Source organism: Fusarium falciforme, chromosome 7 (genome assembly GCF_026873545.1).
Source record: "Fusarium falciforme chromosome 7, complete sequence".
Classification (NCBI taxonomy): Eukaryota; Fungi; Ascomycota; class Sordariomycetes; order Hypocreales; family Nectriaceae; genus Fusarium; species Fusarium falciforme.
In genome coordinates, this window is record NC_070550.1 from 271,318 (window position 1) to 406,921 (window position 135,604).

General features: G+C 47.4%; 35 protein-coding genes and 1 pseudogene across 36 annotated transcripts, besides 1 other annotated feature; 20 read left to right on the forward strand and 16 right to left on the reverse strand.

The window, feature by feature from the left end:
• Nucleotides 1–698: 698 nt before the first annotated feature.
• NCS54_00878100 (MHYT domain-containing protein) lies at nt 699–3,639 on the reverse strand (the record flags this gene model as incomplete). The annotated part of the gene is made up of 6 exons (XM_053154150.1): nt 699–2,408; nt 2,468–2,653; nt 2,700–3,206; nt 3,256–3,310; nt 3,361–3,548; nt 3,619–3,639. The coding sequence occupies 6 exons, from the start codon at nt 3,637–3,639 to the stop codon at nt 699–701; spliced, it is 2,667 nt and encodes an 888-aa protein (XP_053010125.1).
• A 2,515-nt stretch (nt 3,640–6,154) lies between these two features.
• On the reverse strand, nt 6,155–7,480 carry NCS54_00878200 (Hypothetical protein; the record flags this gene model as incomplete). Its single annotated transcript, XM_053154151.1, has 1 exon — nt 6,155–7,480. The coding sequence occupies one exon, from the start codon at nt 7,478–7,480 to the stop codon at nt 6,155–6,157; it is 1,326 nt and encodes a 441-aa protein (XP_053010126.1).
• A 1,287-nt stretch (nt 7,481–8,767) lies between these two features.
• On the reverse strand, nt 8,768–9,902 carry NCS54_00878300 (SurE domain-containing protein; the record flags this gene model as incomplete). Its single annotated transcript, XM_053154152.1, has 4 exons — nt 8,768–9,272; nt 9,325–9,518; nt 9,573–9,691; nt 9,755–9,902. 4 exons carry the CDS (start codon nt 9,900–9,902, stop codon nt 8,768–8,770), a joined length of 966 nt encoding a protein of 321 aa, XP_053010127.1.
• A 1,899-nt stretch (nt 9,903–11,801) lies between these two features.
• On the forward strand, nt 11,802–13,353 carry NCS54_00878400 (Hypothetical protein; the record flags this gene model as incomplete). Its single annotated transcript, XM_053154153.1, has 2 exons — nt 11,802–13,211; nt 13,264–13,353. The coding sequence occupies 2 exons, from the start codon at nt 11,802–11,804 to the stop codon at nt 13,351–13,353; spliced, it is 1,500 nt and encodes a 499-aa protein (XP_053010128.1).
• A 679-nt stretch (nt 13,354–14,032) lies between these two features.
• Nucleotides 14,033–14,830, forward strand: NCS54_00878500 (Hypothetical protein; the record flags this gene model as incomplete). The annotated part of the gene is made up of 1 exon (XM_053154154.1): nt 14,033–14,830. One exon carries the CDS (start codon nt 14,033–14,035, stop codon nt 14,828–14,830), a length of 798 nt encoding a protein of 265 aa, XP_053010129.1.
• Nucleotides 14,831–17,707: 2,877 nt separating this feature from the next.
• Nucleotides 17,708–19,936, reverse strand: NCS54_00878600 (F-box domain-containing protein; the record flags this gene model as incomplete). Its single annotated transcript, XM_053154155.1, has 1 exon — nt 17,708–19,936. One exon carries the CDS (start codon nt 19,934–19,936, stop codon nt 17,708–17,710), a length of 2,229 nt encoding a protein of 742 aa, XP_053010130.1.
• Nucleotides 19,937–23,452: 3,516 nt separating this feature from the next.
• NCS54_00878700 (Carboxypeptidase) lies at nt 23,453–25,139 on the forward strand (the record flags this gene model as incomplete). Its single annotated transcript, XM_053154156.1, has 4 exons — nt 23,453–23,567; nt 23,617–23,832; nt 23,870–23,966; nt 24,014–25,139. The coding sequence occupies 4 exons, from the start codon at nt 23,453–23,455 to the stop codon at nt 25,137–25,139; spliced, it is 1,554 nt and encodes a 517-aa protein (XP_053010131.1).
• A 3,927-nt stretch (nt 25,140–29,066) lies between these two features.
• Nucleotides 29,067–30,041, forward strand: NCS54_00878800 (Hypothetical protein; the record flags this gene model as incomplete). Its single annotated transcript, XM_053154157.1, has 1 exon — nt 29,067–30,041. The coding sequence occupies one exon, from the start codon at nt 29,067–29,069 to the stop codon at nt 30,039–30,041; it is 975 nt and encodes a 324-aa protein (XP_053010132.1).
• A 3,267-nt stretch (nt 30,042–33,308) lies between these two features.
• On the forward strand, nt 33,309–34,826 carry NCS54_00878900 (Hypothetical protein; the record flags this gene model as incomplete). The annotated part of the gene is made up of 1 exon (XM_053154158.1): nt 33,309–34,826. The coding sequence occupies one exon, from the start codon at nt 33,309–33,311 to the stop codon at nt 34,824–34,826; it is 1,518 nt and encodes a 505-aa protein (XP_053010133.1).
• A 796-nt stretch (nt 34,827–35,622) lies between these two features.
• Nucleotides 35,623–35,973, reverse strand: NCS54_00879000 (Hypothetical protein; the record flags this gene model as incomplete). The annotated part of the gene is made up of 1 exon (XM_053154159.1): nt 35,623–35,973. The coding sequence occupies one exon, from the start codon at nt 35,971–35,973 to the stop codon at nt 35,623–35,625; it is 351 nt and encodes a 116-aa protein (XP_053010134.1).
• Nucleotides 35,974–36,609: 636 nt separating this feature from the next.
• Nucleotides 36,610–37,560, reverse strand: NCS54_00879100 (Hypothetical protein; the record flags this gene model as incomplete). The annotated part of the gene is made up of 1 exon (XM_053154160.1): nt 36,610–37,560. The coding sequence occupies one exon, from the start codon at nt 37,558–37,560 to the stop codon at nt 36,610–36,612; it is 951 nt and encodes a 316-aa protein (XP_053010135.1).
• Nucleotides 37,561–38,458: 898 nt separating this feature from the next.
• NCS54_00879200 (Glutaminase) lies at nt 38,459–39,850 on the reverse strand (the record flags this gene model as incomplete). The annotated part of the gene is made up of 1 exon (XM_053154161.1): nt 38,459–39,850. The coding sequence occupies one exon, from the start codon at nt 39,848–39,850 to the stop codon at nt 38,459–38,461; it is 1,392 nt and encodes a 463-aa protein (XP_053010136.1).
• Nucleotides 39,851–41,351: 1,501 nt separating this feature from the next.
• On the forward strand, nt 41,352–43,396 carry NCS54_00879300 (annotated as a pseudogene). The gene is made up of 5 exons: nt 41,352–41,695; nt 41,745–42,611; nt 42,668–42,806; nt 42,853–43,028; nt 43,075–43,396.
• Nucleotides 41,352–43,396: a sequence feature.
• Nucleotides 43,397–44,194: 798 nt separating this feature from the next.
• Nucleotides 44,195–45,502, forward strand: NCS54_00879400 (APH domain-containing protein; the record flags this gene model as incomplete). The annotated part of the gene is made up of 1 exon (XM_053154162.1): nt 44,195–45,502. One exon carries the CDS (start codon nt 44,195–44,197, stop codon nt 45,500–45,502), a length of 1,308 nt encoding a protein of 435 aa, XP_053010137.1.
• Nucleotides 45,503–46,666: 1,164 nt separating this feature from the next.
• On the forward strand, nt 46,667–48,644 carry NCS54_00879500 (Hypothetical protein; the record flags this gene model as incomplete). The annotated part of the gene is made up of 3 exons (XM_053154163.1): nt 46,667–47,277; nt 47,326–47,784; nt 47,834–48,644. The coding sequence occupies 3 exons, from the start codon at nt 46,667–46,669 to the stop codon at nt 48,642–48,644; spliced, it is 1,881 nt and encodes a 626-aa protein (XP_053010138.1).
• Nucleotides 48,645–48,693: 49 nt separating this feature from the next.
• On the reverse strand, nt 48,694–50,163 carry NCS54_00879600 (FAD-binding-2 domain-containing protein; the record flags this gene model as incomplete). Its single annotated transcript, XM_053154164.1, has 2 exons — nt 48,694–49,963; nt 50,012–50,163. 2 exons carry the CDS (start codon nt 50,161–50,163, stop codon nt 48,694–48,696), a joined length of 1,422 nt encoding a protein of 473 aa, XP_053010139.1.
• Nucleotides 50,164–50,500: 337 nt separating this feature from the next.
• Nucleotides 50,501–51,411, forward strand: NCS54_00879700 (AP-endonuc-2 domain-containing protein; the record flags this gene model as incomplete). Its single annotated transcript, XM_053154165.1, has 2 exons — nt 50,501–51,215; nt 51,275–51,411. 2 exons carry the CDS (start codon nt 50,501–50,503, stop codon nt 51,409–51,411), a joined length of 852 nt encoding a protein of 283 aa, XP_053010140.1.
• Nucleotides 51,412–52,718: 1,307 nt separating this feature from the next.
• Nucleotides 52,719–53,224, forward strand: NCS54_00879800 (Hypothetical protein; the record flags this gene model as incomplete). Its single annotated transcript, XM_053154166.1, has 2 exons — nt 52,719–52,990; nt 53,053–53,224. The coding sequence occupies 2 exons, from the start codon at nt 52,719–52,721 to the stop codon at nt 53,222–53,224; spliced, it is 444 nt and encodes a 147-aa protein (XP_053010141.1).
• Nucleotides 53,225–57,406: 4,182 nt separating this feature from the next.
• On the reverse strand, nt 57,407–58,522 carry NCS54_00879900 (FAA-hydrolase domain-containing protein; the record flags this gene model as incomplete). Its single annotated transcript, XM_053154167.1, has 5 exons — nt 57,407–57,558; nt 57,616–57,934; nt 58,001–58,111; nt 58,194–58,271; nt 58,352–58,522. 5 exons carry the CDS (start codon nt 58,520–58,522, stop codon nt 57,407–57,409), a joined length of 831 nt encoding a protein of 276 aa, XP_053010142.1.
• Nucleotides 58,523–59,139: 617 nt separating this feature from the next.
• On the reverse strand, nt 59,140–60,220 carry NCS54_00880000 (VOC domain-containing protein; the record flags this gene model as incomplete). The annotated part of the gene is made up of 2 exons (XM_053154168.1): nt 59,140–59,687; nt 59,746–60,220. 2 exons carry the CDS (start codon nt 60,218–60,220, stop codon nt 59,140–59,142), a joined length of 1,023 nt encoding a protein of 340 aa, XP_053010143.1.
• A 471-nt stretch (nt 60,221–60,691) lies between these two features.
• NCS54_00880100 (Hypothetical protein) lies at nt 60,692–62,538 on the forward strand (the record flags this gene model as incomplete). Its single annotated transcript, XM_053154169.1, has 6 exons — nt 60,692–60,991; nt 61,055–61,528; nt 61,575–61,720; nt 61,770–61,937; nt 61,995–62,244; nt 62,311–62,538. 6 exons carry the CDS (start codon nt 60,692–60,694, stop codon nt 62,536–62,538), a joined length of 1,566 nt encoding a protein of 521 aa, XP_053010144.1.
• Nucleotides 62,539–63,232: 694 nt separating this feature from the next.
• NCS54_00880200 (Zn(2)-C6 fungal-type domain-containing protein) lies at nt 63,233–65,880 on the forward strand (the record flags this gene model as incomplete). Its single annotated transcript, XM_053154170.1, has 9 exons — nt 63,233–63,345; nt 63,421–63,434; nt 63,491–63,571; nt 63,637–63,952; nt 64,017–64,523; nt 64,591–65,022; nt 65,076–65,392; nt 65,455–65,469; nt 65,531–65,880. The coding sequence occupies 9 exons, from the start codon at nt 63,233–63,235 to the stop codon at nt 65,878–65,880; spliced, it is 2,145 nt and encodes a 714-aa protein (XP_053010145.1).
• A 3,094-nt stretch (nt 65,881–68,974) lies between these two features.
• Nucleotides 68,975–71,458, forward strand: NCS54_00880300 (Acetoacetate-CoA ligase; the record flags this gene model as incomplete). Its single annotated transcript, XM_053154171.1, has 9 exons — nt 68,975–69,410; nt 69,479–69,761; nt 69,814–69,903; nt 69,961–69,986; nt 70,075–70,175; nt 70,228–70,352; nt 70,423–70,628; nt 70,690–71,004; nt 71,061–71,458. 9 exons carry the CDS (start codon nt 68,975–68,977, stop codon nt 71,456–71,458), a joined length of 1,980 nt encoding a protein of 659 aa, XP_053010146.1.
• Nucleotides 71,459–72,803: 1,345 nt separating this feature from the next.
• Nucleotides 72,804–73,162, forward strand: NCS54_00880400 (Hypothetical protein; the record flags this gene model as incomplete). The annotated part of the gene is made up of 2 exons (XM_053154172.1): nt 72,804–72,933; nt 72,993–73,162. 2 exons carry the CDS (start codon nt 72,804–72,806, stop codon nt 73,160–73,162), a joined length of 300 nt encoding a protein of 99 aa, XP_053010147.1.
• A 1,438-nt stretch (nt 73,163–74,600) lies between these two features.
• Nucleotides 74,601–76,641, forward strand: NCS54_00880500 (Hypothetical protein; the record flags this gene model as incomplete). Its single annotated transcript, XM_053154173.1, has 2 exons — nt 74,601–75,491; nt 75,538–76,641. The coding sequence occupies 2 exons, from the start codon at nt 74,601–74,603 to the stop codon at nt 76,639–76,641; spliced, it is 1,995 nt and encodes a 664-aa protein (XP_053010148.1).
• Nucleotides 76,642–79,108: 2,467 nt separating this feature from the next.
• On the forward strand, nt 79,109–79,894 carry NCS54_00880600 (Hypothetical protein; the record flags this gene model as incomplete). The annotated part of the gene is made up of 1 exon (XM_053154174.1): nt 79,109–79,894. One exon carries the CDS (start codon nt 79,109–79,111, stop codon nt 79,892–79,894), a length of 786 nt encoding a protein of 261 aa, XP_053010149.1.
• Nucleotides 79,895–81,451: 1,557 nt separating this feature from the next.
• NCS54_00880700 (Hypothetical protein) lies at nt 81,452–83,091 on the forward strand (the record flags this gene model as incomplete). The annotated part of the gene is made up of 2 exons (XM_053154175.1): nt 81,452–82,473; nt 82,848–83,091. 2 exons carry the CDS (start codon nt 81,452–81,454, stop codon nt 83,089–83,091), a joined length of 1,266 nt encoding a protein of 421 aa, XP_053010150.1.
• A 1,373-nt stretch (nt 83,092–84,464) lies between these two features.
• Nucleotides 84,465–86,561, forward strand: NCS54_00880800 (AA-permease domain-containing protein; the record flags this gene model as incomplete). Its single annotated transcript, XM_053154176.1, has 4 exons — nt 84,465–84,843; nt 84,930–85,137; nt 85,216–85,425; nt 85,496–86,561. 4 exons carry the CDS (start codon nt 84,465–84,467, stop codon nt 86,559–86,561), a joined length of 1,863 nt encoding a protein of 620 aa, XP_053010151.1.
• Nucleotides 86,562–86,818: 257 nt separating this feature from the next.
• On the reverse strand, nt 86,819–88,467 carry NCS54_00880900 (beta-tubulin family protein; the record flags this gene model as incomplete). Its single annotated transcript, XM_053154177.1, has 7 exons — nt 86,819–87,203; nt 87,255–88,045; nt 88,094–88,148; nt 88,197–88,238; nt 88,291–88,316; nt 88,367–88,390; nt 88,456–88,467. The coding sequence occupies 7 exons, from the start codon at nt 88,465–88,467 to the stop codon at nt 86,819–86,821; spliced, it is 1,335 nt and encodes a 444-aa protein (XP_053010152.1).
• A 288-nt stretch (nt 88,468–88,755) lies between these two features.
• Nucleotides 88,756–90,988, forward strand: NCS54_00881000 (Zn(2)-C6 fungal-type domain-containing protein; the record flags this gene model as incomplete). Its single annotated transcript, XM_053154178.1, has 2 exons — nt 88,756–89,187; nt 89,249–90,988. 2 exons carry the CDS (start codon nt 88,756–88,758, stop codon nt 90,986–90,988), a joined length of 2,172 nt encoding a protein of 723 aa, XP_053010153.1.
• A 511-nt stretch (nt 90,989–91,499) lies between these two features.
• On the forward strand, nt 91,500–97,206 carry NCS54_00881100 (1,3-beta-glucan synthase; the record flags this gene model as incomplete). Its single annotated transcript, XM_053154179.1, has 4 exons — nt 91,500–91,654; nt 91,714–96,704; nt 96,762–96,822; nt 96,879–97,206. The coding sequence occupies 4 exons, from the start codon at nt 91,500–91,502 to the stop codon at nt 97,204–97,206; spliced, it is 5,535 nt and encodes a 1,844-aa protein (XP_053010154.1).
• Nucleotides 97,207–97,435: 229 nt separating this feature from the next.
• Nucleotides 97,436–99,022, reverse strand: NCS54_00881200 (MFS domain-containing protein; the record flags this gene model as incomplete). The annotated part of the gene is made up of 3 exons (XM_053154180.1): nt 97,436–98,269; nt 98,331–98,787; nt 98,838–99,022. The coding sequence occupies 3 exons, from the start codon at nt 99,020–99,022 to the stop codon at nt 97,436–97,438; spliced, it is 1,476 nt and encodes a 491-aa protein (XP_053010155.1).
• A 1,869-nt stretch (nt 99,023–100,891) lies between these two features.
• Nucleotides 100,892–106,544, reverse strand: NCS54_00881300 (PKS-ER domain-containing protein; the record flags this gene model as incomplete). The annotated part of the gene is made up of 5 exons (XM_053154181.1): nt 100,892–101,684; nt 101,747–102,119; nt 102,558–102,959; nt 104,586–106,155; nt 106,212–106,544. 5 exons carry the CDS (start codon nt 106,542–106,544, stop codon nt 100,892–100,894), a joined length of 3,471 nt encoding a protein of 1,156 aa, XP_053010156.1.
• Nucleotides 106,545–107,386: 842 nt separating this feature from the next.
• NCS54_00881400 (Hypothetical protein) lies at nt 107,387–108,758 on the reverse strand (the record flags this gene model as incomplete). The annotated part of the gene is made up of 2 exons (XM_053154182.1): nt 107,387–107,821; nt 107,958–108,758. The coding sequence occupies 2 exons, from the start codon at nt 108,756–108,758 to the stop codon at nt 107,387–107,389; spliced, it is 1,236 nt and encodes a 411-aa protein (XP_053010157.1).
• Nucleotides 108,759–109,040: 282 nt separating this feature from the next.
• NCS54_00881500 (Hypothetical protein) lies at nt 109,041–110,902 on the reverse strand (the record flags this gene model as incomplete). The annotated part of the gene is made up of 5 exons (XM_053154183.1): nt 109,041–109,555; nt 109,605–110,004; nt 110,077–110,684; nt 110,736–110,770; nt 110,886–110,902. 5 exons carry the CDS (start codon nt 110,900–110,902, stop codon nt 109,041–109,043), a joined length of 1,575 nt encoding a protein of 524 aa, XP_053010158.1.
• A 4,080-nt stretch (nt 110,903–114,982) lies between these two features.
• Nucleotides 114,983–116,581, reverse strand: NCS54_00881600 (Hypothetical protein; the record flags this gene model as incomplete). The annotated part of the gene is made up of 3 exons (XM_053154184.1): nt 114,983–116,347; nt 116,398–116,482; nt 116,541–116,581. 3 exons carry the CDS (start codon nt 116,579–116,581, stop codon nt 114,983–114,985), a joined length of 1,491 nt encoding a protein of 496 aa, XP_053010159.1.
• Between the last annotated feature and the right edge of the window lie 19,023 nt (nt 116,582–135,604).

The window sequence follows — 135,604 nt, forward strand, 5'->3', positions numbered from 1 at the left end:
GATAGATATCATGAAGGGGTTGTGTTCTGCGGTAATAATTAAGATTACTGAGTTATACTCGCAGTTCAAAACAGAGTTTGATACTGCCTTTTATTATGCCACTTAGCTATAGATGATAGAACTACCCAGGTTAATGCGTTAGTATCATCGTATTTTCCAGGAGAACTACGACCCATTTCACTTCATCAAGAGAGATCTTCAGAGAACTTTGACTACGAAAAGTTTGACAGCACATCTTTGGGGCTGGCTTTCTCGAGACCAAGTCAAAAGGGGGTGCTAATGGTCCTGGAAGGAACTTAGGCTTAAGGCGATGGTCGAAAGCGAAGTCCAATCTTGCCTCAAAAGTGGGTTCGATATTTAGAAACCACTTCACCCATTGTGCCATTCTTCCGAGGGTAAGGGCTTGTTACAGCACGAATGATCTGCTTGTTAGCCTTTACGTTTCCTTAGTGCAGTGGCTCTAGTATGCTACATAAGCTCAGCAGTCTCCTCCGCGTCTCGAAGAGAAAGTTGGAACATAGCCGCATATTAGGCGTAAGGCTAATAAATTATAGCCGTTTTGATCTTAGGTCGTGTTGATCTTGGGACTTGACGTGGAGGAAGTAATAGGAATTTTGTGTCTTCCAGGGCATATAACAATCCTGTCGAGGGCGTCGTTTGCATGGAAACCCTCCCTTACTGATTATTCTATTATAAAACTATAAACTACTCCCAACTGCTTCCGCAAACAAGATATCAACAAATGTCACAGTGTTAGACATGTTCCCATTCACATTTCCAGTATCCTGCGACCCGATATGAGCATCAGTACCTATATTGGTCATCGGTTGCAGCTCGATGCTTGACATTGATGCAGTGTGAAGCCCATCTGACGTCTCAATAACCATCGTATCCTGACTTTTTCCATCTCCACGGCCTCCTTCACTCTTGTCAACGTTGACTGTCACCTCCTTGAATACCAGGATACCTCCATAAGATGGCGGTGCCGCTCGCCAGTCATCCTGGGACTTGGGCTTGTTGAGCTCATCCACTGTGTCAACTGATCTTGGCCGGCTGGTGCTGCTGGGTGGGCATAGATTGACGGTTGAGCTGGATCGTGCCGACCCTGGTGAGCTTGGATTCTTTGTGAGTGCCATCATCGGATTTCTCTTCAAATTTCCTGTTGAAGAAGTCTTCAAAGATGCGAACGGCCAGAAGTTGAATGCTCGTGATCGACGACCCTGTTCACTAGTATTCGCACGACGAGATTGGATCAGAGACCCGAACTCGCGGTGCACGCCTCGGGTAAACTCTTGATGCCAGCCGTCGGAAGCCTGGTGCATCTTCAAGATGCTCAGAGGCACAAATTCGGAGTCGGGGCTCGATAGGACCGAATGGATAGGAACCACCAGTCGCAAAGTTATCATGACCGCCTCGGCCTGGCTCTCGTGGCCTGGTAGGTGCACGACTGTCGGGGAGAGCACTGCCTGCTCAAATAAAGGATCTTTGATGGACGTGCGCAGAGATTTAATGGTTTCACCCACTTGTCTGGCAAATGCCTTTTCATTCGAGGATGCAGGAGCCACGTCGTCGTCAAAGAGCCTGGGGACAAGACTTGAAACTGGTATTCCTTGGAATTGTCTCAAGAAATCCACTTGCCACTTGTCCATACTTCCCGTGTGCAGACGCTCGGAGGGGAGGACATGCCTAGCCCCCTTGTGAACCAGCACCTGAAAGCCACGAGAATCAACCCGGGCGCGAATGGCAAACAGCCCGATGTACGATCCAGAGGACTGTTGTTTGTCCTGGCCGGCGTACGTTGCCAGACCCCGTAGTGTTTTCTCAAAATCACTAGACTGGATCTGCATGCTGGCTTGGATCAAGTTGCTCACTTGATGCAGTTCGGCGAACCGGAAACCGGCCGATGTTAACCTCTCGGCGTCACGGCCTGTATGAACCTGATGCACCAAGAGCATCAGTGATCCGCGTCCGCATTCTGTTTGGTAACCCGGAAACCCCTTTTCGGCCGCATCGACACCGACCTGGTCTTCTTCCTTGGCCGTACTTTCGCTGTCTGAGATGGGACTCCGTGGTCGTCTGAGTCTCGGCATAACTCTCGCCCGGTATGCTCCAGTAGACAGGACGTCATCCCAGAGAACTCCCATTGAGGTGATGTGCTCACCTAACTGCTCAGAGAGGGTCAGAGCAGCTACACAGAAAAGTTCGCGGAAGATGGCATCATAATCTTTGATCATCTCGCCGTGCTCGTTGATCAATTGAATGCCGCTCTTTTCGCCACCAGAGTGCGGTAGCTGGAGAAGATGGTGCTTCATGCCGTCCAAGAGAGTTGAAATTCCGCTCCAGTTTCGTGAGGCCTGAAAAAGCCAGTGGAAAATGGGATGTGTGTTGCTGAAACCCTCCCTACTATTCTGTAACTCACGTGTTAGACAAACTCCCCGTGATGGAAATGATCCAAAAAATCCCATACCTTCTCCAAGAACGAGTCTGTGATGGCCACACTGGGCATAAGACCGTCAGGATCAACCAGAATCCTCCCATGCTTATCAAAGATTGCAGTGCCCAATGTTATTTGCTGAGCTCGGAGAGCCGACTTCTTCATCTTCCGAGCACGAAGAACGGCGGAGCCGGCAAGGATGAGACACGCACCAAGTGACTAAAAAGATTAGCCAGATTCTGCCCTTGAGCTTGGACACACTTACCAGACAGATGACGACAATGACAGTTGCAATCCTCGAGGGTTCGTTATTCTTGGTCTGTATGTTGACAAGCCGGTACCGGGTCCCGACGACCGCGCACCAATGCATTCCTGACACTGCTCCGGCGAGAATAAAGGCCGACAAGGATCGCTTCCACCACGAATGAGCCCATACTCCTCGAAATACGAAGAACAGAGACAGGGCAATAATGCTGGCGAACACGGCGATGATAGCTGCGCCAACGATGAATGCTGGCCGATATATACATGTGTAATTCTTGATGGACGAGTTTCCGAGGTAGTGCATGCCACAGATAGCAGCACCACAGAGAATACTTCCTATCATGATTCTCCACCAGGAGATATGATTATTCGTACCAATGGCGACAAAGGCGGCCAAGAGGACAACGATCGGGACGAAAAAGGAGACGGCAGTAAAGCCACTAGAGTATGCTACTTGCAAGTCGCGTTCGTGGTTGGCCAGGTCGATGGCTCGGTTCCCGATAAAATGCTACGGGTTATCAGTACATAGGTAGCCACAATAGTGTTGAGTCACTCACCATGCACCAGATCGATATACCGCCCATGGTGATGGCTGAACTGACCAAGAGCAAGCTAATCGCATCAGCATCCTAGCACCAAAGTACTACCGCATGTTGACATACTGGTTGAAGAACCCTCTCGATCCGGTCCGGCGGTTGATCAGCTCGAGTGTCGATGCCGCCCCGACGAGGCTGACCAGGTAACTGAGAGCTATGAATCCAGCATTGTAGCTCTGAGGGACGACATGCCCTAGGTATTGGTCAACGGATGACATGATGAAGAATGTCTCTCGGCTCAGCAAACAAAAGAGCTGTCCTCGATGTCATTGAGCCCAGAGAGCACGATCGAGGTATCAGTGTCTCTTATTACTACCCTTTTACCCCCTGGTGAGGAGGGTCCATGTGCCTTTTGGGGTGGTCCAACACACTGTCCTTCCTCGGTTTTTTGGTAATCAACAAGTGACTGATCTCGCACCTTTACCCACCCTCCGCGTAGACGCACGTGTAGATGGTTCACAGCAAGCCTTAGTTTGACGCAGGGAGCAGCGCCCTGGCATAACCGTGTTACTAGTCATATGTCAATCGTGGTTGACAGGCTTTTGGCAAGCCACTAACCGAGAGAAGCCAAGCGAGCCGATGAGGCTTGCGAACACAATGAAGGTTTGGTGCTAAAGTGCGGAACTGCCGCCACAAAGGTGGACCCAGATCCATGGCCGGCTGAAACATTCACGCAGTTGATCTGGTTCCAAGTCAAGGTGCTAGAATATCGGAGAGGGATGGATCTCAGGTTAATCCTTTCCATGTTATCCAAACCATAAGCGATCATAGAGGGATATACTCCAGTATCTGCATAATCCAAACGAGTCACAGAGTGTCTGGGAAATCGTCTCCGGCGATCCCGGGAGTTGAACCTCGGAGCCGAGGCCGCAGGGCATGGTTGCCAAGTCGTTCAGCTCGCGTACCCCAGCTAAATCTGATAAGCGAGTCTCATGAAAGGGAATCTTGACGCCACGAGGCCCACATTCGCGCTCTGACCTCACGGCATTTGCCTTGGAGTTGCCTCGCTTGTGGTGGCCCCTGGCCGAGGCGATTCATCTCATCGACACCACCTTCTCGCTCGGCCACAGCGTGTTAGTTCTACGATATTTCTCTTTCCCATGATTTGATCTTGCACACATTCATCTGTGTGAGAGGGGAAATTGAAATCCTGGGTGGCCAACTCGATTTATCCATCTCCCTTCCTCGCCAACGACCAAGATTACCGCAACACAAGTCATTATGCTCTTCCAGTTGTACGGACCCCGCCCTGGGATTGCCGCTGACGCCTTGGTCGGGACGGTTCGGTGGTAGTGCCGACACCTGAACAACTTGGTGCACTGGTTCCAACGTCTTGGAAACTTGGTGTTGGCCTGGGTAAGTCAAGAGTTATTGGAGCTATGCCTAGGTCAGAAAAGTCATTGCGAAGTCTGTGTGTGTACTCTCGCAACGTCTGAGCACCATGATCTCGGTGCTAGGGCCATTTAATAGTGTAGCTACTGCGCCGCCTGAGGGTCGTGGGCTTTCAAACGTGATAAATGACCGAAAAAGAGGGGTTCGGGGCAAATACCTACTTTCTCTCGCTAATCACAGCTATATTGTGCCGGTATGTGGTGACAATCCGGATCACACATCCGGAGAAGAACAAGAGTGGTTGGGCGGGGTGGTGAAACAAATTGTTGCCCTACGTTGACGAGCGCTCTGCCCTTGTTTAACGTAACCTTTGGAGTTTGAGTCGTCATTTCGGATGGCCGAGGTAAGAGATGTCCTAGTACCAGCGACCCATTCTAAAGAGAGGTTCGCTCCACCAGTTCACCGGTCAGACACACCAACCGTGCTTATCTTGGCCGTCGAAGGATGTAGATGAAGGATATGGACGGAGATAGGATGATCAGGTATTCAAGACAGCCAAATGCTCCCCACTCCAGAACCGCCGTATGGCCATCAAACGCCATGCTCTGTTTCCATCTGAAGCCCGGTTCCACGAGTCTACAGCCCCTCGCTGATCATATTCAACATACGGCATTATGGGGGAAACAAGGCTCTCGATGTTACGTTAAAGAGGTCTGTAACGCAGCTGCGTACCGCAATGAACCACCGTTTCTACATTCCCCATTTAGCTCCAGTTGTCTCATGCTTTGGAGGGGCCGGCGTTACCGTTGAAACGTGGCCTTTGCTCTAGATGCTTGGCAAACGGAATTGCCTCCTTGCGGTCATAACCGATTAACTGGGCCGCCTCTGGCCCATTAGTGGGCAACCCGGCCACGTGGGAAAGGAGATGCTCCAACTTGAAGAAAGGGGAACATGGGTGTGCACGAATCATAATGCTGGCTTTTCTTGAGTTAGCTTTTACCTTTAAAGAAGACATATCTCTTATAAAGAATACCGCTGAGATGCATTGAGTTCTTGTTCATAAGCAACCTCGACTCGTGAGAATACTGTTATCAAGCGGAATTACGCCCCTGGCTCGCCGACAGCATCATGGTTGGCTAGGCTATCCCGAGTAACCGGTACCGAACTTTGACAGATTCATCTAGGCCATCCTTGGCTTAGACACTACGCCGCGTTCCACATCGCGGCGTGCGCGAAGCGCACCGAACCCAGACGAGGCGGCCCTGATTCCCGAAGGAAGGATAACCGCGGCCAAGCCCCACGACGGGCCAAGGACCGTTTGCGTTGCATGACATCTTCTGACTGTCCGGTAACCAATCGACGAATGCAAGTTACTGTGTTTGACAACCGCAAGTTTCCAAAACAAAGCCGAACCTGTTGCCTCATCTCAAAACAATCAAGTTGTCTCACATATGTTCAGATTGATGCCCAGATAAATACATAAGTGCAGTGGTAGTGTCATAAGAATCATTATACGTAATTTGCATTGTTATACTTGCGTCGAAGCCAGGAGATTTTCCATTGCCCATGGTCGAAACGTGGTCTGCACCCAGAGCCCCAATTGCCTCAACACCGACACCAACTTGTAGGATCCAACGAGAGACTTGGTGTTCCCTACAGAAAGTGTCTCGATGACCTCAACACCGCTAATGCCGTCTTTCACAAACAGCAAGGTCCAATCCCCGCCACTAGTAGATAGCACAGGAAGCGTTATGCCGACAGCGTGCGACGTTTTCGTCGATGACTTCCCCGCCAGAGACCGCAACCTCTTGAGATGAGCGCTTGCCCAGATGGAGAGCTGTGCTTTGGCCTCTTGACTCGATCCTTCAAGCGTTTTGGTCTCGATGCTGATGGCAATGGGGCGATCGCGGATTGGTTGGTAAGACGTGTGGTTGATCGAGTTGGAATCACTGGCGGTTTTGAGACGGCGTTGAGATGCAGCGACAATGTCGTCTCCAGCAAGACAGATACAAAAGTCCACCATCTTGGACTGCATGTCTACTCCGGAGATGTGACGTGATAGGTAGGGCTTGTTGATTGGGGCGCGTGTGACATCGAAATGCCGTATCGATCCAGCAAAGCACTCAAGGACAAAGTCCAGAATTGGCTCGTGTATGCGAGCGTTCCACGCTGCTTCAGACCAATTCTCCAACTCGCATTCCTGTGTGCGCGCGACTGTCCTGCTCAACAACTCCAGCTCCTTGGATGCATCCCATGGCTCCAATCCGTGCGAGCGCGCCCACTCTTCCGCTTCGTAGAAACTTGAACCCGAGACTAGATCATCGACTATGGTCATACGTGACTGTGATTGCTGCTCAACCTGCTTGGGGATGATGTTGGAACCCTGACGGATGGCGCGCGCGACCGTGACCAAGCCCACGACATCAGATGGTAGCTGATCGGGTCTTTGCAAGGTGGTAAGCACAACTGGTCTGTCAGCGAGACGCAAGTCAGACATGTTCTTGACAGGGCTTCGTTTGCGCCTCAGTCTGCCGCTTCCACCCGTCGTATCCGTCCGTGTCGAATCGGTAACAGAGCTCGCGCTGAGAGAAGGTGTGTCGTGGTCGGCAATCGACTCATGGTGAAAACTCGCTGGCGGTGAGTCGATCCTTGGGCGCTTCGACGGTGATTTTGCCCTTGGAGTTGCTTCTACATCGCTACGCGGGTCTTCGGTTGGAGGAGGCGAGGACATGCCGATGGCTGTGGTGGCAATAGTGTCGTCGGCGAATTTGCGTTTGGGTGGTTGTAAGGCGATCTGGGGGCTTATGAGAGAGTTGGTATGTGCTATCCAATCCTCAATACGCTCGAAACTCATTGCGCACACATGGGAAGAAAGAGAGGCTGTTGGGATAGAGTTGTCGGCAGGTCAGTTAACGATCAAGAGGTATCTAGACAGGCAAAGAATGGGTTGCGGTCGCGCGTTGTGACGTTATTGTGGTATTACATAAGCCGAGCCAGATTGTTGGCCCAACAACGTTATCGCATTGCGATAAGCTCTAGGGTAATGACAATGTCTGATCCTTCCAAGTTGTTCTGGCGAAATGCAAAAGACATGGTGTTTTTCTAATCGATTCATTTTACAGTGCGCAATAGATTGGGTGCTTTTATTTTTAATATTCAAGATGTAATTGGGTTTGCTCAAATCTGCGACGCCAAGAGAACCCCGACGTTGATAAAGTTGAGTCTCCCTAATGCCAAACATGAATCCCAACAAGTCTGGCCATAGAGCAACCAGGTTAATAAGGCAAACAGATGTTGTTGACAGCATGCAATTTACAATATGGTCTTTGCCATGGGGTCTTCACAAATGGGCTATCACTCACAATAATGCTAACAAACATATCCAACATTGCCAATTTCATCGACTCTTCAGCTTGGGCAGAAGGGCCTGTGGAGTCGTACATGGATCTAGTGGTGGCTCTGTACAAACTCTAGTACCTTAAAACTAGCGCGAGTAGGGATCCGGCCCAGATGCTCCTCGACTTCCAAGGGATCTCTGATCCACTTTCTGGGCTAATGAAAGACAGGGCAGGTACGAGACGCGTTTCAGACGCCTTCCTGCGAGTGTGGGCAATCTATTCTACGGCCGGTGTGGTGGGATTTGGCCCTGCAACCTGCCCATGTAAACTCAGCAGACCATCTGAGTATACCAGTTCTACTGTATAAAGCATCACACCTTTCAGAACGCGCCTGGTTGCGAGGGTTACCTACCATAGCCAACGCCCTTGCAGCTGAGGTGTTCATCTTGAACACCGCGTTCAAGATCGTCTTCTCTCGGTAAGTCAATTTACCCTCATTTAGAGTACTTTCGTCTTGACCTTCTGCAGCCTGGCCAATGTAGTTATCGATTGGTATTTCGCTTAGGATGCAGCTGCTGTCTTAGATACAATCGTTGGCATTGCGACCTTCCTGGTTTTGCTCACCTTGCCCATGTATGCATTTAGGGAGCGATCGTCAAACTGGTTGCTATCGTCTCAGAGCACCAACATCCAGTGCTCCAGAATTCGAGCGCTCGATAGAAATTAATTTGACTATCTGCCTAATTCTAATACCAAGGAACGGTGCAGAGAGCATCATACTAGTATGAACCCTTGGCCGTCACTCAAGCAGCCGATATCACGGACGCCACCCTCTTCATAAGAGACTGTGTGTATGAAGTACTAGGGGCAGTGTGGTCAACGGTGTAAAGTGACACTGAAGCCTGACCATTCTCGACAATATAGGTCTCACCGGGCAGCGAGCAGTTGCCGTTGATGCAAGCGTTCACGCCGGCAGCATATGGTTTGATATTCGCCCAGGTGAAGGTTCCCTTTTTGGGATCAAGCACGGCCTCATTGACGTGCGCGTTTCCAGTAAACCTAGTTTGTACAAACTCTGGGTCATGGTCGTTGTCGGTTAAGAGGGGAAGATTGAGGTTGACACCATAGCCAATGGGCAGCAGGGGGCCGCGTTTAGGCGCCGTGCCAATGAACTTTTCAACGAAATTTGCAGAGATTTCGGCAGCCCAGGTAGCGGGGTTCGTGCGGTTAGTTAGCTCGAAATATGGAATCTCCTGGTTGCTCGCGGATATGGCAATGGCAGGGATTCCGCGGTGGGTGGCAGCGTATCTACGAATATCTTGTCAGAACCCTCGAATGAAATTGGACCAAGAATACTCACGCAGCACCAGCAGTGCCCGACAGAGTCCACACAAAACCACCCAGGTTGGTTCCAAAGTTAGGGCCCGTGACGACTAGGTCAGGAACCTTGAAATCGGCATACCGCGGGAGTACATAGTCAAGCGCAACGAAGGTGCAGGCCGCAGGTGTACCGTTGTAGTACCAGATCTGACTGTCTTTGGGATCACTTCCGACCTAACAAAAGCATGTTAGAAACTAATTTTCAAAACGGTTTCTGAGATAACGGACAGAGGGGGCTCCCGCAGGGATCAAGTCGTAATGCGATGGCCCAGTCAGGTTTCCTTCGGTCGTAAACTCAGAGGTTCCGCCCTTGCCACTCTGCTTTGTCGCGGGGGCAACAATCCAGACTGGAAGATAGTCATGTTATTAGTCTTTATCTCAAGCAGGCCTAGGACTGGGTTATCAGTTACCGTTGTGATCCTGTTCCTTGAGGATCCGATAGAGCTCGCGCAAGTTTCCCGAGCCAAATCCATCATCGTTGTTCAGCAGGATATTGATCGCCTGCGACGAGGAGGCGAAGAGCAAAGCCGTTGCGGCGAGAACTGATGGAAGACGCATTGTGGACGAGTCACTGCCTGGTTGAAAGTTGAAACCAAAGGAGCAAAGGGAGGGAAAAACAACATCAATTATTTGTGCGATCATGGCCATCTTTTATCTACACCGAGGATTGGGATTCCCGTTATCTCCTTGCCAAGAAAACAAAAGTTCGAGCAATCGGCGGCTTATCGCCTTCTGCTCGCATGCTCTCCTTCCGGAAGTAGACAAAGCCAGGTCGAACCAATAAATCTGCGCCTCTGATTTGTGGATTTCGCACTTGTACCCATGTTGACTCCTTTCATTCGCATTGCTGCTCAGCAAGGGACGGAGTTACTAGCTGTATTTAGCTAACTAACTAGTTTCTTATCTAAAACCATGGGGACTGTTTTTGATTGATAGGTTAGTCTGCGGAATATAACTGCGACTGAACTTCATAGGGAAAAGAATTCAGGTCAGAGCCCAGATTTTGACAATACTGGCCATAACTTTATGGATACCTTCGTTGGGTTCAGGCTCTATCTCGTCAAACCGGTCCATCTTGTCGTATATTCTGATGACACTCAGGATGTGCTCAAGAACTCCAAGGAGCTCGTTAAGCTGCTAGCGATAGTTGATCGACTTCTCTTGTGTCCTGTTGACGTCACTGGTGGCGTCCTTCGTTTAGCCACATCCTTACACAGCCACAGTAACCACAAGAGGTGCGGGCGGTGACAGTTGGACTTGGAAAAGACAAATCCTCATTATGCCCAAGCAAAACCACGTACTTTTCAGTGCCGAACGGGATAGACAAGGCATTGAGGTATAGACTTCCCGGCCACCCAAGGATCTGTCGTTCTTTGAATGTACTTCAGTACTGTAATACCATTTTTCTTTTCTTATTCGGCGGCCGATTGCTCCCTTTCCCCAGCTAGCGCTCGGTTTCTCTCCATCTTCCTGATGCAGTCGTCTGTGGTCTTGGAGGGCGAAGCTCGACGCCCTTTTCGGTTCGTTCATCGAACCTTGCAGCAGCGGGATATGCATCTTCCGATCCGTCTCAATGGGACGCAGCCAGGTAGCCTCACCATTGCCTTGAGATGTCAGCTAGACTCTCAGGGCACAGCATGTGTGGCCCCCACAATAGCACGGGTCACCCCAATCTCGCGATCAACCTCACCGTGGCCCTCTGGGGGCGGGGCTTGAGTTACGACTTAAATTATGTACGACGTCCGGTAAGAATGAAGTATATTCCAAGACCTGCTTCAAATCGGGTTGGCAGAGCCATCCGCTTACAACTGGTTGTGATGGAAGCCCGGCGGCGCCATAGGTGGAGATGTTGAGCAGTCCCTGGGGAGATAGGGAACTAGGTAGATGAAGATCAAGAGTACTACGACAACGCCAGGGCATCTTAATCCAGCTAGGTCACGACGTGTACCATCACCAGCATCGAGCATGACGGTCAGCTGATCTCATATTCAAAACTCTGCAATTAGTAGCAATGAGGTATGACACAACGCCGCCAACGGAGGTTGACTCGGCGAATTTTAGTAGTAATAAAATCCCTTCCGTCTCTAATAGGCAGTTTTAAACACCGGCCCAATCCCCCACACTCGAGGTTACCCCGCCTTCTCTCCGCATCGAGTAGTGATATTCATGGCTCCTCTTTATGGTTGTAGTTTTGCGGGGGGAAACATGTCATGGTAATGAGAGCTTTTGGCGAACATGGCTTGTCTGGGCAGATCCATCCACCTGGCCCAGGCAATCCTGGTTTTCTGGAAATGCGGTCATGACAGTCAATTACTCTATGAGGAAGTCTCATCCACTGACCATGTCAAAGAGATGCTGAAATTGTTGTGAGTTGATCAAGTATAAAGGCAGACAGGCCACTCAGTGGAAGCAAACGCAGTGCGCACTACCAAGTACCTCATTCAAAACACAAGCAAAATGTCAGTCAACTTCTTTTCGCGGGTCATCTGGTGCTTTGTGTTCTCCTTTGTCTTGCCCGCCTTGTCACGGTCTCCTAACGAGGATAAATGTCAAACCTCTCGGTACGAGCACAAGCATCGCCTGTTTGTGCTTACAGACATCAGCAATGAACCCGATGACCAAATGAGTCTCGTTCGCCTGTTGACCTATGCCAATGAGTTGGATATTCAAGGCATTGCTGCAACTACATCTACATGGCTGCCAAACAAGATTGACCACGAGACCATCATCGAAGTGCTTGATGCATACCGCAAGGTCGTCGATAACCTCAACGCCAATGTACCGTCCTGTGCCGCTTATCCCTCAGCCGATGACCTGGTCGGCCGAGTCTTCAAGGGTCATGCTGTATACGGAAGGGCTTCCCTCAACCGGACCCTGAGCCAAGCAGCGAGCGAGCTGGTCAAGGCGGCCGATGGCTCCAGTGTGAACAACCCTCTCTGGGTTGCTGTCTGGGGTGGAGCGGCCGTCCTCGCTGAGGCTCTCCAACATGTCTCGCAGACTCGAGCTGATAACGCCGTAGCCTCATTCGTCGAGAAACTACGCGTGTACTCTATTTCGGATCAGGATGACACAGGGGTCTGGATTCGCCAACGGTATCCACAGCTCTTCTTTGTCGTTTCACTCCATGGCTGGAATGAGTACACAGATGCAGCATGGAATGGCATCTCGGGAGAAGAGTACCGCCACTTCGACCAGGGTGGCCCTGACAGCAGCATAGTTTCCAATGAGTGGTTGCAGCAGCACATTCGAATAGGCCCCCTTGGCTCACACTACCTGAACTGGTCCTTCATCATGGAGGGAGATACCCCGTCATTTCTTCCATTGATACAGAACGGACTGGGCCACATCGAACACCCAGACTGGGGCTCCTGGGGTGGAAGATTCACCTTGCTTGATCAATCAAACCAGTCACGCGTCTATGCAGATGCCACGGATTATGTTCAAGGCTTGAACGGACAGGGTTTTATCAGCAAGTGGGCGACGATCTGGCGATGGCGCCAGGACTACCAGTACGACTTTGCTGCTCGGATGCAGTGGACCGTCGAGTCAGGCTTTTCCAAGAACAACCATGCGCCTGTGGCCATTGTCAACGGGTCTTGTGGTCCTGCGCCCCTGGAACTGCGATACAAGCCCGGAGACAAGGTCATATTGGATGCATCCCAGAGCTGGGACCCAGATGATGATCAGCTGAGTTTTGGTTGGTTTCACTATCGTGAGGCTGGGGGAAGAGGTCTGGAGGGATTCACCAATGGGAAAGAAGCTTTCCCGAGGTCCAAGCTGAGGCTGGTGAGCCAATCTGTCAACATCACCAACGCCCAACCCGATGGGAGTGTTGTCCTACTGCAGACAAGCGATTCTGTCAACAATGTGAGTGTGTCAAACCCTTTCTGAAGGCGTCAAGAACTGATAACCGCAATAGACGATGCATATCATCCTGACAGTGCGTGATAGCCATGCCTTGCCGGTAGCTTCGTATAGGAGAGTCATCCTGCGCCCCCATGAAGCCTAGGGTAGTTTAGAGAATGTTCATCTGAAGCAATAGACGACTGAATTTTCTCCTGGTTCCTCTGGCAGTTATACCATGGCGCCTCAACGATGCTGTTGTCCAATCGTGGCGCATTACTTCTTGTTTCGACAAGACAGGGATTACTGTATCCCAAAAGAATTGTTATGGACGACCCGCAACTCGCCAATAAGACGCCTGGCGCCAGAGGTATGTGGAGCTGGTGCATGAAATAGCTACTGCGGATACTACTTCTCAAGGATACACCTGGGAAGAAAGGATTGCTGCTCGTCAAGCCTACCACAAATAATTCCCTTGTCCGTTCTCCCAGGCGTAACTGATAAATACCCTATACGAAAAAAAGAAGCACGGGGAACCGGGCCGGTCTGTAAGCCCATCAAATCATGCGACTTATGATATGCCAAGATCTTACCGAAGGCAACCGAGCGAATTGTGGATGAGGTTCCCTACAGAGTAAACGCCGAAATTAGCAGGGGAGAACCCCTGTCGACTCAAATTATCTTCGTCAGGCAGCCGTTCAGTTTTAAATTCTCATGTTATCCTTTCATTCCTCACATCATCTCGCAGCCACCACACGTTTCCTTTCGCAACAATCGTTATCACACATTGTCATTCATTAAGACTCTAATCAGTAATACCACAACCCTCTTTCATCACCCACGCAATGCGTCCCTCATCATACCTCGCGGCCCTCGTTGCCCTGACCGACTTCTCTTCGGCAAACCCCAATGGCTGGTCCAAGACTAAAGAGGCGGCGGACAGTCCCACGAAGCTCGACGACTGCGGGTGCTGGCCCATCTATCAGGCTATGCTGCGGTGCCAAAAGCTGAAAGGCCCCAATGCCGACACCAGGGAGTGCGTGTGCATCCCCAACCCAGACGGCTGGTATCCGTCGATGGATGGCTGCCGCATGTGCCTGTCGTCTGGGTCGGAGCATGAATTCTTCGACAACATGGCTCGCCTCGTCACGCAGTTGTTTGTCTCGTGCACTAACGCGGGCGGCGGCGTCACTAGTGATGGTGTGAGCATCTGCGCCAGCAACTACTACCGCGAGGCGTGCGTTTCTCTTGGCACGGGTGGCCGGGCCAGCTGGGCCAGCTTTGAGGAGTTTGAGTCGGACACCAAGGGAAATTCGTCGTATGTGCTGGATATTGACGAGTATGGCGCCGATGAGGACACGTCTACTTCAACAAAGAGTACGACTGCAAAGACAACGGCCGCGGAGACGGCTACTGATTCCGCCAGCGCTACGGAGACTTCGAGCACTGTGACGAGCACCACTACGAGCACTGGGGAGCCTTCTTCTACTGGCAGCTCCACGACGGAGGACGCCTCGGGAACAGAGTCAGGTGTTGCATCGGCTACGACGACCCCGTCCTCAGCTATCAAGGTTGCGGATGCTAGGATAGTAGCAGTTATTGGGGGGATAATGGCTGTTGCATTCGGAACTGTGTTATTTTAATTAATGCAGTATAATATCTAGTTTATGGTACTTCCACTTAGGCTGGGTTACGGTTCTCGGCTTTCACGGCTTATGGCCTCTAGTAAGGGACATCAGAGAGAGCAATGATGATAAATCGTATAAGCCATACTCTAATTACCTAGTTGAGAAGGGAGGACTAGGTATGGCGTTCCGCCTCTTCCTGAGGATCGACATCCGTGATTAACCCAGTTAACAAATCATCCACCGCCTCAGACATTCCCAAGCTCGAGATGTTAGCCATCCATTCCGCAGACCTTTCCGTTTCAACAGAGCTCCGCTCCATCGATGGCGGCAATGATGGCTGTTGGCTGCCCCGATTTGCCATCATCGACGTCGTGCGGCTGCAGAAGGCCTCAAAAACGTCTCTGTAAGGGGCAGGGTTCTTCCACCGCTCGGCTATTACTACCAGAAGCATGGTGCAGCTCGTGAGAATAACGCTCATTTCAGTGCTGCTGGTCTCCTGACGCAATTGAGCCGAGGCCCAAAGACAGTGTAGGTACGTCAGGCTAGCCGAGAAAATAGCGTGTAGGGTACTCCAGGTATAGTTAACTGCACGTCCAATATATAGTCGTCGATACCCAAGACATATGCTCGTGGCAGCTTTAGCACACTCTAGAAGCACTTAGCCATTTATGTCGCCCTCCTTTCCGGTAATCTGGTACCTGTAAAGCATGACAATTGTCTCGTTGTAGCTGAGGTCATACCAGTCTTGTGTTGCGAAGATGGACAAGGCGGGACCAGTACGCGTCGGGATTGGAGGAACGGAGCCAAGCCAATCATCGATTTGAGCACGAAACATGATGATTTTATGGTCTCTGGTAACCTGGTCAATCCCACTGTTGACGTCGAAAGAGAGGGATCCATGTATTTGGGCCCAAATTCGACGAAGACGGAACACATGTAGTGCGGTTGACGTTGTTGTGCATGCCTCGCTTGTGGGATCCCATGGACTCACCAAAAGCCCAGTTTCGGTTACGTTCGCGTCATCGATGTCCATCGGCAACTGGAAAGTTGACAAACTATAGAGCGGGACTGTGTGGATGGGGTCCTTGGTATACTTTGTCCTGGCTATGGAGATTCGGCTATAACAGTGCCAGGAATCCACAAGCTTCTCCCTGTAATGAACCTACAGGTTTGGATCCATTGGATGATCTTGACAGTTGGCGAACTGTGAAAAGAGGGGTTAGCACAACGGATGTAGTTGTTGCATCACACATTGATGAACCTAGACATACCTTGAGTCCCTGAAAGCTGAACTTCAGGCGACCACCCTTGAAAATGGGATATCCGCCCCCAGAATACGATCTGTTCAAGTTATCAGTACATAAAAGCTAGCTTTGCTTACGCATTCAACTTCCTCTCCACCTTCCTCAGCACGATAAGACCAGAGTAGGACACTAGTGAATGCACGGCGCAATTTTAGCCTGATTCAGAATGGCCCTTGTCTTCGCACCTCTGGGCTTTCCTCCATATATCAACAAGAGCGTCGATAGGGGTGTCGCTCTCCAGAATGGTCCACCCGGCTAGACCGGAGGACTTTACGAAATAGGGACTCGCGATCTCCGCCTGCCATCGCTCGCTTCTCAAACTCAATCTGACTCCAGTGTCAGTATTGAAAACAGCGGACGATAGTCACTTGTTTGCTTACCTTATCTTCAGCGCTAATCAGATTGGAACCATACTGTCATCCCTGATCACCTCAACCATTTGATCAAGAGCATCTGGAAGTGGCTCGGCCCCGTCGAACGATGGATGAGCGACAAGCCTATCCATGCGCATTACAGATATGGATTTTTTTGTAGGGTTGCTGTTCCCGCTTCTGGTGGTTCGACTCCGTTTAGGCATAGATTCAGAGGTGGCAGAATTAGCATCGCTGAGGCCAGACGACGACAACGATAACGAGTCACCTGTGTTGAAATGAGCATGTTGTGTTGATTAAAGAAGAAGAAAGGTTGGTGTTAACCACCGGAAACTATTGACAAGAAGACATCCACATCCTCGCCACCAATGGATCGGAATAGCCATTGATCCGTTAAACAATGGATCTCAACAACCTGGTCATATCGGATACGTCTTACGCGGAGTTGCATCCGGATCCGGCCGTGGCCTTTGAGAAGGAGAGCCATTACCGTCTATCATTAGAAGCGACAAGGCGCGTTTCGCAGGATGATTTATTGAAATGTGGTTGAGGGGGTCCTTTGAGGTGTACCAGGGAGAAGGGGAAAGATCAGGAGGTGAGGGTTCTTGAATTGCGGAAAGCCAATAGATGATGAACTGATCAAAGGCCTCAGAGGCTGTCATTCTCGGTTGCCGTGATGCCTTTCACTAACTGGGTCTGGTGTTGACAAGCGTCTCCTGTCTATCTGCCGCGTTGTTATTTTTGTTGTTTTCCTTACCCAGTCGGCCAAATAGATCACTTGTCATCCAGACTCTGGGCAAATGCGTCACCTGATCTAGCTCTCCATCTCGAGTGACAACTAACAACGCGGTTAAAAGTTTTAGAAAGACTTTTACGGCGTGGAAGATAGGGTTACGCTTAATTCGCACCATCAAGGGCAAATTCTTGACGCTAACGCGGCCGAGGAGACAAGGAGACGGTATGATAAAATTTACTTGCTCACTTACCCTATAGTCTCAGCGCCGTAACCCTGTGCTACCTATTTAACATCCTCCATCCCTTGCGAAGTTATGAGCCTAATGCCTTAAGACTTTAATTAGTTCTAATTAATGTTCATGCACCTTGGTGTAGTATAAGTGCTGCTATCTGGGGGGCGCCACAACCACCATCCGCATGCCTGGAAGGGTGCCAAAGCCATTATGCCAACACCAGGCGAGTAGTCAGGGGAGAGTCCACTACTAAATTTGAAGAGCATTCCCTTGGTCTTCCACTCCCATCTCACAACTTATGGGGGGACTCGGGGTCGCGACTGGTACATGGTTCGAGGGGGAGATGACCCTCTTAGACTTGATTTCTGCCTCCTTCTCCAAGTCTCTCAGCTCCTTCGGAATCCATTCCAATATCCGGTCATCTGTGATACCCTCGAAAGCCGTTTTGCCACCCCTATCCTCAGAATACAGATCGACGCCCTGTTTCATAAATATCTCAACGATGAAGGCGATAATGCGAAGCCGACAGTTCATGTACCGGCCTAGGTGCTTCGGCTTAGGCACACGCGTCCAGCTGCGCGTTGTCGAGGTGAACCTGTCACTCATCTTTGCGTGCAGCTGGTCGGTCCACTCTCTGGCTCTGTCCGTCAGGTCTCCGCCAAAGTCGAGACGGTGCCCGAGGCTGAGTGCCTTTTCCAGAACCGCGCGGTCGGGCATGCCCTGGTAGAGGCGGCACACCCGGTGGAGAATCGTCTCGCCTGCCTCGGTGTCTTTCGGAGATATACCCTGGTTGACCAGCTTCTCTGCGATGCGGAGCGTCTGATACAAAGTACCAAAGGCAAGGTACTTCTCGACTCTTGTGACGCTAAAGAGACTCCAAAAAGGGCATTCGTCGTCTGAAGGCCGTAGATTCGCAAGATAGGTTGGGAGAAGCATGTCTACCGCCCATTCCAGGTTCGTGTAGTAGAGGTTATCGATGGCCCAGTGGAGATAGTGCCGTCCGTCAGGTGTGTAAAACCCTGGAGACTCTGTATTGGCAAAAAGAGAGGTAAATTTGGCGCAGCGTCGATCCCACCAGAATGAGTCGGTGGTGGCCTCAGCCTCGTGGTCATTGTGTAGTGGCTGAAGAATCGCCTGAAGGGAGCTGTTGTGCTCGATGCCATCCCAGTCGAAGTTTGTTGGGGGGGATCCCAGCAGCAGGCACTGGACAACCGACGTTGGAGGATACTCTAGAGAAAGCCGACGAACGGCTCCGCGGTCAGCACCAAGGGCAAGGAGGTCCAGGAATATCCTGTCCGAAACCATGTCGGAAGCTGCAAACATCAAGGGGGTGAACCCCCCAGGGCGTAGAGAGGGCTGGTCGATATCAGCGCCGGCTCGCACAAGGGGAATGATGAACTCGTTTTCAAAGTCAGTTGGGCCCGCACATTGACATAGGACCTTCGTTATAGGGCTGACGGTTGAGGCATTGGTGAAGTTTGGATCGGCCCCTCTGTCCAGAAGCATTTGAGCTGCCCGATATCTACCGAGTTGGAGAGTGGTGTGCAAGAGAGGCCCGGCATCATCAAGAAATGTGTTTGGGGAAACGCCAGCATCAAGTAATGCACCAAAAAGTCTGTCACGGTCGATGGGACAGCGATCTCCATAGTCGAAAAGATCACTAGTGCTCACCACTAGGTTAAGGACCTGTCTGTGTTGCGCGTCCATCACACCCGGGGATTGTTCGAGGATGAGTTTGACAATGCTCAGGTAACCGGTGGCAAGGGCGCCGGTCATACAGCCGGTGTTTCGGTTCACCCGGGCCGTCTGCGCTCCATTCTTGAGAAACAGCTCTACGAGCGCATGAAGCTGGGTTTCCGTTAAACCGGGCTGGAGGCTGTTACTGTATATACTACAGGAGGAGAGAAGTGTCTCCAGCGGCGTATATCCGTCTACGCCTGTATGGTTGATATGCTTTGCCGCGCCGGCTCCCAGCAGGGCCTCTGCCGCCTCGATAGATCGGACATGGCTTATGACGGCCTCGTGGGAGTAGTTTTCGCCTGCCCCCTGGAATCCATGCCACTCAGATAGATGGCGGGTAGGGAAGTCATCTGGCTCGGTATCTGGGCGACGTCTCTCGATAACTTTGGCGCCGTAGCTGAGCAGGAGCTTGACCATTCCAACATGATCTCTCCTGGTCGCCAGGCTGAGGGCACTGCAGGATGAGCACTCGGACTGATAGAATATCGGGATGCCGCCGAGTTTCCTGGTTGGATGGACTGTGACTTCGTAGGAGTAGCCGGTCAAACCACGCTCGTATGTGTCGGGCCAATTTGGTTTTTTCTGGAAGGGAAGAAGACACTGGTCCGGATCGAGGAGAAAGGCGGCATCTGGGGAAGCACCCATCTCCAAACACCGTCTCCCGATGGCCACGTTTCCAAAGTAGCAGGCCCAGGATAGAGAGTTGTATACCCCGTCATCAATGTCTCGCCGCATCATTGTTGACGTCACAGTCGCGGCGAGGTTTCGGCATGTCTGGAGGAGGCATTTGATATCGGCTTGGTCGAGGTGATCAGTGATGGAATTGACGATTTCACAAGGTAAGGAGGTGATTGAACAGGTTGTTTGTTGGGACAGACCACGGGGTTGACGTGCCATTGCTACTGATCTCTGGTAGATGTAGTTGAAGAGTGAGAAGATTGACCTGAGGTCTACGTCGCCAACAACTGCTTCTTAGCGAGATACAGTCCTTTTGTCAATGTCTATTAGCTAAATCTCACGACATTCTTGGTGGATCTGCTACTTGGTCCCCGATGACTGAATCTCACTGCATGCTTCGGGGATCCACCTGGTGGTGCCCGATGATTTTCGCCGAACCTCGGTCGAATCATGTTTCAGCGCGTAAAACTGGGTATCTGGGACTACAAAAACCACCAAAAGAAGACTGAAATAACTATTATGACAGGATTAATCCCTCTGGGGACTTGAATATCTCATAAGATAATTTGAACGTTGAAATCCTGGCTTGCAAGTCATGCATACACTTGTGACTGTAATGTTTACGCATGACTCAGGACCTCACCCTCTAGAAACCCATGAAACCGCGCAGAACAGCTCTTGCCCGGCGTAAGAATAAGTATGGAACTCTTAGCAATAATTGATTTAGAATTTTCCTAAGCGCCCGAACCGATTTAATTGGGACTCTGTCACCATCACTGTCTGGCCACGGAGGTTCTCATGAAATCATGACAATCCGCACCTTGAGACGGAAAAAAAATTGATAAAATCACTGGATCACTCCCTACTTGTTCCATTTCCTCGGGCTTTCCTATTCTTTGAACTCGATTTAGTGGCCTTCTCGGGGTCTGTTGCTGATGACTTGTCCAGACGCACGCACCATACTCATGTCCGATATCCGTGTCATCAAATCTTCCCAGAGCGGGTATTAGTCATAATTGCGTTCATATTTCTATAAATATGACCTTGATAACTACTAAGTCATGCACCTTACGGTCTCAAAGAGGGTCCTGGAAATTTTCCTGGGCTCGTAGTCAGGCTCATCTGGATGATGGCCGTTGGCTGACCCCACTGAATCACCATCTCATGAACTCCGGCCGAGCAACTCATTTGTCTTTCTCACATCATTAAACCTGCTTAAAAGAAACTGGTATTCTCTAGTCCACACTTTCGACATATTGAAGCGCATCTACATGGTATTCTTGAGCTCCGACTCGACACCTGGCCAACCAAAATCTTCGCCGTGGGGATCCACGACGAACCCATGATATCTTGCCAACTGGATTCAATCGGGTCTAGAATCAGTTTCAGACATTTTATAGCGATCAAAGTCAATTCCATGGACCAGAACATGGATATCTCCATGCGTTTTAGGTTTTCCTGAGACGCGACTCACCATCGTTAAGCGGCGATCCTGGTCCAATTGAACCGGACCACCATCCCATGAACTCAGCTATTTGAAGACCTTTACCCTCAAACTAGCTACTTAGCTCTTTTCCAGAGGCTCCAAATAAGTGAATATATTTGATAATACCAGTTGAGCCCGAATACAACGCATTTCTGAGACCGTCGAGGGAATTCCAACTAAGAAAAGTGATATCACACTATCGGCAGAATGATGCCCATTTGGCTCGTTTAATTGCGTGAATGCCTTTAAGAACACTAGAACCTGGATCTGTCCGAAGGATGTCTTTTTGGCCCGGCTAGGGTTGCGATTGCATTGTGGACTGTACTGGGTCAGAGAAAAGCAACCCTGACGGTCTCGTTAAGTGGCACGGACTTTGGAATCAAGGGATGGTCAGCTTTGCGTCAATACATGACGGCATTGAAACGTTCGAGTTTCATCCCGGCCAGGCGATGGGATTGATCCTGACCATAACATATCACCTTTGCGAAAGCCATGCAGATGTGTCAATATCAGCCCACAGCAAGAGGGGAATCAAGAGGAAGCTAAAAGCTGGCCTCCCATCTCATTCAGGGTTTAAAAGAGGTCTTAAGTCAGCATAGTTCAACGCCTGTAGATCGCCAAGAACCAACTAGGCAAGCGAAGATCATGATATGAGCCTTTCGAGACTGACCTTGCATCAAAAACCCGTGAGATGAGGAGTTATAGTCATAGTTAATTGACCCTTGTGTCTAACATGCTGCATCGAATTCCTGTATAGTTATTCATGATGTGAAAAGTAAGGGAAAAAAGCTTGTTCGTAAGCACAGCAACCCCAAACATACGGAACTTTTGACAAAATACTCGAAGTATCTAATTGAACTGCCCCTTCAGCGCAGTACTTCAGGTCAATCAATTTTATAGGAGGATATGTCCTATTTGGGTCGACTCTTCTGCCTTCGGGCAGCGCTTGTCGCTGATGATCGCCGCCGTGATGGTTAGATCTATTGCCGGTATTTTCCGTATAATCATCCCTGACTCAGATAGTGTGTTCTTTGTTATAGCTGAAGCCCGGCCCTTGATGAGATAACTGAGCCAGAAGACCAGACCATGACTATTATTATGCCATATTAGGTATTAGGGTATGCATGGGTGAAACAGCTCATCTCCACGTTGGATAGATCCATCTTGCTGTCAATGTGTCGTCTTTTCCATGTTCGAGGTGAGGTGAGGAGAAGCCCAACCACTTTTTGCTAGTGTGTCACTACCAGCCTCTCAATTGATAAGTACACTTCCTTTCTCACAAAACAAGTGATTATATCGTACTTTTCCTGCCTTGATTTGTATCCCTTACCTCTTCTGGACTGGGCCGCATGTACACGCCGCATCTGCCTCGGAAGAATCACAGTTCATGATTGATCGCTCAAGAGGATACACTACCGCCACAAGTCTTCTTTGACTCTCTTTCGCGACTCCTCTCAAGGTTTATAGGCATTTGAAGCGTCCACATAGCCAAGAGCAGGTATGAGAGGGCCATGTCAGGGCATGATTCCGATTGTCCCAACAAGTGACAAGGGTGCCAGCCCCCGATGTCCCGTTCTATGATTAATGAGTATTCAAGGGCTCTCTTCAAAAGGCTCAGGATGATATAGTCAGCTAGCCAATCATCGAATAGACCATCTAACCCGAAATGATGTCATCTCCGCGGTGTCAAGTCAATCGTCCCGCTCTTTCTTGACCCCGCAACTACTCAATGAGGAAGGCCGTGAGCCCTTGCAGATAAGCCCTGTGCCGAACATCCGGTATCAGCATGAGGGTTGTGATTTGCTATCTTTTGTACGTAGTAGGTGATTGCTGTGTACTTTTGTAGCCTCCTCCGGAACTTGTGCATATCAAAAGTTCCCAGGAGCAAATTACAGGGGCATGTACGAGAAAGTAACGAGATCGTCCGGCTAAGTCGGACGGCATCATCGTTCGACTTGCAAGAATCAGGAAGTTATGTACGGGTTTTGAAAGAATGAGGAACATTGTTACGAGCATTGAAACCATATAATAGACTCATGTGCATCCGAATTTGCAGAGCCAATGGGTCACCGTCGCTTTCCGTTTCTAAGATGCACTGGAAGACAACCCTTTTCACCGTCTTCGGCCTGGCAAGCCTCTGCCAAGGTGCCTCTATTGATCAATACAAACCGGCGCATTCCCAGTACTACAACTCAAAGTCGGCTCGTAAGTTTCATCGTCGCCGATATCGCGGTGCCTTGAGCTAATGGTTCAGCCTACTATGTATCTCCCAGCGGCATCCCTGAAGTCTCCTTCGATGTCGGCGAAAGCTATGCTGGCTTGATGCCCGCAAACCCAAAACTAACAGGCATCAACGACCCGAAATTCTTCTTCTGGTTCTTCCCAACCGTCAATCCCAGTGGCAAGGATGATGTAGTCATCTGGTTCAACGGAGGACCCGGGTGCTCGTCTCTGGAAGGCAGGTCTGCAAGTCTTGTCTGCAACTTGGTTTGACTGACAGCTACCAGGCCTCACGCAAGAGAACGGACCCTTCTCCTGGAAGTATGGAACCTACAAGCCCATGCCCAATGCTTGGTCATGGCACAAACTAGCCAATGTCATCTGGTACGCCTTCGCATTCACGTCAGATTGGTCCCTTTCTAACTCTTCAGGGTGGAATATCCTATCGGCACAGGCTTTTCAAGTGGTCACGTCACCGCCAAGAACAACGCAGAAACCGCAGCTCAATTCCTCACCTTCTGGAAGACCCTGGTTGACACGTTTGGTCTTCATAACAAGAAGATTTACGTAACAGGCGAAAGCTACGCTGGCGTTTACGTACCATATGTGGGCGCGGCCATGCTGGACAAGAAGGACAAGACGTACTTTGACGTGCACGGCGCTTTGTACTACGACCCTGTGATGCCGTACTCTGACAAGCTGGCCTTCGACCATGCGTCGTTCCCAGGTTTCTTCCGCCATTGGGAAAGTGTCTTTGCCATTCCGGATAAGAATAAGAAGATTCTCGACAAAAACAACAAGGACTGTGGGCTTGATGCGTACTTGGACTCTCATCTAACCTACCCTCCGCCCAAGATGCCCTGGAAGCCCGTACAAGTCCAGGGATGCGACATCATCGCCAACTTTGACCACATCAAAACCGTTATAAACCCTTGTTTCAACGTCTACCATGTCCTGGACACATGCCCCGTACTGTGGGATATTCTTGGATTTCCCTCTGTTGAATACACTCCTCCTGGCGCAACATTATTCTTCAACATTCCTGGTGTTCGCAAGGCCATCCATGCCCCTTCAGCGCCCAAGGAGTGGGCGTCTTGTTCAGGCCCGGTATTTATCGACAACAACGATAACTACGATCCGGTCGAGCATGAGAAGAAGCTTCAGACACTTATCGAGAAGACAGGCAATGTCCTCATTGGATCTGGCGTTGCGGACTATATTATCCAGCCAAACGCGACGGCACTGGCAGTCCAGGCACTCAAGTGGAACGGCAAACAAGGCTTCCAGAAGCCTCCCAAGGATGAGTTTGTGCTTCCTTCAATCACAAATAATGACAAGAACGTGCCCAATTGGTCGGGCGGTAGTGTTCAGGGTTCAGTTCATTCTGAGAGAGGATTCACGCTTGCAACGGTCAAGACGAGTGGACACATGGTACCACAATATGCTCCTGCAGCTGCTTTCAGGCAGTTGGAGTTTATCCTCGGGCGAGCAAAGTCGTTGTCGGAGCCAGAGCCGTTTTCTGTCAATATTTCCACGTCCTTCAACTGGCCGTATTAAGCCGTCAATGGCGTTCATTTCCAGCTTCTGAAGAATAGAGAGCTCTAAATCTACCATCATTGAACGCTAATCTTCGTTTTTCCATGCCTTGCTGCTATGTTCACTCCGTGATGTCCGCTGCCTTGCCAAGCTGCAAGGGTCGATGTACCGATTGGTTGTAGTATTGTTCTGCGCAGTTCTGGTCCACCATTGGGGTCTAGATGCGTCTGCGCTGCTCTTCAGACCATGGCTCAAATATGACCGTCAGAGTCGCTGCTCAGCTTTATGGGTTTCGACGTCCTCTCGACCTACTAGTTAGCTCATCGGCCAACCAGCAGAACACGTTTGATTTGGGACTTTGAAGGTTGGTTCTCTGAGGCCGTCACCCAGTTCACAAAAAAGGGAAATAGTCTCGTACTTGAAGAGTTGATGCAACCATATCCTGAGAACCATGTGATGCATAGTAACCAGCCAATCTGTAGACCTGTTTGTTAGGATGCTTCAAACTCCATCATTGACTCTCACCCATCGCTTTATAAGCATTTGCATGGTCCTGAACGTGTACTTTTTGTCCCTTGGATGGGATGTCAAATAATCACAGCATTGTGGGTCTCTGGGGTAGGTTCATGATTACTCCTCACCAGAGTGCCAAAACCGCAAGGATGCAACAAAGGAGTCTCTCGAATAGTGTTGAGTAGTTATTCTAGACTCTTGGACTAATATCGATATTCTGGCTTAGTGAACCCATCAAGAGCTGGGCTTTAATTATAATAAAGAACACATTATTAACAGATTATAGCATGATATTCTAATGTTAGTATAATAGCCTTTTTTTTTTAGCCTTTCTGCTGCCTATAGTAGAAGACTCATACCTCGCTGCATCATGAAAGGTTCAACCTCTCAGGGGTAAGAGAGCCCTCACTCTACCGCGAACAACCGCTCTATTGAGTCTTTTCCTTGATGGATGGTCTCTCTCACGAGAAGGCTGAATACACTCATCATGCCGCTCTGTATGGGCATCATTCACTTGACGAGAATTCTCTCGTTGGGCATTTCCAGTCTGACCGAATCTTTCGCTATTGACGAGCAACCCGTCTTATGAGGTTGTCCGCTCTCAGCGAGTGTCCTTTCTCCTTACGAGGCCGCTCTTGTTGAGACTTGTCTGGATGGCTCCTTTCGCTCTAGAGCTTATGAGGCCGCTCAAATGAGCACCATACTCCTAGTAAGGCTGCTCTAAATGAGTTCCCCCTCGTACGAGGTCGCTCACATGAGCCTCAAATCACTAGAGAGATTGCTCTTGACGGGCTTCCCGCTCTTGAAGAGCGACCCCTCGTGCGAGACGGCTCCAAAGAGCCTCCTGTCTCTTCGCTACTCCACTATCGATGCGCAGTATTTACCACGGGGTGCGACAATATGCTCTTTCGGGATATTCACGCTTGAACCGACGCAGCATTGTAACCAGTACATTTCCTCATCTTGGTCAAATAGACAGACACACCGACACATCCAAGTGATGTATTCTACTTGACGATGGGATCCCAACCAATGAGATCACAGTATTATCTCTATCCCCTGTGGCTTAGTTGGCTAAAGCGTCCGACTGTTATTAGCAGACAATCGGGAGATCGGAAGTTCGAGCCTTCCCGGGGGAGCACAAGTGCTCAATTCACATTTTTGCAAGGCATCGTCAATCTGTTTTGTTTTCGCTTCATTACTCTTGATTGTTAGTCGAATTCCACGAGATATGGCTGCGTTGATCTTCATGGCCACATACATGTTCTTTCTTTTTCATCTTTGAAGTGTGCCAGTAGCATTACTCTACGGTTATCCGCAGATCACCAGGTAATTTTACCAATATCTGTCTTGGTTACATGATAATGTGACTTAGTGGATGGGATTTTGGGTATCTCAAACGAAGTAACCCTGACAGGCGATCCTTTGGCCTTTTTTTTTAACCTTTTACTGCCGGCAGTCAAAGAGTCATACCTAGCTGCATCGTCATGAAAGGTTAAGCCTCTCATGGGGTATTTAACTGCTCTAACCTCTGTACGAGAAACAAGAGAATTATCCCTTTCTACCTTCTCTCAAGATTGCATATTCTCAATATAATATCTGCCAACATAATGCCTATAAGAACCACAATCGATCGGTCATACGACCCTGCCGCCATTGCCGCCATTGCAGCCGACTATAGGGACCGGCACCCTCTCACTTCTCCCTTCCTGGAGAGCTATAACCTCCTTCGCAACACAGAATTAGTCTTGTTTCGCGGTATCAATACAGGAAGACCTCTCAATCAGCGAATCATCATAACATCTCTACACAGCTCCAAATGTCTTCTCGCGCCAATTAGCAAACATTATATTCAGGGGCGAGCAACAGGGTTGTCAGTGTGATATCTCGGTGAGTTTTGATGGCATTATAGCACATGATGTTTGTGGTGGAGCCAAAGAAGAGAGAAATTGGCACATTATGCACAATTTCCTAATCAGCCATCAAGGCTTTTGCATGTGGCTATACCCGAGGTACTTCCCCGACGGAAATCATGCTCGGCTTTTTCGTTAGTGATATGGGCAGTCAAGGGGGCATTATGTTCAGGAGCTGTCTTCTGGCTCAGTTATCCCATCAAGGGTTGGGCTTCAACTATATTACAAAAAAAAAAACAGAATACAAGTCCATGAGCAAATAATAGCAAGTGGAATAAAAGCTAAACGCATCCCCCGCAAGCTTACATCGTCTCCCTCGGCGACCTTGATGAAACAAGGCAGGGATTCTTGCGTGATTTTCCAGCATTGGGCTTTAATTCTGCCATGTGTTAAGTATTGTGTTCTTATATATTGTACCCGATAAGTCCTCTTTCCTCTTGGAGACGTCATTGATATCACAACAAGAAGAGGTAATTGGATCTATGAAATACCAGACCGCCAGCTCACTTCGCCGATGTGGGAAGAGATTTTGCAAGCTCTTTAGAACAAGCTTTAGGATGTTGATGCAACTGCCCTCGGTTTGTACCACACCGATATTAGTTATTTCAGGCCGGTCGCACTTAATGAGCACCTCAAGTCGTGTGCCGGCCGTTTTGACTCACGGGAGGATTCTTGAATTGGTCTGTAGACATAATACTTCTCTTCTTGCAGAATTCTCAAGACGGTCTGCCCAGTGCAGTCACAAAGAACCTATTCATCCCGTTAGGCTGAGTACGCGGACATGGTAATGTCAACCATGACATTGGAGGCCTGGCCTCCATCCCATGATTGCCAGTCAAGAGGAACCTGATATTTCTGTTAGCAGCTATCTGGCTAGTAAGCTGAATAATGTACTTGCGAATAATCTTCTTTCCCATCCTCGAAGGCGTCGCCACAAGAGGCCATCAGCCAAGATATCAAACAATAGGTACAGTTATTAACCCTAGCTTACGGTATTTTGAAGCAATAGGATTTGATGCCGTCATATGTTAACGATGACCATGTCCTTTAATATTGTGGCTAATGGCTTCTTTTGGGGACGGGATGCATTACAAGAACAAGAAGTACAGTTGTCCACATACGCTGGCAAAGCACAACCCCGGCGCAGAGAAGATGTGGCACTTCTGCCTGGTGGGAGCCAAATTCACGTGGATACCTCGGCGAGGGTTGCAATTGCAGTGGCTGGGTTATGTGTAATAACCAACGGCGTTCAAAGTGGGGATTGTTCCAGGATATAAGTAAAAGATAAAAAGTGCATAGGCATCCGTAGATAAAGTTCTAGGCTACATGTTAACCACCCCCCCCCCGTCATTCGGCAACGAGACTGCTGACTCACCATCACTGGCGGAGCTGCCAACTTGGAATTATTTATTCCCGGCACAATCCGCATGTTGTTTATCACTCATGTCAGCACTCCATTGTCTCACAAGGGAAGTACCGTCGTTATTAACAACCAAGCAAACCCTACTATCAAGTTCAAGCCATGAGCCTGTCCCAACTCCCTCGCGAGACTCGCCAGAAGATCTTTGATCTGGTCATTTGCTCTCCAGATACGCCACCAGCCTCTCCCTCAGCCACTCAGCATTCACGAAGTCGTGGGATTCGCGGCAGAGGAATCTGGTGCATCCAGCCAGAAAATCCCGCCCTCAGTCTCCTCCTGGTAAACAGACAGTTTAACGATGAGGTCCGGAAGGTCCTTGACTTCATACCCGCCGACTACTATGTTGACATCATGTTTGTCAAGGATTATGGTCTTTGGCCTACTTGGCATATTCCAGTTCTCCCACAAACGAAGTACATCAAGTCTATCAACGCCACATTCCGACTCTTTGATCCCACTGATGACCTAGATCCCCGCTTCAGGGGTAGCATGGACTTCTCTGGCGGCGACGGTGGGCCAGAGGGAGCTGCATGGTCATTCTATTACTTGTTGACAGGAGTTCTTCAAAAGGGACCGGGAGACTTGGGACACTTTGATGAGTACTTCATCGAGGATATTACCGTCAATATTCTTGAACCAACAGATGGAGCTTCCCACAAGAGCATCGCATGTGGGGATCGAGAGCTCGAGCTAGGCAATAAACCATGTCGGCGTTTTACCAGGAAGCTCTTCTCTGACGAGACTATCAAGCCGGAGGAGCGACTCGCTATGTATATGGCGAGCAATTTAGGCAGGATTCTAAGCCTTGACTACCACACTACGAATTACGGGATGATAGTATGGGAGCATGTTATGGTCGGCATCGTGCTCAATCTGAGCGGTTCGGAGTATAAGCGGTTCGGAATGGAAGAGTTGATTGAGGGCCATAGAATCCGAGATTGGGGGATGACGCCCGAATACATTGCGGAGCGCAAGGAGAAGTACGAACGTTGGAGGTATTGGCTTGATGAAAGGAGACGACTAGTGAAGGGAGGTCTCGAGTTGAATGGCGAGCGTCCTGTGTCATACATTATGTAGACTTGTGCCGATTAGAGATCTTTCTTGCCTCACTGCTTGATAGCAACTTTGGCCAAACTGGGCACGGGGTATGACTAGGTCTTGTTTGCTCTGCTGCTCCCGTCATCGAAAGATCGGCGGGCTCTAGGCGATTGGCCATGACCCAGCATGGCATTATTCTTGGGTCTTATTGAGGAATACGCGACGGCTTGGCTAGGAGTCGGGATAGGTGATGGTCCGAGTGGCTGGGTTAGGCTCGTGAGTCCGACAAAGGATTGTTGTCCGAGCGGACTGTGTCATCTCTGGCTGTTGTCTCGGGAAATTTTCTGTGATTGTGGTGATCTCTCCGAGTATAGAGAGACTTCTTTCATGCGTTGGGATCCTCTAGTTAGTTATAGGCTTTCTGAACGCATTAAGTGCGATTCGTAAGGGTACCTCATTCGGATTCTCGAAGATCTCTGGAATTCCTAGCTTGAGGATATCCCGCTGTCGAACTAGGAGTGTCCTAGAGGTGATGAGTTAAGAATCTAACCTGCCGTAAGAGGACAAACCGTTAAGCTTTCCATTCCGCACTCGCAAGCATATCCTCAACAAAGAAAACAAGGCGGGATGAAATTCTAATAGTATGGTGACGATCAAAAGGCGTCTTTAGCCTACCCTGGAGACATAGAGAACTCCCCTGTGGGGCTTACTTGTGCACTGCCACAATGCTGTGCAATCAGAGTCAAGCTCTTCCGCACTCCGAGGCGCAGACAAGCCCTTTGTGGAGAGGTCTGCGTCATCACTCACAGGGCCCGCACAAGCCACGCTTTCTGTTTTGGACGTAGTGTAAGACCATAACTATCCCACGAGTGCCCAGAAAGCTGCAACGCGTACCTCGCCCCACCTTGACCACGTGATAGCCTTAGTATAAGCGGGGTACGAAAAGTTTGATCAATGAAGCTATTACAGCCAAAATCACATATAAATTATTTTGAACTAAATAATAGCCACGCTCTTAATTCCACGAGAGGCATAAGCCCTCAATGCCTATAATAATAAGAGCTTTATCAAGGAAAATCATAGCCATTAAATGTACCCTAATGACCCGACCCGGGTGGCTGTTTTTCCGGCCAATAAGGCCCGCGGCACTAACTTTAAACCCTTCCCCATAGAGATACGCAACTTCTACATTAATATACCGCCGCTATCGCCGCTGTAGCTATTCTAGCTTTTCCTTCTTATTTCCCTCGTTAAGAGATAGGTCTAATATACTTAAAGTTGGCTTCTTTGGCTTAAGGAAAATGAAGTTATTAATAGCTGGAATCACCTGATGATGAAGAATATAAGGCTATGAGCTTAGTAAGGGACCTCTATTGCAGAAGTATATATATGGCTTAGAGTGCTAATTTATATAGGTTTATATAAGGAAAGGACTATTAAGAGCCATTAGAGTACTTTAAAGCTAGGGGAATAGCGCCCTTTATACTTAATTATTAAGTTTATGCCCTATTAGAAGTTTTAGATCCTTTACTGCTACCTTTGCCCTTTTAATTATACTAAGATCGATGAGACCGGGCCTCTTCCGAAGGTATTTTAAGCCTATGATGAGTGGTCTAATTATATATAAGCTATGTTGGTAGAGATCTTTATCCTAGGCTCTTATCTCGCTGTAGATAAGTGCATAGTCTGCTTTATAGGTAGGTCTAATGAGATAATAGTCGTTAAAGGTAAGCCTATTCCCCGAGGCTTTAAGATCTGGGTTATCGCATAGCATGGGTTTTTTATCCACTGGTTCTGGCATATCACGGGCGTATAATATGGCGCTGTTGGTATTGAGCTTCCTCCCGCAAAGCGCTGCCGCACGTAAGGATCATAAGAGATATAAGGAGGCTCCTTAGACGAGCCTATCGCCTTGAACTCGACTTAAAGCATTGTCGTGGCCTTAGTAAATATACTGCCAAAAGCGATATACTATGTCTTTGTTAATAACCTCTTCTCGTCGTTAGATCTCTTCCGTAGCCTCCGCATGCATGGCCACGGAGCCATAGGCACGGCTCGAGCTAATAGCGGTATTAATGAGGAGCTTGTTTATGATCTTAGAGGCGATAAAAGGCTAAGTATTAGCTATGACTTTAACTAGGTTAAGGTAATCCCTATGGCTAATAATTAGGTATTACGCTAAGACGCTTTTATATATAAATCTCTTACTAATTTATTTTCCCTTTATCTTATAAGGTTAACTAAGTCGCTTAGAAGGATAACCGCCTTGTCTTGTTCTTTATGACTGTCTTTTCCGGCGAGGAGCGTGTTGAACGCTGTAGGAAAAAGCCCTCCTCTAAGAAGCCCGAGGCCCGTTAGATTTGCTGCTTTTTTAGTGATAAAGCTATTAAGGATATCTCTATCCCTATTATTGCCGCTGAATATAATGATGAGATGAATTATGTTGATTAGGGTGACTAGTTGAGGTTATATTATGCGTATAATTATCCCTTGCGCCGCGGCCCTTAGTAGGCTCTTTGCTAGACCTTCTTACTTAACGTTGTACTTATTAATAGCTATGTTATTTAGTTACGGGGTCCTAAGCTAAGTTGGAAGCGATTTATGACTTAGAGAGAGTGGCGAGAGTGTATTTATAATGAGTTATTTAATGCCTATGGCTAGGAAAGCTAGTCGCGCTAATATTACAGAGCGGGCGACGAGCGTGACCTTTAAAGCCCTAATTTATAGCGTAATCATATTAATCGAGAGGTTAATCATATTAATCGCAAGGTAAATTCGAACTGCCTAGCTTGTTAGGGCTTTCGGTAGGGGCAGATAAGGTTAAAAGGCAAGAAAATTAGTCTTCTTAAGGAGCTTAACGGTAACTGCTAATGGCGGAAGTAGACTCGCTATGGCTGCTGCTTGTGCAATGTCGCGATTTGTAATAGCTAAAATTGTTGGGACTTCTATCACTATGTAATTTAGGTGCGGCATTAAGTACCTTTTATTTGATGCATTTTAATTGGCCCCGACCCCTCGTCGTGACCTGGTTGTAGCTTTCTGGGCACTCATGGGATAGTCGGGCAAATTTACTAGGGTATTAGATAATGCTTTATCAGACGCAGGGGTGCCTAATCATCCCCCTCTCAGCCCAGGAGGTTGTTTTTGTATCCCTGCAAGGCTGTCCAGCCTACAAGTTGGATTGCGCCCCTTCAAGGCAGAAATGACCAGAGGAGATGGCGTTGAGCATATTAATGCTCGGTCATCATCTTTTCAAAATGCGCTTAGTTGTCTTCCCCGGCTTACGAACCCCCATGCACCTACGACATGCCTCTATTCAATCGTCTCCGTGGAGTAATCTCTGGAAACCAAGCTGACGTGGACCCTCATTCCTGGAAGCTACCATCTTCATACTCAAGCTGCAAGCCTGGCGGCAAGCAGACAGTCATCCCGGACCCCAGCATCTTCGTTAATGCCTTCCCCCCTACCGATGCAGAGGTGGGAAATACAGCCACCATCTTGGCCTGTCCTGATATTAGCCATGCCGCCGTGCATTTGGCGCTGCTTGAATGTTTTCGGACCTTGCGGCTTGAAGCGAGCGCACTCCAGGTTGACGTTCATGGCCTGCCAGCATATACCGAGAAGCCCAGAGATGGCATCCCCTCGACTAGAACGACCGGACTTCCCGAGTCCCAAAGATGGGATCTCCTGATCAGATTAGCCGTCTCCCGGTTCGCGGTTTGGTGGACCAACATTGACCACGTCCTAGTCCATATTGCGGCGTATAGACACCATGCAGGCGACAAGGTCATGGTCCAGCTGACCAAAGAGTACCTCCCTCCCTTAGACGTGTTACTCGTCTGGTACGCCTTCATGCTCGATTCGGATGCATACAACGCCGCTTGCCGTGACCATGAGCGCCGGGTTGCTCGGCTCGAGCATCTCTGCTTTCCCTGGCTGGCGATCCGCGACGTTATTCACATGGACCGATTTCGCTTTGAACTGCCTCGCACTGCACAAAACCTCTTCTCTACTTTGTCAACCCAGTCCTCTGACATTCTGACCTACCTGGAGAGCCCTCCGGCCTATACTGAGGGTGAAATTCTGCCTTTCGAGGCTGACCTCTTCGCCGAGGTTAAAAAGCAGGAGAAGTTTATCGACGACGCGCATAGCTTGCTTTGGGTACGCGCTCCTGCTCTCGATGGGTCGTTGAAGAGGGCAAGTGTGGAATACTCGGACTATCAACTAAGGGGAGCTTCGCTTGATAGTAATGGGATAGATGTGCCGTTTGGTATTGACCTGTTCTGGCGTACACATCAACTGCATCCGAACCACTACCGTCTATTTCGCCAAGAGATTGGGAACTCCAGGGAGAGTAGTGGGTCTAAAGCTCCCATGCTCCAGAGCGTATCCTCCGGCTCAGTGATGAAGGATCTTCAGGTTGTCCCTAAGCTGTGCCAGTGTTGGACCTGCGAGCGCATCCGAGATGATGTCCCAACTTTCACACATACACCAACTCCTCCGACTGCACCGTCCTCTTCAGCTCCTCTCCCTTCTTCTACCAATCAACAACTTTCTTCTCTTTCATCGGAACAATTACGCCAGATACAGGACGATCTGGGCTTCTATCTCGCCGTTGAGAAAGCACGCGAGTGTGGCGGTCCTCTGCCGACAAGGCCGCCAACGGCAAGGGAGAAGGCAGCAGAGGCAACTGCTAGGGCGAAGCAAAAGGAGGTTGGTCATAGGCCGGGCTTGAATGAGTACTTGGAGATCCTACCTGATGGCACACGTAAGATCCGGAGGCAGAAGCACGTAAATGCTTGGGGAAATTGGACATCTATCTGAGATATGTCGCTCGCAGAACTGGCTCCTTTTTCAGCCCTTAGAATAAGATAGCAAATCAATAGCGTTTCAGATATCACTATACCGGTCTTCGAAACCGCTAAGACCAAGATGCCAGGTTATGTAGTGTAGAGTCTTTCTGTCACTATGCAATACACGTTTTGGCTTCGGCTGTGATGGCGGTAGTATTCGTCTAAATTTCGTCTTTAGAGAGCTTCTAGGCACTCTTACGCCGATCAGTTTCTAGCAGTTGGAAAAATAGAACTATTTATGGCCTAAAAGATTCCAAATCTCCCACTTTTCCTACTTTTCTCCAAGAATGGCTAGTTTAGGTGGCATGAGGAGCTTCTGAAGTAGGTCCATTATGTTAAGCTGCCATCATGCAACCGCAACTCTTCTTTACGATGCAGCCTCGGGATCAGCTGCCCTCGTATCACAGCAGCTGACTGGCAGGCGACAACGCCTCATATCAATAACAGTGACGCCTCCCTCTTCTTCTGAGCTCTTGTATGCTGTGAAACATGGCTTTCCAGGCATTGAGTGGCACCGTAGCGAGGCTGCCATAAATGCCCAGTGGTATGTGATGCGGAGCGTGATTGGCCAGCTCGGCGCTTCCCATCTGCTGTGCGACGGCTTAAAATATTGAGACTGTTTAGTTTTCAAGTAGGGGGATTTTGCACTTTCACCATACAAAATTGCTTCACCCCGCTTCTCAGCTTTTCTCTTGGTTTTCGTCCTGGACTGTTGCTTTAAAAGCTGATATCTGCTCCTGAAGGTGCACAAGCAACCATGGCGCAGTCTAGACAAAAGAGCCATCGATGGGAAGCCAAACACACATCTCTCCCATAGCGTTGAAGGTGGACCAGACTAGCAGCGAGTAGATCATGTATCTCAGGAAAAGACCCAGGGGTCCAGCTCTAGCGAGGGCAGATCCGGATCCGACAAAGAGGCCTGTGCCGATGGCACCTGAAAGAGCCATCAGTTGGATGTGACGAGGGCGGAGATGGCGCTGTGTCTGCTTGGCCCCCGCCAGACGGGCCATGCCAGCCTCGTTGTCGATGACTTCGCCATGGATCTGAGACTCTGTTGGATGAAGGTCATCTCCAACTTTTTCACTACAGCCGGGAGATGTCTTTGAGAAATATGTCATGTTGACTGCAAGTGATTTCTGTTATGAGAGTTGTTGGCGGGAAGGGGTTGTGAGCAGGTGTTGTTAGAGGGACCGATTCCTGTCAGTCGCTGCTCGGAGAGAGTGTCATGGATCGAGCATTGCTTCTTATATTGCCTTGTAGTCTGATCACATGATATGAAGTACAAGGCATCGCTAACAGTTCAATGTGATGATAGTAGACTTCTAACTCGGTCCAAAGACTCAGCCCAGCTTTGCTTGGCTCAACCCAGTAGATTAGACCCTGGCTGAGGTAGTCTAACACCACCCCAGATAAGCCCTGCGGGGCTCTAGACGCGCGTTATCTATTGAACAATTCAACTGTGCCAAAAACAGGGTGTGCCACTTAGTTGAGTAGCACGATTGTCATTGCTCCTCTTATTTAATACGCCCCTTTCCCGAGGCTCCCTAGGAGGCACACTAATAGCTTAATATAAGTATTTACTATTTGTTTTCCTAAGTTTTAAATACTAGGTTTTTAAAGTAGCGAGTCTAGCTCTTTGTATAGCTTATCCTATATTATTATAAGCCAGATATAAATCTCAAGTATTAAAATTAGCTTTCCTAGCCCTTAATACTAGGCTACTATTAGTACCTTTCTTCGTAAAATAGCCTCTATTACTCCCCTGAGAATGTGTCTATAGACCTCCACTTCCAGCTTCTAAACCTCTCAGCGACCATCACGTCTGACCCGGGATAGTTAATAACATCTTCGACGCTCAATGTTCTCCACTCCTTCTCGAACTCTGGTGGCCTTGCAGCAGATGTGTCAACGCCGTCAGCCCATTTACGCTTGTCCTTTGCCCACCACTCGCCCGTCGTTTTACATCCCTTGCTTCGCTTGCATCGCTTTCCGCATGATGGGCATTTATAGTTCTTCCATTCTTGCTCGTGCTCTTGCTTCCACCCCTCGCTTTTGCCATGGGGATAACCGCAGTACCGCTGTGTGTGGCCCATCCTGCTCTTCAGTCTATTTGCGTAGTAGGCGTTGCTCTTCTCCTCAGTGTTGTACTGCTGAGGGAGCCCGTGGCGCATTGAGTTGCGGAAAAGAGTGTTGAATGTCGTTGAGCAGCCTGCGCCTCGCACAAGGGATGTCTCGAGGACGTAGTCGCTCTTAGAAAGCATGACAGCGTCACATATGTCATCCGAGGTGTATTCGGTGGATTGAGACAACGAGACAACCTCTGTTGCAACTTTCAGGTTTTCAAGACGATGAAGCAATAGCTTGTTTGCCGGGTCATTTATTTGTGGCTGCGACAGGTAGACGGTAAAATCGTCCCGGGAAAGCCTCCACCCTCCTGGCTCAGAGTTTCTCAATAGCCATTCCAGCACGAATGTATCTGCGGCATTGCGGTGCCGCAAAATGTAATGGTGATGAATGTCCGGAGGAGGTTGACTTTGTTCGCGATGCTGGTTGCCAAAAGGATCCTTCGGGACCTGCTGACCAACCCAGACCCAAAGCCAGGTCTTCAAGTTGCTCCAGTCGCACTCAGAGTACTTAACCTCGCTGTCCAGGATCGTGCGGAGGTAGGCGACTCTTATCCTTGTCGTGGAGGGTTCGGGTTGCATCTTTTGCAATGGCAATGACACCTGCATTTCTCAAAGCCCTTCCGAGTAATTGCGTGGAGATTCTTGAGAATTGTATCAACGTGAAAGGTGTACGACGTAGTAAATTCTCTCGATTGCTATGTCCTTATTAACGCATCCTGGCTCAACAAAAATAGACCCGGCCAGTGACTCATCGGCAAGACCAGGTTATATGATCAGGCCATCAGCCCTCGTATAAGTCATTCATTAGCGTGATATATGTAATCATTAGTCATTGCAGTGCACATGCGCTCAGCCTAAATGGAAACCATTTGCCTGGTCCATTAAAGGTACGACAACTCTCAGGAAGCCTGACACTGCTCATGCCACCAGGTAGGAAGGACGACTTCTATGAGAACCACAAGTTTAAAATGCACATTCAACCCAATTAATCCGGAGTTGGCAAGGCTGGGCTGAAGAGAAGATCCCACAACTTGCTACAGCTCTTGCTTCATCACATCGTGCTTTTCATCTTCAGCCGTGATCTCAAGCTCCGGGTTTTCCTCTACACTCGCCGAGAGTCACTTCGCCAACCGATACCGGATAAACCTCTATATTCTTAGACTCTTTTTTTCCAGGCCAACTACCTGTGCTTGTTTATCTACATGTAGTGGGATGAGCCACGGGAGCTGTCATTACGCATCATCAGAAGTGTTTTCCATGCGTGACTATTGGAGGTCCACCCTCGGATAAACCACCACTCCAAGCTTCAGATCACTGGACTGGAAGCAGTGATTCTTGAAAAATAATGGCTCGTGTCGTAGCCACGGTGTTCTCTTGACATCTTTCCAGTGTGTTGACAAGACCCGCTGCAACCACCCAAACATGGGTGTTGACCCTGGCTCTCAAGGCACCACTAACCTGGATCACACCCCTTGAATTACCATTCATCGGTCTTGGTTACTGTATGACAACCGGTTCCCCCGATGAAATTCCTTGCTTCTGTCTCTGTCTCTACAATTCTCAACTTCTTCCCCGCGCGCTCAGTGTCTATGGTCAAGACCCCCGAGGGATCAATGATCACCACACTCTTGCCATCAACCAGTAGTCTGTAGACATCTGCTTGAATGATCCGCTGGGCCACCGCATTGAATGAAAAGACATCCCGGAATGAAAAGACAATGGCACAGGCATGGCGGGAACGCCCAGAACCGGGATCATCTGGATTGGGTTGACCAAGTTCGCGCGTGATGGCGCGGGTCAAGCGCTCCGAGCCTGCAAAACGAACGACGCCTCGTAGGCTGAAGATGATTACTTCCCTGTTGCAGTTTGCGTGATGGGGCTCCCTTTCACCGGCAACAATGGTTGCCACAGATGTCCGCAAGGTCGCCTGTGCAATCTGGCTCACGTCCATCATGTGCAGACCCATGTCACGGGACAATTGCTCGCAAATGGCAACACCGCGAACACTATTGCCGCGCCCATCAAGCTTGGGCGAGAAGACAGCAATGCCCATCTGACCTGGCAGGGCCCCAATGATGCCCCCAGCCACACCGCTTTTCGCTGGTATTCCAATTCTCGAGACCCAGTCTCCCGCGGCATCGTACATACCACACGTGGTCATGACGGAGAGAATCTGGCGGACGCTTGTTTGGGGAATGATGGTTTCGCCAGTCTCTGGGTGTATGCCGGCGTTGCAGAGAGTTGCCGCCATCATGGCTAGGTCACGCACGTTGACATTGATGGCACATTGGCGAATGTATCCTTTGACGGCCTCTTGGGGGTCACAGGTGATGATACCTGCCGCCTTGAGCATGTAGCCGATTCCCATGTTGCGATCAGCATTTCTCATCTCGGCCTCGTAAACCTCCTCGCACACATGCAGTTGTCGACCTGCTAATCTCGAGAGGGCTTTCAAGATGCGGTCTGTTCTCTGTTCAGCTGTGGCATGGGGTCCCACGATAAGAGAATGTGCAGTAATCGCCCCAGCGTTGATCATGGGATTCATGGGTCGATTGCTGCCACGCTCAAGGGACAGACTGTTGAAGGCATCACCCGAAGGCTCGACGCCAATCTTTTCCAGAACTCGATCCAGGCCCGCATCCTCAATTGCAAGTGCGTAGACAAAGGATTTGGAGATTGACTGAATGGAAAACTCGACTTGGTCATCTCCAGCTGAGTACAGTTGGCCATCTACCATAGCAAGAGCCACGGCGATTTTGGACGTGTCGGCCTTGGCCAGTGTCTCAATGTAGCTGGCTGGTTTGCCATCTTCGATCGGGCGTGCGTTTTCAAGCACTTGGTTGAGGTAGTCGGGAATAGGGGACTTCATTGCGCGGAGAGATCATGAGCTTGGTGTAGGTAGATTGATGCAAGGTCCAAAGGTTCTGAAGTCGAGAGAAATTCTGCCAGCGGGAGTGTCGTAAGCTAATAAGAGTGTTGGCAAAGTTTGTGAAATCGCTCATCCAATGCCAAGGGAGCCAAACAGCGGCCTAAGAAAAAAAAGTTAAACACCGTAGAGGGCAAAGTACCTACAGCTCCTTGAAAAGACGTTGAGTTTCCAGCACCATAACTATGAAAAATATGAAAAATAAAAATAAGAAAATGCATTATAATATCAAAGTTGACTCCATAGATATCCTGTATCGTTTCATTATTGTTATTACTATCATACTGCTCGCTAAGGAGATACTCATAGGCCAATGTCCTTGTACTGGTGTCTTGTGTTTTTCTTTGACCGTGTTGACCGCGTGCTCGTGCTGTTTTTTTTTTACGTTATATTTCACGTTGCGGGCGAGGTCACGTGTCTCGTTGCAAGGTAGGTCACTACGTTCCAGTACGTAATTAGGCCGGGTTTCGGCTCATACCGCCTCCAATTCTTGGTTGTTTTGCGGCTGTATTATTTCTATTGAGTTGCTCCGAGGCCCCCGCCCTGTGAAGCCCTTTGGCTAAGCACTGCCTCCAATCGTAGGTCAGTATTCAGGCCTGTGGACCTACACTCCCCAGAGAAGACAGAAAGGTCCAGGGTGGCTCGGCTGATGGGTTCTCTTGAAGATCTTAGTGAGTTAGCAGCGTAGCTCCATTCAACAGCTATTGTAGGGTTTTCTTTCTTTCTGTCAAAAACCAAAAAGCCAAACAAGTATTGCTACCTCTTGAATTTTACTTGACACCTGGAATTGTGAAATATGCGGTTTATCCCTTGTGTTGTTCAATGAGTTCGTCGTCACCTATTACTGACATCTCCCCGTGTGCGTCTGATCTCTTCGCAACTATGCCTCCGTCTATCAAATCATTCTCCCCTGCTGCTCAATAGTGGCTGACAACTATTCACTCCCAGCCCTATCGTTCTGAGGATGGATAAGTGTTTTGCCCCTGTCAACATCAGATCGCGGGGAAATTGTGGGGATGCAGGTAATCGCAAGCAATGCTGTCTATTTTTCAGCTGGTTATACAACGCACCTTGTCACTCCAAGATCGACGTAGATCCAATTCCAGCTACCCTTAACCGTACTTAATTCTGATTCGAATGATGAGTCATGTCGGGGTCGTATCAAGGTGACCCTCTGCGGCTACCTCCACCACCCGCATCCATTGCACGACAAAGGCCGACTATCATATCGCCAATGAGCTGCCGTTCTTGCCGAAGGAGAAAAGTGAATCCTCCCACAACTTTCTATGGCCCGAAAGAAATCTGTTGACAAGATTGTAGTCCAAATGCTCCCGAGGTATCCCCTCTTGTGAAACATGCCAGAGGCATGGCTTTCAGTGCATCTACGGTAATCGACCTGAATTGAGAGACTTTGTTTCAAGTTGCACTGATCAAATACTTAGACGCTACTCCAAAGAAGCGCGTCTCTCACTCCCATTTGGTAAAGGACCTTCTTCGCCGCATGGATACGCTAGAGCGGCAATCCACGGATCCAGGTATGGAGAGCAACCAAGATGGAGCTACTCAGGCCACATCACCAGACAAAATGCTGGATTCATCATGTTCTGCTCCGATAAGAAATAATCTCCAAGTCAGCATAGCCACTCGTAGGGCAGTCTTGACGGCATTCTTCTCTCGCGTTCATGGCAATCCCTATGTGTTCCTTGACGAGGAGACCACAAGAAGCCATGTGATGAACGGCCAAGTCTCAGATGGGCTCCTTCACGCTCTGGTAGCCGTAGCCTCGCGGTAGGAAAACTCCAAGTAATCCTTCATGATCATGTCTAACGGTGAACAGGTATGTTCCTGATGCTGAGGGTGGGAGCAAGACAGACCAGGCCGCGCATCATTTGGGAGTTTCTGAGCAATGCGCCGATCTGAACGATATGTCCATGGAAACTGTGCAGACCCTAACTCTACAAGCCATGTGTCTAATATCTCTTGGCCGCGGGTCTGCAGCTTGGATGAAGATTGGCACGGCTATCCGCATGGCTCAAGGCATGGAGCCGCAAACACAAGCCATTTCTGACCATGCATCATCTCCTTTGAAAGTTAACCTAGCCCGACAGTGTACCCTTGCACTGTATGCGATGGACCGTTTCAGCGTTTGCGGGTCAAATCGGCCGATGATGATCAGCGACGACTGGGTTCAAGGGTCAGGACAATCAAGTGACCGGTCTGGCCTCAGCGCATTTACAAGGTTAGATCAGCCATCCTTTCGAAATATTGATCAAGGGCAAGTAATTCACGACCTATTTGCGGATATCCTGAGACTCCTCGGTCAATCGACCCGATACCTTCAGAAGGGCGGCGTTCAGGGCGACAGTCATTTTCCGTGGCATCAACAATCAATCCTCTCAAAGCTAGTTGGAGAGTTGACCGAATGGAAGACCCGAGTCGATGCAGCTATTCCATTTCACACTCTTGACTACTCCAATAGCATCAACGTCAACTGGCTCTGCCTGAGCTGGTTTTCGTATCATGCCATCCTGGTCCGCCTGTACCGACAGTTTCTGCCGTTGATCATGGTGGAAAACGCATCGGATTATACATCAGACCCATGGCAGAAGGAGACTTCAAGAAAATGCGTCGAACATGCGATTAAAATGGCCGAGTTATGCGATGAAGCCACAGGGCATGGCTACTCGTGGCCTTTCTTCACGTCGTATGCATATTTACCGTGTTTAATATACCGTGACCTCACTATTAACAGCGCAAAAGGTTTTGCCTCGCATCCGCAGCTACGGTACTCATACACGCCAAATACTACGATTTCGTAGCTGGAAGCGTTGAGTATCTGGTCACTATTGTCGAGCGGCTCATAATGATGCTTGCCGAGAACCCACTGGTAGAGCTCCAGGTGAGCATCTATCAGACCCTTGCTGAGTTGATGACTGATTGAAAAGCTGGAAATGTTGCGGAGAATGTACAAGTGCCACTCGGAGATGATTATAGAATACTGCTCTGGCACTTTGATGACAACAAACCTGGATCTGACACAGTTTTATAAAAGGTATCCCAAGGGCGAGTTTGATCCCAGCCACATTCCTTTTGCGCAGCCAAAGAACTGGATGGAGGCAAGGTGAGATATACCATGATCCCTAATCTTATACATACTCACAAAACAGTCTCGATGGGCCAGACGACCTCTTCTCATTGGGCTCTCTGCCCAAGAAGTTGAGCAATTTACGAGGAAGTCCCTATACATTCCAAAGAGCTGGTGCATCCATGTCTCAGACACCAAGACCCTCGGAGGCTAGCGAAAGTTGGTCAAACCAGTGTCACGTTTCTGGAATGATGAGTTGTCTTGATGACTATCTTCGACTCGACGATGAGCATTACACTCCAATGCCGGTAGACGAAAATCAGATCACACAGGCTTACGAGCCAATGGATGAGGAGCTTCTAAAATCAGTAAGATACACCAAACTCTCTCGTGCCGTTTACTAACAACCACAGCTTTTAGAGTATATAGAGGGTGATCGTGTAGTTTGAGAGTTTCGAGGTTAATATGCGCATTTTCATTTCTTCTTCACAGGTCTCACGAGACGAGAATACGTATACACTCATGGTGCTTATGCTTTGCTTCGCCCTAAATAAATCATCTTCTGCCCACCTGGCGGCTACGCTAAGAAGCAAGATTAACCTCTCCAATACGGCAAAACTAATAGAAGTCGCCGTAGAAAAAGATAATAGGGATACCTCTAAAGGCCCTTGTAGATCCTCGGAGCCTATATAGCTACTAGTTCACCATATCCAACGTCCGCGCGGCGAGCATGCTAACCTCGTTGACAATCAGCAGATACTTTTCCTACTAATCCATCTATGACGGTCTGTTAATATAGCGATCGGACGAGTTGGAGGGCCTAATCCCATCGGCACCCTTGTCTCTATTGGCACTCATGCGTGATGCGTCCTTAGAGAAGTTGCGAGCCGGCGATACCGTGCCTGGCATGCCGTTCCCTCCCTGCCTCTCTAAACCCAGCCAGCCCCTCGATGAGCACAGAGTAAGCAACGCTGATTGCCGCGCGGCAACCATCAGTTCATTGATACTCCCCACGCCGTATGAGTCACTCCGGCCGGCTCCGTCCCACTTTTCCTAAATATCGATCAACACATGCTTTTCGAGCAACGTATCGGAACATTACCAAAGTACCAGAGGCAGATATAAGTTGAGGAGAGGGATACTGGATGATAACAGCGGAAGCTTTAAATTACCAACCTTCAATATTGACACGAGCTTGCAAAATGGACATTGAAGAGCTTGACCACGGCCGACCACCGACGCCTTCCCATCACCCTACCGCAGGTGTTCGCATGCTCCGTCAGGAAATTAAAGCCATTGTTTCCTTTGGGCTTCCAGACTATGACCTGGTATCGATCACGCAGATTCCACCTGGAAAGTCCTTCAATAATCGTATCTACTTCCTCAAGCTAAAACATTCTGCGAGCAAGGCCATGTTACTACCAGGAACCCTGTCGCAGCCAGAGCAAGTCGTCTTAAAGGTCAACGGCCGCTTCTTTGGGGCAAATAAGATTCAAAACGAAGTGTCCTGCTTTCAGCTTCTCCAGAGATACTGCCCTGATATCCCGTCGCCGCGTGCCCTGGCCTGGTCTGAGGATGGACGTGTCGCGACTTATGCAACTTCATGTCAGACAAGGACATGTTCCCTTGATATGCCGCCCGGCGTGGAAAAGCCTGAGCATGGCGGGTGGATATTAATGTCATACGTTCCTGGAAGCCCAATGCCAACCGCCGACCTGAGCGACGCGATTCTCACAGATCTGGCCAAGCAGCTCGGTGATATTATCGTGCGCTTGAGGCGAAACATTCCTCCTCAAAAGCGCTGCGGAAACATTCGTCTCCCACCTAGAAAGCTCGGAGAGCAATGTGTGCCCGGAGTAGATGGCACAGCTCTAACCATCCGTGACATCATCCAAGAGGGCATTGAGGTCAACGATCCTATCACCACTGCAAACGAGTACTACCGGCTCAGGTTGACGGATAAGCTACGAGAGCTCGAAACTTCCAATATCTACGCCCCAAATAGATCCCTCGTAGAGCCTCTCCGTGCTTTCATATCCGAGCAGCTCCCGCACCTCGAGCTTACCGACGGCGACGGCATCCCCTCCGGCGAGTTCGTTCTGACACATTACGACCTCTCTCCGCGCAACGTCCTCATCTCGGGCCGGCCGCCCCGCATCACCGGCCTCGTCGACTTTGAGTTTGCGGGCTTCTTCCCGCCCGTCGACGAGTTCCTGAACGACGTCGTCAACAATGGTGGGGAGTGGCCGCGCGAATTTTACAAGGCGTACCTGGCACGCCTCCACGAGAAGGGGGTTGCGACGCCGGTACGGGGGTTCGATCCAGATGTATGGAACCGTAATTGCTGGCTTGAGACGCTTGTAGGGAGCATTGCGCCGTGGTACTTGCCCGGCGGCTGGAAGGGGGAGGAGTTGCAGGCCAAGCTGAGAGAGGTAGAGGCTAATGCGAAGGAGATGTTGAAGAGGCTTATTAGGGATCATGGCAAATATAGGGAGCGGGCAATTCAGTGACGCGACGATGAGACGCCGTAGAGGCCTTGAAATACATTTCAGACTCAGTGTGGTCCCAGCCGCCCACAGCCGGCGCTACCTATTGGATGAAACGGAGGGAAAATGCGATCAAATGATATAGATCACGAAGATGATGGTTAAGGGGTGCACGATGTCGGGTTGTTTTTGCTGTCTGCCTTATTTCTGCCTTTTATCGGTGACCTCACGCAGTCAAGGGGGACAGAGTATGTATGGTTTGGCTGCAACGAGTCACCTGTCGCTGCGGTCTTGTGCGTAAACGCGTTAGACCGTAGCGTCAGAGAGGGCCACGTCCGCGGCCCCCTGTAGGGAGGCAAGTATACAGAGGGAAGTTGGGGCGAAAATCGAGTCTTGACTGTGGAAGAGTTGACGAGCCACTTGCAGAGGCGAGCAATTGACTCCCGTGAGGCAATTTCAGGAGGGAAGAACCCCTCAGTAAGCCCTCCACGGCGGGGAAGCCTATTCTGCAGTGTGGTCGTCACATGAGGCGATCCCAATAACAATACCCCTTTAGGCCTTTTCTCTAATATACGCATCCTCTTGTGTATGTGTAGCACCAACTTTCCATAACTATTGCAGAAGGATTTTGCCTCAGCAGTGTTCCAACGCAGGTGCAATACAGTTGCATTTGCATTTATCTAATATTAAGGTAATCATGCCGTCTTTACTTTTATCATGACGATGCAGGGCATTATGCCACCAGGACACCCTAGATACATTCACCATGTAAGCCACCAAAGACCGCCCCACGCAAGCTTGCAAATAACACTCATGAAAATCTTCTTAGCAGGCTCTTGGCAATAAATGATGTAAATAAAGGCACCTTGAAACCCGCCATAGCCATCTTCGTTCCTCAAGATTCTTTTGCGCAAACCGCGACCGGTTTGCCTCTCCAGTTGCGATTGTGGCTCATGGCCTCTCCTTAATCACAATCAACCTCTTCCCATTGGCGGAAAGATTCGTTACGCTGATTCGCGGACTCTCGAAATGCCGGGTACTCGACAGCGCTCCACTGCGATTAACGTTAACAAGGCCTGGATATTCAAATAGGCAAAGAACGCTAAAATGTTTATCCACATACTTAAAACCCCATCCTTTTTGGCGCTGGACGACATCTCCGGTCATTGGTAGGGGGCTTCAACAAGCATGGAATGTTTGGTACTCGTTCACGACGCGTCCTTCAGCTTCGTCGTCGATCTAGCTGCCAGCATTACAGGGTACCACATCCAGGCCAGTGACATCACAAAACATGAGGAGAAAGGCCCATTCATCTTTGCTGTCCAGCGAGAAAGGGTTGTACAATCAGGTGAAAGGTCTCCTCGACTGCAGGGGCTTCGGCCAACCTCTCTCGTCATCAATGTGGCGTCCCTCGACTCGGTCATAAGGACAGAACCCAATCTCCATCTGAAATATGATCATGAATATCTCTTCTGGCCCACAAAGTTCTCGTGCAAGGGCTTTTCCAGATTTCTTGCCCTGGTCACTGGCCAAAGCGATCCTCTGGCACAAATCAAAAGCAAGCAGCGCTCAGCATATATCGGTCTCACTTACCCCGACATCCGTGTTTCTTTGTCCAACATGCCCATTGTTTCGGTTGGTGCAGACGCACTGGAACTTCGAGTAGATCTGTTGAGGGAAGAAGATCAGCTGGGTGATATCCCAACCCTTGGATACGTCGCTGAGCAGCTCGTGGCTCTTCGATTGCAGTCGGAGTTGCCCATCATCTTTACAATTAGACTTGAACCATCAGGAGGCCGGTAAGTCACCTTATCTCGAAGATATCTACATTAGACTAATGAGAATAGTTGGCCCCTAGAGCAAAAGGATCTGGCAATCGAGTATCTACGATATGGGTTGCTATGGGGTGTTGACTTTATCGATGTTGAGGACTTGCTTGATAACGACCTCAGAAACTTGTTGGTTTCCCAGAAAGGCCATACTAAGGTTATTGCATCGCATCACGACTTCTCCGGCAGCCTTGACTGGTCGTCCTCAGACACCGACCAAGTGTACAACACTTGCGCATGTTATGGCGATGTGGTCCTCATGGCCGGAATTTCTACTAACCTTAGTGATGCTTCCAAGATTCGTCAGTTCCGAGACAGGATGAATAGCCTTGATGGCAACAAACCTCTAGCTGCTTTCAATACGGGAACATCTGGAAAACTTTCTAGAATTTTGAATCCTTTCTTGCAAGCCACTACCCATCATCTACTTCCGAGCTCGAGTGCGCGAGATCAGCTTTCACTGGTAGAGTCAAATGGGTATGACCTGAATCGCTTTCGGTGGGCAAATTCTAAGACTTGTGTACAGTGTTCTTTCAGTGCTTGGCGAGCTCTCTCCAACGACCGCATACTTCTTCCAGGGGCAACACTCGGATGCTTCCTTGATGGACAAATGCTTCAAAGAGTTAAACCTCCCTCATCGAGTGGCTGTCACGGGCCAGAAACCGGACACATTGATACAGAGCCTCTTGAAGGAACCAGATACTGCTAGTGTAGTATTCGGCCAGTTTTCTGACCTCTCGCATCTGGCTACTCAGGGTTTTGACCTCACACATAGTGGCCTGGTGGATACGGTGGTTGTCGGAGATGGCCAAATGATTGGCCATAACTCCCAGGCAAATGGTCTGAACGCTGTTCTACTTCAAGAGAACACTCCTTCGGCATTTGCAGACCGAGAATTTCTCGTTATGAGCAATTCATGGGACGAGGCGAGAACCATCATCTCAGTCCTGTTGTCTTTGAATTGCAGCAAAGTTTGGACGCTCGGATTCGCTGCCCCAAACATCAACGACAAGTTATCGTCACTAAACATCAAGGTTCTAAGTGATTCCTTCAACCCTGCAGGAATCTTTTGCATGTCACCAAGCCATGACAGGACCATTCTTGCTGCACTGGTTACAATGATAGCCGGGAGGCAGAATAAAAGAAGGGCCATCTACTTGGATACGTGGGGCTCTCCCAAAGATCCAGGCATGACTGCAGCAAGGGCCTCGGGGTGGCGTATCATTATGCAGGAGCATATATCTGCAGCTGTCTTGGTGGAAAGGATGAGAGTGTCGGTGGATCAATCCGTGCCATACAGCTTCGTTCAAATGGTTAAGAGACAGCAACTATCATGAGTGCAGCCTCTTACAGATATTGATTTACTCAGTGTGCTAACATCAATGCTCATAGCTTCGCCTGACTCACGTCCGTTACATTCAGTGCTGCCTTTGCAGCCCATCGTCCTGTCACAAAAGCCTGAGCCAGCCCACCGCCATACCTCCAGTTTGAAAAGCCACCAGCGTCCATGCCACACGCGAAAAGCCCCGGAATGACTCTCCCATCATCATCCGTGACTCGAGATAAACTGTCAATCTTGAGCCCACCGTAAGTAAACGTAATGGATGGCTGGACCTCCAGCGCCCAGTATGGACCTTTCTCACTCCCTTCAAACGTCACATGAGGCTCGTGGTTACTGCCGATCGGGGCATCAAGAATCTCATCGCTGTTACCTCTTACCGCGCGGTTGTACTGACGGATTGTGTGTTGCAAAGCCTGTAGCGGAACGCCCCAGTTGGACACATGCTTTAGAAGCTCTTCAACTGTCTCGGCGCTGGCAACCCGTCCTCCAAAAGCCTTTGCCTTCTCGAGACGATCGATCTTTCCAGCATTAGGAAATACTTCTCCGAGTGCCCAACGCTTCCGGACTTCGTTGTTAAGTATCATGTATCCAACGCGACCTGGCTGATGAGCCAGCTCCTGATTGTTGACCTCGTCGCCATATGTTTCGTCGCAGAACCTCCGGCCGTCACGATTCACGAGGATGGAGTATCCGGACTGAAACTGGGCGAGGTGGATAAAGTGGGAAGGATCGACATCTCGTCTCTTCAGCGGTGACGGAAGTAAATGGCCGTAGAATGTCGAGAGACCGCGGCTGGTTCCAGCTCCAGCTTGTGTGCCCAGCTTGAAGCCATCACCAGTAGAGTACGGGTTTGACCGGGTGAATATCGTATCCGCTCCTTGACCAATGTGCTGCTCAACCAGTTGTGGGCTACCTTGGAAGCCACCAGTAGCAATGATGACGGCTTTGGCTGAACACAGCACAAGTGTGCCATCATTCTTGCGTAGAACAGCTCCCGTGATTCGATTTCCAGTGGCTCCCGGAGGCTCTTGAGTAAGGCCAACAGCTGACGTTTCGCGTAGGATCCTTGAATTTGGGTTGGCTGTGATGATTGACTCGGCCTTGGCAAGCCATTGCGGAACGTTGATGGGAAAGCCAATGCCAATCGTCATGATGCCGTCGAATTGGTCGTGTGTCTGAACTCCATTATCCCGCATCCACTGAACAGCGTCTGGATACTCGGCGATGAACTTGTTCAAGAGCTCGGGGTCCGCAAACGGGATCGTTTCCTGGGCAATTTGGGTGTCTCTGGGCGCCCAGAACATGCCCGCCGACCTAGCCAACACGTCAGTGAACAAGCATAGAATAGGTTGGCCAACTTACAACTTCGAAGAACCACCAAGAACATGGCTCTTTTCGGCCAGGACACACCTAACCTGGGAAGATTCACTCAGGGAGATGGCTGCAGAGAGGCCAGACATGCCTCCACCAATGATGACCACATCAGTCTCGATTCGCTCCAGCGTGGGTGCCATGGTCCCTAGTAAGTGTATTGTGTTTGTCAACGGTCTACTCTCATTTCATCGCGAATTTATAGCAGACATTTCAGGCATCTGAGAACTACATCCGATAGTGACCTCGGTAATAACATCGGGAAGATCACCATCGGGGCCGACAGAGTCCGCCAATGACGGCGTCCCGTTTCAACATTGTACCGCGTCATGTTATGTTCCCCCATTTCAATGTTCTTGTAAGGAAACAGAAACAATTGTTTAAAAGGAAGGTTATCTCTAGAAGATAAGGTCGTACAAGGATTACCATAACATTCTTTTCCAACGTAATTGATCCCTTCATCCCATATCTAATCTCACGATGCCTCACCACCCACTTCCAAATCAGCTCGGCATTGCAACACTGTCGCTGGGCCACTGTACAAAGCACAAGCTCCGAGATCGCATCCGAGCAGCTGCAGAAGTTGGCTTCGACGTCATTGACCTCTTTGACGAGGACTGGGCGGCATACCTTTCAGAAAATGGCCTTGATTCGACTGATCCTTGGGAGGCTACTGAATCAAAGCTCCGTGTAGCGCAACAGCTGCGCGAGCTGATCGAATCACATGGCATGAAAATCGCCTGCACACAGCCACTGAGGGATATTGAAGGAAATCTGGACCCCAGAGACAGACAGGCAGCGATGCATCGGGCTACCGCCAGATTCCCATTCATGCGCGCTTTTGATACCGATCTTGTCTTCATATGCAGCAGTATGAGGCCAGATGACGGAAAAATAGCGACCGCCGACTTTCAGACTGTTGTGAGGGACTTGGCAGAGCTAGGGGACCTTGCCGCTGAGTTCTCCAGGAAGGATGGTGGAAAGCAGATACGTATCGGCTATGAACCACTTTCCTGGGCACGCAGGAATTCCTGGGCTTCCGCCTGGGAGGTTGTCCGTGCAGTGGACCGTGTAAACGTGGGAATCATCCTAGACACGTTCAACATTCTCGCCGTCGAGTTCGCAGATCCATACTCCACCGTTGGGGAGGGCAGCATGCTGTACGCTTCACGAGATCAAGCCCTTCGGGTCCTCGGTGAGTCGATGGCATCCATGGCAGCGACTGTCAGACCAGAGAAACTTTTCTTTGTACAGGTCGCCGACGCCGAGAGGATGGCAGGTCGAGGCTTCAAACTGGCGGAAGATCAAAGCGTGCCCCGGTTATTACCGTGGTCACGCTCGCATCGACTGTTCCCCGAGGAACAGAGGCGGGGGGGATATTTGCCAGTTGAGATGGTGGTGTCTGCAATTTTAAAGATGGGATACACTGGGCCTTTATCCCTGGAGGTTTTCTCTCATTCACTGCACATTCCGGGGCGAGAGGTTCCCCTTCAACTGGCAACGCGAGGAATCACTGGGTTGAAGTCTCTTCTCGACAGGGCGACCCAGAAGTCAGGCGAGCACCATGATGATTCCAGGGCGAAGCTTTGAGCAACAAAGACTACCAACGACGTATTAAGCAGCGGTTTTAGTCAATATTGTTAATCGTCTCTGGAATCTCTATGCCCATGCCCCAGATGGAAGAATTTGATATTGACCCTTTGGGAATATATTTGTTGTTTCCTGAACGAAGGTTGAAACGACTTTTAAGCTCTAGCCTAGGTGTTTCAAGAGGCAGCCCGGAGCACAATACTCGGCCCAAGTTCAACTGTAGACACCACATGAACCAAACTGTCTGAGTGCACATGGCTAGAGGCATCCATTGATCTAAGCCACCCATATAGATATGAACGGTGTTGGTTACTTCGAGGCATCTGGGTACATGGGTTCCACGAGGAATCAAGAGACCACATACACTACCGAATTCCCCTCGAGAACAAAGTATATTTACTTTCATCACCACAATAACGTACACATCTAGCGAAGTCAAACACAGCTCAGCAGAGAGCCAATCGCTAATTAGTACTGTGGGGTTCTGGCGCGTCCTTATTGCGCTCGGCACAAGAATCGCGTGGTCTACAGCACGAGGTGTCACACGGGGGCACTAATTACCCAAATCATGAATGCCACGTTATCACCACGACGTCACTTATGCATCCAAGTACCAAGTATAACTACACTGCGAGCAATAATTCCGTATTATGAATTTGCATACTGCTCAACCACAAGTTAAGAAAAAAAACTGTCTCTTAACCCCCTAGACATGAGACTGTGTAGAGAATCAAGGAGGAACATCCCTTTACATGTGCTCGGCATTTACCATCGTGATTTTCCACAACAAACTTGACTGCCCTGTCACCTGGGAAAGAGATGGGTCTCGCGGGACGTATTATGGTCTGACATCCTCGCCATGTGACGGACCAATGGATTCGTGTGGTAGACGAGGCGGCTTGAACTCTAAGTGTAAACCTCGTGCTAGAGAGCAATCGCATGTCGGATGGAGGAACGGCGCTGAGGGCCTTCCAGGTTTCGGTTTTCTCGTTAAAACGCTCGGCGCACCCTTACCATGTGATTGCGTTTCCTGATGCTGTGACCATCCGATCTGGCCTTCTTTCCATCCCAAGCACACTTTCGAACCTGCAAAACCGCAGTCGTCACAATGTTCGGGCGTCGACGGAGACCCATTCTCGGCGCCGCCGTCGTCGTCGGCGCATCCAGGTCTGCCGCCAGGCACGAAGTAGAAAGGCAGGCAGCTATGAACACCCAGCGCGAGTTGGAGATACAGCGCGAGGTCGAGCTGCAGAGACGCAATGAGGAAGAACAGGAACGACGAATGCAGCGCGCCGTCGATGAAGCGATACAGAAGGCGGCCGTTGAAAACCCAGCTCCTCAGCCCAGCGCCGCTGCACTTGCACCACCACCGCCACAGCAGTATTATAGCGCCCAATCGCCGATACCCGTTCAAACACAGGACATGGGGTTGACAATGCCAGGGCAACCCTACACACCTGGTATAAACGTATCGCCCGGCATCCAGCCGGAGCAACTCATGCCGTCTCCTCCACAGCCGCCGGCATACTCGCCACGATCTATATCACAAGATGGAAGGCCAAGGAGTGCCCAAGGCATCAGTCCTACAGTGCCCGCTGCAGGGTTAACAACTAAATATTGCACTCAATGTGGCTTTGCTTGCCAAGTTGGGGATAGGTTCTGCCGTCAATGTGGTGCGAAGCAAGTTGGCCCAGAGGGCAAAGTTGAGTGACTGGCTGGTATTGACTAGCACTCCCTTTAGGACTACAGGTGAGTATCATATCATATGACTAAATCTGCTCCTACCACGGGCTATGTGACTCAGAAATGTCAGCAGGTCTTTAAGAGCACCTCGCAAGGAGAACCCCGTCACAGCACTCATACGACCCTACCCACAGAAGGATATAGCAGACCAACTCCAGTCACTCATGTAGTGAGAAATCAAGAACTTCGTTGCAGTAAACAATCCCCCGTTAAATGTGATAGTGGATTTGTCACTTTTTAATACTGTGGTATAGGAAGTGGAGAGGATAGGTTATTCATAGTAATTTCAGATCTTATTTAGCTGGGGATCACAAGTGCGATTTGTATTACGGACTAAATCCACATATTATGCTAAGCCCACCCCTCACCACGTTCTCCTCAAAGTTTTTCATGTTTTTATTAGACAACCTGTTTTTTTCTGTGGATTGGATCTCTGCTAGAAAACCGTTGCTTGGTGTTAATAATGCCAAAACTTGATGAAAAGTTACCCCAAGAATGACCCGAAAGAGTTCCAACCAGCCACTGTTTTATGGAAAGGAACATCACAGACCATGAGCTTTCAACTTCTTGCGAGCTCAGAATGGTTTCGGAGACATAGCTAGTGACCGAGAAACGAGGTTCATGGGAGATGATGCATGAATTCCATCGCATCACATCCCATTCATGGCATGACAATGTTAAAGCTGGGGTCGCCTGGGTCGAGGAGGGCAGCGAGACGTTCCAGCGCTGTGCTGTCGCCAGTAATCTCTACGCCTGCCTTTACAAGTGCCTCAGGGTTGAGCCCAGACACCGCAATCACAGGTAGGGTGCGAGTCGTCGTAGTGAGGGTCACATTGGCGCTGGTCGACGGGACAGCCCTGGTATAGACGAGGACGCCGTTGGAGAGCCACAGGCGATAGCGGTAGGGCTGATCGCTGAGCACCACGTCAATCGAACATTGCTCGTGCCAGGCCTTGGGGCCGTTGATCTGGATGGCGAGGGAATCGAAGAGCATCTCGGGTGTGAGCTGGGCAATCACGTCGGCCGAGGCAGCTTTCGTTGGCGTGCCAAAGGTGTGATTTTGGCGCAGCTCGGTGGCTCCCGACATGTAGAAATTTCTCCAGGTGCCGTTCTCGGCCCCATATCCAAGCTGCTCGTAGGTATCGGCCAGCAAACCTCGCGCGCCCGAGTGGTCCGGTTCGGCGAAGACGGCGTGGTTGAGGATCTCCGCTGCCCAGCGGAGGTCGCCCTCATCAAACGCCTTTCGGGCCTTGATAACGATCTGGTCTACGCCACCAATAAGTTCGACGTAGCGTTTGGCCCTCTCCACGGGCACGTGCTGCCATAGATGGGCCGGGTTGCCGTCGAACCAGCCCATATAACGCTGATAGATAGCCTTTACGTTGTGATTGACCGAGCCATAGTAGCCGCGGGCATTCCAGGACTTCTCGATGGCTGGCGGCAGAGTCATCTGCTCCGCAATCTCTGGACCGTTGAGGCCCATGTTCAGCATGCGCAGTGTCTGGTCGTGCACGTACGCGTAGAGGTCGCGCTGGCAGGTGAGGAACTCGACAACCTGGTCGGCGCCCCAGGTAGGCCAGTGGTGAGAGGCGAAGACGACCTCGGCCTTGCCACCAAACATGTCAATCGTCTCGGTCAAGTAACCAGCCCATGCACGCGGGTCACGGACCAGGGCTCCGCGCAAGGTCAACAGGTTATGAAATGTGTGGGTGGCGTCCTCGGCCGCACAAAGTGCTTTGGCCTCTGGGAAGTAGATGAGCATCTCAGAAGGTGCTTCGGTGTCTGGTGCCATCTGGAACTCCATACGGACGCCGTCAACAATTCTCTCCTCGCCCGTCTTAGTAATCTCGTCGGTGGGCGCAATGAGTGTGATGGTCCCGGTCGAGACCGTCTGCCCGAGTCCGGCTCCAATTTGGCCCTGCGGTCCACGGTCGAGGGCAGCGCCGTACATGTAGGCGGCACGGCGGCTCATGGCGGTGCCTGCATACACGTTCTCGGCTACTGCGTGTTTGAGGAAGCCCTCAGGTGCCAAAACCGGCACCGCTCCCGAGTCAACTTCTTCCTTGGAGATAAAACCTTTGACTCCGCCAAAATGATCGACGTGGGAGTGCGTATAGATAATGGCCTTCACAGGCCTCGAGCCACGATGCTCTCGGTAGAGCGAAAGCGCGGCTGCCCCGGTCTCAGCCGACGTGAGAGGATCGATGATGATGACGCCTTTGTCACCTTCGACAAAGGTAGTGTTGGAGAGGTCGAGGCCTCGTACCTGGTATATGCCCTTGACAACTTTGAAAAGGCCGTGCAAAGCGCTCAGCCTTGACTGGCGCCACAGGCTCGGGTTGGCCGTGGTAGGCGACTCTTCCTTGAGGAACTTGTAGACATCGTTATTCCACACAATCCCACCATCTGCGTCAGTGACGATGTTGGGCTCGCGGCGACCAACGAAGCCTCGTCTTGCCTCCTCAAAGTCTCGGGTGTCCTCAAAGGGGAGGCTATTCCGTATCTCTTCCTGGTGCTTAATAATCGGCTCGGCCGCAAGCTTAGAAGAGGCCATATTTGGAGTTCCAGTTGCTCACATCAAAGCTGAAAGGATAAAATAGTCACGTAGTCGGCAGATGATTTTTCAATGAAATGATGTCTGTGTTGTCAGAGGCTTGTTCAAGTGGAACAGATTCTCAACCCAGTATGATGATATCTGAACATCGCTCTATCCGCTCTATCCGCTCCATCCACCCTCATGGCAACCTCCATCCCCACACACTAGCTGACTACAAGTAGCCAATCCCAACTGCGGGGGTGAACCTTCATACACGATGACGAGATCATCTGCACCCTCCTTTGCTGCCCAGCTATTGTGCAAGTGGCTCGCTTGGATGCCAGTGACGTGAGATTTGCGGTGACCCTCCTGGAGGGAGAGCTAATACTGTATCAGCGTACCTCGTACTCTGCCTCCTCCTTCCCCAGAACACCTGTAGATCCGACAGAGGGTAGAGATCGGGCGGGAGATATCAAGTGCCTGAGGTGATTAGTTAGTCATTTCGTCTATTCGCTTGCTTTACCTCTCCATATGCACGCTCTGTTTGTCCTTGGAGGGAGTGGGCGCTGCAATGAGCGCTTGGTTATGCCCAACAACCCTAGGCTCTCCTGAGTCAAAAGCATGCCCATGAAATCCATGAGAAATGGAATGGGATTGGAACAAGTAGCAACATTCTGTCATGTAGGTCTCTTGAATAATGCTCGCGTCGGTCAAACACGGTCGCAATCGGTAACAATCTTGGATGGCTACCACGTTCCAGGGCCTCTGTCTAGACAAGCCCGGGGTGCAAGCAGGCAATAGCCTTACATGACTTCAACAAGGACCACTAGTTCTAAAGAGGTTTGTCTGTCGCGTCTGCAGGTTTGTTGAGCGGCTCAGAATCAAGAGAATAAGTATTCTCCGTCTTCCGCTGGAAGATAGGCTGCACGACTGTTGTGGCAGGCTGAACGATAAGGTCTAGAGAGTGGAAAGTAATGATGCGTAATCGCGAAATCGTCTTTATCCTCATACCCGTCCTGGTGACGCTGGGCTGTATTACTGGATGTGCTTGATCCATAGATGGCCTAGCAGTTCTTCGAGAACTCAGGGTAGGACGAAAGACATCTACTCCTTTCAATGCGAAGCGGCCCACCTTTCTTCTGCGCACTTCTGATCCTCACATCGTAAAGGTCGCAAAGGTGTTCATCTCAAACGCCGTAAGTACCGAATCCCCCCTGAAGGATATCAAGGAAGAGTAGCTTAAGGCTGATACAAACAAATCCTTCAACACACGATGCAAAATGCGGCGACCTCTCTCTCTATCTTGGAGAGTACCCAGCATCGGTATAGCACTAGTCAATTTATAAGAATTAGGGAACTAACAAAGGAAATTGAATAGCTATGTACTTATGTATATATATTTAAGCTCATATCGTAAGGATTAAGGCCCTTGGTGCGACAAGCTAGACGTGAAACCGGATATATGACCCCCTCCTTTACAGGTAGTGAGGTATTTTTTATAAACATCGTCACTCTTATTAAAAGACGACTTTGTTTACAAGAGTCCCAATATTTGTTATCTCAACTTCGACTATGTCCCCATCCTTCAAGTTACGCTTGGGGTTCTGGAAATACCCAATCCCTGGTGGCGAGCCCGTCATAATCACCGTACCTGCTGGCAGAGTTGTTCCTGGGGCACGGTTCAGTTCATGAGACGAGAAGAGCGATATCTTGCACTTCAACTCACCTTGGGAAAGGAAGCTGACCAGGGTCTCCGGGCTGTGTATCAAGTCACAGAGACTATTCTGAAACACAGTGCCGTTCACCTTTGTGATGATCCTCTTGTCCCCCACGCTGCCGAACGTCTTCGCGTTTGTGAGGATCGGTCCCAGAGGCGCAAACCCGTCATAGGCTTTGCATCGGGTGAATTGGCCGCCGCCACGCTTTGGGTCTTGGTAAGATCGTGCAGTCAAGTCATTGCCGATGGTGTACCCGAGGATGTAGTCGGAGGCTTCTTCGACCTTGACATCTCGCGCATGACGCGACAACACGATACAGAGCTCTCCCTGTGGCAACAAACATTGGATTAATTAGAGGTCTTCCTTGCGGCGGTGGAAAGAGACGATCCGTACCTCGTAGTCGAGAAAGCCGTTGGCCGCGATAGGAGGGATTGACACTTCCCCTGGTCCTGCTAAAGCCCCTCTCGGTTTGTACCACATAACGGGATCTAAAGGAACAGGGAGCTGTATATGAGGGGGGTCGGTAGATTAGTCAACCGCAAAGACTTGGGCGACAATGACATCGGCTCAGGTAGGTCGGCCTCACATTCGCTTCCTTTGCATGTTCCCTGTAGTTTGTCCCAATACAGATGATGTCTCCTTCAAACGGTAGTGGGGAGAGGATCTGTGTCACCAAGTCAGTGTTCTGCATGAACTCGATAATATGCTTCCCGTTGATTGCTGTCGGGTTTGCTTGAACTGTACCTTGACGACCTTGACAACCCTACCGTTTTGCTCAAGCAGATCTGCAAAAGAAGCATACCCCGTCACGGTTGAGTTTACTATCTCGGAGACGGTTTGGGGGGCTTGCAGAGAAGCGAGGTAGGTCTGACCCTCGTCATCTAGAAACCGTATCAAATGCTTCCAAGTAGACATTATCGGAATGTGGAATATTTACGCCGCAAGGAAATCCTAAACGATTGTTGGACTTGAATCAGATATCCTGCCGCCTTGGGATCTATGGTAGCTCTTCAAAGAGCATCAAATAGTGTTTGAATCATTGCCAGAGATATAGTTCTACACGATCTCCTTAGTCTTTCTTTCTATCAACCCACCCGGAGCAACTTCAGATCGTTTGTAAGCAAACATTAATCCTGAGCTCGTCTCCTCCGTAGAGTTTCATCTAATGTGGAGGAGGGGGACGGACCGGAGGGACTTGGTTGACCCACCAGGAATTTCATTTATTAAGTTCCTCCGGATCTTCACGACTAGCCCAGAAAACATGTTAGCGCCGGAGGAACCTGGATTCCACTGAGAGAGAGCCTAAGATATGCCTGATGACATGACTTTCTGGACAATCGCGCGTTGGGGATTGCAAAGGCAGGCAAGAACGCCGAATGAGATCATCTTGGAGTGTTCATATGGATATGACCAATACAGTTCACCACTATCCCAAAGCACCTCAGTCTACGAGTTCTTGAATAGATTCCTAATGTTCAACACAATTCTCTTGAGGTCGGTACACTACATCCAGTCAAGCGAGACCGGGTATCTCAAGCTGCCGTGGCCCTTGTCCCATCAGCGGTCATATCTGCAGGAAATTCAGGTCCCCATACAGATAGCGGCCCGACCTTGCTCCGCTTGGTGCCCGTCTTGATATTCACGAGATCGCCGTCGGCGTAGTGCTCTATGGTGAACCCACTGGGGTCTCTCCAGTAGTCGAATATCTGAGACCCCAAAATGTGTCTGCCCACACCCCAGACAGAGCAATAACCCTTGCTGGCCAGCCAGTCGTGACCCAGGAGCTGGGTGTCAAAGTCCTCCACCTCGTAGGATGTGTGATGCATGCGGTCATGCTCCCCCGGGGGCGCACGTGAGAGGAACAGCGAGTGATGGTCGGAGAAGCGCTCCCCCAAATCCAGATGCAAGAAGGTGATGACATCCAGCTCTCCGTTTTCTCCGTCATACTGCACATCCGAAGGAACAAAATTGAAATTGTCTGTATACCATGTGACTTCCTTGGCCCAGTCTCCGACGATAAAGCCGTAGTGGCCCAGTTTATGGACCGTGGCAGGGCCATGGTGAAATCTCTGGAACTGGCCTGTAGGTGACATTAGCTACTAACCTCTGGCTAGCTAGCCACCGGGAACAAGACTCACCAAATCTTTTCTTGACAAGACTGCCGTTGAAAGGACCTTGGCTTTCGACAAGCGCAGACGACGCGGACTCGTTGGTACTTCTCTCCTCTTGCCCATGCACAACATGGAAAAAGAACCCAGAGGGGCTCTTCAACGTTACTTGGCGGCCACCGCCTGGAAACGGAGACAGCTCTGAGACCACGGCACCGTCGAGAGCCGCGGCCTTATCGAAGTCGGCTTCCGTCTGAGCAACGAAGGCCGCACCACCGAAGGCCTGAGCTCTTGTGGATGATTTGCGAGCGACATAGCAGTAAGGATCCTTTCCGTAGCCACGGTAGAGGTTCACGCCCGTATCCTGGTAGGCTGGGATAAGCCCAAAGTCCTTGGCAAACTCATCGAACTTTTCCAGATCCGGATGTTCAAAGTAGACGTGCGCAATTCGTTCGAGTTGGATCTTGGAAGGATCGTTATTAATTTCGGGAAGCACTGAAGCCATGGTGTTTAGTTTGTTCATGGATGGAGGCTGGATCTTGATACTCGTTATTGTGAGAGGACAACTTTGGCTCCAGGTGAGGGGCGCCAACTACGACTTAAACGGTTCAGTTGAGACTGGGCTACAATGGCCCAAGGGATATTGACTCAGAATGATACAGTTGCACAATTACGTGTCCGCCTTGGGTTAATTGGCAACGCCGGAGGGACTTCTCGGACTATTGTGAAGATCTTCCGGCAGCATGTAGCAGCGGAGGAACATTGCTCCCGTGTGATCGCTTGGCACCTATCGGCGATGAAACATCTAGTTTGGTTTCAGTATGCCAGGACAGAGGCAGAAGTGTGATATTGGTTTGGTTCCAACAAGTCCAGACTCTCAAGACTTAAAGGTGTCGTTCCCTTGAGTACGGCTCTTGGGGCTCACGACATAACAAGAAAAGAGGCGTCAAGATCATTACAGTACCTATCAAACTCAATGTCACTAATCACCGGGGGCAAGATCATCATCATCTTTACCGTCATTCTGGTCGGCTGGCTTGTCAGTCTCGTTCGCACGGCCTTGCGCCCTGGGCTTCGTAACATTCCCGGCCCTTGGGTGGCAAAGTTCACCCAAGCCTGGCGCATCGGACTCGTCTGGAAAGGCAATGCCCATGAGCAGTATAAATCCCTTCATGAGAAGTATGGCCCGATAGTTCGGACCGCGCCCAACGTGGTTGACATATCCGACCCGACCTCAATAGCAACCATCTATGGCATCAGCTCCAAGTTTCTCAAGGTATGCAAGACCCGACGGGCGGATGGCATGTGGAAGAAAAACTGACATCAGGCTCCGAGATAGTCGCCGTTTTATCAGACTTTGTCGGTCTTTTACCAGAACGAAGTGATGAATAGCATGTTCACAACGACCGATCCCCAGGAGCACAAGGCTCTCAAGCGACCAGTGGCGCAAAAGTTCTCAATGTCTTCGCTGCGGACGCTGGAATATCTCGTCGACCCCTGCAGCGACATATTCACAAAGGCCATGCTCGATTTGCAAGGACAAGTGGTTGATCTAGGTGAGTGGGCTCAGTGGTATGCCTTTGACGTCATTGGGGCCATCACATTCTCCCGACGTTTTGGGTTTATGGAAAATCGCAAGGACGTCCAGAATATCATCTCGGGCATCGAGTTGGGGCTCGCATATGCGGGAATCATTGGACAGGTGCCATGGCTGCACCGATATCTTCTGGGCAATCTCACCTTGAGAAGGATCCTCCACAGACTCGGGGCTCCAGATCCGATAGCCATAGCAACAGAGGCAAGTACAGAGATAGTTACCATGCGTAATGGGTCAACGACTGACAGATAGGGCGTGGTAGATGGTTTCAGATTGCATCAAAGAGTACGACTCGCAGCCATATTCGAGCGAACGAGCAGACTTCCTGGCCTACTTTCGGCAGGAACAAAAGTCGACGGGCCAGCAGATGAGCCAGCGAGACTTGATGAATCATTTAATGAACAATCTGTATGTCTGGGACCGAAACTGTTAGAAACGTTCTGACACTGGCCCACAGATTGGCAGGCAGCGATACTACTGGGATTTCCCTCAGATCCATCTTTTATTATCTGCTCCACGACAAGTCCACATACAAGACCTTGCAAAACGAGATTGACGAGGCAAATAGAGCGGGCAAGCTCTCTCCCATCATCACCTTTTCTGAGAGTCTTGAACTTGAATATCTGTAAGCCTCTTTCTCCTGTCTTCTCCAGCAGAGTGCTTTTTTTGACGACACCCATAGCCAAGCATGCATCAAGGAAGCTCTACGCATGCACCCTGCTGTCTCGTACCCGCTCGAGAGAGTGGTCCCTCCAGACGGGGTCCGCTTGTGTGGGGAGTATCTGCCAGGTGGCACCATAGTCGGTGTCAACGCGGCCGTCATCCACCGCAACCGTGACATATTTGGGCAAGATGCAGATACTTTTCGGCCTGAGCGGTGGCTACACAGCAGCGAGGAACGCATCAAGTTGATGGACCGGCACAACCTGGCGGTAAGTAGCCGGATGGATGATGGGTTCTTCTGACGGACAAGAAGGAGCTGACCGCACGACATGTAGTTTGGTGCGGGCGCGCGGACGTGCATCGGCAAGAACATCTCCATCATGGAGATGTCCAAGTTCGTACCGCAGGTGTTGAGGGAGTTTGACCTGGAGTGGGCGTCGAGTGAGCCATGGTGGAGGGTGAAGACGTATTGGTTTGCTAAGCAGACGGGGTTATTGGTGCGATTCAACCGGCGGGACAAGGTCTGTACGCAGGAACTGCCGTCCAAGATGCCGATACCGTAAGGAGCAAGGCGTCTTCTGAAGTGCAATATCCAGCCTCGATGCCATTGGCAGGTCGGAACAGTCGGGCGACAAGCCTCGTTTGAAATTGCGGGGAGGCCCTCGCCAGACAGGGATTCGCAAAGGTTACAGTAAGCTGTATCTCCTGGGGGTGTCACAAGACTACAGCAGGGTCACTGACTCCAGTATTAGAATCTTAACTGATCTGGCAGTATATTATAGAAGATGCGGATAAAATCTTAACCATATGATACTTGCCACTATACTGAAATATGCTGCCCCTTATTTGGTTAGATCCTTGTAAGTGGCCTTAGTGTAGTCTTGTGATACCCCAGGATGATCTCTGGTTGTGTTACGGCTGTAATTATTTCTGTTGAGTTGCTCCGAGGCCCCCGCCCCCTGGCCTGGCCTTGTGCAGCCTTTTGAATAAGTACTCCTACGAATGGAGTCAAAGTACGTGGCGTTATACCTAATGGAGCTTAACACAATCGACGAGATACATTTAGCCGGACTCGGATTGCGGGGAAGCCCACCACCCCTACTGCCGACCTCCTCCCGATGCATCCATCCACTTCATCCTCTACCTCTCACTGTGCTGTGCTGCCCATCCCTCTTCTCTGTATCCTCGTGTCTCTGTGCAACATACGTTGAAAGCCTCGCTACGGACTCGATAGCACACTTGTTACAAAATACCATCATGCTCCCTCAAACTTCGGGCACTCTCTCTGCTCATCCTGCCTCACCAAGACTGGACCCGACCGGTGGCAAGCAGGAAGCCGTCAAATTCCGGGTCTGTGATCATTGCAGAGTGTACGTCACTTGTCCAATCGGCCGCTTGCTGTTGCTTTGGACCCTTTCTCGCTGACACGGCACGCCGAGCCGCAGAAAAAAGACAAAATGTAAGCTTCCAACCCACCAGATATATCGTCGTGTTCGCTTGCTGATTTCCGCCCAGGTGACATGGCCCGCCCGTCCTGTGGAAGCTGCCGGTCCCGCCATGCTGTTTGCACCTACAGCAGGCGAAGAAGAAAACCTGGTATTCCTGCACACTCTGAGTGGGATTGTTGGGTATGACGGTAGCTGATCTTTGTCGCTTCGCAGGACCTCCCAAGGGCTGCCGGAAGGGGAGCAGATCCTTTTCCGATGCCAGTTCAACCGTTTCATCCGGGATTCTGGCACGTGGAAGCGCTCCATCCTTGTCCTCATCACTTGCAGAGGAGCGTGGCAGGCATGACGAGGCTATCGCTAACTCAATCTCCACCGCCAACTCGGCGGGATGGATGCTGATGGATCATGATGCCGTCGCAGAGTGGCCATGGCGCTACAATCTAGTCTGCGGCATCTCGCCACACTATCCGCTAGGCCAATCCTTTCCCAAGGACTGCCCAGGACTCAGTCCCGAGCTTGAAGCATATTTGTATGTGGCCCGGATTCTGTCGCAGTTGAAGCGCTCAAAAGCTGTCTGACACTCCTGGGCTTAGGTTAGATCTGTATTTTACACACCTCCAGCCGACCTATCCCTTATTCCGCCATTCCTATCCTTGCTTGTCAAGCCGCAAAATCCCAGATCTTTCACCCCGCCTCAGAATGGCCATCTATGCCGTCTCGGCTCGGTTTGCAAGCCCGGAGGTCCTCGGAGGCCCCGCGTCGTCCAAACGATTTGCTCAGCTCGCCATGAACCTCAATAAAGGCACTGATCTCACCATGGATGAGCTCAAGGCATCTGTCCTGCTCTATGTTTACGAAATGACCGAGTCTTTGAGGTGGGACACAGTGGCGGAAATCGCGAGGATCACCCGCATGGCAGAACTCTACTATGCTTTACACTTCGATAGCAGACCCGGCGAGTCGAGCAAGACCAGTATCTTCGACGACTGGATGCACTTGCAGAGCCAAGAAAGGGACATCGGCTCAGGTCCTGATGCCGAAGAATGGAACAGCGTATGGTGGTGCATCTACTCGCTTGACACGAGCTGCAGTGCTGTTACGTAGGCACAACCCAGGGATCCGATCCCGCCGTATTCAAGACTTCTATGCTAAGTCCGAAGGCAACAGGTCATTCTCCAATACCATCACCGACAACCTACAAGCAAAGATGGCACTGCCGGCAATGTCGGTTTCCGAGTTCACGAATCCATCGCTCTTTGACCAAGAATCATCTGAAGATGGGTTGCAGTTTATCAAGTCTTCGGCCGGCGCGAAGCACTGGGAGACCATGAGCATGATATTCTCCAAGTCCTCGTGCCGCAATCGGAACCTCTATTTCGGTGCATGTTCACTGATGCGAGCAGTTACCGAGCTCCGATCTCTCACGATACGGAGCCGTGGCCGTGACATACAGAAGCGGTTAAACGAGCTCGAGAGCGACTGCACGGCAACGTCTTTTGCACTCCCTCCGTGGTTTTTCAATCCAATACGTAACTTGGGCATTGCCGAGACAGACGAGGAACATCAGCGTCGGCTGGATGCGCTTCTTGTTTGGTCAGGGTGAGTCAATCAGTTGTCCGCCTGCACACATAACACAGCACTCATTTTAACAGGGCAAACGTATTGCTGTCCATTTGTGCAGCAAAGATCAGCAGCCACAGTGCTTGCTCGGAGCTGCAGGAGCTCCAAGTCATATGGCTCACAATCTTATCCAAGGCGAACGAGATGGTCCTGATAATCCAGAACTGGAAGCCTGGCTATTTTAAAGCCATAGATCCTATGTGCTCGTACCTGATACTGCTCGCCGCATCCGTGCTCGCATTCGATGGCGAGCTCGGCGCTACAAACGCGTCGATGCCATCTCAGTCGAGTGAGCATCTCGACCTTCTCCAGTTATTCCTAGATCAGATGGGAAATAACTGGCCAATAGGTGAGTGACAGTGCTCGCAAACATGCCAACTTTTGACGACTAACCTACACATTCTGCTGCAGCACGCCGTCTTTCAAGTACGTGATATTCAAAGGCATCCATAAAAAAAAATTTGAAAATTAATTTAGCTATGAACAGATACCTTGAAGTCGTTGCGGGCCAAGTTGTCGGGGCGGAAGCCGGTACACGAAGACGCCCTCAATTACCTCATCCACCTCACCAGCCCCCTCAACGGAACCCTCATGTGTTCTACCGAGAATGGCGTCGATACACAATCGCAGCTCACAGAGGATGCCTCATCATTCCGCTTCCCAGCCGCCAGTGCCTTGGCTGTCCCAGGGGACTCGAGCACGCATTCCAATGGAGAGTTGCCAGATAATGTTGACCCCCAACTTCAAAACTATCAGTGGCTCGACGAGTTTGATCTTGCAAGCTTGGACGATGTTACTGTGGGAATGGATCCGCAGTTATGTTTACAGCAACTTTGAGCAAGGTACTGGTTTGGCTCTCAACACGTCGTAGTCCACCCATACCGTACGAACTAATCATTTTCGAACGATCTTTGCCCCTAAATGGGGAGATTTGAGACTAGACTCATGTGGATGTCGATTTTCCAACCCTTTATTGAGGTAAAACTTATGTCCTGAGAGAATACCATGAATTGTTTCTCTTTCTAGCAACCTATCTACTCCTTCACCGCTTGTGCCATCATCTTCAGAGCAGCATGCAGTTGCAACTCCAGCTGCTTTGGGTTTCTAGCTTGTGAAAAGACAATGAAATCTGGACGGATCAGCGCATAGCGGGTCGCAGGTTGGAACCGATCCCGGAAAGCAGAAGGGTTGTAGTGCGGCATCAGTGGCTGGGCCATGGTCCTCACGGTGTCTTCCTCCGTGCCCAGAAAGAATCTGTTGGCCTTCAAGTACGACGGCAACTCGATACCATCGTTCGGAGTACCCTCGCACAGTTCAAGAACTTCCCCCGAGAGAAGGTACGGCGGCAGGTTTGCTTCATCGAGCACTTCCTTGATGCCCACCGCCTCCTCTTCGTCGGGGTGACGCAGGAGAAGAAGGGTAAGCACGCCACTTCGCCCCCAGAAGACCTCATCAGATAGCTGGGTAAAGCCGCTGGTGGTCTTGAGGCACACCTGGGCCGTCCTGAAACCTCCCCCTTCCTCCTCCAAAAAGAAGCCACCGTCCACTCCACGGTGACCGTCACTTTCGTCAAAGTTCAACCGCAGCAGTCTGTCCCGGACAGGGGGCAAGAGGTCCAACACTCCGCTGAGGACTTTGAGGAGGCCCACGAGGGAAGCAGACTTGCCAAGGAGTATGTTGCCGCTTCTTGCCGTGATGATGCTGGAGACGTCCACTCCCTTGCGCCGCTCTCGTGACCATCCCTCGAGCAGCATGTCGCGATGCTCTGGCGTAGAGAAACATGAATGGGGGTCACAGAGGAGCGCGAGCCTCCATGACAAGCCCAGCGCGTCCCGTATGCCGCTCGCTATCCCCTGGGCGCCGAAGGGGGGGAACACATGGGCTGCGTCACCTATGAGGGAGACGTTGCCGTGAAACCACCGATTCACGACCTTTTGCGAGAAGCTGAACCCGAATAGTAGCAATTAGCAAGGACCAAATGAATGGAAGCGACAAGACGCAAAATACAGGGTATGAAATAGCATTGGGGCTTACTTGGCTGGCGCACAACGCAAGACTTCCACGCAGTCCCATGGGAAGGAGACCGGTTCGTCTAGTTTCATACCCTTGCGACTTTTTTTTGACTTATTAGCTAACTATCATCTCTGTGTGCGAGATAAATACCTGAACATGTGCCCTGGAATGGTTATATGTGCCACCATCTGCTCTTTCAGATGCCCTTCAAGATCGTCGGGAATGTAATTTGGAGGCAGCTCGTATTCGAATCTAAAAACGTACGGTGAGAACTGCTAGATTCTCATCAACAGCGCGTGGCTTTGAACTAATACCTCCAGTATTTCTGCTGTCTCGGTCCGAATCGACCCGTTGCAATAGGCATCGTAGGGTGAGTGCAGAAACTAATCAGACCATAGTCAGTTATCAAGCGTAGCCAAGGGAGGAGAAACGGCGAGGAATCCTCTAACTTACTGGAATCCCCCAGGCCAGAAGGCATCCCACAGCTCTTCGGGTTGGTATCCGAGCTTCCACGGCGGAAAAGAAGGGTGCGAAGTTGGTGTTGGGAGAGTGATGCGCAGGTTGGCTGCAATCCAAGTCGCGTCGTACTTGTATCTGGGACACTGTTAGGTCTCGGAACTGTCACTGTCGCGGATATAAGGTTTGGCAGCCATCGTACAGTCCCTGAAGCTGCTGTATTCCTTTGGCCTCGAGATATCCCTTGCGGACGTATCCACGTTTGCCATCCGCGCCAACAAGATGCTTGCCGTGAATGTCTACCGTCTTGCCGTCTTCTCGTTGGTAGATCGCCTGGACGCCACCATCCACTTCGCGAATCCCTGTCACGGTGCAGTTCAGCCTCAGCTCTGCGTACTCGGACGCCTGTATCAAGCGGCGAAATTCCTTCTCTGGAGCCGAGGTCAACGATTACATAGCCCATCATCCAGGGGGCGGATGTCGCGTTCTCACCTAGCTCGGGCTGCAATAAGACAAATGCCGGCGGCAGTGCCTGCTCAAGCCAGTCGCGTTCATGCTCGATGCTGGCAAAGGGCTTGGAGGTGAAAGTATTCTGGTGGAAGTGGATACCCGTCATGACTGCAGTCCCACAACCGACTTAGCAGGATGTCTGATGCGGCAAATGTACCAGATTTTGACTAACCCTGCCCCAGCTCTTCTAATAGGGATCGGTTGACGCCGAGCAGGTTGACGATGCGTAGGGAATCACCAGCCATGGCGATCGCTCGTGGGTCGGTACATATCTCATAATTCTTCTCTAGCACGATAGACTTGTGTCCTTTAGTGTGACGCGACGTCAAAAGATAAAGAGTGAAACTTACTTTGATCTTGCGAGCGGCCAAAGCGATGGCCAGGGCGAGACCTGCTGGGCCTGCGCCAACAATGATGACATCGGTATTCGCCATTTTAGATGCTCTGATGATCAAAGCAAGCTGCCAAAGTTAGTCAAACTATCTGTGACGGGCCCAGCGCCTGTCTACAGTTCCGTCTTGTATTGATCTTCAATGAGAAGCCGTCAGACACCGCACCACAACCCCTACTCTTGAATCACCGAGATTCATGGGTGATAGTAGGCGGGATTCCTCCGAACGGAGAGACTAGTAGACTATGCGCCGGTCGTATAGGTACCCCCGGAGGAACCTGGGATGCAATTTCCGCCAGGTTCACTTGAGCAGCCCCGCACCGCCCGGAGGAACTCCCCTGTCTAGTGCCACCGTCAAGCCCAGGTGCCTCCGTTGATTGCCGAGGCATGGGATGGGATAGCGAAGCAGAGACTCTGTTAGCTGTGTGAATGATCCAATCAACCAAAGTACTATGCTATAAGAGAGTGTGTATGAAAGGTTGGAGATGGAGCAGTGGCCGGTTCACTTTGAAATTGCAAACACCTTGACTCTTTTCTTACAGATCTGGACTATCAACCAAGATGACAACCTGGGCTCATCCAAGCCCCCAACTGACAAAGCTGGATGCCTTCAGAAGACATGTCAACCTGAAGTACGATCTGGCCCTCGCCGACTACGAGCAACTGCACACGTGGTCGGTGGGCAAGACCGAGTTATTCTACCGGGAGATTTGGGACTTCTGTGGCGTCGTGTACTCAGCGCCTCCCAGTCGAGTTGTCAGTGACGGCTCCAGCATGTGGCCGCGACCAGAATGGTACCCCGGAGCCCGGCTGAACTTCACCGAGAACGTGCTCGCCGTGGGCCTGGCAACACATCCCGACAAGATCGCTGTGTCGGCGTGTCGCGAGGCGGGCACGCAGTGGAAGCATCTGACGTGGAAGCAGCTGGAGCGTGAGGTAGCTCGGTACGCGAGCGCACTGAAAATTGCCCACGTCAAGGCGATGGACCGTGTAGCAGGTATGAGAGCATCCTTGACTGATTTCTTCTGTGATATCTTGGCGTCAGCCTCACTGACCTTTACTTAGCCGTCATGACAAACTCTCTAGAGGCGGTGCTGATTCTGCTCGCCTGTGCCAGCATCGGCGCCATCTTCTCTTCCACTTCGCCCGAGATGGGGGCGACTGGGATTACCGAGAGGTATCTCCAGTCTCAGCCAAAGGTCCTGTTCCTCGAGTCTCGTGTCCTCTACGGAGGCAAGTGGCGAGACCTCAGCCGGAAGCTGGCAACTGTCGTTAAAAAACTAAAGGGTCAAGTCACTGGACTCCAGCAGGTCGTCGTCAGCGGCCCAACTTGGGAAGATGACACTGTGTGAGTGCTGGCCTACTCCAGGAGCCTACAGCAGGTTGCTAATTAGAGTCAGAATCTCCCTCAACAAGTTCCTCGACGTCCGACTAGAGCCCCTGCAGTTCCTGCAGGTCCCGTTTGACCATCCCGTCTACATCTTGTATTCGTCAGTATCAACCAGGAAGCTCCTTGGCGACCCAAACAAGAGCTAACTGGTCAGCAGATCCGGGACCACTGGCCCACCAAAGTGTACGAAGCAACGATTACTTTATCCGCTAAGTCATAGCACATATTTCCGGGCTCTGGAGAGGGAGGCTTCTGACTAGCTGTGGCTTAGGTATCTGTCACTCCGGAGGTGGTGCGCTTCTCAAGCATAAGATGGATATGGCGTTGGCGATGGACCTTGGCATCGACTCGATCTACTATCAGTATACAAGTGTGAGTCGCCTGGTTTGTCTCTGACCGTGAGATCGCTGACAAGATCTCATAGACTGGCTGGATGATGTGGAATATGCTTGTGGGAGCCCTCAGCGTTGGTTGTAAGATCATTCTTTACGACGGGAGCCCGCTCCATCCGAGACCGTCTTATCAACTGAGATTTCTCGAAGAACAAGGGTAAGCTGTCTAATATGATGGATCTTGGTTCACTCCTGTTACCAGAGGCTAACTGTGGTGTCGACATCAGCGTCACGCATTGGGGCACGAGTCCAAAATTCCTCGGGATGCTCATGCGAGGCCTCAGCGGTCCGTTACCGTCGCTGGCAGCCTTGCAGACAGTGCTCATATCTGGCTCGGCGCTCTCCCAGGAACTCTGTGACTGGTTCTACACAGTCTTTCCGAAAGAAGTCGGCCTCCATAATGGCTCGGGAGGGACGGACATGCTTGGAGGCAGTAAGTGGTCCTGCATGAGTCGAAGCTGGGGGATTGAATCAAGCTGATCAATGTTTGATAGTTATTGGCGGCAATAATCTAATACAGATACATGCTAACGAACTTGCGGCTGCCGCTCTGGGCATGAAGGTAGAGATCTGGGATGAGAACGGCAACAATATCGATGGCTCCGGGCAGAAAGGGGAGTTGGTCATCACGAAACCGTTCCCAAGCATGCCGGTGACGTTCTGGGGTGAAGGAGGAGACGAAAAGTACCGAAATGCCTACTTTGATACCTTTCCTGACGTCTGGTGCCATGGAGACTTTGTCAGCAGGGATATCAAGACCAAGGGCTACCTGATCCATGGTCGCAGCGACGGTGTCCTCAACCCTGGTGGTGAGAAGGCCTCCCCATTTTTATGTTTTGACGCGAGAAAACTGACCGTTTTCAAGGAGTTCGATTTGGCACTGCCGAGATATACGACGTGGTCAGCAGATTCACCGAGGTGGACGACAGTATCGCGGTAGGCCAGCGGCGACCCCAGGACCAAGAGGAGCAGGTTCTGCTATTCGTCAAGACGAGGAACGGCGTAAATTTCGACGAGGCGCTGGAGTCAAAGATCCGCGATGCCATAAAGACGTTGCTGAGCCCGAGGCATGTCCCAGCGCATATCCTTCACGTCAGGGACATTCCGTACACCATGAGCGGTAAGAAGGTCGAGAAGGCCGTGAATAGCGTCGTGACAGGGGAGAGAGTGCAGAACGTTGGCGCGATAAGCAACGCCGAGTGTTTAAAGGAATACGAGAAGTATGCCGGCCTGCCAGCTACAACGTGGGTCGCAAAGCTATAGAATTAGAGTTATTACTTATCAGTGACCGTGACTCGCAAACCATTGCCTTTTTCCTTGAAGACTTCGATATATTTCTGCCAACCACTTCACAGGTACACTCGGCATATTGTATTTTGGCGTTGTCATGGCCATTTTCGCTATTGGTGGCGCCCCAAATGATACTGCAGTAAGCTCAAGTCGCGTCCCGGGATGGCAATTCTCCAATGTGTCAAGCATTGGTGGGCGTCCTAGTTCCATCAAGACGAATCAGATAGTGAAAGAGTGTGTGTGCAGTGCTACATTGACGTGTCGTGAACTCGTTTGTGACATCCATTGGCAAGGTTGGGCGCCTCGGACAGTAGCTCTGAGGCATCACACGCTCCGATCTAACCAATCGGTAACTACCAAACAATCCGAGTCCGTCTGTCCTTTTGTGTGTATGCACGTCATCCAACCTGCGCTGGTTATTGTGTGGCATACTATTGGCACGGGTAGTTATGGTAGATTGGCAATCATACCACCTCGATTGGCCGTGATGACGAACCCCTGGCCTGGAGGGCGAGTCTCTAATTAAGGATCGCGGGGTCTCTGCCCGTTGGAGTTAGGTAGAGTGCCATTGTTGCTGACTAAAGATGATTTCCTCGCGAAAGATCGGAACGGAGTTGGCCGATGGCCTTGTTTAGAATGGCTGATCCGGCTTATTCTCGCGGCACCCAGTTCCAAGGACGAGACTCCCTGTCAATGCCAATGTCACCTAAAGCACAACTTCTCACTCTTTTCTCATGCTTCAAGCATTATCCACCACGACTCCTGTGATGTGTCACTATAATATGGAGGAAATCTCATTGAGCCGATATGGCATCGCCTAGACGAGATCTGAGGTGCTTGGACAATTTGAAAAGTCCCGAGATTCGGTAGATGCAAGCAAGGAACATGAATGAATCAGCAGATGTCCTACACGGAGGGTACTCAAGGCAATTGAGAAACCTGCCCATAACCCCACAAAGCCACGCCATTTACCTCCCTGCCTGTCAGGTCCTGTCACCAGACTCTGACGCTCATCGTACGAATCTCGCGACGACCAGATCCGGCCCCCTTCCACGACTGAGGACCATGGCTTGTGGTCTGACTTGGAGCTACCTCACCACTACGGGACGGACCGGCCAAGACAAGCAAGAGATTGAAACGGCACAGAATAGGGATGCGTGCCAAATGATATAAGAGAATGCCCTATTCATCCTTTCCGGACTCCCATTCAGATCATCATCTCATTCACTCACCCACACGACGAAACAATTGAGCCTCCTCCACTCATAACAATATAAACACAACTACACCACAGCCTCCACAGCCTCTAACCTTCATCATGACCACCAACTCGTTCGGCGGAGCTCTTCCTCCCTTCGATTTTCCGCCCCAGCCATCCCCCGCTATCTCTCGCATGGCTCGCGTCTCAAAGGCTCTTCCTGTCGTGTTGTTCACTACCGCAATAGCTGGTAAGTCTTCTCATCTCAACCTCCGCACACCTAGACCCCATGATAACATTGTTCTCCAGCCATCGCCTTCAAGGCCACCCAGGAAGCACAAACGCCTCGCTCGCCCATCGCTGTCTCCATGGCATCAGGACGCGCTTCAGCAGCTCCGAGCTTGGTACCTCGAGGGCAAGGGGGCGTTGACAAACAAAGCATCGGCGTGACGACGAAGCCAAACAACTCGGGCACTTAAAAATGCAGCGCAAAATCGATCATCAAACTGGGCACATGAACATGGAAGCGAGTTCGGGATCTTATTTGAATTTCCGAGTTGTAGGGCCGGCTCCTGTACATCTCATTTTAATCGTATAATAACTTTTGCGACCTCCTCTTGTGACTATGCTTAATAGTTCTGAATAATTGGCATCTGATTCGATTCATATCAAGAAGGGGCTCCATGGTACTAAAATTTCTCTCGGACATTGTTTGCATCGTGTATCCACGCTTTCTTAGCTTCTTGATCAGCATAACCATGGTTGAGGTTTACCATTATAGCCTTACCAAGAACACTCAGAGACGATCCGAAGTGTAATCTCAACAATAGTTCAGGGAATCCATTTGTATGTTACCTGATAAGGTCATCAAAAGAGGTTGTTTGAAAGAGTTCAGCATCGATCACAAAACCCTCAATGTCATGTTAGGTAAATCACTAAGGTGCGATAATCAAATAGACCCTCTTCAGTGCACACATAAATAATGTATAGTATTGTTCTTGAAGGGTTTTCTAGCCTCGGTCAACTTCTTCATGTAACATCAGTGCATGAAACCTGTTTACCCCTCAAGTTTAGGGAATTGAGTCAATAGGAACACTTTCATCACAACTAGTTTCTCCTTTCTGATCTCATGATTAGAAACCATTCCTAAAAAGAATTACGGGCTGGTGATTGACATGTGACGTAAGGAAAGGAACGATAAGCAGTTGACCCCTATCCGTTTTTCCTGGGACTCTTAGAAATGCCCCTATCCCTGCTTTAAGTCCTTTAACTACTTGGATTGAAAAATACCTGATTTTGCATAGGCTTAATGGTGAGGCTTGATGCTTCTAAGTCTGACTCTCTCTACCCGCACCTCTTGTGGTTAGAGTGGCTGTGTAAGAATGTGGCTAAACTAAGGGCGCCACAAATGACGTCAACAGAATGCGAAACTACCCTATAGAGTTGAATCGCACAGTTGTGACACAGCAAAACAACTATAATTGGCTGTCAAATTAATCCAAAAACTAGATCCATTGATGCTATTCATTGGCTTCAACTCCCAAGATTCGTTAAAGTTTTTGCTAATACCTTGGCTAGGTAGGGAACAGGATTGGTTTCTTGGAGTTGCTCAATTAATTCAATGGTGCATTTCGCGCGTGACATGTCGTCAAAAATATGCGCTCTTTCATGTAGACCTACGGGAGTTTCGACCCTTGTATTGCCTTCAGAGGGAATATACTAAGAACCCGCACGAAAGGAAGACTTTCATTTGAAAGATGCTGATGCCGTCGGAATGCCACGAATTAGCGGAGACCGCCCGGACCACACCTCAGACTACCGGAGTACGGCCTCACAATTATCCGACACTAAAATCCGGACTGGTGATGTAATTGATTTCTTTTGGCGCATCCACGAGGCCATGTTTCATTCCTCAAAATGACATCAGCATCAACAAGACTGTTTCTGTTTGTGCTGGTGTGCCTCCTCTTCGCTGGGCGCGCGTCCGCCTTTGGAGCTGGAGAGGTCGCTGGCGCTAGCGAATTCAATGGCTACGTGTGGCGGCACGGCGACATTGTAGAGGCCCTTCGCTACATCCCGGCCAGTTTCGTCACGCATTATCGTTTCTCGACCCTCGAACGACGACAAATCTACTTTGGCAACTGGCTTCGCGACTTTTCTCAAATTATCGACACGACGGGCCTTGAAAATGTCCCCGAGCCGGTGCTTCGGGCCATTGTGAGCATCCTGGGCTTTCTCGAATTCGGCTTCGCCACCGACGAGTTTGAGGTGACGCGCGAACGGCTGGGATGTTACAAGCATGTGGAACACATTGACAATCCCAAGGGTTATCCAGACAACGCGAAGGAGGTCGATGAGAGGTTGAGAGGGCCGTTAGATCAGCGGGAGCTAGAGTTTGACCCAAAGACCGGCATGAAGAATTATATTGCCAACTCAGGCAAGGGCTGGGACACCTCTGCCGACTACGTGACGATACAACTTCGCGAGTGCATCAGGCTGGGGCGAGAAAAAGATGCAAAGTCCAAGAAGGAGGCCTTTATCCACCTCGGTGCTGCGCTACACACACTCGAGGACTTCTCGGCGCACAGCAACTTCACCGAACTCTGTCTGCACGAGCTTGGGGAGGGTGACGTCTTTGCATTTGTTGGCGATGCATGCCGTGTCAAGGCACCAGGATGGAGAGGTCGAATGGTACCACCCATTGTGACTGGAACCTTTGGGATGCTTGACATCTTCCACAGTCTCCTAGGCGAGGCCGATGATATGGCCGTGCTACAATGCAAGGGATCACTACAGAACCTTGAAAATGTAAGAAAGCATGCCGCGGCGTTGTACATATGCTGACCGACCACAGGAGATGAATATCGGAGAAATCGCATTCCAGCATCTGTACGACTTGCTCAAAGCTGCCATTCAGGCATTGAGCAAATTGGCGGCCAATGCCACCATCAGTGACCCAATTCTAAAACAGCTGGAAACTGTCGGTGTGCTTTTCCAAAAGGCTGAGGAATCTGCCAAGGCAGACAAGGAAAGCCGGACTGCCGAGAGTAATCTCGACGCCGACCAACTCTGGCAGTCGATTGAGCCAATCTTCTACCTTCACGATCGCATCAAGAAATGGATACAAGAGTGCACTGAGCAACACGACGCCGAACCCCTTTCAGAAGAGTCAAGCACGCAACTAGGCAAGTACACGGATCAGCTCGTATTCAAGTACCTCTCCCTCATGATTGAGAGCTCCATCATGCAGTTGCGCAATGCTCTGAAGGCTGCTAAGGAACGGGTCGATGCGGAAGCTGCAAAGTCCACTTCGGCTGAGATATATGAAGACGGGGATGCGTCTGACCCTAGTCACTCGGACATCTCCAAAGATCACTTCAGCAACGTTCTCAACCAGCCAGCCGGCCTCGTGTCGACAGTCACCACCAATTGGACGACACAGCAAGTTGTCAAGTGTTGGGACGACCCTTTTAGAGACGAAGAAGAAGCCATTCGCCAGATTTTGACCATTTTGCATCACCCCGCCTTTCCCGGTCGAAAGAAGACGCCAATCCAAAAATACATGTTCAACGCCGTGGAGGAGTGGTGGCATCGCAATACAGCCGAAGAAAAGAACAAGCTCCGGGGGATGTTGACAAAGGAGAGCGTCAGAGGCCGCCAGCATGAGAATCATTCACTGACGTTGAAGGACCTGGAGGGGAAGAAGAAAGGCGTCGCTGTATTTCCTGGCTCGAGGCCTAAGCTCAGACAGAGGCCGGCGAAGCCGTCCCCGCTGACATGGGCTATCGTTGAAGCCAAAAGCGACGCGAAGTGGATGTTTGGCGCCGTCAAAAGAGGTGCGAGGGACCCTGTTGCAGCCGTTTCTTTCATCGTAGGTGGATTATACATATTCTTTGCCCAGATCATTTTGGCCGTGCTTGGCGTCTTTGGCAAGTCAACTAAACCGTCGCGAGCATGAGGTAAGATCACCACACTCTTAGATAAACGCGATTTAGCATATAATCAATATGTCAAGGCTCTTCCTGGTTTATTCCAAGGTGTCCTGTCTCCGCTGATAAATAGGGACTTGATTTCACCACTGCGTTCTTCTTGTCACTAACCGGTGTTGCGAGGGGCGGGAACTCTGGTGGCGGTTCCTCGATCGGATGGGCTTTTTGTTACCTTGATCTCGGCCAATTATCACTCATCATTGTTAGCTTTGTGCACAATGAGCTCGTCTCGGGATCCTTTCGGCAGACACGCCCTTAGCTATAGGTAGAAGTACCCTCATCACATAACCAGCTAAGCAACCTGAATTACTAGTACACCGACTCAAGGGCCCGGTGCCATGTAAAACGAAGGGCAACATGATGCAATCTGCAGTTCACCGACCGAGACTGATCAAATTCTAGACCCTCGCAACTGGAGCGGCCAGTCGCTGGTTTCCGGCTATTCGGGGTTCTTTGATTGATGCCAAATGGCGCCATAGGCAAAAGAACCCGGCCCAATGGGCACGTTGACCATGTTGCCTGCCAAGCCTGGCTAGTGATTGCAGATCTCGATAACGGACCCCGGCGCCATATGGGATGGGGAGTTTCCCCTGGGCTGAGAACGTCCCATGGGTGGAGCCGGCGCCGGCTTAACCGGCACGCTAATCTTCAACTACCCGTTGGCTCAGACATTTGCCGTCCATCATATCGGAGATCAGGGTCCAATGAATCAAAGGATCTTTTGCAACGTCGTCGAGGGCTACATGAGGCTCACTGCTTTCTGTTTTGACGGTGTCAGTACAACTTATTGGCCTAGAGTCATTTAACCCTAAGGAACTTCTTCAGGGGTGGGATGGCTTGCGTGCCGATCTTCCGACTCTCTGGTTTATACGGAATTTTTGTATATGACCTAAATAGGAAGCTGTATTGTTGCTGCACTGTAATGGATATCACGACCGAACGACGACGAGGGTGCTGTGCTCACATGTTAATGACATGGGCGACTAGGCAGTGGTCCCATGAAGTGAATGTGTAGTAGCCAAGCCGTGATTCAAGCCAGCAAATCGACAGCAAGGTTGAAGGGCTCTTTCATCACAACTTGACTTCTACCGCGATAGGTTTCGGCTTTCAGACAAAAGAATCTCAAGCAAATCGCTGCCGTATTCCGTAAGTCCAGAACTATGGGCTTGTCCGATCTTGCTGTTGGCACACTTGTATGGTTTGAAGTGTAGACTTATGTGATAGAGCTATGCTTTTAGAACCCCTCCCTGAGAAATTAGGGTTATGATGATATCGCCTGTTCCAGGCACTCATGACCAGTTTTAGAGCTGGCCGCAAGATATTTTGGAGCCTAGACCTATTATAAACCTTCTAATCCATTCAAGTTGGTTCGCTGAGAGACTGCGTTTGACTTCATCATACGAAAAGCCAACTGTCCACTTACAACCATGAACGATGTGCCCGGGGGGAAGCTACGGTATTCCTACTCAAGCCTCACAGTATCGCTCGTAAGTGATCTTCGTATCGACCGGCCAGCATAGTCCATGCTACGAAATAGTTTTTTTCTGATCCCAATATAAGACGCCAAGGGTAAAATGGAAGTGAACACGCCTGGATTGTTACCTGGGTGTCAGGTAGATAATGGGAAGTCCAGCCTGATGTCAAAAGTCACTCCAAGGCAAGAGAACAAACAAGACTTGATGGCAAAACTGCTGCTTGTTCGTGGGATATCCATAGGTCTCGGGTAAGTAACAGCACAGAAAAGGCCTGGCTGGAATGCACACACGAGGAGCACGCATAGCTTGGTTTGTTTCAACTGGCGGACAAGAGACATACTTTGAGAATAGTGCGTCGTATCTACAACTTCGCGCCATTCTCTTCCCCTGGCACTTTTATGCGATGAAACCCAGCTGAACATGATGATGCTCCAATCAACGGGTAGAATTCATCTAGTCTGTTATCACCATCTCCACTCCCACATCCGCTCCTCGGCATGGGTGTTAGTTTAAGCCATAGCGCTATTTTAAAAACGACTCTTTAAAGAGGGAAATGGTAATACAACCGACGCGAGTAGAGAACTTCTGATAGTTCCCAAATAGGGAGGAGCTTTCACCCTGGATAGACACTGCTAAGCGTGGTGCGTTTGAACAACCTCGCCTGCCTTTCTGCGCGAGTAAAGAGACCAGTCACCGGAAGAACGGCACTCGAGCATCACACAACGAGGTGATGGTAGTTGATAGAATACCTGAGCAATTTCAAAGACATGATGCCGTGTTGCCGAAAGGGAGGGCATATGGGATGAGTATATATATGGGATGTTTGCCAAGAAAGATAGATCCAGCTCAGCATCGACAGCATCGACAGCATCGACAGCAGCACAGACATCCACTTGCCTGCTCAACTCAACAGCCACCTCTCTACTACCCTACTTATCCCTTAAACTCAACTTCCCTCAAGATGAAGTTCAGCCTCTTCCTCGCTGCTGCCAGCATTGTTGCCGCTGCTCCTGGCACCAAGCTCGTTCAACGCGACACTTCTCCCCTTGTTCCTCGCTCTTCTGCCCGCCGGGCCAGATACAGCTCGTCTCCTAACCAGAGACTCTGGTCTCTCGACTCTTCCAAGGCCACGAATGACGACTACTCGGGCAACTGGGCTGGTGCTGTCAAGATCGGCAAAGGTTACAACCACGTCCAGGGCACCATCACTGTCCCAGAGGTCAGCGGTGCCGACGGCGCAGCTGCTTCTGCTTGGGTTGGCATCGACGGTGATACTTGCCAGACGGCGATCCTGCAGACTGGAATCTCCTTCTACGCCGATGGCACCTTTGACGCGTGGTATGAGTGGATTCCTGACTACGCCTACTCCTTCAGCAACTTCCAAGTCAGCGTAGGCGACAAGATCAGGATGACGGTTGATGCGTCTTCCAAGACCAAGGGCATCGCCACGCTAGAGAACTTGACGACAAACCAAAAGGTCACGCACTCCTTCAGCAGCACCCCTTCCACGCTCTGCGAGACCAATGCCGAGTGGATTGTCGAGGCCTTCCAGGAGAATGGCAGCCAGGTCACTCTTGCCGACTTTGGCACCGTTACTTTTACCGGTGCTACCGTGTCTGGTTCTAGCGGTTCGACTGGCCCGCAGGGTGCCGACATTATCGATATTTCCCCCGACGAGGGCCAAACGGTTCTTGCCAAGGGATCTGTTAGCGGTAGCTCTGTCACCGTCAAGTATGTTGGCAACTAAGGTGCCCTCAAGGGCCTAAAGTAAAGGAGAGAAGGCATGTTTGAAAGGAGGGAGAAGTAGTAAGGAGGGGTATGGGTGAGCTTTGGGATGGTCAGGAGGAGGAGGAGGGGGAGGGGGAGGCGACTAGGTAGCTCTGTTGATAGTTATTCTACAGGTTGAGTCTCACTACGTTATAGACAAACCCCATGTAGTGAGCCGTACCCTGGACATTTATAATCGACAGCCATTTATTCAATCTTCATTTGCGACATGTGTGATTAATAATTCGGATGCCTGTCCACACCCATAGCCTCTATTACACACTCAGATCAGTCTTACGCTACTTTATTGAAATTATAAGAGTTAACCTATATATTTGCTAGTTATCGTACTCACTTAACTTATATAACTCTCAACCTATCCCAAAGAAGATTACACAACTCAGTAAGACTAGAACTAACTCCTTATCACTAGTTTTAGCCCTTCGTAATCAGTTATAACAAATTACGATAACAAAGTACAGCCAGTTACAACTAGCTATTACTAGCTATTACTAGCTATAGCCAGTTATGATCAGTTCTAACCAGATCTCACTAGTTATACTTGCATATTCACCAGGCCGTCAATTTTAGGCCACACACCAAACCCACCGAAAAGAGTCCCTCCCATCTAAGTTTAACGGTCACATGTCCTTAATAGTTGAAGTGATGACAGGTCTTATCGACAACGATTTAAGAATAACCGTAGGAGATTCCGGGTATCCATATGTGTACGACAATCGCTCTCCTTTGTGGGAGGTTGAATAGCTATATCTATAGTGCCGTTTCAATAGAAACCGCAAGCATGTTAGGGTCATTGTCGTGTGGCTGGATTGAGTTCCCTTGAATGAATGATTGAACAGCGTAGGTTGGGCTCGCCAGGTGAAACGGAACACACTTGCGGCAGCCAGAAGAGGTGAGGTTATTCTGAGCAGGCAAGATATCCCCAATCTGATGCAAGAAACTGTACTTCCGGATTCGTCCCTCATAGCATGTTGGTAGAGAGGTTCAATTTTGGTGAAGAAAATTTCACACTTTTAAAGAATTGAAAACTCGCAGGCAGTGTTTCGGCAAACGAGTGGCAGTATTCTCATGGGAAGATGATTCATCAGCCTTGCTATCTCCCAGCAAGGTCAACGATATGTCTTACTGGGAGGGCAATACGACCAACCAAGACACTTGCTTCTTTTGTCATACTGATCCAGTGATACAACCAGCTTTAATGAATACGGTCTCATTTGAAAAGGCCAATTTGTCTCGGCCGAGCGGGGTGGAATCAGGTCGGTCAGATCAAGACAGGGTCGTGATGGGTTGCCTGACGACATGACGGCATCCCTGTCCAGAACCGCTCTAACCATTGGCGAAGAGGCTGCTGAGTAACATGCTGGTCTTACGGAGACTTGCCAGCTGCATAGCCACGCAACTAACATGAGCCTTGGAGATGAGTCATAATTCTTAATACAGTCAGACGACCCGCCCGTACTCTGCAAAATTGTGTTTATCTATGTGGAGGCACCTGTCTTTACCCCAAACAACAATAATGGCAGCAATCAGTTTCCTCCAACTTCCAACCGAAGTTACCCAGCAGATCTGTAGCTGGGTCGATCCAGGCGATCTCTTGCGTGTGCGTCAAACATGCCGTGAGCTCAACGAAAGAACCTTTCTTCTCTTCACGCAGCGTTTCTTTGAGTCTCGCTGCGTCATGATCCTCCCAGAAAGCCTGGAAACCCTACACCAGATATCACAACACCCGGTGCTCAGCAAAGCCGTCCGCACACTGGAAATCTCAACCTTGTACTTCGTGCCCCCTGATGAGCTCAAACCACTTCTGGAACACGAGCAAGACGGCGGCGGCAGCTGGTACCGTACACCAGCCGTCGTGGCCTATAAAGCCTACCACTCGGCTCAGCAAGAGCTCCTAAAAGGCGACATAAATATCCCATTCCTGACAGATGCCTTGAAAGGCTTCACAAACTGCACCAGCATCGGCACAGTTGACCTGCACACTCGTCTCCCTTGGGGCTTCAAGGCCCTCACACGAGGCCTCGAAATCTGCTTTCCCACAAAAGCGGGTGGCTCCGACCATGGACTAGAGCTGGAGAGCTTCATCAACTCTCAAAATGTCGCGCAGGCGAGCCAGGAGAGCGGCCCCGGAGTGCTCGACCTCATCCTCGGCGTCGTTATGGGGCTAGCCATGGAATGTCACGTTCCGGTCCAACGTCTGAACATCTTCTCCCAAGGCGACCCAGATAGTGCCTGCCACGGTCTCTCTGAATATCACTCATCGGAGCTGTCCAACGTCAACCGGCTCGATTTCGTGCTTGTGTCGCCCAGTTGCACGTGCTGGGCACACGATGGGGGCAAGGGATGGAAGGATAGCGTGAAGCTCATAGCTGCGTGTCCCGAGCTTACGCACCTGCAGGTCTTCATGACATACAGGCTCCGGTTCGCAAGTCTTTCCTATATTCACGCCCCGAAACTCACGACATTCGAGCTATATTGTATGGAGTGTAGGGACGCAGACATAATCGACTTCTTCCGCCGTCACCGAGAAACGCTTCGGTCCGTCAAAATGACCTTTTGTATGCTTCAAGCGGCCAATCTCAGAGTGAGATGGACTTCGGACGGCACTGATCCAAACTTTGAAGCGTGGAGTCAAGTCCTGAGTGTTTTACGAGACGAAACGAACGTTGAAGAATTGCATCTGAAATCGATTCATTCTTCATATGGGGGCCATGGTCCATGGAGGGCGAATAGTAAAGATGACATTACTCGCGTTATTGGAGAAATGGCTGAAAGTTTGGCTTTAAAGTTACAGGCATGGCAATAGCGTCTAGGGGATTGAAATAACTAGCACAGTATAGAGAGCTTTTGTGCGTGCTAGCTGTGTTCACTTCCCGCGGTGATCCGTACTGACCTTGCTTCTATATCACGAGCAACTTGGGGCCCGGTTACCTCAAGAGGACTCTCAGTAAGCTTATTGGTTTCTTTGATAAGGATATGGATGGCTCAGTTGCGATGGTGGCCATGTCCAACGGCAAGATGTGGAATCACCATCCAGTCCTACTCTGCCCTCGAAATGAGGCGGGCGCCTATGCCGAGACTACCATCGGCGGCATCTGGACGATCCATGCGCTTGACCTGCGGCCGAGTATTGTCAAGGAATTTATCCTAGGCTAGTGCCACAGCCCGATCAAAATCAGTGGTGCCTTTCGGGTCCTAGGTTAGTACGCAAAGAGTGAACATGCTAGAAATATGCCTCGGACTTACACCTTTTGTTGCTTTGGCAGATGTCTTATTCTGGAAGCTAACAAGCTCACGTAAAATGCCTTGGATTATGACTTTGATTTTCTTTCGCTACGCTAAGCCAGCTTCTTGTGTCGATAGTGGAGCAGTTGACAAGCAGGGGGGCAGTATGTCAGGTTCCAAGATGCCAGTCGAAAGAGTCTGGGTATACCATGCGCATGTGGGATCCTTCTGGAAGCATTCTGAATGCAATTCCCCATTTCAAGGAATTCACTAGTCCAGATGTTTAGGTAGCTATTTCGTTTTGTACTCCTTCAACTTCCCAATTGTGTCAAAAGCTGCTGCATCTTTCTGTTGATGCAAATAAAATTTTGAACCGTCGGGTATTGGCACATTGGGTAGTTGTTTGTTTTCATTTGAAAAGTCCCGTTCTGGGCTCATGCTGCCACATCCTCTTTCACACGACCGGGCTCATTCAAAACCTAGAAGCTGCCATTCGCAAAGGAGTTGAGGGCGTGTCTCAATCGCCATCACAATCCACACGACTACCCTACACGCCTCATGTTCCCAAACGGAGCCGGTTTCTAGCCAGTCACACATCAGCGACAATAACAGCCAGAAGCTTATTCTCGTTATCAACGAATGTGTAACATGCATCCGTAATAACCCCAGGTCTCGGTTCCAACGGCCCCTGATCCCCCCTCTCTTTGCCACGCGACAGCGTCAGGATGGCTGTCGTCAGCACCCATCGACCTTCCTAAAGTGGCCATTCGGGAGCCAATAAGGGAAACTCACCATTCAATCCTTGCACTCTGGAACCTTGGCGGGCGAATAGCGTAGCGCCCAGGGTGGCCAAAATCTTGGCTTGCCGATTGACTTGGGTTGAGTGGATCAGATAATCACGCAGCTGAGCGCCGAGAGGTCCGTCCTACGACCAGAAAAGGACTAGTAGAGACGTGATCGAGGGGTGCTTTGACGCAGGGGGGCTCGCGTACTGACCACTAGTTCACGGGTGAATGGCCCGAACTGGCTGATGCCCCTATCAGAGCCTGTGACACGCTAGAAAAGAGCCGCGGCTGTCCCGCCCCCTTCATTTTATCTTGACGGACTTCCCGCTGTCAGACAAAAGGACCGACGATCGTTTCTCCCTTGACGATGCGGCTCATGGTACCAAAATCCATCAACTAACCGTTTTTCAAGCTCTTCGAGTCTAAGGCTCTGGCGTCTTGGCAGCCACTCTTTCAAACACTGTTTATAATTCCTTCTTTTGTTTTTTCAAGCCACGGGCGAAGAACCTTTGGTCCCAGATGTCACATGACAAGTCGCCAAAGACCACCGACATCACGGTCGAGGTGGCCCTCACGCGCGATGTCGAGATTATCGAGATGACAAACATGGCGTCATCGCCGGCACGGGCCAAGGAGAACAATATGACGTGGGCCATTTCTGCGCCAAAGCCGGACGAGCCCAAGGAGCAGGGCGAATGGTACGATGGATTTCGACGCGCCGACCGCCGAAAGATGAAGAGGCAGTGGGACCAAGGATATCGACCTGAGCAGAAACCAACGATTCCGGGAGACCGACACTATGATATCCGTGCTGCGAATGCAAGGACGGCGACATCAGCTTTGGCGAGGGAGCTGAAGGGGCGACATTTGCAGATGATTGCGTTTGGAGGCACCATTGGTGAGACACTTGTCCTTGGGGAACGACTTGTGGTTCTCGATCAAGTACCGTCCCGTCGATCGAGATGCTAACATGCGTCTTGAAAGGAACCGGTCTCTTCGTCACTTCTGGCAGCGCTATTCACGCGGGTGGACCTGGCAGCGTGCTTCTGTCCTACATCGTCATCGGAGTGCTGCAGTACTGCACAATGCAGTCTTTGGCCGAATTGAGTGTCATCTTTCCCATTGCGGGCTCATTCTCTGCCTTTTCAACAAGATTCTTGGATCCTTCCTGGGGGTTTGCCATGGGATGGAAGTGAGTCTGCACCTCCTAGTGCTTGAGGAAAGCTCTTCAGCGCAGCAGCTTCGATTCCCTAAGTACTAACTGAACTAGCTACTGCCTTCAATGGCTCTTCACCCTTCCTCTCGAGATCATTGCTGGCGCTTTTACCATTGGCTACTGGAACGAGCACCTTAGCCAGTCGATCTTCGTCGGAATATTCCTCGTCGCCATTATCGTGATTAATCTCTTCGGAGTTAAAGCCTATGGCGAGGCGGAATTCATCTTTTCAATCATCAAAATTACTGCCATAGTCGGTTTCATGTAAGCCATTCTTCTTCTCTTTTGAGACTGAGGCGCATGTTAAAGAATATCTAAACTAACCCACATCCAGTCTCCTTGCCATTGTCATCAACATTGGTGGAGAGCCAACAAGTGGCTATATCGGCGGCCGCTATTGGATGGACCCGGGACTCTTCAACAACGGATTCAAAGGCTTCTGTTCAGTCCTTGTCACATCATGCTTCTCGTTCACCGGTACCGAGTTGATTGGATTAGCAGCGGCAGAAACTGTCAACCCTCGAAAGTCAATCCCGAGCGCTATCAAACAGGTATTCTGGCGCATCACGATCTTCTATATCGTCTCGCTGCTGCTCGTTAGTCTTCTCGTGGCATATGACGACCCTCGAATCACCAGCGGAATCAGCATCGCGGATGCATCTGCGAGTCCTTTCGTGGTAGCGATTGAGACTGCCGGAACCACCGTCTTGCCTAGCGTCATGAACGCGGTTATCTTAATCGCCGTGATAAGTGTGGGCAACTCGGCTGTCTTTGGTTCTTCTCGAACACTTGCCGCTCTCGCCGATCAGTCGCATGCCCCAGCCATCTTCGCCTATGTGGACAAGCAAGGCCGCCCATTAGTGGCCATCATTTTCTCTTGCGCCGTCGGGTTATTGGCTTTCCTAGCTGAAGTCAAGGCTCACGGCGTTGTATTTGACTGGTTGCTATCTGTCAGTTCCCTTGCAACGCTCTTCACATGGGGAAGCATTTGTCTCACGCATATCCGCTTCCGCAACGCTTGGACACATGCCTCACACACTCTGGAACAGTTGCCGTTCAGGGCACGATCCGGCACAACCGGCGCCTGGTTCGCCTTGGCTGGCTATGTTCTTATCCTTATTTCGCAGGTGTGGATGGCCTTCTCACCCATAGATGCTGACAAGAACTCGACCACGGCAGACGTTGTGCAAAATGTCTTCCTTCAAGCTATGGCGATTCCGATTGTTGTAGTCTTTTATCTCGGCCACAAGATCTGGTACCGTACGGGCTTTGTGTCTCTAGATGAGATAGATATAACGACAGGGCGGAGATACTATCGTGTTCATCTAATGAGCGACCAAGAACGGGAGGCTCGGATGGCATGGCCGTTATGGAAGAAGGTCTATTGGTATTTTTGCTGAAAGGGACCCTGGCTCCTTTACTCTTATCTTAATGAATCGTGATCTTCCTTGCGCTTCTATTTCTATCAAGAGCAACCATCTTGGCAACTTGTGACTGGTTCAAGATCCGTGGTGAGCGGCTTTCCTAGGAGCTCATTGACAAGCATAGATCCGGGATAGATTCCTGATTGAAAGTGCCGGGGAGCCTAAGCTAGTAAATATCTGCTAGTGCGAATGCAAGACGTCGGTTCAAGGTATGGTTTGTCCTGAACCCACCATTATTCCTCAAAGATTTCCTCCTCTTCATCATACTCTTCATCCCCCACCTCGGCCTCCTGATACTGCTGATATTCTGAAATCAGGTCATTCATATTGGATTCAGCCTCAGTGAATTCCATCTCGTCCATCCCCTCCCCTGTATACCAATGAAGGAACGCCTTTCTCCTAAACATGAGTGCAAACTGGCTCCCGATGCGCTTGAAAAGCTCTTGTATAGCCGTCGAGTTGCCGACAAACGTCGAAGAGAGGTTCAGCCCGGACGGCGGAACAGAGCAAAGGGCCGTTTGGATGTTATTCGGGATCCACTCAACGAAATACGACGAATTTCTGTTTTGGATCTGTCCGATTTGATCTTCGACTTCCTTCATACCGATCTTACCACGGCTTATGACTATGTCAGCATAAACAAGGGTTCTTCGAGGTATGTTTACTTACAAAATAGCCGAGCAAGTTAGGAAGCGGCCGTTCCGATAGTCTGACGCAGACATGGCGTTTTTCGGGTCAAAGAGTTGTTGCGTGAGCTCTGGGATGGTGATGGCTCTGAATGACCGGCTACTAAGACTCGTGAGGGGAGCAAATCCCACTGTGAAGAAGTGGAGGCGAGGAAAAGGGACCATATTCACGGCCAGCTTCCGCAAATCTGAGTTCAACTGGCCTGGGAACCGAAGGCAGGTCGTGAGGCCTGACATGACCGCTGAGATCAAGTGGTTTAGGTCCCCATAGCTCGGATCACTGAGCTTAAGTGTCCTCTTGCAGATGTCGTAAAGAGCCTCGTTATCAATGCAAAATGTCTCATCTGAGTTCTCAACGAGCTGATGGAGAGACAAGGTAGCGTTATACGGTTCCACAACCACCTCGGAGACCCGCGGCGAGGGCAAGATAGAAAATGTTGCCATCATCCTATCTGGAAATTCCTCGCGCACTTTAGATATCAAAAGAGTGCCCATCCCGGCTCCCGTCCCGCCGCCGAGGGAGTGCGTGATCTGAAATCCCTGCAGACAGTCGCAGGCTTCAGTCTCACGGCGGACGACCTCGAGGACTTGGTCAATGAGTTCGGCTCCTTCAGTATAGTGGCCCTTGGCCCAGTTGTTTCCGGCCCCGGACTGGCCAAAGATGAAGTTATCAGGACGGAATAGCGTGCTGTTGGGCCCGGCACGGATTGCGTCCATAGTACCCGGTTCCAGGTCGACGAGGACTGCACGGGGGACGTATTTACGACCGGCTGCCTGGGGGAGGGATGTTAGGGGAGAATCATCTGGGAAAAGATGACTTACTTCGCTAAAGTAGACTGGCAAACGGTCGGACTGGACGTCGGTTGTACCACGAAACCTTCCAGAGTCAACAACATAGTAGAGCCGTCTTTCGGGGTACACTTACACGCCGTCGCTGTCAAGACCGTGCTCATTATGAAGAGTCTGCCTGTATCGAGTCAGCTTGGCCATACAGCTTGAATAAGCCAGAAAAATAATACCAAAAGGCAGATCCGACTTGGTTGCCCTGCAAAAGTTAGCAAGTTGTAGCGTAGTTGCTGTGTTTATGGAACCCACGCATTGGCCTGTCTGTAGATGAATCTTGGATTGTTAGTAGAATAATCATGGCCGCTAGAACCTAAGCCCTAGAAGATTGAGAAACTCACGATCTCACGCATTGTCGCCGCTCACAAGCTATGAAGCACTGGTAAAGAGCACAAGATACCTGAGCGTTGGCCAGACTGTAGCTTTTATTGTAGACAAGTCTTGATCACCGCCGGATATGGCGGATTAACTATCGGCCCACTTTTCAAATCTCCGCCGACGGCGGCGGAAGACTCAACATGACCATCACCAACTCTTCTCCCCCCTTTCCCTCAGGCACAACCTCATCCGCCGCGATCGGAAACCATCGGAGGCAGACTTGACCTTCCCCCCTTGAAAGTCCCTTTCCAGTCACTGCCGTCATGTCTGACACTGCGGGCAAGAGCCACACCCCCCCTTCGACCTATACGCCACCGCCAAAGCGTCGGAACATCCGAAAAGGCACCCGCAGCTGCTGGGAGTGCAAGCGTCGCAAAGCCCGCTGCACGTTTGAGAATGCATCTGACACAGTATGCATTAGCTGCAGCCGCCGGGGCTCGACTTGCGTGAGCCAGGAGTATCCCGAGGAGACATCGCAGGCCCGTCAATCCAGCGAACGGAGGCGGGAACACTTTGCAAAGATAGGAAAGATGGTGGTACAGATAGTGAGAGAAGAGGCCATGGCTGAGCCCAGTCCTGGTGTGGTCGATGATTGGAAGCCAGAGAGTGAATCCGAGCCCGGGGCTGAAAGGCTTGATGGAGAACTTGAGACCCCCGACAGAGTTCGGCATGCCGCCGCACATATTACGGCTCAGGTACGCCAATATCCGATATCTCATCAAAGGGAACTAATTTACAGAGAATAAATCCTTACAGAAAAGTATCAGTACGCTACCACCACATTCAGGTCTTGATGTTCCGGCTACCAAACCCATCAATGACTCTTGGCAACCGGCCAAAGTGACCTCTCCCGGGGCCCTCCCGACACCCAGAGACGTTGCTGGCGTCAGCCAGTCGATGGGACGCACATCCGGATACTTTATGAATATCATGATCTTGCCTTACAGCCAGCTCCAGCTCTACAACTTCCGCATGGAAGTCCCGGATCTTCATGCCCCAGAAGTGCACCCAATTCTCAAGGCCAAAAAGATGTTGATGTTGGCAACCAATATTCAGAGTCTTCAACCAAAGTCTCAAAGATTATCGTGTAAACTGTCAGCACCGCCAGCGACACTTGTCCAGCAACTCATGAAAGCAGCTGCATATGTTGGGACCAGGACATGCCCTGCTGTCTTTGTCGAAGAGCTGGAATGCCTCATACTTGAAGCTGTTCTGCTCGCCAACGGTGGTCATCTGCAGCACTCCTGGCTTGTCTTTCGCCGACTGGTAGCTGACGCACAGCTGATGGGTCTTCATCGACGTCAACATTCGGTAAAAGCCCTCGATTCCCACAACAATCTTGACACCAGGTTCTTTTGGTTTCGAATCCTGTACACGGAAAGACTCCTCTGTTTGCTTCTTGGCCTTCCGCAGGCTAGCACAGACTGCACAATGGGCGACGAGGCAGCATTGCTGGTGGAAGAACATCCTGTTGGCCGCCTAGAGCGCATGCACTGCGTCATTGCCTCAAAGCTGCTCCAACGGAACGACATGGAGACAACTTATGATCAAGAGACGAGAAACATTGACCAACAAATACAACGAGCAGCGCAGTCGATGCCACCGCGATGGTGGTTGATGCCGAACTTGGCTGGAATCTCGGACGATGCTCAGGGCTTTGCAGAGACGATAAGGCTGACAAACCAGCTATTTCATCACTTCCTAATTATCCAGCTTCATCTACCATACATGCTTCGTCCGACTGCCAGCTCCAAGCAGAGGGATAGCATGACGACCTGCGTGAACTCCAGTCGCGAGGTGATGGTGCGGTTCATTAGCTTTCGCAGCATCCAAAGCGTCACCTTTTACTGCCGAGCCATTGACTTTTTTGCTCTCATAGCATCCATGACCCTTCTGCTGGCGCATATCGACAGTCACAAGAACAATGAAGGGGAGAGCCTGACTCATCAGCGGCCTAGTGACCGCGCTCTCATCGAGCAGGCGATGGAGTATATGGATGACTTTAATAAATCCTCTCAGGATATTCTCTCCAAGAGAAGCGCTGACGTGATTCGGAACTTATTGGAGGTTGAGAACCAAGCATTCAGCAAGCATGGGCCTACAGGGGAGACCAAGAGAGACACCCACAACACACACTCAATGGACGGGCATAGGTTGCAACTCAACATTCCAAACATCGGGACGGTGCACATCTCGTGTGACATTATTGCAAGACACGATGGATCACCAGAAGGACCTAGTGACGACACATTGAGAACATCATCGAAGGAGGACAGCACCAACCTGGTTATGCTGAGCGAATTCATTGCCCCCGAAGAACCAATGGCCCAGATCGCCGAACCACACGAAGTAAAGAATCAACATGAAGCTGCAGACCCGACCAACGGCTTTGCAGAAGCATTCCACCCGATTTGCGAGGAAGGGATGGAATTGTGGCTATATGGCCCAGATAATCTCTTTCAAGGTATTGATCTGCCTCATTTTGACCTAGCTTAATACTTAGCTATTGATATTACAAGAAGGATAGCTCTAAAAAAGGAACATAACCTTTACGATTAATCAGCCCGTAAAGATCGTACCGTACACGTACATTGGACTGAAGAAACGCGCAATGCAGGCGGTCCAAGCAGTCTGCTTGCGCGGCTTTTGATCCTTTCTGTGCCAATAGCGTGTGAAGGACAGATAAGCTTCCGGGAATTCCGGACTGGTTATTCTTAGAATTCTCTCTCTGAGCTGTTGGATTAGCAAAAGGGAAGTGCTCTTGCTCGGTCTCGGTCTCGGTCTCGCGCCCCTCCCACCCTAAACACTTGAACGAGATGATGCTCACAAGCAGGGAAGTCAACAACAGTCTCATTTTTGACTTATTAAGTCAAGATGGACTAACAGCGCATCAATCACACTAAGATGTGCGTGTATGGGAATCCTTCTATACCAATCAACCCTCCTCTACCGCCCTTCAACACATGCGTCTCGTCTGCACATACACAAACCCCCATTGATCTTCACCATGTCTGGACCCTCACACGCATATGATAATCCGTACGAGGAGAATTACAACGATCATTACGACCGACGAGATGGTGCTGACCGTTTCGACCAAGACACCTCTTATGTACAAGAGGGATATTATCCTTACGATTCCACATCTAGTCATGATTTCCAGTAAGTGCGACGTGGCGTTGAGAGTGGCGGCGGTAGAGCTAATGTGAGAATGTACCTAGTGATGGTTTTGAAACTCTCGGAAATCGTGCGTACCGTGAGTCGTCTGCTCGTTATGGCGACTATGATTCGGGCTCTTACTTTTGGCAAGACGGGCAAACCCACTATCATGCCGGTGATGAGGACGACGGGTGGAACGATGACTATGGGTCAAGAGACGACACAGGCCAATACTCGGCAACACCATCCGAAGTCTTCTCTGGCGCTGATGACTCGGCCGCATACAACCGAGAAGATATAAACCATCCGCACGTGGTACACCCATCACCAGACCCGTATCCTGCTTGGGCTTCTGACGCTCGACGACCACTGACTACCGAAGAAATTGAGGACATCTTTCTCCAATTGACCGACGAGTTTGGCTTCCAGCGGGAGAGCATGCGGAACATGTTCGACCACCTTATGATACTGCTCGATTCCAGAGCCTCACGAATGCCGGCGGAAAAGGCACTTGTTTCTCTGCATGCAGACTACATTGGTGGTCACAATGCCAATTATCGAATATGGTATTTTGCCGCTTATTTTGACATGGAGGCTGAAGGCGGAACCTCGAGCCCTGGCAACACCACAGGTGCAGATGGACAGACCGACAGTGCAGGCCTCGCAGACTCAGAAGAAGCTCAAGGAGGAGATGAGTTTCAGCTCGCCGAAGAGCGTTGGCAAAGACGCATGCGAAATATGCCCCCCCCCGAACGCGTCCGTCAGGTTGCTCTCTATCTTCTGTGTTGGGGAGAAGCAAACCAGGTTCGGTTCATGCCGGAATGCCTGTGCTTCATCTTCAAATGCGCCGAGGATTTCCTTGCCGCACAGTCAAGCAACGATACTCACGGCGAAGAGCTGTCCTTTCTCGACCACGTCATCACTCCTATCTACCGCTTCCTTCGAGATCAAGGTTATGAGATCCGCGATGGAGTCTACGTCCGCCGCGAGCGAGATCATGACAAGGTCGTGGGCTATGATGATTGCAACCAGCTATTTTGGTATCCTGATGGAATGCGTCGTATTGTTCTCAACGACAAGACTAAACTCATGGATATTCCTGCCTCGCAACGCCTGGTTCGATTCAAGGATATCAACTGGGGCAAGTCATTCTTCAAAACATACAAAGAATCCCGGTCACTGCTACACCTTCTTGTCAATTTCAACCGCATCTGGATCATCCATTTGACAATCTTTTGGTTTTACACTGCGTTCAACGTCCCGACCCTAATCGTTGGCCCAAGCTACGAGCAGCAGGTGAATCAATCACCCACCAATGCCAAAAAGCTCTCTGCTGTCGGGTTTGGTGGTGCCATCGCGCCTTTTCTGCAACTTGTTGCCACAATCGCTGAGTGGATGTATGTCCCACGGCGATGGCCTGGAGCAGAACCCATTGGCGTAAAGATGGTCTTACTGCTAGTTGCCCTTGTCCTCAATGTGGCACCTGGTGTCAAGATCTTTTTCTTTCCTGGCCCGAAGAAGCTTGATGATTATCTTGCCATGGGCCATGTTGCTCTCGCCACCCAGCTCTTTGCCTTTCTCGCAATCATGCCCTCTGGAAACCTGCTTGGCAACTTCTTCAAGAAGAAGTCCCCTCGTGCCACAGCAAGTGAAGCATTCACGGCGAAATACCCACCACTTCACTGGAACAACAGAGTGTTTTCATACCTGTTTTGGACAATTGTTTTTGGTGCCAAGTTTGGCGAGTCCTATGTCTTTCTCGCACTCTCTTTCCGAGATCCAGTACGCTATCTGTCCATCATGAACGTGGACAGCTGCCAGGGAGACAAGCTTTTCGGAGCAATTCTATGCAGGCAGCAGCCGACAATACTCCTCGTTCTCATGATGATGACGGACCTGATTTTCTTCTTCCTCGACACATACCTCTGGTACGTTCTGGTTAACACCGTATGTTCGATACTGAGGTCATTCTACATTGGCTCCTCGATCTGGACCCCCTGGCGGAATATTTTTCATCGGCTACCCAAGCGAGTCTATTCCAAGGTTCTTGCCGCAGGAGAGATGGAGATCAAGTACAAGCCAAAGGTGCTTGTGTCCCAGGTGTGGAATGCCATCATTATCTCAATGTATCGCGAGCATCTATTATCGATCGAGCATGTCCAAAAGCTCTTGTATCACCAAGTGCCATCAGACGAAATCGGCAAGAGAACGTTGCGAGCTCCCACGTTTTTCGTTGCCCAAGGTGACCATTGGTTTGACAGCCAATACTTTCCTAAGAACGGTGAAGCTGGACGTCGGATTTCGTTCTTTGCCCAATCTCTTTCTACGCCTATCCCTGAGCCTATGGCCGTCGATAGTATGCCCACCTTTACGGTCATGATCCCGCACTATTCTGAGAAGATCTTGTTTTCACTGCGAGAAATCATTCGTGAAGAGGATCAATATTCACGCTTGACAATGCTTGAATATTTGAAACAGCTACATCCGCACGAATGGTCATGTTTCGTCAGAGACACAAAGGCTCTTGCTGGCGAAGATGAGCCACCTCATGACTCTGATTCGGAAGCGACTGGTCAGAGCCAAATGGAAATGGACCGCAAAGTTCAAGATCTCCCTTTCTACTTCATTGGGTTCAAATCCTCGGCTCCAGAATACGCCCTGAGAACCCGTATCTGGGCCTCACTTCGGTCTCAAACTCTCTACCGAACGGTATCAGGCTTCATGAACTACGCTAGAGCCCTCAAGTTGCTGTATCGGGTCGAAAACCCGGATGTGGTGCAGCTCTTCAGACAGCATCCCGAGAAACTTGAACTGGAGCTTGAACGGATGGCCAGGCGTGAGTTTCGCATGGTGGTAGCGATGCAACGGTATGCCAAATTCAAGCAAGAAGAGCAAGAAAATGTCGAATTCTTGTTGCGAGCCTATCCAGATCTCCAGATTGCGTATCTTGATGAAGAGGCCCCTGATGAGGGTGGTGAGCCTCGTGTCTATTCATCCCTCATCGACGGACACTCCGAGGTGTTGGAAAATGGCTTGAGGCGCCCGAAGTTCAGAATCCAACTATCAGGCAATCCCATCTTGGGCGATGGAAAATCTGATAATCAGAACCATGCACTCATTTTCTATCGCGGCGAGTATATTCAGCTCATTGATGCGAATCAAGACAACTACTTGGAGGAATGCCTAAAGATAAGGGGTGTCCTTGCAGAATTCGACGAAATGAATATAGTCTCTGGCTATGGCGATGATCCCAAAGACAACTCCACCGAACCAATTGCCATCCTGGGTACGCGAGAGTACATCTTTTCTGAGAACGTTGGAATCCTAGGCGATATCGCCGCCGGCAAGGAGCAAACCTTTGGCACTCTTTTTGCTCGTACATTGGCCCAACTGGGAGGCAAGCTTCACTATGGCCACCCAGACTTCCTTAACGGAATCTTCATGACAACTCGCGGCGGCGTCTCCAAGGCTCAGAAAGGCCTTCATCTGAACGAAGATATCTATGCCGGGATGAACGCCATCATGCGAGGCGGCCGTATCAAGCATTGTGAATTTTATCAATGCGGAAAAGGCAGGGATCTCGGGTTTGGCTCCATTCTCAACTTCGTCACCAAGATCGGAACGGGCATGGGCGAGCAAATGCTCTCGCGGGAATATTTCTACCTTGGAACAAAGCTTCCGCTTGACAGATTCTTATCCTTCTATTACGCTCATCCCGGATTTCACATCAACAACATGTTTATCATGGCTTCAGTCTACATGTTCCTCATCAGCCTCCTGAACCTCGGCTCACTTCGACACGAAACTATCAGTTGCGACTACAACCGGGATGTTCCAATCACAGACCCGTTGTTTCCAACAGGTTGTGTCAATACTGACGCTCTGATGGATTGGGTCTATCGCTCCATCCTTTCTATATTCTTTGTGTTCCTCATGTCATTCATCCCTTTGACAGTGCAGGGACTGATGGAGTCTGATCCTTGGAGAGCAGCTTTGCGATTCATCAAACACGTCGCCTCGTTGTCCCCATTTTTCGAGGTATTCGTGTGTCAGGTCTACGCCAACTCTGTCCAACAGAATCTCTCATTCGGAGGGGCCAGGTACATCGGAACAGGTCGAGGGTTTGCTACTGCGCGTATCCCATTCAGTGTCCTCTACGCACGATTTGCTGGTCCATCCCTCTATTTCGGTGGCCGGTTGCTTCTCCTTCTGTTATTTGCAACGCTCACCGTCTGGCAAGCCGGGTTAATTTGGTTCTGGGTCACCACCTTTGGCCTAATCTTTTCGCCTTTTCTCTATAACCCTCATCAGTTTGCATGGGACGACTTTTTCATCGACTATCGCGAGTTTCTTCGATGGCTCTTTCGAGGGCATGCTCGTTTCCATGGCTCGTCGTGGATCACATACTGCCGCCTGGCACGTACTCGGATTACCGGTTTCAAGAAGAAGAATCTTGGGGATCCATCTTCTCAGCTCTCTGGAGATGCCTCACGCGCTTCACTAGGCTCAGTACTCTTTGGCGAGATTTTTCTCCCGCTGCTGTCGGTCATCATGACCACGCTTCCATATCTCTACATCAACGCGCAGACCGGCGTGCTTCCCAAGAACAACCGTGGCCAAAAGGTTGAGCCTACTGATTCTCTCATTCGCCTTTTTATCATTGCATTTGCGCCAATGGCCATCAACTCTGCTACCTTGGCCGTAATGCTAAGTCTGAGTTGTCTCACGGGACCTCTTCTCAGTCTTTGTTGTAAGCAATTCGGAAAAGTGCTGGCTTCCATCACATATGGAATCTCTGTCATTGCACTGATTATTTCCTTTGAGGCAATGCTCTTTTTGGAAGGGTTCAACTTTACCAGAGCCCTTGCTGGCATGATTGCCGTCGTATCTTTGCAGATCCTACTCTGCAAGATCATCATCTCGACGGCATTAACCAGGGAGTTCAAAACCGCTTCGTCCAGTACTGCCTTCTGGACAGGACATTGGTACTCGTTGGGCCGACATTCCATCACAGCGCCATTCCGAGAGATCGTCTGCAAGATCACAGAGTTGAGTATGTTCTCGGCTGATTTTCTGTTCGGGCATTTGCTTCTTTTCGCAATGTTGCCAGTTCTTCTCATCCCGAAGATTGACAAAGTGCACACGACAATGCTGTTTTGGCTTCTTCCAAGGTCAGTTTTTGTTTCGCCTTGTCTGAATACGCGTCGAGACTAACATGCTGTCATAGTCAACAGATACGAGAACCAATCTACTCCATGAAGCAGTCAAAACTCAGGCGACGTCGGGTGGTCAGGTTCGCAGTTGTTTACTTTACCATGCTGCTCGTGGCTGTCGGATTGATCCTCGCACCTCTGCTTGCGGGCAAGTACATTCCCTCTAGTGTGTCTGATATTTTTGCAGACTTGACTGGATTTCATTTACTGCAGCCATCTGGCCAGGATCGGGACAATACAAATGGGACGCAACAGACTGGGACCGGAATGCCTGGCTATACTGGAGCAGGTTTGGAATCCTCTACTTCAAGGACTGGGGGTATAGCAGCGACCACTCAGTAGCATGGTTTAGTAGTTTCTCCTTATCAATTCGATCATTATTATTATCTGCAATGATGACAAGAAGCCATCAGCCACAACAGTAAAAAACACGGTCATTAATACATGACGGTATCAAAACCCAATACCGTACAACACCGCAACTAAAGTATTCCTGATCCCTACCATTGCAAATTCGCCGGCCACAATGCCTCTCTAGATGTCGACCCACCAAGATTCCAGCATACCATCATCAAAATTCTCGCCGAAATCTTGGGTTGTTTCGTATCCTTCCACCAAAACTGTTCAGGAGCCATGGCACAGGCGCCAAGGCAAGACAAATCAATCCAAGCAACGTATTCCCCCAACCAAGACCAAGTGCGTCGTAGAGCTTCAAGCCACAAAGGGGTAGAAGGGCTCCCAGTAAACTCCGTAAGACGGCATTCGCTGCGGTGACAGAGGCAGCATGTCTCGTGAAGGCGTCGACAAGGTACGTCTGCGAGATCATAAAGATCCCGATCATGCCAAAACCCATGATGCTTGTACCGACCATAGGCACGATCCAATGCAGTTGCTTCTCCGCTGTCCAGCCGTACATGATCAGGCCGATGGGGAGAGCCAAAGCGGCGGGGATAGTGAGTCTCAGATCTAACCGCTGCTCTGGCTCAACAGCCTTGCCTTTAATCTGACCATCTCTTATCAACTTATCCGATAGATACCCCACAAACATTAGGCCGAGGAGATTTCCGATGCCTCCAGCGATAAATGACAGTCCTGCACCCACCGCGCTGAACCCATACATGTCATGGTACACGAAGGTAAAGGTGGTGAATAACAGATATAGCATGCCGTAGAGGGTGGCGATATATAGGCAGACCATGGAGACAATGGGAGAGAAGAGAAGCATTCGTGTCGGTCGAGTGATGGCAGATACAAAGACTTGCTTTGGTGTACCTTTCGCTTGCATGACTGAGCGATACTTATTGTTGCCAGTCGCCTTGCGTAGTTTCGAGGCTTTACGCTCGAGAAGGACTGGTGCATACGTTTCTCGGAAAATGATAAAGGAAATCAGGATTACAGCTCCAGACTGAAGTCACCAATACGTTAGTCACTTATCCAGCAGGCATGGTAAAAGGAGTTGAACTTACCACAATGGTTATGACCCAAAACACCCATCTCCAACCCCTGGCCTCAACCAGAAAGCCAGCACAAACAGGTCCAACCACGGGTCCAAGGAGAGGCCCAATCGACCATATAGACATGGCGGCTCCTCGTTGCTCAGGAGGAATCATATCTGCTATCGTGCCACTGCCGCAGGTTACCGCAGCGACCCCAACAAACCCAGAGAGGAATCGAAATGCAATTAGCATCCCTATACTCTGAGACACAGCACATCCAATTGAGAAGATGATGAAAAGAGTGTTGCAGACGTGGTAAACTGGCGTTCGGCCGTAAAGCTCGCTCATAGGCGCCATCAGTAGCGGCCCGAATGCAAATCCCAGCACAAAGACAGAAACCATGAATGTCGCAATTTCGTCATTGGAGCTGTCGAACTCGGCCATGATGACTGGCACACCAGGAGCCATCATTGCAGACGCCAAAGGCCTATGGAGTGTTTAGCACGTCGAGGTCATCGGAATGAACTGAAGTCATACGTAAGAAAGGTAATGAAAGAGAGGATCCCGATAATGCTCCATTTACGGCGCGTTGACCAATTGAGGGGATTCTCGGGGTCCTGATCAGATGGTTCTTCCCATCCAACTGTGAAGTTGGTGTGATTATCTTCGTCAGGCATCGTCACCGGGTTGTCTGCCAGTACTGGTGTGCTTCCGTCTGCCATTGTGGTTTTGTTAAGAGCTTTCTGTGAATCAGGCAACCTGGAACATAAGAACCAAACATCAAAGGGGGAATAAATCATGATGAATATTGCGTTGATAAGTGCTGGGTTAACAGGGAATTGAATGCGTCTTCGGCAGTCACCAGCTCATGTCCAAGGCCGAGACCGAAGTCGAGACCGAGACCGAGACCGAGACCGATACCAATCCCCCAGCAGGCGAAACAACCCCACTTGCAATGACGATCGCCAGTCCGACTGTTATGTTATACTGTACTGAATCGTGAATTGCAGCTGCTTAAGTTTCCTCACTCAACACGGGAGTCTAGAACTGTTTTTCCTAGTTCATTCCCTGAAATACTTCCACGAGGCCAATTGCTGCACTCGCGAACCCCCCTAGTTTCGCTCATGATGACCTGGAGGGCCTTCCCGGCGATGCATATATAGACCCGGCGCTGGTGCTCATGTCAGTTTGTTACTCCTATGTTCTCATTAAGAACATTGAATCCACGCCATGTTAGCCTGATGCTGATAATCTGCCTAATTCTTTTCATGCCGCACTGTTGATCTGGCTCAATCTTGTATGAAGCATACCCATGGGCAACTGGTAATAAGTACTCAGCTAACCGATAAAAGTTTGTCTATTCTCGCCATAATAGATCATTTAGTGGGCGCCGGCTTCGATTGAACCGACCACAGACGCCCATGACCAAGAAGGGACACCAGCTATGTCCGAGAGTTTCGCTGGATACTTCGCAGGGTTCCAAAGAAGTCCAGAAGAGAGGTTGGCCTTCAAATCCCCGAGAAATACTGGTAAGAGATTATCTGGCTCACAATATCAGCGATACCGGCAAGAGCGGGCAGTCTATCGCTTTCATCTTTCAGATGCAGCGTGGAGCACTCCTGTACCAAGTCAGACCATACCCTGAAAAACAGTCCCTGGAACATGTCCTCCTGCTTTCTGGCCATTTCGATAGACAAGTGAAACGCTCTGAGACAATGTATGAGAGCGGCCGACTCTATCCCATCATCAGAATGTTGCTGGCTATCTTCGGAGTATCTTGTCAGCTGGCATGTCCAGAACATTTGGTTGGAAGACAAGTCAATCGTGCGGCGAGAGAGAATCCGTTCTTACTTGATCCAAACTCTCTCAAGGGGTATATTTTCTAAGCAGGTCTGTCTGCTAGTAAGCTACTTATTCTTCTAGTAGCAACTACCCTAACTGAATTTTCTCTTTGCCGGGGAAGAGAACCAATCGTGGCCCAGCTGTCAGAGATAGCTTGCGCCAGTAGCCATCACTAGATCTATCCCATCGTCCAAGTTCCATAGGTCGCCTTGTTGTTGAACGAGTAACAGCTATAGACTAAGACAATCACAAACCAGGGCTCATCTCCTAAGTACCCTCGGTGCTGTCGAGGGCCGCCACACATCATCAAGTTCATCATCGCAAGCAGCAACATCAGCAAGGCGTACAAGGATCACGACGTTTATGCCAAGATTGAAGGCGATTGTGGTGGCAACGTGATAACATGATCGTCCCAGTAAGCGCAATTCTTGTGAGGATCTTTATATACTCGCGACTCGCCGCCCGCTTTTCGATCACGGCGAGAATTGTACAAGAGGGTTGGTAGAGGTGGGAGGACGAAAGATGGAAGACGAGTGTAGCAATAAGAGAGACATTGCGTAGTTGATGATCCAATACGTTCAGCTCGTCATTTCCCCTCTTATATATCGCTATGTGTGTATTTCATTGCCCATCAACGGCCATGTCTCATAGCCTGACTTGATAATTGTAATAATGAAATATCATTGATTCTGCGAGTGTCTACTAAAGTATACATATATACACTAGAACCTAAAATTATGGCCACGGTACTATGCAGGACGGCAAGGTCTTCGAGATGTTGTCAAGGTTGTCATCGTGGAGTCGATGGTTGATACAGTGGTGGCCTGTGATGTTATGGACAAAGTCTCGGTTGAAATAGTTGAGGAAGACTGAGAAGATGTGACCGTTGTGACAGAAGAATCGGTGCTCAACGTGGTCATTGTGGAATCCGTAGTTGATACTGTTGAGCTCTCGCTGGCGGCGGTTGTCGTGGCGGACGACTCGGTTGATACTTCAGTGGACGTGGCAGAAGTCTCACTGGAAGTGGTAGAAGCATCGGTGGATGTAGCCGGACCCTCAGTTGATGAAGATGAATACTCAGTGGAGGTGGCCGTCGAAGCTTCGCTGGATGTGGCTGATGTGGTTGGGTCCGCCGTCACACCGATCAAGACAGTGCCAGCAGACATGCTGACTGGCTCGATGGTCGAAGTAAAAGTCGAAACGGTTGTGGTTGTCTGCGTGAGATAGTGGATCTTGACGTCTGCCACACAGTCCTTGCAGCCTTTGGCCCTCACAAAGAGCGCCGAGTCATGCTGGGCGTCGACATTGTCGCAGATGGCAAAGACCATGGTGTGTGCCCCGGGCTCTGCGGCAATACCCATGATCAGAGGCTTCGACGATGCTGCATAGGTGGACCAAGAGGGATATTGGAAGATTTGGTATGGGTTCTTGATGGCTCGTCCGGGGCTTAGGTAGTACGATTTGGCCGTTATTCTGCTTCCGTCCGGGTCCAGGGCGTACTGCTCGCCGTCCAGATATATGCCAATCGGGTCCGCGTGTGTGCTTGTCTGATCAGTAAAAGCGCCATGGTGAATGGACGACATATAACGGCTTACTATGAGAACTCCTCCGACGCGAGAACGAATTCAACCTCGACTCCATTGAAACCCTGCTGGACTTCGATATCGACCGTCAAGACAGCAGCATCTTGGGAATCTGCTCCACAATAGATCTGGGAAGCGCCCGCGTCGTTGTCTATGTTGACAGAATATGGTTGGTTTGCTGATGCGTCTATCGAACCGCCTGTCGTCAAGATGCCGCCAGACGCAAGACCCAAGGGGCCATTGGTGAAGGTGCCCACGGCGTTCTCGTCGAATCCAGTGTTCCAAGCCGCGCCAGTGACGGCCACACCACTCGTGAAAATGGCATTGGCGACTGTTTCGGGGTTGCTGACGACTGAGATGGAGGCTCCCATGGTAGCGGCTGAAGTACTAGGCCCTTGAGTTGAGGAGAAACTAAAACGAATGTCAGTCCTGAAGAACAGAAGCATTGGAGCACAGAATTAGAAGTATTAGTAGGTCCTGTCAATACGGGAAAGCCGCTGTTGAGCTAATGAGTGGCGTCTTCACCACAAACGCTCCTTTCCAATCAAAACCGTGGACCTGAGAGTAACATCCACTAAAATATTGGTTCCTGCATTCATCTAACCCAAAGATTGCTAGTGAGACGCCATGAAATGGGCTATTGAGTGCACTATTGAGGCGCTATCTTTGCGACATCACCCAGCAATCTTCCAGGACCCACGATAGGCAAATCCTACCCGCCCAGGATGATTTCCCAGAAGGCCATCATCCTTTGATGCCACCATCTTGAGCGCACATCTCAGATCTTTACATACCTAGGTATATCAGGAAGATGATGAGTCTCAGAACATACGTCGCAATGTCAATGTGAACTGCAACCCAGGCAACCCAGGATAATCCTCCTCCCGGAACATGAGGGACCCAATAATTCCTTCGATTCCACCAAAGATGGTCTGAATGGGAACTGCAAACGGTCTCTTGTGTGTCCAAACGACGTTGTTGGCGAGAAACGCCAATGCGGAGGGAATGGCACAGTTACTTCCCGCAATGACCAAGAACATGCCTGTGTACCTAGCATCCTGGCCATCGCCCCTGGAGATCATCGCCAGATCAGCCATGTGAAAAATCGAGTAGCCGATGATGAACGGGGAGCGGAGTCGAACGTGGTCAGCCATGATGCCGATGGGAATAGAAACGATGGCGCCAAAGATGTATGGTGGGGTCGTTAGAATCTGACCGAGGGCGACATTGGATTCTAAAACATTTCTTAGGCTACAAGAAAATTACCCAAAGAGCGTGTGAATTTCCAGCGACAGATCGCCGTCGTGAAATAAGTATCATCTGTCTGGTCATCGGCATATCAGCCGCAATCCTTTTTGCCATGAGAATTGTCTCCAAAGCCGTTGGGCACATTCCATGGGGACATGACGACAGCCTGATTTTGGCAGCGTTTGTATGTCGCCCAGACTTAGGTGTACCGGCCGCCGACTGACCCAATGCAGCCAGTTATCGTTGCATTCAACGTCTTTTGCCAAATAAGTAAGTTATCCTTGCCACGGTCCCGGCTTTTGGGACGATCTGCTAACAGGGGACCGTACCGTTGCAGTGCGTTCCAAAGGCCTAACCCTCGACATCTGGACTGTGCGTGATGAAGACATTACAACTTTCCTAATAGTGAGTTCTCTAGGCAATACTTTCGCTCCTTCTCTGTGCTAGCTGCAATCATTGCAGTACCTGCTTTCCTGTGAGTTGGCATATGCGATATCCCTGGGGTTGATCAAGTTATCAATTCTCCTTTTTTTTTCTTTCGGATATTTCCTAGCCACAAGTTTCACAGAGTGGTTCGATAGACCATGGGACTCACTGTCCTTATATGCTTGATCTACTTGATCCTTTTCCTCATCCAACAAATGCCCCTTTGGCTTTTTTGGGAGGGCTGGAAGGACAAGTCTCCTCGCGGTGTAAATGTCGATGACAATGTCATGGGGATCTCTCATGGTGCACTGAACGTCGCATTGGACATCTGGATGCTTATCCTCCCGTTGAGCCAACTCTTAAAACTGGGGGTCAAGTTCAAGAAGAAGATTGGCGTTATTGCCATGTTTAGCGTTGGTTTATTGTGAGCAGTATGAGTTCTCTCCATGTTGTGATGGCAAACTAATACGTGTCTAGTCTCACCATCGTTAGCACGATCCGTATTCCAACTCTCATGATCTTTTCGACATCGTGGAACGTGACCGGTGTGCAATGGGTTTGGCTTTGAATCGCACATAGGTGTGGCATATTGGTAACGCTTTGTGTAGCCGACTCTGTATGAATCGTCATATGGCCAAATGTTGAGGTTTGCGTGGGTATGATGGTTGCAGGTGCCACACGCGCGACAACTCGTCCGGATACCATGTTACAACATGGGCAGAGCCGCCTAGCAACTAGCTCTAGCACTGAAGGAATATTTATAGATCGGTCACTGAGGACAGTTTAGTAAACTAGGACTAATAGTAATCATTCAGTCCCTGGATTGTAGCCTAGATGGTCTGATTCCCAAGACCCTACGCTCGAAAACCGTCGCGTCTAAGAGCTAGGACAGTCTCATTTTGTCACCCAACCACTCCATACGCAATTTCCACACAAGTTTAATCATTCACCCCACACAACGTGCCGACTACGGGTCGGAACCCAGCCAGCTTTCCCGCCTGGATGTAGATATTGCCAAGGCCATCTACCGTTGACACAGGCTAACCGCGGTGGAGCTTGAGTGGCTGCGTCTCTTCTTGCAGCCCAACTCCACTCCTCATTTGTCCCTCTGGGCTTTCCCGGACGAACCCATACCGGATCCGCAGGTCCCCCATCTTCCTCGAAACGTCGGCTCCCTCCATCCTACCCACCTCGTGCGGTGTGTCGATATACCTTGAGTCGCGGATGAGTGTGGAGGCGTATCCCAGGATGTCCGGTCCAGCTGATAGCCGCGTCAGGATCGCACTCAGAACTCCACAGATCAGGAGCATCAGAGACGACAGAAGGCAAAGCCCAATCCACAATCGTGGAACTGAAAAGGTCTCAATCAAGGTACTGACTTGAGCCGGAGCGACCATGTTCCAATCTGTCGTACCAGCAGACACGGCGCTGACACCCGTTGCTTGAAGAAACATTTGACTCAGGAGGATGTATGTATTGATTACTTGGCTGAGTCGTCGGCTGAAGAGGTCGGCATCAACGTGCTCAAACATGGCGAGTTGCTGAACCATGGTGAAGTTGCCAATGCTCGGATTGTCCAGGTACTGCAGAATAAACCCCGGGTGATCAGAGTTTTGTGGCGCGGTCGTCAACGGTATCTCTCTTGAAATATAGCGAAAAACCCAAGGAATGGACAAATGTGATATCGAGTCAGGGGAGTGAGGTCGTTGTGACGGTCGCTGGGCGGTAACAGTGCAATTCTGCTGGCCCCCCATATCTGACAGCCGACATGTGACTCGGGATTCAACATATCTCTGGTGAACATCACAATAGGCCGTGAGCCCGGCCGAGGACAAAGCTGCAGAGGAACCGAGCTTCGCCTGGAAGTAGAGCCTTGTGAGTCCAGCGTTGATACCAGTCTCGTTCTTGAATAAGGCCGGTCTGCAGTACATGTTCTGCTTGGATCTATGCGACTGGACGCCAAAGCCACTCCAGAAGTCATCGACGAACCTATCCAATGCCATGGCCCAAGGCGCAGAAGAGCGGTCGAGAGTGCTAGAGGTGTTGAAACCGTACCAGGTCCCATTTTCAAGTGGAAACGAGTTCCAGTTTCGCCAACCGAAGGTGACATCCTCTGTAAAGGTCGCAGTTTTGCTAATGTTGCTGCAGCTAAGATCCACATAACTTGATTCAAGATGAAACGTTTTATTGCCCACCGAGATACCTGTTATTGGTATCCCAACGAATGCAGAGTAATGTTCCAACTCGGCGCTCCAGGAGATACTCGTCCAGTCATCGCTAGCTGACTTCAAGATGGGGACTTTGACATTTCCCCACATATCCATCGAATCTAGCTTGGTGGTTGATGGTGAAAGTAATACGGCACCGAACATGGTCTTCACATAAGATACCATGGCAGCCAAACCTGCTGAGCCGTCAGGGGAGAATGGCATAATGCATGATTGTTGGGTTGGAGCATCAGTATCAAAGTGTATAATAGTTGAGTCCTGGGCTCGCGGCTCAAGGCGTGATTCAAGCATTCGTAGCATAGACTGCGCACCAAGCGGCGAGAGGGCCCAGACTAAGACCAGGACGATGCTGAGGAGTTTTGAGGCTCGATGGTGGAGTAGTGTGACAACAGTAGATCCAAAAGTACGACTGCCGATCAGTTGTTCGAGCGAGCCAAGCGTAGCTCCTTTTTCAAGCCTCCATCGAGCTATCTCATAAACGAGGCGGCCGACTATCAAGGCAAAGATGATGGGAAACGCTGTCGCCAACTATGCTTCAGTGATCAGCACGCAGGCAAGAAGTGACCATGTCCGCCAAAATTTACCGCTGTAATTGCATTTTGCCATTTTTTAAGAGCGAGGTTCTCAACGGGTTTCCCATCCAGGAGCAACACCGAGATTGCAACGATAACGAAAGCAGTCGGCAAGGCGATGGCAGCAAAGTCGGCGAGCCAAACTCTCCAACCGACGGTCTCTTTCATAACTGCCCATCGGTTCGGGTTACAGCCTTCTCTAAAGCTGTGCGGCTCGGTATTCTTCGGCTGGCCTGTGGGCGAAGTACTAAGGTCATCTCCGTCTGTTTCTGGGGGTGAAGATGCAACTGAAAGGACATGGTAGTGGACTGGGGGCCCAGGCGGTGACGGTTCTGAGTATGCCATGTCTCGGGAGATGCGATTCCCTATGGTCGCTGATACTTGGATGCGGCAACGTGAGCGGTGAATGAGGATCCGACGACAACATTGCCACGTTAAATAACGCAAAGACTAGAGTTTCACCATTCTTTGCCCCCTCCCTGCAGATATATGACTCCACTGTCAGGGCGATGTGATGTTGGGCTACAACCAACAGGTCAACTCTTGAGCCCAGTCTCACTCGTATTGGCTGCCTGCCTTGGCTCAGGCCCACTCTAAATCAATACCTTCCTTTCTTGAGTAACATGGCGAGTGTCGAGTTTGCCATGATCCCGGCTTTCATCTCCCCGAGCTCGGTCAACGACATCCGAACCTCGTCTGAAGTTAAGCGGGATGGAATGCGTCGGAACTACGAGCGGGGCCAAGGGCCATGAAGATGTCCGGGACGGAATCACCTCACTCCAAGGCCCGAAGATTACAATTACATATACCACGGCCTGCATACTCCTGGCTACGTTCTTTTGCATATTTATTGCGGATACTTTAGGGTTGATGAAGGCTAATGTCTCTGGCTTGTGATGGATCTTCTCCTTGTTGTCCTGCATATGATTGAGACCATGACACGTCTCCAAAACATATAAACTTACATGTTGGGGGTGTGATATCTCACCAAAGTCCATCATTGCCATGAAATTTTCACTAAGACCCGCGGCCGCACCTGCACATACGTGCTAACCCGAGCCCGAAATGCACCACTGATCACCTAGGGTTCGTCCCATTTGCAGCGCCAGATGCTCCCAGTCCCGATGCAATCCCGTAAGTGGGTGCCATTCACTTCACTACCTGTACTATGTTGAATGCTGAACTAACTACCACAGGTTGCCTTGCTTGCTGTCACATTCAATCCCTGATGGTCCTCCCGCGCTTGCAATCGCCCTCTCCACGCAGCCCGCTGCGATAGTTATTGGCAGAGTGAAAGTGGGCCTATGTCGAGCTGTCCAGCCGGCTTTCATTTCCTTCTCGATGTCATCGACATCCCAGTCCGTCATGGCACCACAGCCCTCTTCTTCATCCTTGAGCTTATCGCCCCTGTCCTCTATCCAGCTATACTCATTTGCGACGATCGTTCCTGTGTAGAATAAAGGGACAATAACACTATCTTCGACCAGAAGATAAGCAGCTTTAGGCTCAGGTGCAGGGCCCTGTTCGCAATCTGGAAAGTGACAGGGGTAGCGCGTGCAGACCATGCCATCGACATCGGTGGTGGTGGTTGCATCGACTTTGCAGTTGGGCACACAGGGGGTCTGGTTTCTGCGCCAGGCTCAAGCTATCCGACGAAGGATAGATATACTTATAACACCTCCGAATGCGGTGAACTTAAACGAGTTGTCCTTGATATCCGAGTCCTTAAACTGCAACTCGACATATGTGCCCTCTGACTCTGATGTTAGAAGTGTCTACAAGACGCAAGGTTATCTGAATCTTATCTGAATCTTTAGGAGCCTTCCATTTGATTTCGATATCCTTTCCTCCATCGCCGCTCTCAATTGAGTCGTCGTCGTCGTTTCCAACTTTCCATGACTCCACAAGCTCGTTGACATCGTCACTATCGATATTGAAGTCCCAGTCTGATCCCATTTCGTCTGCTACTGGGATGAAGAACCTAAGGGGTCTCGTGTCTGTAGGAACGACAGTTTTGGCCGACGCGGTGTACGTTTGATATCCCGCGCTGCAGATTGGTGTCTCTTCCGGTGTGGTCATTGTTATCTCCTCCGTGTTAACCCAGAAAGCGCAACCTGGGTTTTCGTCACAAGCCTTTTGGCCACCTGGACCACCACATTGCGCGTAGGTGGCTGTTGAGGCACAAGAGAAGCCGGAAGATGTGGGGATGATCTCAGGAGAACGGGCCAGAGTTGGCATGGCTTCGGTTGTGGTCTCGGATGTTGTTGTTGTCAGATTACCAAACTTCTCGTCAATTCGAGACTGTGCCGCTTCTGCCATCTCGTGAAGTTCTGCGTTTGTATACTCATCGATATCCCATGTCTCCCAGGTCATCATAACTGCAGTCACCGTCTCAAACCCCATAGTGGCTGTGGTGGCACTGGTTATGGTCTTTGAGACGTCATCGTCCTCGACATCACAGCCGTAAAATGGCCCACATTGCGAGACGGTGTCTGTTGCTGTTGTTGACGTAATGGTCCCATCAACAAAGATTCTGTAAGATGTGCTGGTAATGCACATCGTAGGCGTTTGAGTCTCACAATTATCAGGCTTTTCAGAAAACGTTGGGTTTCCGGCTGGGTCAACACTATTGAGTAAGGTTAGCTTTGGAGACACAATAAAAACACTCATGAGATGGCTTTCATACGTACACTCTGGCCAAGGGATGGATCCCGTGATGTCGACTTTAATTGGAGCTGTGGGATCAATGGGCCCACTGGTGAGGTTAACAATTGTCTACAGGACGCAAAGGGTAAACGGGCTGCGCATACGGAGGATGGATTCGTGGGACACGATGATGCCTCAGCCCTCAATTGGAGCAATGCAGAGGTTGAAGAACCATATGTCGCAGGGAATCTTGATACCGTTGTCGTCACACTCAACGTTAGGAACCGGTGTCGTGACTGGGACGATCACGAGACCGCCATTCTCTGTCTCTGTCAGCTCTGGGGCTACTGTGGTCTGGCCATCTGATGGGGTAGTGATTTGGCCATCTGACGGGCTAGTGGGTTGGTCATCCGAATGGATAGTCGTTTGGCCACCAGTAGGCTCAGGGGCAGTTGTGACTTCGTCGCTCGAACCCGTGGGTTCAGTGAGAGTATCGCCTGAGCTAGTGACCTGTTGATTACCAGTGTTCAGATTCTCAGTGGTTGTGCCGTCCGTTGTCGCTGGCTCGCCACTGGGTGTCGTCTCCGGGATGGCTGGTGTGTCAGATGGTACAAGACTTGATGACTGGTCGGCAGGGCCAGTAGTGACAGTTTGCATCGCCGTTCCAGACTCAGAAGTCTCAGGCTGAACGCCGGGTGAAACCTGGCCGTCTGAACCCTGGTGAACAGGGGTATCCGTTGACATGACTGGGCTCCTGACTGTTGGGGCCAGTGGTGACGGTGTCAGTCCCAGCACTAGTTCCGTCTGGGACTGCGACGGTTGTGGGCTGGCCGCTGGAATTGGTGATGATAGGAGAAGTGTCAGCCTCCGTTTCGCCTCCGGAGAGAACGGAAGAAGGCTGGCTCGTGGGATCGTTAGTGACGGTAGCAGTGCCAGTACCAGTACCAGTTTCATCTGAGGGCATGATAGTAGAGACCTGACCCTCGGGGTTGCTAAAGATCGTGGGTGTGTCGATGCCTGTCTCAGTTTCACCGGGAGGAAGAACAATAGACAATGGCCCTTTGGGGTCGGTAATAACCGTACGGGTTGCGGTTTCCGTGTTACTAGGAGGAAGAGTAGTGGAAACCCGGGAATCTGTGCCAATGGCACCCTCGCCGGGCTAGTTCGTCCGCTCTGCAGGAATAGTCGTGACTCGCCCATCAGTGCTGGTGATGACAGTACCGGTATCTACCGCACCCGGCTCGCTAGACTGATCTGGTTGAACTGTCGGCACCTCACTGCCTGTTCCAGTAGTGACAGTGCTCGGCTCGTTGGGACGGATGGTGGTGACTTGGCCGTCTGGGTTGGTAATGACTGTGCTGGGGATATGCATACTAGGATCAATAGTCTGCTTAGGAGAAGTCGTGACTTGACCATCCGAGTTGGTGGTGACGATTGGAATACCAGTTTCAGTTCTATCCGGGGTCAAGGAAGTGGCATCTTGGCCACCTGTGCTGGACACATCCGTACCGGGCACGTCCGTACCAGACACAGATGTACCAGGTAGGTCTGTACCAGGCAACTCTATGCTGGTCACCTTAGGGGGCGTGTTTGACGAGCCCAGGGAGGTAGTGAGTCCCGGCATCGGTTCGTCCTCTATCATGCTCGCAGAGGGGAGTTGAAAGCTTCCCGATGAAGTGCCCGACACATCCTGGTCGGTGGTAAGAGAGACAGGGTCAGACTTGGTGAGAGTTGCAATGGTGGTCGGGTTGGTAGTGGCTGGAAGTGGCGGTTTGCACATGCCGTTGTCGCCGCACTTCCAGCCCTCTCGACAGCAGCCCGAGCGGCAACATTCTCTGTCTGCGACGGAATTATTAGAAGACAATCAGAGCCGTTGCAATAGTAGCTTACTGGGACCGCCGATATGCTCAGGGGATTCGTCCTTCCTGAAACAACATGTCTCGCCCTGTTGAAGAGGCCGACAGTTACCGTTACACAGGCAAGAGTCTTTAGGACATCTAGGTCTACATGGTGAGGAGGCTACTGTCGCTAGCTGCGTACCGAGCAGCAGCAGCCATGGGAGAGGGTGAAGCCTCATTTTAGGACGCAGGGTTGAGGGCAATGGGAGAATGCAATAGAAGAAGGAAATGTGTATATGTCTTCCCTTGATCGACTTGAAAAAAACTGGCTGTGGTAGGGTAGGGAGGTCTGGGTTGAAAACGAGAGCATTCCTCACATGTCGTACCAGGAGGCAGCTATATTATCGCAGTTATTCAGGTGTTTGCGATGGTGGATTGATTTGGACTGGCCGCCAGTCGAGGGAACTGAGGCGACGAAACAATTATACTATAAATTTATCAATGTCCTCTGATTAGTTTTAGATGCAATGCTCATGGAGCGTATTGCGTTGTGTTCTTTGTTATTGTGTCCACCCGAGACGCCCTTGATAGCAACGATGGAGCGTTCTCGACATTGGATCCCATTGCCAAAATTGCCAGTTGGTTCATGATTTCTGCAAGTTTCTTCCTGCTAGGGGCCATTTTCGGTTTGGTTGGCTGTTTCACCATTAACTACGGCACTTGGTTTCCGCTTCAGCATGGGCAATTAATGGCTGCCTTGTGCGGATCATTTCATCAATGCCATAGTGATCCTCAAAGGATACTGATCCCTCGGGGATACTAGCGGTCAAGTTTGTACCGAACGCTGATTAGCCTGGATCCGAGTAGTCTTCTCGAATTGGCAAGGTGACACGCGATCAACGGAGTAATCTGCTTGATTTAAAATCGTATGTGCACCAATCGGCATCACTCCATCAGTATTTAGGATCAGAATTGCAGCTGAAACCACCCCTGGACTAGGAGCATCTTTGATCTTTTAGATTATCAGGATTTGTACGCGCATTGATGTCATCTTGCCGGTTGGACTGCCGAACTGACAGAATGGACCGAAAAGGTCCAGCACATGTCCTCTGTATGCAAGCTAACTTGTTTTCCCCTTACCTGTTTGCCCGACGCCTAGCGGGCGATGGAGGTATGCTGGGCTTTGTGGGCCTTTTATTGAGCACACAAGAGAGAGTCCCGGGTAATCACTCTTTTAAAAGCTTGCTACATGAGATGACTCATGCTAATCAGCTCTAAACAGCCTTTTCTCTGGCTCATAGTTCCCAAAGCCATTGCCGTAAGTCTATCGCGATATAGAGCTAGATCTCTCCTTGTCGTTACAAGGTTTAGCACGGGTCTAATATTACGGTTTGTATTCTCAAACTTGGAGCTTGACCAGGCACTCAAGGGGCTCAGTGGTTGCAATCTTGCCGATCGCGATACTAGTATCAATTGCATTCGGAAGATGTGTCCTAATCGAACTGACTTGACATATTCATATTGGCCCCCTTGTCTAGCTGTTTTGGAGCCAGCGAGTTGTGTGCCAGTGACTATGAGTCGTGGTGGCGTATTTCTCTAGAGACAAAGCCTCATGGCAGGCGTCGGGGCAAACAAAAGAACACCTTTCCGAGATGTAAATCATCCTGACAAGACACCACTGCCGTTTCTGCAACGGACTCGAGATTATTATTATCTACAATGACAAGTCAGCGAGAGACCGTCAGCCACAACAGCAAAAAACACAGTCATTAATACATGACAGTATCGAAACCCAATACCGTAAAACCCCATACCTAGCGGACTCAAGATAGTCAGCCATGGGTGGCCAATCGCGATTTCGTATCTGTGAACGACCCTTGGTGTGAGGTGGAAGTATCATTGCGTGCCAAGACAACTCAGGGGCTACGGAACTATCATATCTTGATGTAACTGAAAAGCTCGTCAAATTATAATGCCTTGTCCTTATGTGTCACTAAACCCCGGACGGTTTGTCTAGTCTGATTTTGGTATGGAACCTTGAAAGCTCATTGTAACCGAGTGGCGGTTTACGTGCGCCTTCAATGATCGAAAAAGAATCCTTACCATTATGACCTTCCTCTAGTAGTCTTCCCACCCAGCATCACGATGATTAGCGATGACACGGACAAAGTCAATGGTACAAAGTCATCGATTAAACTCTCATCGGACAACTACGGTGATTAATAACAGCCGAGATGAGACGGCTATAATCCTGCTTTTACCTCTCCTAAGCAGCAAACAAGAGGTGGGCTGAGTGCTCAAGAAACACACGAATAGGGAAAAATAACACATTGGAGCGTGAGATGCCAGAAGATAGCTCTATTAACTACCGTGAGAATTCCATAAACCGTCCTGCTTGGAAAGATCTGGACCAGGCCCTGCACTCAAGTTGGCCCAAGAACCCTTTTTCGGGATATCAGGCGCTCAACCTCCATTCTCTCGTCTAACGCACGGGTAGCAGTACTCCCATGACACTATAACATCAACCTCATCTTCGATACATCGGGCTGTTGGGCAGCGCCGGGCACGTGGCCTGAGCGCCCGAGAGCATTTTTCAGTCACGTAATCCGATCCAACCGGCGCTCCGCACCGTTCACAGATGTAAGTAATCTCAGTAATGCGGCACATCTTGTCTCGAGGCCGCAACTTTGTCGGATATTATGTTTTTTTATTTGATTCGAAGGCGATTTCTGTGGTGAAAGTCGAGCTTCGTGCAATGATAGATGTGGTTACTGTAGCAAGCGAGAAGATCTTAGCGACAGAGGGGACACGCAGGCCCTTTATATCCCAGGGATGCTTTCACGACAGTGAATTTCCAAACTCTGATTAGATATTAGACTCCTTAATTCACAAGAATCGTGTCAGCTGAATGACATGGGAGAGCTAGAACGACTGTTGGTTTGAGTGATTCACTACCAAAACAGGTATATGTAATTATATTCTCGCAGGCTATGCTGACCACATGTATCCGTTAGAGTTACCTCTCGACTAAGGTCTCTGAACATCTTCCTCAACCTACCATTAGATGCAGCCATGACATCGTCATCCGTTCGAATACACGAAAAAAGTTTCTTCATGTCGCGGAATAGCATGTCCGTGTGAAGCCCATGACTGTTCCTAGGATTTCGAGGGACGTCATATTAGTTGAGTTTTCACAGCGCTTGATGCTCTCTGAATACGTCGTGTACTCCAGGACGGTGCGCCTTCGGAGTTCCACCCACAGACTCTCTCGCCGATGCAGGGATAATCACTGCCGAGGATGTGTCTCAAAGCACTCTGCCACCGGTTATGATTTGGGTCGTCAGTTGACTTGAATCATATTGAACGGAACTTTCTTCCTCTGTCTACCACCACACTCTAAGGCAGATTTCCCCGTAACTTGTGAGACAACCGTCGTGCTGAACAAAATGACGGGCCGCGGTTATTTTTATGCCTCTAATTTAAGCACACGGTTGTTAATTTTTCAGTCCTTCGGGCACTGGCGGGCTATGACTTGGAGATCAACCTACTCAGGTCCGATGAACACACAACTTGGTGATGGGAAAGCTGTTGAAGTTATCGGGCTTTTTAATGCTTGGTAACGGCAATGAGTACGTCCTTCTTGGTCTGGTAGCAATTGTCGGCGTCAGTCGAGGTCAGCTCCGTTGGCCTCCCGAAGCTTGACAGGGCTGGCTGAGTCTCCCTTACGTCGCCTCGGGCGCTTGACTCAAGTTGAAATTTTGATGTGTCGTAGTGATGTCTCGGAGCGGCAAGGTAGAGAGTAAGTGTACGGTAAGAATGGCAACTGGCCATGCTGATATTCGCTCCGTATGAAAGAGCAAACTCGGTGGCTTACGTATCTCCATGAAGACATCACCATCGCATGACTCTATTGACGGCTGTGCTGGGAGAGAAAAGAAACGGGTCTAATGATATATTGAGGAGGATGTTGCATGGTTGGAACCTTGAAATGTCGGCGATGGCCCTTGCGAATATGAAGCGATGGGTAGACTACGGTGTACGTTCCAGTGATGCCGGTAAGAAGCCGCCCACGCCTGGCATCGATAAGAGGCGAGGGAATCATAGACTGCCGCGTTAGCAAAGCTGCAGACTAGACATGGTAACCTAGACCCTCGACAATAAAACATCTTCTGACGAATGATCATGATCAAGTATCCCGTCGCAACATTATTCCCTGAATAGCACTTCTCACCACATAGTTTTCCAAAACAATAGCGCAACGATGATGGTACATGACGATGTGTAACAACTCAGCGCGCATCACACAAAGTCAGAATCCTCTGACTCGCTGTCAGTCATACTCTCTGACTCCCTACTCGCCTCTGCATCGGCTGCCTCGTCAACATTGAACCGCCTCTTGAAATACTGGTACAAGACCCTTGTCTTGAACTCAATCAGATCTCTCTGGTCTTCCTTGAGTTTTATGTCGGCAACTTCGTTGTAGTCACTTCCGTATTTCTGCTTCTTATTCTCGCGCACTCGCTCAAACACAGCCTCACAAGCGTCGAGGTCACTAGTCTCGGTGGTCTCGATATAAGCAGCGTCAGGGTGATTTGCAAAATCAGGTGGGCGGAAATGCGCGCTTGCACCCTCCATCTGATAGCCGCACGTCTCAATGTAGAAGGACGTGATTGGAGACTGGGTGAGGGGCACAAGAATCTCCTTCCATGCGCCAGATTCGAGATAAACACCTGTCATGAGGACTCGTTCGAGTGCTGGCGACTGTCGGACCAGTGAAGCCAGGGCACCACTGGTTGCTGACAGACTCTGCAGGCTTAAGGACTGGAGACGTAGAGGAGGGAAAGCAGAATCGTCGAGGACTAGAACGTCAGAGCCTTTAAGAGCTAGGGAGTGGACATTTGGCGCGAGGTGCAGTAGTTGTCGAATGTACTTGTCGAACTCTTCATTCGGCGTTAGATGGCGAAACTCTACGCCCTCGCCATCGTCGGTAGCTCGACTCGAATGAATTCCGAGGTACTTGAGCGTCTTGAATAGAGCTTTAGTTGAAAAACCATCTGTGTCAACATCTTCAAGGAAGCAGCCAAAGTCGTAAGCCAGAGGAAATGTGAGATCAAGTTCATCCAGCTTTCTCAACTGAGCCCTGCGCAAGGCCGTGGCTAATGATTCAAAGAGATTGGCAGTATCCTCCTCCCAACAGCATCGACGTGGCCAAGGTTTCGGATCGAGTCCGAGGTTATACGCCATATCCTCAAGATCGAGCCTAACGACCTCGACGCTGGAGAACCTCGGTAGGGTGGTATGGATAACGACGGCCAGCTGCGAAAGATATCTCAGAACTTCCTTCTTATTTTGCTTCAACTCTCGTAGGTAGTCTTCAAAGTTCTCTACCGGCCTCACTTTGACGCATATCTCGAGACGGCGGACAAGTTGACGAAGTGGAACATTCTTTGACAGTTGTTGAAGCCGCTGCGTGCCACTACTATAGCTGATTACGACATGCTGGAACAAAATTGGCGTGACTAGCTCATGGAATAGACGGTTGACCTGACGTAGAGAGGATAGATTGTATCGAAAGTTGCTTCCTTTCAATTCGTATCGACCCAGTGGCGGTTCGTATGCTGCGAAGCGATGCTTCACAATACCATCATGGACAAGCAACGCGATCTAGATGGACTTAGCAGCGACTCGAGTGGGACGGAACAATTGACTTCTACCTGTCGCAGCACTTCAGGGGGTAGTTTAATGAGTGTAGCCATTACAGGACGTAGCACGTCGCGGGTTGAACAGTTGAAGTCGCGACTGTTGTGGAACAAAAGTGGGGGAATTTGGGTAGGTCCCTGTGTGTCATGTGACACACGTCATGTAAAAAGCAACAAGGAAAAGCCCAGAGTGTCGCATTGACGGTGGTAATTGATCACATTCATCAGCACGGGCCCGAATCATCGACATGGACTAAACTATACGCTATCAATCGCCTTTTTCAACCATCATCAAAGAGCCCCTTGCCAAACTTTTCCAGCAAAAACTCCCGCACATCTTCATTTCCTCCATTCCCTACAGCTAACCCCTCCGAGTCTCCATCGATTTTGAGACCCTCAAGGCTCGTAGCTCTGGACAAAGCGACGTAGACCTGACCCTCGGCAAAGGCGCGAGACAAGTTGACGATGACACGGTTCAGAGTCATGCCCTGACTCATGTGAACGCTAATCGCCCATCCCGGCAGAAGCGGAATCTGCGTCCGGTGAAGCAGGGAATACGGCTCTTTACCGTACGAGTTGACCATGCAGTTGGCAAAGATGGTGCGTGTCTTGCCGTTTTGAAATTTCACCACCGGCCATTTCGTCGCCCTGAACTTGGCGATCTGGAGTTCCCTGAGTGTCGCGTACTCCCCGTTGATGACCTGCCAGGGTGGAAGCATGTCATCCTTGCGTTTGGCCCTTGGCAAAACTGAGGCGTCGTAGTCTTCAAACCCGCAGATTATGCCCTGGCTCCCGTTGCACAGCCCTGCTGAGATGCTCAGGTTGACCTGCAGCACAACCAACATACCCACCCTCAGGATGACCTCGGGCTCCAGCCGGTGATCCTTGCAGGCGACCAGTGTTCCGTCTGTGTTCCGCTTGTTGTGGTATCTTAAGTGCTGGTGTTGTGGATTCCAGTTGAACTCGTCTATCGCGTGGTAGTTGATTGTTGGCGTCTTGAGTTTGTTGAAGTTCTCCCGGTTCACCTTGTTGACCTCGTGCTTCATGCAAAGCAGTTGGGCCGCCCCGCCTACCTTGCAGGGATGGTCAATAAGGGTCATGGTTTCGTCTCTTGTAAAGGGAATTCCGAGTCGGCATTTTTGCAGCATTTGAATGAAGGCCTGGTCTTTCTGGCGATGGATCTCTCGGAGGTGGACATGCTCAAAATTGGCCTTCTTCCAGGCCATGCTCTTGAATGCCCATTTGTCCCTCTCTTCGAATGGGCCGTGGCAGTCGTCGCAATTGAACTCGGTCTCGTCGTCGTTAGCTAGCATCTCTCCTCCGCACAAGTAGCAAAACTGGAACGGCTTCACTGGCGGCAGCTGGCAAAAGTCTCCCGTCACGATCAACTGCAGGCCTCCAAATGGTGGCGGGTCTTTCTCCATCCTGTTCTCGTAGTGATTCCAACACCTAACAGACGTGATGCAGTGGTTCATGCGCTCGAGGTAGTGGTTCTCAACCATGCTGATCTCGTCAATAATGAGCACGTCCGTGTCCCTGATGCGCTTCCTGATGTGCTTGCGGAAGCCCTCCTTGATGAGACTGTCGAGGTCGTACTTGAGGTGGTTGGGTGTCCAGCCCATGTACGACCAAGTCGACATGCCGTTGACCTGCAGGGCAGCTTTTCCAGTGGGGGCGACGATATTGACAATCTTACCCATGCCTTCCAGCTTCTTAACAACGGCCTTGAGGATAGTGGATTTGCCGCAGCCGGCAGAGCCGGTGTAGAAGACGTTGCGACCGCGCAGGATCAAGTCGACGACATCTTGCTGCTCCTTGCACAGGGTTGGTTCGGTATCCGCCTTGTCCATGGAGTTTGCCGAAATTCCTTGGATGCGAGGTTTTGCTTGAGATGGCGGCTCATCTTCTTCGTCATCGCTTACAGAGATTGACAAGAAGCCATCGTCATCACGCTCAATCCCATCGTGCAAGGCTTGACGTCGAGCAATAGCTTTAGGAGTCGGTTCCCTGTCTGAGTCTGAGTCGGATGAGATGTCGATGATAGCCCCGGGCGGCGGACGAGACGGCGTCATGCTGGCTGGTCGCTTTCTCTTGGTACCAGCCATCATTGAGTGGAGGGAAGGAGTCGCGGGCGTGATGGGCGCTTGTGGTGAGAAGTGGACTTCATCCTTGGCGCAAGGCAGTAAGGGGATACACACACACACAAGTCTATTACGCCCGGTAGGCCATGCCCAAAGGGCTCTAAAGCTAAGAATACATACACAACTCTAGTTCTTGCCTTGATCTCGCCAAGCCCTTATGGATCTCACCTTATTCTTTTTGGTCTAGTCATCGCTCTTCTTCTTAGTCCTCGTGAAGGTTAATAGCAAGTCAACTTAAAGCCTAATTCCTCTAAGTATTTAGTTTCTTATCTTTAGCGGCTAAAGCAGTGCCTGCTTTTGATTATATAAGGGGTTTATAGTTTATATTAGTAGATTAGTAGGTTAATAGAACTTAGGTAGATTACCTCTAATTAAGGCGACCCATAGTGATTATAAATCTAATTATTGCTTATATAATATTTATATTAGGTATCTACTTTTACTTATCTAATATTACCTTCCCTCTTAGAAAGAAGGAGATATTACTGCGCTTTATATCTATATATTAAAGCATCTCTTTGCGGTATATAATCTAATTTACATAGTAGAAGAGAAAATACTCTACTATTTCTTTTACCTATCTATACAGGCATTTATCTATCAGCATAGCTCGAATCTAATATAGATAGCTATTTAGTCAAGCCATTCCGGTCCTAAGCTATGCTAATATGCTAGCCTCCTTCTATAATAGCTAGTTATATAGTAGGCGAGTATATCTTCTAGGCAGGGCTAAATTGACCCTTCTAGAGTATTTACCTACCCCTTCTAGTAGTCTTTTTTCGTTTCAGAGCTCTGCCCTTATTTAGTTTAGAATTATAGACTTTGCTTTTATTAATATTTATTATAGCGTGGCATATAGTTCTATTGCTTAGCGGGCTAATAACTTAGCTATTCTCTAGACTTTGAGTTTAGCGCGTAAGGGTAATTAGACTATGCTAACCCTATTCTTATCTCTCTAGAGTGCCTCTATAGAGTTATATATATCCCAGATATGCCCTTATCTAGATTACTAATAGGGATTACATATAGCCTATGCCATAGATTTATTACTTATTAGGATAATAATAACTTAATACCTTATCTCTAGCAGCTACTTAAGGCTATAAGCAATAGCTACTAACTTAGCTATATAGGGATTATATTCTTCCCTTATGCCTAAGGTAACCAAAAAGGTTTTAATAATTTTACTTGCTTTTATTATAAAAAGTAGAAGCTAGATAGTTCCTCCCATGCCGACTAGTCTATTCCTTATAGAACTACTAGTCGCTATTCTAACTACCTATTAAGCCTAAGCTAATTCCTTAATCCTATCTTCTTCTTCCTCCTCCCTATCGCTTAATATAGCTTATATACGTGCCTCCTAGGGTACTAGCATATATGGCTAAATAACTTCTATAGTGCCCTTTAGTATTTCCTTATAAATATCAATAATACGCCTAAGTAGAGAAATAAAATACTTAAATGCCTTAATTCCCCGTGGGAGGCTATAGAGTAGATTAATATATAGCAAAGTATATAGGTCTACCTAAAGCTTACTTACTTTTCTCTAGAACTATTCGTAGATAGTCGCTATATAGGCTTCTACTTCTATTACTCTTATCGCTATGCTTATAAAGGACCCTATGATTACTTATGCTCCTAGTCTTTATACGCGTTAGATAGTAGTTGCTGGTCTTATCTTACATATATGCATCTAGACATTAGAGGCATAGTCTACCTTAGGGGCTACTATGGCTATGAAAAGTTATCTCGTTATAGGGGGAGCTAGCCCTTTAAGTCGTTTTAGCTCTATTACTACCTCTAGGCCTTTAGTTACTGCTCTTATAATATGCTGCTTATAGTAAAGCCATGAGTCTATAATAACCCTTAGGACCTTAACCTATTCTTTTAGCTAAACTTCCTTACCCTTAATAGTAAATAGTTCTAAATCTACCCTACTAGTATATTTAGTAAAATATATAATTACTATCTTTTCCGCCTTAAAGGTTACATTACTTCGCTTCTCTTAGTCGCGAGCCTTATTAATAATTACTTATATCTTTATTTAGTTACTCTAGGCTATTAGTCCCAATACCTATGCGGTATAGTTATTGATAAATATAATAGCGCTGCTATTCCTATTAATTTAGGTCTATACTAAATCTATATTAAAGAATAAAAATAAGATCAGTGATAGGGGTAATTCTTATAGAAGCCCCGTCTATAATAGTAGCTAGCTCTTAGAGCTTTAGCTATTAACTATAATAGTTATGGTTCGCTCTAAGTAGAAGGCATCAACCTAGCATAGGAGGCCTTCTAGGATCTCTCTCGCCTTTATCCGCTATAGCAGCCTCTCTTTACATATGCTATTATATATGCCTTTTATATTAAAACTAATAAGGCTTATAATATAGCGCGAGCGCTATGCCGAGAAAATATGTTCTTATAGAAGTATAAGGGCTTACTCTACTAATTATTGCTTCTATGCGTTAAAGTAGTTAATCGGAAGAAGCCTATGAGTTTCTATAGCATAGGAGATTCTCTTAGCAACTATTAACTCTAATACTTTACTAAGCATAGTAAGAAGTAAGATAAGTCTCTATGCTTTCGCGATTATATAATTATTTTTACTTAGTTTCTTTAGTAGGATTATCTAAGTATACCTTTATTAATTTAGAATTATGCCTTCCTTAAGTAATACTTAAAAGATAATAAGGATATTATATTTTATTAATAGCTAGACTTACTTCTAGATAATTATTAATAATCTATCTTCTCCTAATGCCTTTTATAATTTAATTATAAATAATTATTATTTTACCTCCTTTAAGGTAAATATAGGTATTATTATTAGAGCTCTTTATTGCCTTAGACTTTTATCTTTAATATTATCTAGTAATAGCAAGAAGAATTTAGCTAATAGCTTTTTAGCCTACTCTTTATAATTAGTTATTATTATCTTATCTACTTTTACTAGCTATGGGACTTTTCTAAATGCTATATTATCGCTAGACTTTAGGTACTTAGCTGCCCTCTAGATATTATTATTATCTACTAAAAACTTATTTTAATAAGAATTCTTTTATTATTATATAGTATTATAATATTACTTTATTGCCCCCTTTGCTATATTTTCTAGGTTAGAAGTACTTATTCTTATATGTTTTATAGTCTAGGCTTAGTTCTTTTAGTATATATATATATATCGCAATTATATAAGATTATTAGTCTATTACCTCTTAGTATATAGTAATAGCTTAGCTCTAAGTATTAATACCTAGATAGCCTCTAAGACTACTAATATTAACCTATTTGTTTTTTACTATATAGTATTCCCCGCTAGATTACTTCTTAGTCTATCTATAATCTTATTATTTATCTTCTTTTAGGGCATATTCTTAAGTAAAAGTCTCTCTTACTACTTTAGCATAGAGACTAAGATATTAAATACTATATTAATTATATAATAATTTAATTTATATTCTATGCTATATATTATATATTTAATAATAATATCTATAAGCTCCTTAGAGGCTAAAATAAGGTTAATAATTATTTTATAGTCTCTACTTTATTATATTTTTATACCTTATTAAAAGAGGCTCCTAAGTATAAAGTTATTTATTAAATTAATAATTAAATCTACCTTACCTTATCTCTTTATTAATACCTTATCTTTACTTTATAGTTAGTTATAGTAATTAAAGTCGCTAGTAATAATTATATTTATTACCCTCCTTAATCCCTATCTAATATTTATAATAATTTTATAAAGGTTAATATATATATCTTATAGAGCCTAAATATCTCCTTTTAGTATATAGACTAATATTACTAGGACTAGCTAATCTAATAGCTATATAATCGCTATTATTATATCTAGGGACTTTATTAATACCTACTTTACTTTTATATCCTTATTTACCTAAAGTATACTCTAAATTACTTATTTATTTTCCCTTTTAGCTATTAGTATTATTTTTATCTATTTATAATACCCTATAGGGGTTATTAAGAGCCTACCTATAAGAGTATCCGGGTTAAAGCTAGATATCGCCGGCAGATCGGGAAATCCTCGGATAGTCATATAGGTCCTAGGCCATATAAGATCTTTCCCGCCAAAGCATCACTAAAGCTTTAGTAAGTTAAAGTTAAATTAATAGATTAAACCTACCTTATATCTCTAATATTACCCTAATCATGCTAATTAGGCCTATACCTTTATAATTCTTTAACTTCTACCCTCACGGAAGATTAGCGCGTTATTAAGATAGATAGGTTACACAGGAGTACCCCTACTAATCAGCAGCTAACGGCTTAGCGCCACGTCGATGGAAATAACCTAATAAAGTTATAATAAGAGAGACAAATAGTAACACCACTTACTGGCTTAACTATAGGATTAAGGATCCTAGGTCACATAGATATAGAGAACCTTAAATAGCTAATCCGAGAGAATAGGGGATAATGAGAGACTCCTATCCTAGAGACTCTCCCGATATCTCCGCGTAAATATAAAGGCTACTCATCGATATAGTCAAAAGAGATTACCTACCTACTTAATAAGGAATAATAATAGCAAAGGGGCTATACCCCGGTTGCGATATTATACTAGAGAATAACCTCGCTGAGGCAATAGCAAAAAAGAGCAAGCTTATTATTAATATCCTCCTCGGGCTCCTTATCCTCAGGAAAGCCAAGGAGATCACAAAGGCGAGAGTAATAATACTATTAGCGAAATAAATAAGAATAATAATAAGTAATCTTAGATTACTTACTATAATAAAACTAAATATTAATATAACTTATTAAATAATTAGCGCTTATTCCCCGCAAGGACTATAAGAAGCTACTATAATATAACTATAAGCTCCTAGCTAAGCATACTAATATAGTTAAGACTAATGATTAGATTAAGGCTATTAAAGCGGGTAACCAACTAAGGCCTAATACTATGGCCAAATAGTAGATTAAATAGTCTATAACTAAGCTTAATTATACTCTCCAAACGGAATAGAAAACACACGCCGCTAGCTTAGCGATAGACCTTCCTTCTTAAGAAAAATACCTTATATTTATATAAAGATAGCATATTAATCTAGAACTATAAGAATAATAAATAAGAGACTAGCTTATAGTTATTATATAAGGGAAAAAAAAGACTCCCCTCTAGTATTTTATATAATAATATACCCTCTATAATATATTATTAATAAAATAAAAAAAAGATAAGGGCATAGCCTACTATTACTTCTATTACCTTGCCCCTAGGGTCAAAAGAGAGCTTAAGTAAATCAAATAGCCCCTAGAGAAGGCTAGGGATATCGCTAATAAGACAGAATATATTTAGAACTAATCCTAAGCTAATAATAAAGCCAAGTAGAAGTATAAGCTAGATATTTCTAAGCCTTTAGCGAAGAGATATTATTCCCCTTATTAAGGAAGATATAAGAGAACTTATAGAAGAAGCTCTTTATTAGGGCTACCCTTAAGAATAAGCTTAGAATACTACTAAGGAACCTAGAGCCACTTAAGCATACCTATAATAGCGACGCATCGTATATAGACTAGCAAGCGGCTAGCAGTAATTAGATATTATAGTTATAATTAACTAAGTTATAAAGCCCTAGACTACCCGCTAAAAAAGCATAGCAGCATAAACCAAACCCCTCTAGGGAGGAGCAGCCCCTCGGCGAAGGTTAACTATATCTAAGCCGAGGAGCTAAATAACTCGGAAAACTAGAGTAGATAGAGGAGAAACCCGATCCTCTATTTGCAACTCCCATTAGATAGGTACCCACGGGGAAGATAGCCTAGGTAAAAAGACTAGCTCTCTAAGGGCTCGCTAAAGAAAAACTTAATATACTTCTTAACATAGGATCTAAGATTAACCTAATTAATATAAATCTTATTAGGAGGCTTAGACTTAAGCCTATAATAAATTATGCCACCCTAGGGCTAAAATCATTTAGAGGAGATAAAATAAACCCAGGGAATACCTATTAGCTTACCTTCTTTTTCCTTAGTAATAATAAAAAGCCGCAAAAGATATAATAAGTATTCATAGGTTCTAATACTAGCTCTAAGAAGCATAATATAATCCTATCTTATTACTCTATAGGCTAAGAGGGTATTATTATTAATTATACTATTAACTTATAGTATTATTAAGAGATTTCTCTCATAGACCTAAAGTCCCTTCTCTAAGATATTATTAAGAACTAAGAGGCTACTTATATATTATATATAGCGGCTACCTTTATGCCTTAGGAAAAAAGCATAACTATACTCGGCGAACTATTAGATATAGAGACTAAGGATACTAAGGGGCTCCTATTAAAACTTAAAGGCTTAGAAGGGTTCTTTAATAAAGAAGTAGCTAAGGGGATGCTGCTCTTACTAGAAGTAACCTATAGGATCGACCTCGTTTAAGGAAGTAAGCTACCTTATAGGCTATTATACCCTATAAACGAGGCCTAGTATGCTACCCTTTAGGAATACCTCGCGGAGAACCTAGTAAATAAATATATTAAATACTTAATAAGCAAAGTAGGTGCCCTAATATTATTTATGCCTAAGAAGGATAGAGGAATATACTTATACATAGATTATCATAGGTTAAATAAGGTTATAATTAAGAACCAATACCCTCTCCCCCTTATTAGAGACCTCTTAGATTAGCTCGCTAGAGTAAAATAGATCTCTAAGATTAATATCTATAATATATACTATTAAATAAGGGTCACGGAAGAAGATTATTAGAAAACGGCCTTCTATATAAGATATAGGCACTTTTAATATACAGTTATGCCATTTAGGCTTATTAATGCCCCCGCTATGTTCTAAGTATATATTTATTAATTGCTTGCTAATATATTAGATATATATTATATATCCTATATAGATAATATCTTAGTCTATTTATAAATAAGAGAGGAATATACTAAGTACCTTAGAGAGGTCTTATAATAGCTCGCTAAAGCATAGCTATATAATAAACTATCTAAGTATAACTTTTATTAATAAAGTATTAAGTTTCTTAGGTATATTATTACTTAAGAAGGAGTAAAGATAGACCCTATTTAAGTTAAGTTAATATCTAAGTAAGAGGCCCTAACTAGCTTTAAAGATATATAGGTTTTCTTAGGCTTTTATAACTTCTATTAGAAATTCATTATATATTACTTAGCGATTATAAGCCTAATTATATCTTTACTAAAAGGAAGTAAAGATAGAAAGAAAAGCAGCGAGTTTACTTAGATAGCTAACGCAGAATAAGCCTTCTAATAGCTTAAATAGGCCTTCTGCTTTATAATAATTCTCTATTACTAGGACTTATTACTCCTAACTAGGGTAAAAATAAATGCCTCGGCAAAGGCTATCTCTAATATCCTAACCTAACTAGTTAATACTTAGTAGTAACTAATTGCTTACTAATTATAGAAACTATAGGACTAAGAGTAATAATAGGCCATAGGATAATAAGAGCTATTAGTAATTATTAAGAGCCTAGAATATTAGTCTTATTACCTATAAAGGCTCTCTAAAAAGTTCCTAATCTTAATAAATCATTAGGTACTTATAGGCATCATCGAGGCATTAGCTAAAGATCTATAAGGCAGACTTACCCGCTAAGTCTATTAACTATCTACCTTCGACTTTAATATTAAACATAGGCTAGGGATAAAAAACCCTATAAATGGTCTTTTAAAGAGACCTAATTATATAAAGGGAGAGATCTCTTATAAAGACGTCTTACTTATATTAGCTAAGAAGCTAGAGCTTATATATGAGTTGCTAGAACCTACTTAGCGATATATTGCTGCGCTCAAAGGCAAAGCTAGCGTTTTAGCTATATATATCCGCGTAGTATAGGCTATAATAAGGGGTTTCCCCCCCTCCTATAAGTATAAGCTAAAAAGTAATACTTACTATATTATATCTATTATTATAACCTAATATTAATAGGTAAGAATAAAAGAAGTAGACGCTCTATAGATTACTAAGTAGGTAAAGGACTCTCGGCGAGCCTCTAGGGATCTAACTATAGCTAGGGTTATTATTCCGGAGTAGTATATCCTACGCCTAGTTATAAAAGAGCTTATAAAGGGCAAAATGGCACTTTTTTCCTAGCCTTCTAAGAAATTCAAGGCATTAGTTAAGGAACTATAGAGCTAAGACTAATAATACTAAGAGTTTAAGGTAATAGCCTAGAGAGCCGCTAGTAAATATAAGGAATATATAATAGACTCCTAAGACCTATTATATTATAAAGGAAGACTAGTTATCCCGGATTAAGGCGCTATAAAAATAAAGATCTTTTGCTAATACTATGATGATCTAAGAGTAGGCCATATAGAATCATAAAAGATACTTAACCTTATCTCAAGGAAGTTCTATTAGCAAGGCATTATAAAAGATATCTAAGAATATATTAAGAGCTACCTAACTTACTAAGGCATTAGAGTTCCTAGATATAGGCCTTATAAGAAACTCTAATCCCTATTACTACTATTATATTTATTTTAAGAAATTAGTCTTAATTTTATTACTAGGCTATTACTAAGTACTTAAAGTAATAATAATAATTATAATATAATCCTCGTTATTATCTATAAGATAACTAAGTTTATACTATTTATCCCAACTAAGAAGAAACTTAGGGCTACTAAGCTTATAGCTCTCTTATATAAGCATATTAAAAGCTATTTTAGTATACTAAAAGGGATTATTAGCAACCAAGATAAGCTAATCACTAGTAAGTTCTAAGTAGACCTTATAAAGGAGTAGGCGATCTATCGCCGATTATTAACTATATATTACCCTTAGATAGATAATTAAATAAAGCATATATATTAGATACTTAAGAAATATCTAAGAGTATATATAAAAGAATTACCCAAAAGGTAAGCGATATAACTCCTAGATGCTACCTTTGCCTATAATAATAATAAATACTTAATTATTAAGGTCTCTCTAATAAAGGCATTATTTAGTTATTACCTATAGTGCATAGAATATATCTTAATAAAAAGGGAGATAAATATATAAGGTATCGCTAAATGCTTAATAATACTTAGCCGTATATAGGCCTAGGTATATAAATACTAAAAGAGAGCTTTAGAGTCATAGGCGAAATACTATAACTCTAGGCATAAGCTATAGACCTACTATTAGGGATAGATCATCGGAGTATTAATAAAGAACTAGAGATTTAAATACCCTAAGCTAGCCCTATGATTCATAAGAGCTAAGGTTCTCGATAGGTATAGAAAATAAGCCTATACCTTAGAGCTACTAGAGAAATACTAATATATATATAATATATTTTATATATCACTTATCGAGCTATAAAGCGATCGCAAAAGGATTAATAATACCACGTAAGATTAACTAGAGCTTAAAGATAAGCCTAATAAGTAGGAGGTAAAAGAAGTAGTCTTATATAAAGAGGTAAGAGATAAAACCTTTTATCTTATTAAATAGAAGGGTTAGCTAGTAGAATATAATATATAGGAACCTAAGGAATACTTATAAAATATATAAGCAATAATAAAGAAATACCTTAAGACTATAAGAAGGGATTATAAGAAGTAAGACAAAGCATAACTAAGCTTACACTAAAAGCTTAATAATAAATACTTTATTATTCTAAGTATAAAAAAATAAAAACTTAAATATAAAACTTAAGCAAAATTAGGCTACGCTAGGCTACTAAATAAGAAAACTAGAAACCCCTCGCTGAAATATTATAAAAAAGACATAAAAGATTAATATATAGGCTAAAGCCTAGATAAATAAGATAATAGAAAATAAGAAGGGATAATAGCTAAAACCTCGGCGATTAAATAGAAAAGTTTTATTATAACTTAAGGGTTATTATAAGTAAAACAATAGCTATTAGTCCTAGCTAGCTTAGCCGCCTTAGTCTTCTTAGCCTTATAGCGCTTATTTTAAGCAATATTTAGCAAACTATTATTATTAATATTATTATTATCATTATTATTACTAGAGGGATAAGTATGCTTATAACTACTAGGGGTTAATAAAGGATTAGCGGGGCCTTAGAGATAAGGGCGCTAGCTAATAAAAGAGATAAGATAGATAGGATTAGGGTTATTATTAGAAAAGGCCTAGTTAGCGCGGTTATATAAGGCACTAAGAATACTAATAATCTTATGAGCATTGCCCTTAACCTTAATATTAAATCTTAGTATATTCTTATAGTCCTTAAGGCAATTAATCGCCTTAAGTAGTAGCTAGGTAGGAGTATTATTGCGGATATAGAAGGGAGCGGCGGCGGCAATATGGTTAGTTATCTTAAGTAGAGTTATCTTAGCTCTAGCCTATATATAGAAGGTTAGCTAATACCTAGGCAAAATAAAAAAGAGGAGATATATATTTTAAAGGCAAAGGAGAGATAATATCTCTTAGTTAGATATAAGCTCCTATATCTAGATATAAGATATCTAGAGAGGCATCTTAGTACCCTATAGAGTAGGCTCGCGAAGATAATTAGCAAGCTTTTACTAAGTATATATTATATCCTTAATAGTATAATTAATATACTAAATCTAGGTATAGGTATAAGAAATAGGATTATTAAAAACCTTATTAATAAAGGCATAAATATTATTCTAGGAATCCTAAGTAGTACCTTAGAGCTTATAGGGAATCTATAAAGCATAAGTAATAGCTTAGAGGAGGAAAAAAAAAAAGAAAGAAATAACTTATAGAGCTATACTTCTTTTTATTATAGGCATAGAGAAAATAATAATTTAGCGAGCTATTAATAATATAAGGGATCTAAGGATCCTTATTAATATACTTTAAGTAGTATATATAGGGAACCTCGCTAATATCTATCTTCTAGAAATAAGCGTCGGGATTATACTTAAACTTAGAGAGCATAAAGGTATAGGTAAAAAGGAGAGATATTACTAAAAGCTATGTAATAGTAGGATAACTAGGAGATAATTAAAAAGGGAGAGATTAAAGAATCTTATGCAATATAAGAGAAAAGAGATTTAGAAATAATCGCAAAAGCAATGGCAATATTACTATAATAGGCATAAGAATTATAATATAAAGGGAAAAGAAAATAAAAAAGGGAAGATTATTATAGATAAAAAGAACTCTAATCATAGTAATAATAGCTATATTTAAGCTACTAGTATCAAATAGTTAGCAGCGCGAAGCAATCACTAACCTAATAGCGATTAATTAATTATAAAGATAAATAATATAATCTATAATAAAGACTATAAATATCATAATAAAAAACGCGAAAAAAACAACAAATAATTAGCGAGACCTCACAAAGGAGCATTAAAGCCTAAGATTATTAAAAAGTAGCTAAATTTAGATATTCTTTAGTATTAAATAAAGGAAGGAATTAATTAGCTAGATAAGCTTATAGGACTAAGCTCCCTAGAGAGGGGGTAATTATAAGAGTATCCGGGTTAAAGCCAGATATCGCCAGCGGATCGGGAAATCCTCGGATAGTCACATAGGTCCTAGGCCACATAAGATCTTTCCCGCCGAAGTATTACTAAAGCTTCAGCAAGTTAAAGTCAAATTAATAGATTAAACCTACCTTATATCTCTAATATCACCCTAATCGTGCCAACTAGGCCCATACCTTTACACTACCCTAGATTCTTTGCGCTTAGGGTTCTTAGATAACTAATATTATTATATTTTTAATTTTCTTATTATTTATTAAACTATTATATATTATGCCTTACTTCCTTATATTTAATTAAAATAGCTAAAATATTCTACTTATACTAGACTAAGTAGAATTTCTAGTAATTTCTATTAAATAATTTATAGGGGCCTTTATATAGGATATATCTTAGGATTATTTCTATATATCTACTATAATAATGGCCTTCTTTAGCATATCTACTATAAACTTATAGTTTATTATACTAATAGGCTTTATAATCTATGATCTATTAGTAATTATAGTATTATTTTAGGCGGTCCCGGCGTTTAAATATCTTAGTAGTTCTAGACTCTCCCCCGGCAAAGAAGAACCCTTTATTAATAAGTTATCTTACTTCTAAGCATCTTTTTAGGTATATAACTATTAAACCATATGCCTTAGGAATATCTCTTTTGCTAAGCTATGCTATCTTTATAACCTAGGTATTATTCTCTTAGCTAAAGGCTTTAGCGGCTCTTAATCGGACTTTGTTTATCTCGTCTAGCATAGCGGTTTAATTAATATTATCTACCCTGATTGTGATAATCGTATATATTCCCAAGGGATAAACCGGTCGTGCTAGGTTTATATTAGTAGATAGAATAATCACGCTATACTTAAATAATAGGGGGTATTATATCTAGTAATATACTTAAAGGTATTAAGTATAACTAAGTTATATTAATAGCTAGGGTAGCTACTATATAGGAGAGTATAATAAGTATGTTTTATATACTTAGGCTTCTTAAATAAAGCTAATCGCGAGAGGGCATAATATTATTCTAAGACTAATATAATCTAGAAATAATATTAGTCCTTAGTATATTAGTCCTTTTATAATTAGTAGTTTAGTATTTAGGATTTTATAGGGACTATATAATATAGCTACGAAGGTTATAATATAATATCTCCCCTTTATTAGGTCTTATTTTTAAGACCTATATACCCTTATCTTCCTAGTTTTATTCTTAGTATATCTTAACTTAGACTTTTTATTATTATATAACGTAATATCTAATTATATCTCTAAATAGTCTTCCTATAAGGATAGAGAAATTAATGCGCTTACCCTTTTTATTAAGTTTACTAATAAAAAGGCTAATATACCTTATATTTATTACTTCTATTTAGGTAAAAAGTGCCTAATATCTATGGATTTTACTTATTATAGTAAGTATATCTATAGTAAGAAGTCTTATAATAGCACTTATATAGTATTATCTCGTGAGTTTGATTTTTTGCTTATTTTTATTATAATCCCGCCTCTAATATTATCTCGCAATTACTAGCTTAATAAAGCAAGAGAGGAAATTAGAGATAAATAAGGGTAAGGCTAGTAATGATTTATTAAGGCTTTATAAGGAGATAGCTATGCTATAGTCTTATCTGGCGGCCGCTATAGGCTATTTATTATATATTTATAAAATCTAGGCCTAGGTAAAGGAGAAGTATTTAAAGGCTACTTATTAGGGTCTCTAAGAGATAGAGTAATAAGATAGTATTTTATTTATGCTAGATGCTTATAAAGGTGCTATTATTTATAATCTCTAGGTTAATTATATCCTTAATAATATTAATTAGGCGTCCCTTAGTCTAGGTAATAACTTTCTTAATGCTTTATCTTTATTTAGTTCTAGTATTATTAATAGAAGTTTTTTAAAAGGTATTATATATTAGTGAGGTATTTTAGGGGTTCTTAGGTATTTTCTAAGTCTAGGTAATTCTTTTATTTAATAAAATATATTATTTTATTATTAATTTTATTTATATTAAGAATAGCTTTTATAATATATTCCTTTAGTTTATTAACTTTGGTTTTTAATTTATTTTTAGTTTTAATTTAAATAATATTTTTTATTAATTTAAGTAATAAGATATAAATAATTAGATAAAGCTTAATTTTTAGTAATAAGTCTAGTTTATAATTATTTTTTAAGATTTTTTATTTAATTTTATAGGGTCTAATATATTTATAGTTAAGTTTTTTATTTTATTATTTTATTTTAATATTTTTTATTATAAAGTAAACTATATTTCCCTCTAAGAAGATTAATCTCTTAATTCTTTTCTTATTAATATAGTTTATTATCCTATTTCTAATAAATTTAAGTTTTATTTTTATTTCTTTATATAGGTTTTTTAGCTAGTTATTAGTAAAGATTACTTTAGGATTAATAATTATATCTCTGGTTTATTAATAGGCATCTAGGGTAAATCTAAAATTAGTATATATTAGTATAATTTTTATACTTTTATTTATAGCTATATTATAGGGTAACTATGCGGCTAATAGCTTTTTAACTTAATTAGTTTATTTATAGTTAATATAATATTAAAGGTATTATTTTAATATTTAGTTTATATATTTAGTTTATTTATCTATCTTCTTATAGTATATAGTAGAGAGTTTATAGTTAATCCCTAAGTATCCTATGAGGCTTTGCTAGAATTTTAAGGCAAATAATAGTCCTTAATTTATAATAATCTTAAATAGTATATTATATATCTTAGTAATATAAAAATAAAAAAGGTAAGTAAATTCTTTTATTATTATTAATTCTTTATAGGGTATAAAATAGGAAAATTTTATGAGTTTATTTATAATAATAAGAATATTATTATAGAAGTTTCTAATAGCTAGTTTTTTTAATAAGAATAGTTTAGTAATAAAATCTATAGTAATAGAGTCCTATAGTTATTATATAATTAGAAGTAGTTATAGTTTTCTATAGGGTTTATAGTATTATGCCTTAGTTTTCGCGTAGAGGTTATATTATTTAATAATTATTAAGATAGTTTTTTTTATATTAGGGAAGGTAAATATTATCTTAACTTATTCTAGGGTTTTATTAATTCCTTAATATCTATATAATAGGTAGTTATATATTTTATATATTAGTTTATAATATAATTTATCTAGGACTTATTATTTATTAGTTTTTTTATTATCTAAGAGTTATTTATTATATTACTAAATATATCTTAGGAATAGATTACCTTATTTTATTATATAAGTAGTTATATTAGTTTAATAAGGTATCCCTATAGCTCTATCTTATTTATAAATTAATAGTTTTCTTTATTTTTAGATATACCTATAAATAATATAATTCTAGGTTTATTTATAATATTCTTCTAAGAAGTTTCTCTAGAAGTACTTATTAATATATTATATTAGTTATTTTAGATATCTATAGTTTATATTATAAAATTATTTAATAATTTGTTTTTTATATTTTTTTTCTAAGAGATAGGTTTATTTCTAGCTTATTTATATAGCTACCTTATAGTATCTTTAGTATTAAAATATTCTTTTTTATACTTTAGCCTAGAGTTTATAATTATTATAATATTATTATATAACTTAGGTTATTTCCTCTAGGTTTTTATAATATATAACTTAATAGTAGTAATAATTAAAGATAATTTAAAATACTTTATTAGGGATAGAGAGTTTTCTTTTATAGGTCTATAATTTATTCTTTTTTTATTAATATCCCTATATATAATTAATAAAGTCTATGATTTATTATTTATATTTCTTAATAAGTATAAGGTGCTTTAGTAAGGGTATTAGTTTTTATATTTACTTAATAAACTTTTATTTAAGGTATCTTTCTAGTATAAGATATAGAAATTATTTTTTAGCTTTAATCCTTTTAGTATCTAGGTCGGGTTATTAGCTAATAGCATTTACTTTATTGTTTTTTATTCCTTTAATATAAATAATAATATAGTTAAATTCTAAAAGATATTTAGCGTATTATAGTTATTATCTACTAAGTTCTTAGGTTTTTATAAAGTAGGTAATATTCTTATAATTAATATATATCTTAATCTAGTATTTATTTTTAAAGAAATAATATCTAAATTCTTTAAAAGTATTAATAATTATAAGGAATTCTTTATTATAAATAGGGTAGTTAAGTTTTATTTTATATAACTTATAAGAGTAAAATATAATAGGGTATAAAAATCCTTTATTATCTTATTATTTAATCTAAGCTCTTAGCGCGAAGTCTAAGGTATTTATCTTAAGTTTTATTAATTAGGATAAATTAAATATCTTAAGTATTAGTTTACTTAGGATAAGTCCCTTAATTATATAGAAGGCTTTTTATACCTTATTCCTAAATATAAATATCTTATCTTTCTTTATAAGGTTAATTAATAATATTATAATCTTCCTAAATTATTTAAGGAATCTATAGTAATAATTAGTAAAACCAAGGAAGGCTTATATTTCCTTAATATTAGTTAGTTCCTTCTAGTCTTTAACTACTAAGACCTTTTTAAGGTCTATATATATCTTATTATAAGAAATAATATACCTAAGAAATTCTACCTCTAAGGCATAAAACTTACTTTTCTTAGGTTCTATTAGTAACTTAGCGTCTTATAGTATTTATAATACCTTATAGATATATTTTATATATTTTTTTTTTATTTTAGAGAAAATAAGGATATTATCTAGGTAATATATAATAAATATATCTAGATATTCTTATAGTATATTATTAATTATTTATTAGAATATAATAAGTATATTTATAAGTCTAAAAGGTATAATAAGGTACTTAAATAGCTTATACTTAGTATAAAAAGTAGTTTTTTATTTATATCTTTCTTTGATTTAAATAAGGTTATAGGCTCCTTTGAGGTTAAGTATAGTAAAATACTTTATGCTAAAAAGTTAGTCCTTTAACTTATTAATAAGGGGTAATAATATATAATCCTTAATTATAATAGTATTAAGTATTTTAAAATTAATATAAAATTAGAGTTTTTTATTTTTTTTTAAGATAAATATAATAAGGTATTTAATAAGTAATTTACTTTCCTTAATATATTTTTTTTATAATATATCTTTAATATATTCCTTTAATATTAATAGTTATGCTTTATTAAATAAGTAGAGTTTACTAAAGCTAGGTTATTTCTTATTAATAAACTTAATTTTAAGGTTATAGTATATATATTTTAATAGACTTATTTTAAGTTCTTTTATAAAGAGCTTCTTATAGATATAATATTATAATAAAATATTCTTAAGTTATTTTTCTTTTAATATCTTCTTAGTCTACTTAAGGTCTTTTTTTAGTCTATAGAATTATTATATAATATATATAATTATTTACTAATTTTATTATTTTTATTTATTATGGTATTTATATTATATCCCTTTAGGTAAAGAGGTATTTTATATTTATTTTTACCTAACTTCTCTAGCGTCTTTAGTAGAAGTTTAAGATCTTATATTATCTTCTAAGTTATTATTTATTATAGAGGGTGCTTCCTTATTAAAAGAGAATACTTAGCTAGTCCTTTAGTTAAGATATAGGTTAAATCAGCGTAACTATAAGTACCTAAGTATTAGGTTATAGCCTTTTAT